General features: G+C 34.2%; 12 protein-coding genes and 1 long non-coding RNA gene across 15 annotated transcripts in view; 8 read left to right on the top strand and 5 right to left on the bottom strand.

The window, feature by feature from the left end:
• LOC146900937 (deoxyhypusine synthase-like) overlaps positions 1–1,634 on the top strand; it is a 3,784-nt gene extending 2,150 nt beyond the window's left edge. The window contains exons 4-7 of the mRNA XM_085732277.1: positions 318–404; positions 648–771; positions 859–1,094; positions 1,198–1,634. Of these exons, the coding sequence (XP_085588403.1) occupies positions 318–404; positions 648–771; positions 859–1,094; positions 1,198–1,275 (525 nt within the window). The 3' untranslated portion in view covers positions 1,276–1,634. The remainder of the gene's footprint in view (positions 1–317; positions 405–647; positions 772–858; positions 1,095–1,197) is intronic.
• Positions 1,635–3,279: 1,645 nt separating this feature from the next.
• Positions 3,280–3,585, top strand: LOC146900936 (uncharacterized). Its single transcript, XM_085736992.1, has one exon. The coding sequence runs from the start codon at positions 3,280–3,282 to the stop codon at positions 3,583–3,585; it is 306 nt and encodes a 101-aa protein (XP_085593118.1).
• An 11,772-nt stretch (positions 3,586–15,357) lies between these two features.
• On the top strand, positions 15,358–16,826 carry LOC146900935 (dof zinc finger protein DOF3.4-like). The gene has a single exon (XM_085732610.1). The coding sequence runs from the start codon at positions 15,848–15,850 to the stop codon at positions 16,574–16,576; it is 729 nt and encodes a 242-aa protein (XP_085588736.1). The 5' UTR covers positions 15,358–15,847; the 3' UTR covers positions 16,577–16,826.
• Positions 16,827–19,607: 2,781 nt separating this feature from the next.
• LOC146900934 (GDSL esterase/lipase At2g23540-like) lies at positions 19,608–21,830 on the bottom strand. The gene is made up of 5 exons (XM_085732608.1): positions 21,533–21,830; positions 20,975–21,105; positions 20,624–20,872; positions 20,250–20,505; positions 19,608–20,047 (listed from the first exon to the last, which is right to left on the bottom strand). Exons 1-5 carry the CDS (start codon positions 21,801–21,803, stop codon positions 19,824–19,826), a joined length of 1,131 nt encoding a protein of 376 aa, XP_085588734.1. The 5' UTR covers positions 21,804–21,830; the 3' UTR covers positions 19,608–19,823.
• Positions 21,831–29,312: 7,482 nt separating this feature from the next.
• LOC146900933 (uncharacterized) lies at positions 29,313–30,397 on the bottom strand. Its single transcript, XM_085736991.1, has 3 exons — positions 30,109–30,397; positions 29,891–30,012; positions 29,313–29,753 (listed from the first exon to the last, which is right to left on the bottom strand). Exons 1-3 carry the CDS (start codon positions 30,395–30,397, stop codon positions 29,313–29,315), a joined length of 852 nt encoding a protein of 283 aa, XP_085593117.1.
• A 9,774-nt stretch (positions 30,398–40,171) lies between these two features.
• LOC146900932 (Pyridoxal phosphate (PLP)-dependent transferases superfamily protein) lies at positions 40,172–43,950 on the top strand. Its single transcript, XM_085737279.1, has one exon. The coding sequence runs from the start codon at positions 40,766–40,768 to the stop codon at positions 43,571–43,573; it is 2,808 nt and encodes a 935-aa protein (XP_085593405.1). The 5' UTR covers positions 40,172–40,765; the 3' UTR covers positions 43,574–43,950.
• A 1,672-nt stretch (positions 43,951–45,622) lies between these two features.
• Positions 45,623–51,076, bottom strand: LOC146900931 (Prolyl oligopeptidase family protein). The gene is made up of 11 exons (XM_085737278.1): positions 50,525–51,076; positions 49,916–50,094; positions 49,605–49,827; positions 49,147–49,288; positions 48,868–49,068; positions 48,532–48,663; positions 48,294–48,422; positions 47,428–47,840; positions 47,028–47,244; positions 46,738–46,928; positions 45,623–46,311 (listed from the first exon to the last, which is right to left on the bottom strand). Exons 1-11 carry the CDS (start codon positions 50,878–50,880, stop codon positions 46,134–46,136), a joined length of 2,361 nt encoding a protein of 786 aa, XP_085593404.1. The 5' UTR covers positions 50,881–51,076; the 3' UTR covers positions 45,623–46,133.
• Positions 51,077–61,208: 10,132 nt separating this feature from the next.
• Positions 61,209–65,277, top strand: LOC146900930 (uncharacterized). Its single transcript, XM_085737277.1, has 2 exons — positions 61,209–61,885; positions 62,004–65,277. The coding sequence occupies exon 2, from the start codon at positions 62,094–62,096 to the stop codon at positions 64,911–64,913; it is 2,820 nt and encodes a 939-aa protein (XP_085593403.1). The 5' UTR covers positions 61,209–61,885; positions 62,004–62,093; the 3' UTR covers positions 64,914–65,277.
• Positions 65,278–66,565: 1,288 nt separating this feature from the next.
• Positions 66,566–73,033, bottom strand: LOC146900929 (extra-large guanine nucleotide-binding protein 1-like). Its single transcript, XM_085737276.1, has 8 exons — positions 71,805–73,033; positions 71,101–71,238; positions 70,879–70,983; positions 70,612–70,797; positions 70,016–70,190; positions 68,929–69,170; positions 68,551–68,714; positions 66,566–67,458 (listed from the first exon to the last, which is right to left on the bottom strand). The coding sequence occupies exons 1-8, from the start codon at positions 72,588–72,590 to the stop codon at positions 66,864–66,866; spliced, it is 2,391 nt and encodes a 796-aa protein (XP_085593402.1). The 5' UTR covers positions 72,591–73,033; the 3' UTR covers positions 66,566–66,863.
• Positions 73,034–74,857: 1,824 nt separating this feature from the next.
• LOC146900928 (uncharacterized) lies at positions 74,858–77,369 on the top strand. Its single transcript, XR_015021168.1, has 2 exons — positions 74,858–74,966; positions 77,159–77,369. It is a non-coding gene; the product is annotated as an uncharacterized LOC146900928 (long non-coding RNA).
• Positions 77,370–80,949: 3,580 nt separating this feature from the next.
• LOC146900927 (vacuolar protein sorting-associated protein, putative (DUF1162)) lies at positions 80,950–112,537 on the top strand. Of its 2 annotated transcripts, none has more exons than XM_085732088.1 (36): positions 80,950–81,586; positions 81,684–81,780; positions 82,517–84,723; positions 86,247–86,361; positions 87,476–88,351; positions 88,521–88,794; positions 88,900–89,318; positions 89,858–89,981; positions 90,062–90,186; positions 92,828–93,483; positions 93,581–93,698; positions 93,788–93,904; positions 94,132–94,223; positions 95,012–95,166; positions 95,675–95,730; positions 96,036–96,249; positions 98,607–99,026; positions 99,563–99,840; positions 99,957–100,042; positions 100,128–100,214; positions 100,347–100,608; positions 100,701–101,099; positions 101,185–101,281; positions 104,515–104,834; positions 105,293–105,406; positions 105,535–105,702; positions 105,814–105,936; positions 107,010–107,099; positions 107,201–107,307; positions 107,378–107,526; positions 108,329–108,411; positions 108,509–108,604; positions 108,733–108,855; positions 109,954–110,037; positions 111,285–111,428; positions 111,876–112,537. In XM_085732088.1, exons 1-36 carry the CDS (start codon positions 81,306–81,308, stop codon positions 112,215–112,217), a joined length of 9,498 nt encoding a protein of 3,165 aa, XP_085588214.1. In that variant the 5' UTR covers positions 80,950–81,305; the 3' UTR covers positions 112,218–112,537. The 2 variants fall into 2 exon arrangements, with proteins under 2 accessions (XP_085588214.1, XP_085588213.1); XM_085732087.1 differs by having other exon boundaries at positions 105,290–105,406.
• A 13,556-nt stretch (positions 112,538–126,093) lies between these two features.
• LOC146900926 (wall-associated receptor kinase-like 14) lies at positions 126,094–130,668 on the top strand. Of its 2 annotated transcripts, none has more exons than XM_085731499.1 (4): positions 126,094–126,218; positions 126,479–127,232; positions 128,840–128,914; positions 129,059–130,668. In XM_085731499.1, exons 1-4 carry the CDS (start codon positions 126,192–126,194, stop codon positions 130,318–130,320), a joined length of 2,118 nt encoding a protein of 705 aa, XP_085587625.1. In that variant the 5' UTR covers positions 126,094–126,191; the 3' UTR covers positions 130,321–130,668. The 2 variants fall into 2 exon arrangements, with proteins under 2 accessions (XP_085587625.1, XP_085587624.1); XM_085731498.1 differs by having other exon boundaries at positions 128,834–128,914.
• A 5,835-nt stretch (positions 130,669–136,503) lies between these two features.
• LOC146900925 (AT-hook motif nuclear-localized protein 17-like) lies at positions 136,504–137,132 on the bottom strand. The gene has a single exon (XM_085738619.1). It carries the CDS (start codon positions 137,117–137,119, stop codon positions 136,646–136,648), a length of 474 nt encoding a protein of 157 aa, XP_085594745.1. The 5' UTR covers positions 137,120–137,132; the 3' UTR covers positions 136,504–136,645.
• Positions 137,133–144,179: the final 7,047 nt, after the last annotated feature.

Raw genomic sequence — 144,179 nt, 5'->3', positions numbered from 1 at the left:
TTAGTAGATAGACGAAATGACAATAGCTATTGGAAACTCACATACACAAGTGGAGGAACTGGGGTTCGAACCCCAGCCATGGCGTCCGACGTAACAATTTTGGCATTTTTTGCCAGTTGATTTTAATTACTTTAGTTTTTGTCAATGCCTGGAGTCACATTTAGTGGTCATGCTAATTTTTTTAGAATACATCTATTCTGCTGGATAAAGAATATCTGATGAAGGAGATTATATTTTACCTCTGACGAAGGAGGTTCTTTTTTAGTTTTCACTTGAAACATTTTTATCATCACTTCTTCATCTTCCTTTTTTGACAGAAGGTGCAGTGGACACCATCCAAGTTAATAGCTCGTTTGGGAAAAGAAATTAACAATGAAAGCTCATACCTTTACTGGGCATACAAGGCAAGAATGATATCAAGTTTAGATTTTCAGCAAAATACATTATCTCTACTTCATTACTGATTCAAATCTTGAATCTAGTTTCTTTTTGCATCGTTATACTGTTAGTTTCCTTGAAGTACTGCATCGTGTTACATACAAAATGCGACATGGTTATTTGTATCTATTTTCTTATTTACTCAGTAACTTCAGTGTCAGAAAGTTGCACATAGTATAATATTATTGATATATTTTGGTGTTTTGCAGAACAATATTCCAGTTTATTGTCCAGGATTAACCGATGGCTCATTGGGTGACATGCTGTACTTTCATTCCTTCCACAACACTGGCAGTCCTGACAACACTGGTCTTAATGTGGACATAGTGCAAGGTTTTTACTCCATTCTTTTTACTCTTTACTGCATGGATGATTTTGAAACAATTGGAATCATAACTAAAATAATTGGCAATGCAACAGATATAAGGGCCATGAATGGTGAAGCTGTACATGCAGATCCTATGAAGACAGGCATGATTATTTTAGGAGGTGGCCTTCCGAAACATCACATTTGCAACGCCAACATGATGCGTAATGGTGCAGACTATGCAGTTTTTATTAATACTGCACAAGAATTTGATGGAAGTGATTCTGGAGCTCATCCAGATGAGGCTGTTTCATGGGGGAAAATACGAGGATCTGCGAAAACTGTTAAGGTACATCCTATATACTTTCGCTACTTGTTTTCTTTACAGAATACTCGAAACTTTTGCCGTACTATATCCCTTAAAACTATGTCCTTTTATTTCACTAAACCAGGTACATTGTGATGCAACGATAGCATTCCCACTGCTGGTTGCTGAAACATTTGCTTCAAGAATGAAACCTCTTCATTGATAAAGGTTCGCTGTCAAAAGTAAAAGGTGTGGCTGGGATCTTGATGGACCAGTTTGCCACTGACATTTAATTTTGACCGTCTTGTTATTCATAAGGTCCACATAAAAAGCATTTTTTTACCATTCAGAAGCAATTCATTATTCCTGAAGCCATTGAGAGTTGTGAATTGTTGATATAATTGTGGATGTAAATTATGCAATGCTAACTATATTCTTTGGAACTGTGGGTTCTCTTAGTTTTGAGGTGTTGAAAAGGTGTTGAAAATTGTAATCTCTAGAGCAAATAAAATATAAGTAGAAAAAAAAAGTAGAAAAGTTTATCAACTATTGCTGATTGGTTATATTAACTTCAATATTTTCCTACCGATGGCTGCATTTCATGCGGGTGAAAAAGAATTGATTTAAGCAGCCAATGAATGTAGAATGATGGCAATGACAGAAAAATAGGATGAGCTATCAAAAAACATGAATTGGATCTTTGTCCTGAACCTGATTCTGAAGGCTATAAACCTTTGTACCAAACAGTAGTGAACTTATTAGGAAGGAATTGTTGGACAAAAAGCTACCCACCTAAATGTGATTTTAGGGACTATTCCAACAGTGAATTTTGCCCCTCCCCACAATATTTCTTGAATTTTGAAATACATGGTCAAAGATCGAGAACATGGCAAGAGATCTTGACTCTGTAGAAAGTAAGTCCAGATTCTCTCCATCTAGAGAGAAAATGGCAATCTCAATTTCCATTCATATCTAATTGCCATGTGAAAAAAAACTTATTGCCACGTGGAAAAAAACTTATCAATGGCTCAGATTAACTTTTTAATATTATTATTAAAAAATTAAAAATTAAACAAAAAGGTTCCATTCAATTAATTGTACACGTTTACACCTGTTGCGCCGCTTTCCACCACCACCCCACCCCATTGCCGCTCTAACTCCGGCTCTTGTCGTAAAAAATACTAATGTTTTATTGTTCCTTTGTTAAAATGCTAAAATGAATTGAAGCAATTATTTTTTTTTTGACGTTGGGAAATCCATATTAGAAAAAATACAAGAAAAGGGGAAGCTATGTCATAGAGCCGTCTCTGAAAATTCACCGTGCATTTCTTTAATGGAAATGCATTGACCATTTTCACCTACAATCATCCCAGCCATCTTCATTACGGACCACATGAGGAACAATCAGAAAAAATTTAGAGAGGAAGAACACAGAGAGGAATAACAAGAAAAATATTGATATTTGAATAAAACAGAAATAAAAAGACCAAAAGATAAAAACAACTCATTTTATTGATATTTGAATAATACATTACATAAGAACCTAAAACTATTTCTAAGGGAGGGGGGGTAAGCTATACCAGTGGCTCCTGCAGATAGGACATAGCAGTAGCTTCACTGTTGGTGGGGAGACAGAGGGGGCACAGGGGCCTCTAGGGAGCAAGAGACCATGATGGTCATACTTACGCCCAGACAGACCAACCTCACACCCAGACTGACCCCTTCCCTATTGACCGATCATACGACCCTTGATGGATTTCCAAACAGGCCTCTTTCTATGAAAGGCCAACGATGGAAACACATTGTTGTAGAAATGGAGCGAGGAGAAAGAGGAGAAAGAAGAGGGTGTGAGAAATTGTGAGGAAATGACCTATTTATAGGGTAAAAACGTGTTTTTTGATTTGACCAACCTTTGAAAACGTTTTCTTTGTGGTGCACACCACCGACCAAAACTTCTGGTGCAGTCAGGAATATATAATCCGGATTACACATGGATTCCGGATTACGTATTCCGGAAAAATACGATAATGGGGTGTACCAAAGGGAAACTTGGGACTTTGTGTATGGTGAGAGTTGGTTCGGATTTTAGAATCCGGATTGCTTCAGCATTGGATTCTTCTGTGTGGCCCACATTGCACCGACAATTTTTGTGTTCCACAACGCCTAAATACCGCTATAAATAGGGGTCCCTGTTTTCATTACAAGTAAACTACACCAGAAAAAAATCATGGAATTCCCTGGCTTTGATCCGAAGTCCAAGCTAGCGGCAGTCTACTACAACGGTGGAACACCACCCCATTTGTTTAGGATTCGCAACGATGTCACCCTCTCCGGGCTGAAGGATGAGCTAGAACAAATGAATCGTCAACCCAACCGCAAAGACACGAGGAGGGTGGTCGGTGTTGAATATCGATGTCCATCGTCCGACTTAGCCAAATCTCTTTGCTTCAGCCGGATGAAACTCACAAACGACGACGACGTGAGAACCATGTTCTCTGTCTTTGGTCAGCACAGTACTAGAGGACCGATCTAGTTGGACGCTTCGTTGGTTAGATTTGCTGAACAAATTCTGAAAAGTTTGCACAGTCCCAGGAACTACGAAGAGATCAGGGCTCTGCTGGAGGGACCAGAGGAAGAAGTTAGTTTAGATGATCCGTGATAATGTGCAATGTTTTAATTAATTGCGTGTTTTATGTTGTTTTAATTCCGTGTTAGTTATGTGTTGTTGAATTAAGTTGTTGCATTATGTTTTGATTAATATATATATTATTTAAACTTTCATTATGTTTTAATTTACGTCAAAGATGTTCATTTAATCGTTAAAATAACCAAAGATATGCCTTTCGGATTATGAAATCCGGATTCACCTAGGGCGTAACTGTGTTCCGGAAAACGAAATCCGGAATACCTCAGCATAGGATTCTCTTGTGTGATCCACATTGCACCAAGAATTTATGTGGTCCACAACATCCAAGGACCTCTATAAATACACCCTCTCCGGTTTTGAGCTTTAATACCAGCAAAACACACAAACATACCAAAGAAAACCATGCAAATTTTTGTCATCAAGCTGAGGATCTTTCTCACGATGTCGCAAATTGATTGCTCTCTATTTGACGGCGTGATGAAGATCTTCAACATGCTGGCAAAAATACAAATAAACACACCAAAGAGACCATGCAAATTTTTGTCATTGTGCGAAGATCTTTCTAATGCGGTCGCAAATAAATTGCTCTCTATTTGACTGCATTATGAAGATCTTCAGCATGCTGCCAAAGAAAGAAAGAAAGAAAGAAAGATAGATAGATAGATAGATAGATAGATAGATAGATAGATAGATAGATAGATAGATAGATAGATAGATAGATAGATAGATAGAAAGTTATGAACTTGATCTATAGTTATGAACATCAAAAGGTTTTTATGAGTTAGATCTTGCTGTCTGCCAGATGAATATGTCATGTGCCAAGGCAGCAGGATCTAACTCAAAGAAATCCTCTTGAAACACCTTCCCAAAAGATTCATCATTTCTGTCATTATGGTTTTTTTTAACTGTTTATTTGTCTTATGTTGCTTCTATTTATGTTAGTACCATTGTTCTATTTTTTTTCCAAGGCATTCGCAACGAAAACGATTCAAATAAAGGGTCTGATGCAGTTCGGACTTTAAAATCCGGAACAAATTCATGCATTCCGGATTATAAAGTCCGGAAACCCACAGTAACATTTTGACCGGTGACGTTTCACCAAAGGTTAAGCCGGTTAGTGGAGTTTGAAAGCATTTTTTTACGGTTTTGAATGTGAAACACGTTTTATTTGACTGTAATTAAGACCTATGACTTATTTAAGGCTATAAAAAGGCTTGGATCTTCAACATTTTCCTTCATTCTTCTTCACCTCCTTTCTTACACGTTCTTCAATTGAATATAGTTTTTTAGGTAGCTTTTAGGAGTGTTTGTGGTGTCATGGTTGTAACACCCCGTTTTCCCAACGTAAAAAAAATTTCATAATTAAAAATCAGAGTATTTCACTTTAAACGGAAAGCTACACTTCTTAAAAATTCATAAACTGAATGAATAACAATTTATTCTTCAAAATCATTTAACATAAGTAATTCAAAACTTCGCAGCGGAAATTAGTTCAACAATAAAAATAATCTTTGGCACGCAGGCCTCAACATAAAAATCTCATAAGTCTTGTTCAACATTTATTCATAAAAATCCATAAGTAATACGTAAGGAATAGAAATAGAAGACATAATCCCATCCCGTTACGTATCAGAGCACCTAAGACACACTTGTGAGGAGTCCACTCACGACCGCAACTAATCCTGGTTACCTGCAAGTTACCCATACGAAGAGCAACATTTCCAAGCAGAGGGGTGAGATTTCTCAAACAATAATATTAAGCATATAAATCATATAAAGTACATTCAACAACTTAAACATCTTATAATTCATTAATCATATCTAACAACTTAAACTTCATTAACTAGTGTCATTATCTTCTTATATTGGTCGTAAAAATATCTTAATACTAATCATAAACACCTTCATATATTATCAATTACTAATCTTAACATCATCATATAACATCAAATAATAGTCTCCAACAATCATCACATAGCATCAATATTAATCACAAACGTCACCACATTTCATCAAACATTATTTATAAGCATCAACACCTAATATCAAATATAATCATAAGAATCATCATGTAATTTCACATAAGTATTATTATCAAAACATAGCATTACCGAAAACAACTTCATAATCAAATTCGTAATCAACTTCATATATCAACATAATTATAACTCACGTAACATCTTATCATAAATCATTCGTCTTTATTCATCATAGCACTTCATTAATAACTTATCAACTTGACATCTTAACAACTTGACAACTTGACATCTCAACATCTTAACAACTTCGACTCGACTATGCAACTTCTACTTCTCAAATCATCTTAGACATCTTCATTATGCATGTGGTACCACTTGGGCATTAAACCCTCTTCTCTAAGGTCATAAATGACCTGTCAGGCATTAAGCCCCCATCTCTAAGGTCATAAAGGACCTGTCGGGCATTGAGCCCCCATCTCTAAGGTCATAAAGGACCTGTCGGTCATTAAGCCCCATCTCTCACTATGCAACGACACAACTCTAATGCAACGACATAACTTTCGTCCAACTTAGACAATTTCATGAACATCCATGACATCTTAACATCTTGACATCTTGACAACATAACATCTTAACAACTTGATGACTTCATAACAACTCGACGACTTAACAACTCTTATCATCTTAACGTCTTAACATATTAACTTCTTAGCATCTTGACAACATATGGATCACATAAATAATTCATGTCATATCATAATATAACAATATCAAATGATAATAAACAACATCTTAAAACATCATATTCATCAATCATAAACAACTTCATATAACATCGTATTTAAACATCAACAATAATTCACTATTTATTTTTGTAAAAACATAATAAATTATCCGCAACATATTTTCATGTCAAAGCAAAGCTACTGGAAAGATATCACAAACATCAACAACTTTCATGTTTACAACAAGGATCAATTCAAAACAGAAACATATGAACAAAACGCAAAAACATGAAACAGAGAATGTTGTCACCGTACAATTTCGCTAAGACCTCCCTGTAGTATTTTCATCATAACTCAAAGACCAAACATTATTTTCACGTCAAACCAAAGCCACTAGAAAGCTAACAAAATTATCTAAAACTTCCATGTTTACTCCTAAGACCAATTCTATACCGATCAATACCAGTTTTCATTTTAAATTCAGAAAAGTTGTGCTGAAAGTCCATAAAAATTCACTGTGACCTACGTGCAGTAATTTGACCATAACTCAAGTTCTATAAATCGTTTTGACGTGAGACCAATGGCACTAGAAAGATAACATCCATACCTACAACTTTCGTGTTTACACCTAAGACCAATTCCGCACCGATCAATACCAGTTTTAATATCAAAATTCGGGCAAAATGCCGATTTTCTTCAAGTTTCACCTAATCTCATGGTGCTAACCTCAAAACTACTTCCAATAATCATCCTATGGATTATCTAAGGTCTGTACACAATTTCTACATCAATTCAACAAGTTTTCATCATCTAATCATCAAATCTCTCTCAAAACCCTAATTCTCAAATTCTCACAAACTCTCCCCAACTTGTTAGATGTAATCTAATGATTTAACAACTTAATATTAATGCAAGATAGTCTCACCCTCACCTTAGATTAATTCATGAATCAGCAGCAGTGTTCTTCTTTCCTAAGGTATTCTTCCCTTCTTTTGACTTTTCTCTTCTCTTATCTTCTTTCTTGTTATCCTCTTTTCCAAAAAGCGGTTTTTGGTAAACTCTTTTTAACCTAAGCTTCTCTATTTATAATACTAAAATATTCTTCCAAATCTATTTAGGCCCAACAACTTATTCTTCTTTCTATTCTAACCTCCAATTTTACTCATACTAATAATCCTCATATTCTAATAAATAATATTTCTCTACTAAATATATAATAATACACCAAATAACAAATATATATCTATAACAATTAACAAATATATTATGTTAGTAAATACCAAAATATAACATAACAAAATATCACTCAACAAAATATATTAACTAAATTATAAAAAGACATCTAATCTCAACAAATCATATATCCCTCATATACATCATATAAATATATAAATATATTCTAAAACTAATTAAAATAATTAAATAAAAAGGAGGGCGTTACAATGGTCATTGTTGACCGCTCATACGACCCCTGCAATTGCATTGCAGCTTATGCGGGGGTCGTATAACGGTCAACAAAGACCCTTGACATCAAAGAAAGACACAAAATATTCATATCGTATTTGTCCGGATTTGATTTTCCGAAAACGCTAACAATCTGGTTCGGAACACGAAATCCGGACCAGGGGTATTATTGGAATTTATGCAGGGCGCGCGAGAAGGCAACAGGGTGGGAAAAGTAATACTCGATATGGACCAGTAGGAAGTGTATCAAACGCCGGGCTAGCAATGAACTGTCTCAAATATAGTTCGAAACTCGATTGGACAATTAACTCGTTGAATTAGGTCCGTGAACTAAATGAGTTGAATTTGAGCTCAATTAAGTTCGTTAATTAAATGAGCTGAACTTGAACTACATATTGTTCAGCTCATTTGGTTCATGAGTTGCCTTGATTATAGGGGTTTGAAAATGATTTTTTTTTTATTTTATGATTTTCTCAATTCTAACTGAAGATATAAGATCATTCCCCATCGCTATCACTGGTCTGACTCTTCATCAACTTGCAGTAATTAAATCAAGTTATTCAACTGTTAAATCAAGTATTTTTTACAATATTTAATTAATTATGAGAATAAGTTTTTCATTTTATTACAATGATATCATGTTTATTATCATGCACGCATCAAAAATATGAAAGATTAATGCTTATCATATAGAAATGATATCATAATTTATCGAGTTTCATATCTTATAATGTTCAAAACTAATCCAACTACTAGACTCAAAGTAATTTAAGATTTTGTTACTCATCAACGACCATTTTTTAGATGTGTAAAGGCACATGAGAAGCCAGAAAAGAGAAGAGAGGTTCCAACTCTGAACCGAAACAGAACAAGCTTAACAAAGTTTTTGTTTCTAACTTCTAATGTTTGAGCTTTGAAGTTTCCAAGTAAAGGGATCGAAATTGACCAGTTATTGATTGAGTTGTGTTATTTGAACAACTATTTATATAATATTTTTTGACACAACAACCAAAGCAATAGATTAAGAAAGTAAAAATATAATGAGTATAAAGGAGAAAGTTGTTAAAAAATTGTAAAAAAAATGGTTGTACAAAAATCATTTCTCTTATTTTTTTAGGGTACATGCGTTTTCTCCACAACTTACACCCAACAACCACCTGTCTGTCTTTGACAAGTCTCTTACCCTTGATACAGTAGGATCACTATCAAACTGTGTAAGTATGAGGTTTAGTTTAGGGGTAACCTTAAAGGGACTAGGAATTTGAGGATTAAAATTGCATTTAAACCATACTCAATAAATAATTGTAATCAAGGATTGGAGAAGTAATTTTATTTTGGGAAATGCTAACTTATGCTTTTAAGGCATAAGTTAATACTCCTCCCGGTCCTATTTATAAGAAAAAGTTGACTTTTTAGATTCATTGAGTAATTGATGTATTTAGTCTATAATATAGACCAAATACATCATTTATGCAATGAATCAAAAAAGTTAAATGTTTCTTATAAATAGGACCGGAGGGAGTAAGTCAAATGTAAAAATATTTTGATAGAATTCGTACTTTAAATTTAATTTTTTAACTTTTAATTAATTAAATACACGAGTATTAAGATAATATTTCTATTTTTAGATTGCTTAATGGGTCCTTATGACACAAGTTAACTTTATTTTTTCTTTGATTACTTTGTATGACCCTTTTATTTTTTGGAAAATGCTAACAAGTGCCCTAAGGGCAATGTTTAAGCATCTAAAAGTAGCAACTTTTGCATTGAAAATTGTACGGTTATGACTTTAACATGTGTTGGACTTGTATTTTCAAGACATAGTTTCTTTTTGCGGGTTCCTTAAACAATACCCTTAGGGCACTTGTTAGCAAGACCATTATTTTTTCTATGATTCCTTTCCTCAATTTTTTTTCTTTCTAGGAATCCCTTGGGTGATATAATGTCACCGTGACATTAAGGGTTTGTTTGGAAGATGAAAGAAAGTGAAAGGAAAGATAGTATAAGGAAAGATTGTTGAAGGAATGAAAAAGAGTATAAAGTGAATGGAAAGTGAGATGATTATTTAACTGTTTGATATCAAAGAAAGTGGAAAGAAAAGCAAAGGAAAGATAGATCTATATTTATTAAAATGACATAAATACCCTTACATTAAAAATTGAATATTATATATATACTCACTCCGTCCCTTAATGTAACCACCCATTTGATTTTATTTTTGTCCCTAAATGTAACCCCCTTTTCAAATTACTAGATGCATTTATTACTTTTTTCCTAAACATACCCCTAATTAATACTACTAACTTGTTTTGAAATATAAATAGTCAAATTTAATACACATACAAACAAAGGACAATTTGGTATATTAATACACAAAACAGACACATTAATTACACTGACAACTTTTCTTAAGAAATGTGAAAAATACAAATGGGGGTTACATCAAGGGACGGAGGGAGTATAAAGTAATATATATTAATAAAAAAACAAATAATAACCCCTAAAAAAACAAATAATAAAACGGTATTATATTGCATATACAAATATAGTAGCAATAAAAGTAAAATGCCTAAAACCAAAGTCACAAGTGAGAAAACAAGCACATTGGAATTTTTTTATTCAAATATTGGCAATATTGTAATTTTCCAATTGTGCAACCCATTCCCCAAGCTTTCTTCCCGGCTTTGAGTGGAAAGTTTTAGAACGTGGACCCCCACCAAAATGATCCTTTCTATCCACAGTAACAAAGCAACCAAACTAGGGAAACACGTTTTCCGATAAACTTTCTTTCCTCTGTTATTTCTTTCCTACTTGTTTCTGCTGTTCCAAACATAGCCTAAATCTGGGCCACACAAAGGTGTTGTGTTGTGTGGCCCAGATGTGTTGTATGTATTGTGTGGCCCAGATGTTGTGTGACAATGTGTGTTGTGTGACACAGATTTAATGTCACGGTGACATTATGTCACCCAAGTGCTTCCCTTTTGTTTTGAGACTTCAACTTTGAAACTCCACAAACAAACACCTGCGGGCAGTAGTAGGAATGATTCCATTAAATTAGTAAAGGAAACTTCCTTTTCATCTTGAATGATTTTTAAAAATCCCAGCAGCACTAATAATATTCCACGCGAAGTTCCAATTCACATTGATCATGCTGAATGAATGAAGGAACATTGGAATAATGCAAACACGCAGAACAAGCCAAAAAGAGAAGATAGGTTCCAACTCTGAAACGAAACAGAGCAAGCTTAACAAGTTTTTGGTTTCAAGTAAGTGATTGAAAGTGACCCATGATTATCGGAGATCAATTTTTGAGGGCGCATGCGTCCGACAACCACCGGTCTGTCTCTGACAAGTGTCTCACAAGCTGATAGACCCTACAGTACAAGAAACAACACCGTAGGATCAGTATCAAACGGTGTAGGTGTGAGGTTTAACCTTAAGTTACGGTGTTTTGTAGTGACTACAGTGCAGCGTAAAATCCGGTGGAAGATAGAAAGAGAGAGAGAGTACGGAAGAGGAATCTGATGCGGACATGACGCGTCCTAAATCAGAGGGAGAGGGAGATGGAGGGGTTATCCAATTATTGCCCCCCACGCTGCCCGACACATACTCATTATCCTGTCCCTCCTCCCACCCACCACCTATTGCTAATGTGATGAAAAATTTAGGATTAAGAATGATGCCGTAGTCTAAGGTAAAACCAACCTTCCAACTTAAAAAAAAAAAAAAAAAAGGTGATGCTAACTTGTGCCCTAATGACACAAGTTAAGGATTTAAAAAAAGAATTAAAACATAAGTTTCGTATTGAAAAAATAAGTTTTTAAGCTTTCGAGATATTGAATGCACGATTTCCAAAATTATATTTATATACTTAGCTTTTAAACTTGTGCCAAAAAAACAAACATTAATCTTCCGTCCTTAGTCACATACTCCCTCCGTCCCTTAATGTAACCCCCCTTTGCATTTTTCACATTTCTTAAGAAAAGTTGTCAGTGTAATTAATGTGTCTGTTTTGTGTATTAATATTACCAAATTGTCCTTTGTTTGTATGTGTATTAAATTTGACTATTCATATTTCAAGACAAGTTAGTAGTATTAATTAGGGGTATCTTTAGGAAAAAAGTAATAAATGCATCTAGTAATTTGAAAAGGGGGTTACATTTAGGGACAAAAATAAAATCAAATGGGTGGTTACATTAAGGGACGGAGGGAGTATATAAATAAGTGACTATTATAGACTAGTTACATTATTTAAATTTAAAGAGTAGTTTTTTGCTTATAGTAATGACTGGAGATAGTATAAAATTATTTATATTTACCTCAATCGAATGTTATTAAGATTTTCGAAAGAGTTTTTGGAATATAAAGGTAGAAATTTAGTATTAAAAATGAAATTTTTATACTTCTAACTTGTTATTTTTAAGAGGTTTTAAAAAATTTGTGAACCTGACTTAAAAAAAAATTATGCAAGGGTGTGTTTATTCTATTAAAAAATGAAGGCCAATGCATGACAAATTGACAACTTCAGCTGAATAATATTTGATTAGTAAAACTGTTTTACGGACGGAACAAACTAGAAGTAAGTTACATGATAAAACATATCAAAATAGTCTTTTCTCCACATAAGACCAACGATCATTCAATACCATAAAAGTTCATCTTATGATCTTATATCTTGTGTGGATGTGTCAAGTATTTACTTTTAAATATATCAAACACATCTCAAAAAAAAAACATATCAAACACATATCTTTTTCTAGTTTAAATTATCATTTTTTTCTTTCGATTTAGGATCCTCTCCATTTTGGATCTTTTCTATTTTTTCAATCTAAAAAGATGATGACATAATTATACCTAAAAATAATTGATGTTGAAATTCATTGTTGTTAGATAATCTCTACTCCATTTATTTTTATGAATGGAAAGATCCTTACTCTTTTCTTTCTCAATTTTTTACTTGTCTTCTAGCTAGTGACCAATTCGAAAACCAAACCAAACTTCTCTTAGACCAAGTGCAATGGACCTATTGAAAGCAACTTTAAACATGTTGAACCATTGCAAGTGCATGTTGAAATTGAGGGGAAAGATGATGTGGATGAAAGAGGTGATGAAGCAATTAAACATGTTGAATTCTGTCCCGCCAGGCCACGTGGCACGTTTTCGTTGGGCAAAGCAGGCGCGTGATATGCACTCGTCGACAGAGAGAGTAAGACGTCAGGGAACGCGGAGAGAGAAAGATAAATGGATAAAGCTGGGACGCTTGGCAGATTACGATTGGCTGCTTGGATTTTTATCTTCTTAATAATTTGGACTCAATTATTTCATTGCAAATAATTTTTTTTTATTTTTTTTTTACCAAAATTCATAATTTTTTTTTGCTCTATAAATAAAGACTTGGATCATTTGATTTGGATACAGAAAAAAACCAAGTTTTTCACTCTCTTAATCTTATTATTAGCTTTCTCTTAGCTTTTCTTTTGAAGTTCTAGTCTTTATTTAGTGAAATGGATCCCAATAATAATCAATTCAACACCCAAAATTTTTCTGATTACCCATTTAGCTACCAAAATCCCAACAATTATCAAAACCCAAATCAATTTCCCAACCAACGTCCTCAAAACCCAAATCAATATCCCAACCAACATGATTTGTATCGTACTAAATAAATTACCTGTGTGTTGTGTGCTTGTTTGTTGTCTTGCATTTTAAGCTATTTTTGTGCCGCGTGTTTAGTTTCTTGTATTGCATTTTAAGTTAAGAAAATATAAATAAATTATTTAAATAAATTTTGTTTTTACAAAAAAAAAATTCTTAAGTGTTTTTTTAATTTTAATTTAATTATAATCGATAATTGTAATTTTATGTAATTATAAAACAAAAATATAAAATTAAATAAGAATAAGAAATAAAAGTGGCGGGGTAGAGTGTTGAATAAAAAACCATTGGAGAGGGTAAAAGTTGAATGACTGTTGAATTAAGAGAGAAAAAATGATGTGGAGTGTTGGGAATTGAAAAAGTGAGTGTTGAGTGTTGTTAAATGGTTTTAACCATTGTACATGGTCTTAGTTTGCATTGCATATGTATCCCCCACTCAATCTATCCTTATTTTATGGGAAATGTTAACTTGTTCCCTTGGGGCACAAGTTTAAAAACTAAATATAGAAAAATTTTCTTGAAAATTGTACATTCATTGTATTAAAAGTCTAAAACTTTATATTTTCAATGCAAAAGTTGTCTTTTAATTCTATTTTTAGTTTCTTAATTTGTGCCCTAAGGGCACAAGTTAACATGACCCTTATTTTATTGGTGTGTATAAATCAGATCTGGATTCGGTGTTGTTACAGTAGGACGATGTAACGGATTTTGGCCATACTATCTCTAATCGACGGCTGAGATTGTTTTACGCTGTAAAATCGATTTTTTAATCTGAACCGTTGGATCACAAATCAATGATCAGGATTCCCTATAGTGTGAAACAGCATGCTGCTTTTACAGCAGGGAATCCTGGTTCGTATAAATCCAATTCAAAGTTAGGTTTGGAATACTCTGATTTGGTACAGTGACTAATGTCTACTAACAATGACATTTCATATGATTTTCTTTTGTTTGTATTGGCAGTGTATATTCTTTTTACATGTGCATAATATGAGTTGAATTATGTTGGCCTAATTAGAGAGAAAAATAGAGTAAGGTGAAAAGACTAGAGTGTGACATTATCCATCCATAGTTGTTTAGAATAATAAAATAATGTTTAGGATAACAACAAAGATCGTAATTCGATGCATGGGAAATCCCATTACCAAACACCCTACGGTCTATAAGCTCCCTCTGTCAAAGCAGATAATTGTATGAGGAAAAGACAGGGGAATCGAATATATGCATAAAATACATTTAAAACCTGACTATGATCACTAGGAAGAAGAGCTAATTCTAATCTACTTGTCGGGTTAGTTATGCATAATTATCTCAAAGGTAAATGCATGCATCTAAGTGGCTGGAAATATCAAATGAGATTATACCTTGACAAATTTTACTTTAGAAGATAAATCCCAAAGTTTATTATTGTAGATTCAATTGAAGTTAGAGTAAAACTTTACATAGAGTGATCCGATATAAAAATTGTTGGAACTAATTCAAATTAAATACGTATAGAGGTACACAATTCTAAAAACAATCCAACATTGTGATATCAAACAAGATTATACTTTGACTAATTTATCGGAAAACTTGACTTCTAATCAAATATATCTATTAATTTAAAAGATCAGTCTCATCATCTACTAACAAAAATTTGATTGAAGTTAGAAAACAAAACTTTGTATAAATTTTTCCATCATAAATATTTACAGATGAGATATTCAAGTTGAGACTTAGAGAAGAACACACTGGTACATCGCTTCCAAACCAACTCCTTTGATTTATACTTCCGCTAATAATTAATTGTGGAATTATCAATGCTAGTACTTAAATAATGTACCCTAGTTTATTTGGAGTGTCCCAAAAGCCAATCACTTTTATCGCTTGGTAGTATGAGAAAAATATAGTAAAAACAAAAGAATGGAAACAAAATTGATTGGAAGAGGGAATTGCAGGAGGCGCAGCCCTAATAGCCGACTGAAATGTCGTGCTTAACAGAACACAGCATACTGTACAATGTACTAAAGCTGAACCCACTCTGTCTCATCTCATATAAGCCTCAGAATATGTCTCTCCTATCACCATACACAAATATTCTCTCTGCACTCTCTTTACTTTCCTTCTCTTCTCTATCTTGTTTCCCATAAAAATAAAACCCACCCTTCTCTATTACCCCACACACTCAAACCATTACCTTACCCTACAAATTACTCATTACACTCCTTCTTATTCTTCTTATTCCATACCAACTCATAAAACCTTACTTTCATTACTTACATTTTACACTTCACTTTCTATAAACTCAAAAAACAAACACTTATCTGTTTTCTCACTCTCTAAACAATGACATCTTCGGACTCCGGTGAAAGCCGCCGATCAACAAAACCTCAAATCCGCCCCGGTGCACCGGCACCGGAGCAAGAGAATCTCCCATGTCCACGTTGTGATTCAACCAACACTAAGTTTTGTTACTACAACAACTACAACTACTCTCAGCCACGTCATTTCTGCAAAGCTTGTCGCCGCTACTGGACTCACGGTGGTACCCTCCGTGACATCCCCGTCGGCGGTGGTACCAGAAAAAACGCCAAACGCTCTCGTACTCAGCATGTTGCTGTCACTTCCTCATCTTCTTCCTCTGCCGTGACTTCAGCGGCGCCGGAGCACCACCACTATCAAGCAATGACACCCATCTCCGCCGTCCAAGGAGGAGGGTCTTTTCCATTTTCCGGCGGTATTGACGGTGATGGGAAGCAGAATATGAGTGTTTGTGGAAGCTTCACTTCATTGCTGAACAACAACAACAATCAAAACTCTGGGTTTCTGGCATTAGGTGGATTTGGGCTTGGGCTTGGACATGGGCTTGAAGAAATGGGCTTTGGGATTGGGAGAACAGGTTGGGCTTTTCCAGGAATGGTGGATGGATCAAACATTGGTGTTCCTGTTGTGTCTTCTGGTGTTGTTGGAAACACGTGGCAGTTAGAAGGTGGTGAAGGTGGTTTTGTTGGTGGTGGTGATTGTTTCTCTTGGCCTGGACTTGCTATTTCAACACCAGTAAATGGTCTCAAATGAACTCATTTTTATTTTATTTTTTACTTTTTGGATCTTATGTTTTGGTTTTCATGGAAGGTAATGATCTGTTAGTTCAAGTCAAGTCTAGGTTTTGGTGTGTAATGGAATTTGGGTATAATTTATCACCATAGATAGTAGTAGTAGTAGTACACCTATGACTCTTGGTTTTGTTTTGTTTATGTTTCTCTTGAAATCCTCTTGTCATGTGTATGTTTACTGGATTAATTAATTAATGGTGTTTTATGACTAATCTCTTTGATTAATTCTATTTGGTCTTTCAATTTAACCTTAAAAAATGGATTAGGATCCCAGCAAAGATATCGAAGTTATGGCAAAACAGACCTATTAGAGGTTGTTATGCTAAGTTTATAATACTTACTACAATATATTATGATTCATAAAGAAAAGGGGGAGCAGTTTCTGACTTATGTTTGTTGGTGGCATTTAGGATGGGTAAGGGAAAGATTTTCCCACCATGGGAAAGTAAGTTTTGACCATTAGATATAAGAGGAATATTGATCTTTATCATGGTCTCTCCACACTATATTTTTTTCCACTTTCTTCTACTATACCATTATCCCCATTTATGTGTGTGCCTTTTTCCAGAAACATGATTCCAACAATCACGTCTACTTAATACCCAGATCTTTTAGTTAGGAAAATCAGGAAATTATTAATTATGGTTTTTCAATTTCATTCCCTTCCTTTGTTATCTCAATCAAATTGGATTAGAGAAATCATTAATGGATATACTTTGAGTGGAGTTGCAGTTAGACTATTGTGAAACATGAGTTTTAATTGATTTCAGTTTTGACTTTCAACCGGTGACAGAAACTATGATAAAATTAACAAATAGGACACAAAAATCCATTGTTGTTGTTGTTGTTGTTGTTGAAGGTAAAGTGGAAAACGAGATTTAAAATGAGGAAGGAGAAGGAAATGAGATTAGTATTGAGAGACTGTAATTGAGAGACTGTAAAATATGTGTTTTAAAACTTGGTTTATCCATTTGTTGTTGTTGTTCTAATTCATCCTCTTCGTGAACTCCTTTTTCTTATTTATTTATTTTTTTCAATTTAATTTTAGTTGTTTTTGCTTAGATTTAACTGCTGTGAATGATTTTGATGTGGAGCGTAATTTTGAGTTAGGAAGTTATGAAATATTTGTGTGAAGCTGTTAAAGTGTCATGAAGTATCCAAAATATTTTCTGGGTTGTTTGCATGTTGAGAGCTTGAAGACAAAGTGGTAAAAAATGTAATGTGGAAAGACTATGATAAGATCTTAAATCTAATGGTCAAAATCTATTTTCCCATAGTGGAAAAATCTTTCCCTTCCCCACCCTAAATGCCACCATGTTTGTTATCCTAGAGAACAAATTAATAATGTATGTTTAGTAATTTTATTTCAAATTAAAGGGAAAATATGTTAGTGTTGTCTCATGTGCTAAATGATTTTGATTTTTCTACCCACTTTCCTTCATTGTCAAAGAGTAATGATAATGTAACCTTGTGGGATACTTACTCATTACTGCAAGTTGTATATGTTCCAACAGTGAGTAACTAACTTTCATTTGTTAGACCAAAGTTTTCTTTTGACCGGCCTTCGCTTCTAGTAATAAGTAATCAAAGTTTGGCTGTAGGCCTTTCATAATTGTTTTTTTCCCTTTTCTGCAAAGGCCTCTTGTTTTTTGTTGAAAGGAATAGTCATAGTTCTTATTTACTCCCTCCGTTTCAAAATGAGTGTCGTTTTAGGTGTTTACACACATATTAAGAAATGCAATGATTAAAAGAAAGAGAATGGTTATTTTACCAAATTATCCTTATTAACTATTGGTTAGTTTTAAAAGTAATACTTTGGAAGTAGTGTGCAGAGTATTGATTGGAGGGTACAATTGAAAAGAAAAAGTTATTATTGCATTGGAAACTGAAAGCGACATTCATTTTGAAACAAATTTTTTTGGCTAAAGCGACACTCATTTTGAAACGGAGGGAGTAATAAAAATGTCTATAAAGTTTAGCTCAACTGGTAATGTTAAAACTGTTAGGTTGGACGCCTTCATCAGAGTTTGAACCCAAGACGTTGTAGTTTGTGAGTTTCGGCGATCTTTACCATTTAGTCTATGGACCAAAAAAAAGAAAATCTTAAATGAGAGTTTTATATTACTCCCTCCGTTTTAAAATGAGTGTCGTTTTAGATGTTTACACACATATTAAGTAATGCAATGATTAAAAGAAAGAGAATGATTATTTTACCAAATTATCCTTATTAACTATTGGTTAGTTTTAAAAGTAATACTTTGGAAGTAGTGTGCACAATATTAATTGGATGGTATAATTGAAAAGAAAAAGTTATTATTGTATTGGAAACTGAAAGCGACATTCATTTTGAAACAAATTTTTTTTGCTAAAGCGACAGTCATTTTGAAACGGAGGGAGTACTAAAGTTATGTTTTTATGCACTTGAAAAGGCAAAACTATTTCATTTTCAACAAATTTATATAGAAGATTGAATTCTAAATAATTAATTTCCTTCAACTTGATGAATATCTTTGAGTTGTATAGTACTCCAATGTGCACTTTGGATGATGGATACATTTTACATGCGTTAGAGATTGTAGTACAACGTTAGATGGATGTCACGGGACCAGCAGGCAGCGATGAATTAAATGCGACCTTAACTGGAACATTACGTGCCTGCATAACTAGGGGAAGCTCATAATCGTTAACATGATTAAACCTTATATTATGTCATTTAGGACTGAGCTGTGTATAATGGCTCAGCCTCTTATGCATTGTCCTTTGGTGTGCTGGTAATTTGGGCCATTTTGGTCCCTAATAAATTGTCTATCTGGTATGAAATAATGTCTTTGTAATTATTTTGTTGGACAACGTACATATTGATATTGTTCTTCAAAATCATTGACATTTGCACGTTTTTGAAATGATGATACGGTGGATCCACACGTTGGATAAAAAACTCAACTTTTAGTTGAATTTCTTCAAGCAACAAAAACAAACTGAGTTCAAGATTCTTTTTCTTCTCAAAAACTCAAAATACATTTCACTCTATACTTAAAAGAAAAGGGGAAAACTTACATGTATATATATGTTAATTGAAGTAAATAAAATGATGTAGCCACAACATAATTGTAGACAAATACAATTAAGTAATCATAGAATCAAAAACAAAAGGGAAAAACGTGTGTATGGAATTGTGTAAAACAAACAAGAAATTGAAAACAGATTAATTAAAGATCCCGAAGTTGCCTAAGATTGACAGGAGATATGTATCTCTTGTCTCCATCGAGTAGCTGCTTGGCGATGATTATGTTGGCAGCTTCACTTGGATGGTATGGATCCCAAAACACATGCTTGTACCTATCATTGCATATACTTGAAGTTGGTCCACATGGAATTATCCCTGCAAATTGCCCCCCATTTCCACAGCATGCTCTACTTGATGTTGTAAATCCTACACAATTTCAAATAAATTAGTATATATCACAGTAAAATAAAAGGCGATCTGCTGCATGTTAAGATTGACGATGAATTTGTCAGAATTACAGTTGAAGTTTGAACAAAATTACCATGTCACTGTAATTTTGTCGAACTCACCATAATTCTATACATATGTACTTGTGTAGAATATTCTATGTAATTTTGTTTTTATTTACCATATTTATCATAATTTTTAATGAGTTCCATCACTAAATCATAGACATTTGCAAGGACAAATGTTGCTCCAGGGAGATTGTCATTTAGCTCAGCAAGCATATCTTTCAATCGACCATTGTATTGAATTGCAAGTTTGTTAGCTAAATCCACACATTCATCTTCATTCAATTGATTGATAGTCTTTTGGTAAGGTATACATCCTATTGGCCCAACGTTACCTATAACAAATTTTCTAGCATCCATTTTGTAAAGTCTCTGTCATTAAAACACACAAATTAATGTTACCGTTTGACCGAAAGATAAATAAAGTCTAGTTCCCACCAAAACTCGAACTAGAGTTAGATTTAGATTAAGAATAAGGTTAGATGTGTACCGTTAGTTGGCCCCTGAAATGATTAATCATATCGTCTACGAAAGCATCTGGGCTTTGAGAAATTCTGGCTCCGACAGAAAGAACTGGAAGAAGATAATTGTTGAGAAAATCATTGGCCCCAACAGTGATGGAGAAAATTGATTTCTTCATTATGAAATCTCTTGCTTTTGATTGACCTAGAAGTTTGTCAATTTGTTTTCTTGTTATGGTGAAGTAATCTATTTGAATATCCATTCCTATCCTATTCACCTGAAAATGTAATAATCCATTACATGTCATGGAACAAATATAATTTTCATTATACATAATGAATGATTAAGAAATAGGAACAAGGGACTTTGAAATACTAACAAATATTCTTCCAGTTGCATTCAGAATTCCTCCTCCTCCTGAGGCATAATTAACTCCATAAAGTATTGATTTCCCAGTTGCATTTGGTGCTAGAAATGGGACAGCATAATTTGGTTGTCCCAATTCCTCTCCTAAAAAAAACATAGATAATTAGAAAAGAGAATAAAAATGTTTTTAGCATATTATTTTTACATCATTCCTTCTTTTGTCGGGAAAAAAAGACGATATACGAATGGTTTGATTGGTTGCATGACTACATAAGATTCGAGTTCACATAAAATCAACTAAAATTAACTATGGTCGGTCCAACCAAATCTCGACTGTTTTTTTTTGTCAAGTACTCTAGTGGCTAGAATTCACCTTTTTTAAAGTGAATAAGTGGGGTGTCCGGGGTTCGAACCCCGGCCCCTGCATATAACAATGCATGTCCCTGCCAACTGAGCTATGTTTATGGGGACAAAATCTCAACTGTTAGACGGTAGCTCGATTTAACTATTGAGATTTGATTGTATAACTATGGAAAATCCGAATTAGTAGAAACAAAGAAAACAAAATTACCTACTAAATCACCAATGGTTCTTCCATTGGTGTAACGGCCAGTAGGATTTCCACCAGAGGCTTTAAAATCAATTCCATTGGGAGGAATGTTTGCCTTAGAAAGAGTTGAAAGATAGTTATTGTTTCCTGCATCCACCAAAGAGTCCCCAAAGATGAAAGAAGCTCCTAAGCCATTTTTTTGAGCTAGTACAACATTTCCATAAAAGCTCACATTCAAAACCAAAAATATAAGGACCAAAATGTTATAACACTTCAATGCCATAGCTTTCATTCTCTACAAGATTTCACCTAATGAAGCACTCAAGTAACATTTGCTAGAAGTTTATAAAGAGAAAACTTGTAATAATGTTTTTATTAAGTTGGATTTGGTTTGACCATTTTTATAATAAAAAATTATAATGAAAAGAGTGCACAAGTTGAATACAAATTTTCATAAGGTAGGTCATCAATATTGTTCAGATTTCTCAGCATGCTGGTCTATAATCTATTGGAGACATTGCTTTTACAATAAGCTAGTTATGCAATTCAAAGTCACATGTGGCTTAGTTTTATTCATGGTAACCTACTCAACTATGCAAAATAAATAAAGTTTTGGAGATTTTGATGTTTTTTATGGCCGTAATTAAATGCAGCTCCTATTTCCAATTCAATCATAATGTTATGGAGCATTCATGTGTACAACTAGAACAGTTCATCTGCTTTCAACAACCTGGGAAAGCTTCTATGTTTTCGGTACCCGTTTAGTCAAATAGGCTTTAACTTATATTTTTTTTTTTCTATTTAATTCTTGAGTCAAATATACTTTTTATCCCTATAAATATTCAAACTTTTTATTTTAGTCCTTTTTAAAAAAATTCTTTGATTTTTCGTCCTTCAAAAGTTTTACATCATCACTTTTTATTCCTGCTTTTAAGATATCTCATATGTATGATCATTCAATTTTTTTTTTCCTACAATCATATTTAGTACATTATAGAATTCTTTCTTGCAATTTTTTTTTAACAAAGCGTGAATTAAATATTAAAATTTATGTTTTTTCACTTAAAAATCCATATTTAATTCATTTTTGTTAAAAATTCTAATTTGAGCGTTTCTTATAATTTCTAAACATTCCTAAAAAAATAATTCAAAATTTCAAATTATACACATGAGTTGGCTTAAAAGTATAGACCAAAAGTGGTGATGTAAAGTTTTGGGGCATCAAAAGTCGAAGAAACTTCTTAGAGTCTAAAACAATTTTTTTGAATATTTATTTGGATCAAAAACATATTTAAACTATTAAACAACTTCACAATAATCCCAAAAAATATTTTTAATATAGACTCACCGACAATTCTAAACTTGTAAACATAATTGTGATCATCTAAACATTTCAACAAATGTTATTTCTGACCTTTCAATTCTTATGAACTTCTTGTATCTTTGTCGCGCGTTGTAAACTTGCTTTTATCACCGTTACATTGTCTTTTTTTAAGTCACCCTGGTATCATGTCAACAACAAGTTCCTTCTCACTCTCATTTAACCCACCAGCATCTAACTATGTTTCTATCGATGGTTGTGCACTCTATTAAATGAGTGTTCACATTTAATCTACTCGGTGACCATTTATTTGATTTCAACAAATAAGCACACAACCTAAATGAACATTCACGTTACTTGAATTTATGTCCATTCATTTGTTTCTTTTGTACACACCACCCCGTTCACAACCGTAGACTACCTTCGGCAATCATCGTCCACCACCATGACGGGATTTGTCAATAAATTAAGGTTAATTCAGCTGTTGAAGCTTGATGATGAACCCCATTAATCAAATCATTTCTAACTTAATATTTCACATCAGTGAGAAAGCACTTCACGTAGCAACTTCATTATTAACAAGTTCATAAACATCAGGCTTAACAATGTTCCTTTTAGAATCAACATTTGATTTTAAATCAACGGAAACCTCGATATTGTTTGGTTTCATGTCAACGAAACGCAACAACAATATTTGGTTTCACATCAACGAAAACTTCAACATTTTTTAAATTTGGATTGAAAGGATGTTTCAACCATAACTATAAATATAACAATAGCACTACAATAAACTATATAGATATCAACAAAATGAAATAAAAAAAAATGCATATTGGGTGCTAAATGAATCGGGAGTTAGGACCTGATCATGGTTCGGGTCTTAACTCTTGAAGAAAAGAAGAAGAAAAAAAACAGTTCAGCAAAAAGAAAAAGAAAAACGAGAATCAACAATCTAAACAGTTCAAAAGATGTTATCCATGTTCTTTGATATCAAATGACTGTAGAAATCCTTTAGTAATCCTTTGATGACGATTCGAGACACTTGATTTTGAAAGAAAAAAATATATTGAACTTTGGTGTAGGTGATAAAATGGAAGATAGAGTGTATGAGGGGTTGTGTAGTATAACCTGTTGACTGTAATATAACAAAAAGAAGAACGGGTTGTAACTCCGGAACTTGAGTGAACGGGAGTTAGGATCCGGTATAACAAAAAATTGATCGGTTTGTAAATCTCTCTAAATATATTTTTGGCATTCCGAAGGGCATATGAGCAAATCAAGGGGGCTACTGAGCAAATCTTTAGATAATGGACTCGATTAAGATCATGGCCCATAAGAAAATAAATGTTCTGAAGGACCAAGCAAAAGAGTCAATAAAAATAGACAATTGCTTTTCTCACATCCATTGTTTCCTAGAAACAAATGGAAATGACTAAAAACACTCCAGCGGTAGTTAACTACCGTTGGCTTATAAGTAAATTTTCAACGGTAGTTCATTACCGCTGAATTTTTTGGTCATTTCCATGTATTTCTAGGAAACAATGGATGTGAAAAAAAACAAGTGTCGTAAAAATATGATTCTTATTTTTGAAAACTAACGAGTAAAAAAAAAAAATCAATATCTACTATCATTGAAGTAATTTGAAGAATATGATCATATCTCTATTTTTTTTTTTAAAAAAAAAAAGGAATAATATCTGTTATTGGAACAAGAAATTGATAAAATACCAGAGATCCAATATGAAACTATGAATGGTCCAAGAATGATGATGGTCTATAAGGACTAGTAAATAGCTTCCCAAAGTTCAAATAGAGACAAACGTGTACAACCAAAAAGAAAGTTACAAAGACCAGTTTCCTACTTTCCTGAACCCCCTCTTTGACCCGGTTCCATTCTTGTCAAACTTCAATATCCCATCAATAAATCGGTTAATGCTTAAGTATATGTTTGATTATGCAGTGATAATAATTAATTTTGAGTGAATTGTTTAAAGAATCAAAAACAAGCTTGTTTAGTGTATGTTTGGAAACATTTATGTAAAAAGCAAGTTGAACAACAAATTTAAACGTAAAAGGTAATTAAACAATAAAAAATTGTATATCTAATTTCAAGTTGAATCAATTCAAGAGACACAATCAATTTTACTTGTTAAAATCAATTCTACACTTCCTAGAATCAATTTTGATACCTCCAAAATTAACGACAATCTACTTTTTAGTAAATAACAATTTACTACTAAAAATCTTCATAATTGTAAATCAGTATTTGGCCTTAGGGTTAGGAGTATACCACACTACTTGACAGCGGCGTATAGTCTAACATATGATAGATTATGTTGGACTCTTTAATATCAACCATCAATTTAATTATTCATAATTCGTCTTAGAGATATCTTCATATTTAATGTTGGACTATACATGAATAAGATTACATCCAACAAAGAGAATATGTGAAAGCCCAAAATTATATATTTATCAATAGTATTTTTTTTAATAAATATTTATCAATAGTTATTAAAAAATGTATTATATTATTTTTTTTCTTGAGGGATTAAAAAGTGTATCATAGTAATGGTTAATATTACTCTTAGTAATCTTTATACTATAGCGTGCTATTAATCCATAAAGGAAAGACATTATGTGAGGCCACGTATCCATCAATCAAAAATAAGGTTTGTAGCTAGAATTGGAGATCATTGAATGTTGAACATAGGTCAAAAATGAAAAAGAATGTGGGGATAAGAAACACAAACATGAAAAAGAATGTGGGGATAAAGAACACCCCTCGATCATTATCTTCATTTGTCAATGAATTGAGTTCCTCTAAAAAGTCTAATCCCTCCTTTGAATAAAAATAAAGTTTGGATCCTAGTCTAAAGCACTTGATTATACCTTAGTGTACGTGGAGACCACACTAATGCAGTGTACTCCCTCCGTCTCGGTATAATTGACCTACTTTGGTTTTTCACACAGATTAAAAAAAGTGTATAAATGAAGGGAAAAGTGGAATATATTGTATTGGGAATGATAAAAGTGGTATTATTTAGTGTTATATTGTATTGAAAATGATGAAAGTTGTATTGAAAATTGAAATGAGTCGGTTATTTTAGGACACTTTTTTTTAGAAAATGGGTCAGTTATTCCGGGACGGAGGAAGTAAAACTGAGGCCCCATCACACACATTAAACCAAAGTCCTTTTTCTAGACATCTATTCATTTGAAGCCTCGAAGACATGCAAATGTTTTATATTTTCTTTTTTATTTTTCAATGGTGGGGTTGGTTGTCGGATAGAGTAGTTGTGTTGTTATACTCCAATATATACATGCTTCAAATTAAAGCTGAGGGTAATTTGAGTCTTTTGCTTTAAATTGGTTCCATCTATTCTAACCATTTCATAAAAGAAGGGCTAAAATATGGTTTTAGTCCATGTAAATATGTCTCGTTTTGGTTTTAGTCTTTGGTAAAAAAAAATTTGTTTTTGGTCCTTGCAAATTTTTTTGTTTCTTAAAATAGTCTCTGACCTCATTTTTATGATGATTTGCATACGTGACACATGATGACTGAACCCATTTTGTAGTTTTTGGTCCCTGCAAAATATTTTGTTTTTCAAAAAGGTCCCCGCAAATTTTTTTGTTTTTTAAAATAGTCCTTGGACTATTTTCAAAAACAAAAAATTTTGTAGGGACCAAAAACAATTTTTTTTACCAGGGACTAAAACCAAAACGAGACATATTTACAGGAACTAAAACCATATTTTAGCCTAAAAGAAGATATTCTTGTTTCTATATCAAAAGACTGGTGATGATCGATGCATAAGAAACTCTTTGGATTGGATGAGGATTGGGGTATGACAAGGATCTCTATATATAGTTGTTGAATTATGCTAATAACACAAATTATAACACACATTTCTCAACATATTTTCTTTAATTGATTGAAATTGATCCCACTAAATTTATAAAGGGCCTACATGATTTAGCGAAATTCAAATTCATTTAAATTTCAACTAATTACAAAGAGTTTGTTGAAAATAATGTGTTAGAATGTGTGTTCTTTTTACCTTCATGATTTTGACCAAAGGGGATTTTGTGCACCCAAATGAAAAACTTGTTGACATGTACATTTTTTTTTTTGTCTAATTATGCAAAAGGTTTATATAAATATGAGTTATTTAGATTCAATAATGCTAATGAATATCTCCGGGGTATTCTTTAAAGATCTTAGATGGTAAGTTTTCATGAAAATTTATGTATTTAATGTATTTTAAATTGAAGTATTTGACTTTTGTAGTAAATAATTTCTTAATTTAAAATAATCAAAGAGTGTCCCAAAAACACTCGTAAGTAAGACACTTAAAATTTTAATTTTTGTAAAGTTTTTTTTTTCTTTCAATATGACCATGTAATTACAGATCACTTTAAATTTGATCCGTCATTAGATTTTTTTTAATCAAAGTGACTCGACTTTGATGACGTATCACAATTAACTAGGCTTAATACATGTTGATTTATCAAAGACACTTTGTTAGTGAGATAATTAACCTTACTAGTTATATAACTCATTATTTTATTAATTTATGTAAAAAAATATATACCAATTACAATTATTAAAATGATAAAATTAGTGTTTTTTATATTGAAGAAGAGCGAGAACTTCGAGGTCGAAGATGAATTGAGAACTTGAGGTTGAAGATCAATCGTGTTGGACGTGAGGTTAAAGATGTTATCGGTTGAAATTCGAGTTCACTATCTTGCACTTCCTATTCGTAACCTTTCTTCGCATCCTTTCCTCCTTCCTCGTCTTTCATCTTCTAAACTTTTGAAAATGTCAATAAGTAGAGAAAATTCATATACTAAAATATCAATGTCAACATACATATATGCATCCCCCCTCCCAAAAAAAAAAAAAAAAAAAAAAAAAAAAGAAGAAGTGTCTTTGGATACCCACAATGGTTTTCCAAACACACTTTGACATCTTGATGAACAACATAGGATAAAGAAATCGCCCTCAACAATGATTTTTTTTTTAAGAGGCCCTCAACAATGAATTGATTTAAAACCACCTTACCACCCTAGAACATATATCCATTCCTCCAATTATATGGTACAACGTTTACATGATTTACGTGTTTCAAGGACTTGTTCCTCAAAAATTACCTCACAAACAGTATCGTTAAATGCACTTTGTGTTTTGATGGGCCAGTTCCATGAAAAAATCCTTGGCAAATAGCTCGTTAAATGCATTGTTGCAACAATCATATCTACTTACGTTTCGAGGAATCGACAGACCATTTGTTCTGCTCTTGTGAGGCAATTTTGCCAGTTTGGTATGGTATTTATAGGTGGTTGGGTTGGGAGTTAGTGCCCCACTCAAATATTCTAGGCAGTTTTCTTAGTTTTTAGGGGTTGAGATCTCGTAAGAATGTTGCTCTATGTTTACTTTTGGTTTGACTTGCTATTGTGTTTGTTGTTAAGAACTCTCATAATGATATCATTTTTGCGGGAGGGACTCAGACTGTCGAGCTTTTAGTTGATAGGGTGAAGCTTTCATCTTGGAAGTGGCTCCTGGATAAGAGTCCTGTCTACTCCTTATATGAGTGGGAGGCGCAACCTGTCATGTGTTGTGGTGTGCCAGTCGCTCATATCCGGCTTTTTGAGGAGGTGTTTTCTTTTAGTTTTGCTTGTTTCTTGCCTTAGGGTTTTGAAAATTGCTTTTCTGACATAGAATACTTCCTATTGACACAAGTAAATGACGTTAATACCCCCAGCGGCAGTTAACAACCGCTCCATGATACGCCGGCAGTTAACAACCGCTAGGACTCAGCGGTTGTTAACAACCGCTGAAGCTGAAGATAGCGGTTATTAACTGCCGCTACGTGCTTATCGTTTTTCAGAACTCATTTCCATCTTCCAGTGTCTTTCCTATCCAATTTTACCTTTCATTTTCATCAAAGATTTTTATCAAATAACCAATTGAAAATTCTTCTAAAATTTTCATCTAATAATACCTAAACATATTCATCCAATATTTAACAGGAACATGGTAAAATTAAAACGCAAGAAATAATATAAAACGAACGTACGTATATGTCATAGAAATAGGAAAATGTATGGAACATGTCATAATAATACATCATGATCATCATAGTCAAAAAATACATAAAAAAAATCCTAATACTAATCAGTCCTGCCTACCCTGCCTCTGCTGCCCCCTGCGCCGCCTGGAAATCTGATAAGTAAGTGCATGCTCAGTAGTACTAGCTATCCGCATGACCTCTTGGACAATCTCCTCTTTGGTCATATCGGCTTGCCTGGCCACAATATCTCGGGCTATGTGCGCCACATCCCGGACGATCGTCAGTGTGTCAAGCATCTCCCTGGCATGCTCCTCCTCAATGAGCTGCTCCACGTTCGCCGGCCTGGGAGGGGATCCCTCATCAGGTGGGAGAATGCGAGGTTGAGAGACTCTGGCATACCAAGTCATGTAGCCAGGAACATGCTGCCATGGTGTCTCACACCCATCTCCCAAGCAGGTACTAACCATGCCGCAGCGTCCATCAACACAGTGGTAAGCATCTGTGTAGGCACCGGAGGGACAGTTGAAGGATGTCTGGGAAAGTCCTGGACAAAGGAGAACAGCCTCTTCACCCGCTCAGGCAGATGACGGTACACCCTCTCCTTCCCGCACATGAGCCATCCCGAGTAAGTGCACAAGATATTAAATGGGTGCACGTCTCTGTGATTACCATAGGTAGAAAACCTGACGTCATCCACCTCCAAGCGATCCACGCGTGAGCGGTAATGGTGCACACTCTTATGCCCTTTGCTAGTGAGCCATCTCCCAGCACATGGTGTCCGCGGGTTCCACTCCGGGTTACGCCTCCTTGGGTAAGGACCTGGCAAATGCTCCAAAATCCATCCCTGCAACAAAATAAATAATACACACAAAAATAATTATTCGAGTTAAATATTCAATAAATCTAAAACATTATAAAATAGTCTAACATGATAATAAAATTTATAAAATAAATTCATAAAGAAATTAAGATAAATATTACCATAAAAAGAGTCGTAGAGCCAACCATCGTTCTGTTATTCAAGATAACAGAATCATCCAGATAATCGTAGAGGTAGGCTAAGGTCATCTCTCCCCATGACCACTTCCCAATCGCCCCCAAGTCTGCCATGCAATCCAGATATATCAAGTCGATGTGTCTATTCGTTTTGTTAGTGAACAGCGCACAACCGACGAGATATAGAATGAAACTCCTCACACAGCACGCCCTCCTCCTGGCTCTCTCCTGCATCTCCTCCCTCGACTGTGGATGCTCAAGTCGTCTAGCCTCAATCAGGTGCTGCTCATAATCCCGCTCCAGTGCGGGATAACTGATATGACCAGCAGATTCTTCCCTAACCTGAGCTCTGGCATCAGCATCTGACATGTCCAACAACCTGGTCATCATATCAATCGAACGGTCCCTATCCATCGCCTCGTCGTGCTCCAGCATGCGGCCGTAAATAGGAATGTGCAGAAGATTATGCACATCGTCCAGAGTGATCGTCATCTCCCCCACATGTAGATGAAAACTACTGGTCTCCGTGTGTCATCTCTCGCATAGAGCACGTATCATCGCATGGGTCACAGTCGAAATACCCAACATGTATCAAACCATAAAAGCCAAACCCCTCCACATGCTCCCAAAACCACCTCAAAGTCGGCTCCGGCTTATCATGATCTTTCAACCTTTTCCCTGCGTTTATGCTCTTATAACCCACTTCATCCTGCCACATCTGAAATTCAAATTAAATAAGACATTGTCACTATTTTAAATGATTCAAACACTTACGCTATATTATATTTAATAAGTTAAATCACTTACGCTACATTATTTTAAATAACTAAAACACTTACGCTACATTATTTTAAATAAATAAAACACTTACGCTACATTATTTTAAATAAATAAAACACTTATGCTACATTATTTTAAATAAATAAAATACTTACGCTACATAATATTTTAAATAATCTAATTAAAACATTTAAAGAATTTTAAACAATTTAAACACTTACATTATTATGGTTCACCCAAAGAGGGTTCGCCACGTGTCTCGCGTAGTCGGACAATAGTGACGTGGTCTCAGGTCCTCCATGAAAGGGAGGCTCTCCAGCAGGATACGATGGTATCAACTGACCACGACGACGTCGTGGTTGAGTCGCCGCCTCAGGCTCACCCTCAGGAACAGGATTATCTGCCTCAAGATAATCCTCCATAACATCCTCTGGCACCCCCTCATCATCTGCCTCGTCCTGCGGCGGCGGCTGAAAATACATCCTCTCCTCCTCCATCCGATCATAGCCAACAAAACCATCATCCGCATACCCCAGCATAATCATGCGTTGGTGTCGGATCAACCACCTGGGAGGAGTCATCCACATGTGTCTGTGAGCCCTCTCCATGTATCCTCGGGTCCCTGCGCCTCCGAGTCTTAGGGACATACGGGTCTTCAGCCCTCTTTTCTCTCCGAGCACTAGCGGTACTCGCCTCTTTACCTCTCTGCATCCTATCCTCTTTAATAACCCGCTGCTGCTCATCCGTATCCCTAGCCATATCTGTACAAAACAAATTTTAAAAAACATAAATAAGTTGCAAAAATGAAACTTAGCATTCATAAAATAAGTTCATCAAACTTTATATAACATACCACATTATGTCATGCTTCAAACTTGCCAAAAAATTTAAAAATCCAAGCTTATAATAATTATAACATATATACTTTATAAAATTGAACATATTTGAAAACAAATTACACAAAAAAAGCAAGATTTCCTCACTTATGCATTTTATCAAACACCTTATGTGCATTCTAAATTAGGAGCATAATTAGTGTAATTTGAACGTCTACAGGGCTACATTGTACCTACATTGTACCTACATTGTTTCTAAACAACAAATACAGCGTAAACAATACTTTAAAACATCAAAATCATGCTTAATTTTCAATTTTCTAACCTAATGTGAAACTAACATTTTGCTCCAAAATATGTAAAATAAAACCCTAAACAAACTACATTGCTTGTAAATATGAAGAATATAACTTACTTGTGAATTAATTGACGAAATTTGGTTGATTTTCGAGCAAATTAAAGTTTGGGTGATTTTTGGTTTGAATTGAGAAGTTAGCATGCAACACTGTAACCAGAAAATGGAGGTTTTTGCGTTCTTAACATGCAGAACTCAGCGGTATTTAACAACGGCTGGCACTCAGCGGTAGTTAACTACCGACGTGTTTCCCAGCGGTAGTTAACTACCGTCAGGAGCATTAACGTCATTTACTTGTGTCAATTGGAAGTATTCTTTGTCAAAAAAGCAATTTCCTAGGGTTTTTTAGGGTGGTTGTAGTTTAGTTTGGTGTTTTTGTTTTCTTTTTTTGGAGTATCTCTGGTACACCTAGTTAGGCGTCTGCTAGTCCTCTTTCTCTGTACTATTTGGGACTTGTTCCCTCCTATTTTTATATATTATTACTTTGCCTTTAAAAAAAAAAAACCTTACATTTCGAGGAAAATGTTGCTTTAAAATTCTGAATATTTTCTGAAACTCAGATAATAGAAAAAACCGGTCGGAAAATTCCATTTTTCCTGTATTGTAAACATTTTAAGAATCATATTGACTTTGAAAATATTATATTTGAGGTCAACCTGATATCCTTATTTATTAATTTTGTTACGTCTGCAGCAACTTAACCTAATTTTTTCCCGCTCATTTGCTCTATTAGGTTTGCAATTATTTAACCTAATAAATTCCATCTAAAAAAATGTATTGCACACCAATTTCATTCCTATCCGCTTGCCTTTTTTTTTGAAGAAAATATTTTCTACCATATCAATGATCTTATGGGTTAAAGATTATTTATTGGTCTCTATTATAGTCGAGAAAACCCGTGCGACGCACGAGTCAAAAGTCTAGTTGTTTTATTATTTCAAAAAGAAAACACATTTACTCAAGTTATTACTCCCTCCGTCCCTATATGTAAGCACCATTTGTCTCTAATAAAAGGGTGCTTATATACAGAGACGAATGGAATATAATTTTATAAGCTTGTTATGGGGATTAGGTGCGAATTTGCCAACTTAAATCCAAATGGGACTATTGTAGAAGGCTCACTCAAAAGGCATGCAATCAAACAACAAAGGGGAAATTATGGGAAAAAGTCGCATCCTCACCCATACATAATTCTGAATAGTAAGTACCCTTCTTAGGATTCCAAATTCTTTCTATTAAAATTTTTGTCAATCATAACAAACTATATCAAGTAACAGGGCCGTCCCTGAGAATTCGGAGGCTCGGCTCAGGGAATGAAAAAAGGCCAATGATAAAATCAAAGAGTATTTTTTTTAAAAGAGCAATAGATAATATAAAACGAGTTTAGGCGAATACCTTCAAAACGAGTCTTCATTCGCACCAAAACGAGACTTCCTACGCATTTACTGAAGCAAATTCATCAATCAACTCTTCGTATTGTATATTTCGCAACATAGGACTTGTGCGATTTAATAGATACTGACTTGTACTCTAGTGAACAAAGAAAGCACAGCTAACATGTTTTTCCCTCATAAGATGAGCACGTTTATCAGCAGGGATTTGTTCCCATCTCAAAACCTACAAGGATATATTTCAATAGGATGTGACAAAAGTTCCAATTTCCCCTATCCTCTTATCTAAAAATTGAAACCATGTTTGACCTTAGCTACAAGTAAAGGCACTTACATATTGAGCATACTGCATTGCTTCATCACAGCTTAAGCAGAACTTTAGAGAATTCAACAAATCTTGAAATTGCAATTACAAATAAGGTATTTGAAATGATTAATGATCAATTACCATACAGGCATACTGCATTGCTCTATCAATGACAATAAGGTATTCAAATCCTGAAATTGCAAATACAAATAAGGTATTCAACAAATCCTGCATTGCTCTATCAATGACAATACTGTTTTTTTTTTTTTGCAATATCAACTCTATTTTAGCAATTAGGAATACCGATTGAAATTAGGAAAACCCAAAACTAGTATTGTGAATAAATTAGGAAAACAGATTGAAATTAGGAAAACACAAAACTCCCAAAACAGTATTGTGAATAAATTAGGAAAACCGATTGAAATTTAAAACAGTTTTGTTTTCAACATTCAACAAATCTCTATCAATCTCTATTTTAGAGATTTCAACATTCAAATTAATGAAAGAGAGTTTATTTACTTACCAAATTGTGTTGTTTTGGAAAGGGGATGATTTGGTGAAAAAAGAAGAAGAAGGAAAGCCTGATGATGTGAATCAGTTGATGATTGATCAGTGATGATGGTTGTGAATCAGTGATGGAATGGAAGAAAATCGGTGATGACTGTTGACTGATTGTGACTTGTGATGAGCGGTCGACGAAGGAGAAAGGAGAAGCGTGAAACAGAGAACAGAAGCGTGAAAGAAAGAATGTATGAAATATTTTTTTTTATTGGAGGAATGGATACTACTGGGTATAATTTTTTTTTGAGGCCCATCCTTGGGGGAGGCCCAGCTCGTTTGAGCTGTTTGCACCCCCTCAGGGACGCCCCTGTCAAGTAATATCACATGGTAAATAACACACATGTGACACAATATAAATGCCTACATATCACACTCACTCAAGTAGTACATCTGATCATTGTTGAAAATTTTGTTACCATGCTAAAATAACTTTTAACTTGAGCTAAACATAAGAAATTACTGTCAGACAGAGAAACATACACCCTGTCAACCATTGTACTAAATGCTTAAAACTCGAACATGCATTAATAAGGTTTTTTTTTTTTGAATCAGCATAATATATAGAAAAGCCTAGCACAAGATATGCAAATAGGCAAGCTGTTACACAAAAAAGACCCCTGCTACCAGAAAACCAACGCAGCAAAAAGGGCCAGGCAGAAATTGAAAGTTTCAGAGTTGGAAAGAGCCAAAAATACAAACAGAACAGAAGCTATATACATACTCTCCCAACACCGAACAGCACCAACACGCAACTGCCACAAAACAGCAAGTTGAGACCGCAAAAACCAGTCCCAATAGCAGATCCAAAAAAAGCCCCATTCATCTTCTACTTAGGCACTCTCTAGGATTCCAAGTCCACTCGTAAAAGAGGAAAGAAGCTATCCTCAATCTACTCAGCGCCCAAAACCAAGAAACCGCCTTGATTTCATCAACAATCTCCTCAACCTCCCTCCTTTGATTTTTAAATATCCTAGCATTTCTTTCCTTCCAAATCGACCAAATAGTCGCATGCCAAATTAACCAAGCTCCCTTTTTAATTCTATACCGGGAGGCCTCGCTACTCCAACAATCAAAATGCACAAAGATATTTGGAGGGGTAATAACATTGAACTCAAGCCAATTCAAAACTCCACGCCAAATCCTAGAAGCCATGTCACAATGTAGGAAAAGATGCGTAGACATCTCCTCCATTCGGTCACACAACACACACAAAAGAGAGGCATCCGGTTCAAGAATGTGACGAAGAGCTAGATTAGCTCGCGTAGGGATACGATCAAGAAATAAAGTCCACGAAAACGCCACCACCTTAGAAGGAGCCGGACTCTTCCATATCACCCCGAATACCTCTTCCTCTAATGTACAAAGATCCTCATCAAATAGCAAAATCCTTTCCAAAACGGTATAGGCGGATTTTACCGAGAAACCCCCTACCTCCTCCGTAAGCCACACCCACCTATCTTCTTCACGCCTCACATTGACACCCTCTAGAGAAGCCATCAAGTTATCTATTAGATTGATTAATAAGGTTTGATTATAATTTTAATCTCTTCACCATTTTTACAGAATTTTAGTCTCTTAATTTAGTTCCTTAGTATCTAGACACGTAGTTGATGACTTGCACCCAACGCAAGTGAACACTTTTTTATTTTGAAAAACATGAACAACTAATTCTAATTTTTAGATTTTTTTTTATAAATAAATTAAACCAACCCATCATCAAAATTGCTAGTGAGGAGAATCGAACCATGATCCTTAAAAAGAGCACATTGTAAGGTTTCAAGTTAACACTATTAGACCAACCCAAGTAGCTTCAGTTGAAACCAAAGACTCAACTGTGGTTAGAATAAAAGGGAAATGTTAACTTGTGTCCTTAAGACAAAAGTTAAAAAGTTAAAGATAGAAACATTTTCTTGGAACTTGTGCATTCATTGTTGTAAAAGTTAAACAATTTATATTTCCAATACAAAATTGATTTATCATTTCCTTTTTTAGTTCCTTAACTTGTGCCCTTAGGGCACAAGTTAACATGACCCTAAAATAAATCAAAGAGAGATGTTAACGTGTGTTTCTAGGACATTCTTTAGACCTTTAAATGGTACTCCCTCCGTCCCTATATCTAACCATCCATTTGACTTTATTTTTGTCCCTAAATCTAAAGCCCTTTTCAAATTACTAGATGCATTTATTATTATTTTTTCCAAAACATATCCCTAATTAATACTACCAACTTGTTTTGAAATTTTAAAAGTCAAATTTAATACATATACAAACAAAGGACAATATGGTAATATTAACACACAAAACAGACATAATAATTACACTGTCAGCTTTTCTTAAGAAATGTGAAAAAAGCAAAGGGAGGTTACATTAAGGGACGGAGGGAGTAATTTTTTAAAAAAATTGGGTAATCAATACATTGAAAATTGTAATAAAACCCTTAATCAAAATATGCAAAAGCTTATCATTCTCATATGTTTGTGGAAAGAGAAATGATATCTTGACAACCACTTTTTGACAACTTTTGGACAACTTTATCTCTCATACTCACATGATGTTGTTATCATCTCTCTTCCTTTTTCTCTCTCCATTGTTTTTGACCAATAAGAAGTGAGAAAAACAAAGTTGTCAACAAAGTTGTCATTAAATGGATGTCAAAATATCATTACTCTTTTAATGTTAGAGAAAACAGAACAACATTTAATAAGCATTCCTTACGCTATTTAGATTAGTTTGGTAAACAATTTAATTGTTTAATTATTTAAGTACATGTCCGATATTACTGATTTATTCTTAAAATGGAAAGATGTCTCACCTCACTCTTAACTCTCGATGGAGAAACATAATCATCATTAATTAAATAAATCCATACACACGACATTAAGGTGCGTTTGTCTTTTACCTTGCTTATGAAATCATTAGATTGCATATCACCATTAAGTCATGGATTATTTTTTATTTTTTTGAAGAATCAAAAGTCATGGCTTCAATTGCCTAGTCACAGCGGTACTAATAGTAATAATTTACATATCATAATGTAAAACGAACTTCAATCGCCATAATATAGACTATAAAAATTGATCAGACTTTTTTCCATATAATTTTAAAAATAAACAGTCAATTTTTTCCGTAAACTATCACTTTCTTATATCAATTTAGTCTCTAAACTATTAAAATCAACTAAAAGGTTCTTAAATTATACTCTCATCCAATTTGGTCCTTACTATGAAGTATATAGTAGGGGCATTGTAGTTGATTTTATTAGTTTAGAGATTAAATTGGTGAGAGAGTGATAGTTTAAGGAGAAAAATGAATGTTTATTCTCATTTTAATGATAACAAGGCCAATTTTTAAAATTTACTGTTTTAGAACAAAAAATATGAACATTATTAAAATTCCTATTTTTGTGAACTAAATTAAAACAAATGTTATATAATGACACAATAATTAAATTTTTTTTTTTTTTTTTTTTTGGTGAACAAAGAGGGCCAAAGCCCAATTAAAATTTACTATGCAATAAAATAAATAACTACACGACCACGTTTGTGTCCAGCAATTTGCTATAAATAATTAAAACAATAATAATAGGTGGTTAACTTCACATAAATTAACGTCATAAACAAGACACCACTTATATTGATTATAAACTAAGCACATGCATCATGCATGCAGGCATTTTTTTGCACTTCGTTTTGATCGATCCTCTGCTTGCAAGGGTTGACCAAACTGTCAGTTAATTAATCCATAGTTTATAAAGAAAATTATAATAGAGCAAGATTACAATCCACTTGATAATTCTTTTTTAGTTTTTATGGTTACATTTCGTTTGTCACATCCAAAACATGAATAAAAAACTAAAATAATTGATATGGCTCAATAAACAAGTTCCTCAAGCACAAGATGCTGTCATGCTGACACAGTGAGGTTTGCTAATTTCATATTATAAATTTGATCAATGGTGTTCCATTAAAATACATGATAATTTGAGGAATTCGGTAGTTGATCATTGTTTATTTAGACTTGTTGAATTTACTTGGTACTTTATTTTTTTTCCTATGGAAATGAACTCGTTCCTCTATTAAATTAAATTAAATGCCCTATACAAGTATCATTTTGCATTGAGAGGTGAAATGGAAATATTGAGTCTAGCAATAAATAACTCAGCTTCAAACCTCTGGATCAAATATTCGTTTTTTAATTTCTCTCAGCTTTAGGGGCTGCGGAAATATATTCTTATAATTGGTAATTTTTTTATATTATCTAGTTTTTTTTTTATCAAAAGGAAAAAAGATAAAAAAAACAAAAGACTAAGCAATTCGATGTTTAAAAATTCTACCGAATCGACAAACAAGATAGAATCTAGTTGAAAAAAGAGGTGAGGTCCATATCTTCAAAATGTCAATGTTATCAACCTTATATTTAGTCTGTCAATTAGTATATTCATTGTCTTTTCTCAATGCGTAAGAAAGAGAAACCAACCAAAGAAATTAATAAATGTATAACATAGTTTGAATAATTAAAAAATATTCAGTATGTCGTAAAATAGTTGAAATTGCTCATCATACTTTTGAAATGACTCAAAAATATACCTTAGCGGCAATTAGATGTGGTTGGACACTTTTTAGGACATGTCAATCGTTTTTTAAGTCGACTTAACCGATCTTAAATGTGCACAACGACAGTTAATTGTTTTTAGAAAGTCAAACAACGATTAACATCGTTGGGTCAATTACAATTTGATAAGTGAGATGAACAATTTCATTACAATTTTCCCAAAATAACAGTGGAACTCGAACCTAAAACCTTCAAATCTCAATATATATATATATATATATATATATATATATATATATATATATATTTAGGGAAAGATATATCTTATAGTGTATTTTTTATTATTTGGCTAAATTTTTTAAATTCATACGTTTCAACCTTTAGTTAACACAAAAGATAACCAACTTAAATATCCACAAAACACGTTATTTGATACTTTAACTAAGTATGACTAAAACTGAGTTAAGGATTTATCTAAGATAAAACAAAAGGTCAAGGAAGTGATGATATCCACAATCATGAGTCAAAGACTCTAAGTTTAATATAGTTTAAAACAAAAGTTTAACTGGTGTACGCATTTTCAATTTAATTTTTGTAAACACATCAAATTATATATTATGATGTACATCATCCGATCATTATTATAAGCAAAAATTACCTTTTTAGATTCATTCAATTAATAATGTACATGATCTTTATTATAGACCACATACACCGTTTAATGAATGAATCTAAAATGTTGATTTTTGTTTATAATAGTGACCGGAAGGTGTAAATATTTCTACAAATATTTTAAGAATATATTAAATGATGTTGTTTTGATACAATAAAATCATGTACATTTTTGCCCAAAAAATTGTAAACAATTTTTGTAAATTGAGACTAATGATAGTTTTTAAACATACTCGTTCTTTTTAACTCAACGTGAGGCAATATAGAAAGGACAAAATCATAAATTTTTAAACAACTACTTAAATGACATCTTAAATTAAGATATTAAAAGAGTAAGATGTTAAATTAACAACTTAAATGACATGTTTAAAACTTAAATTTTTTTTTAAACAACTACGTACTTGATATTTTTGTGAAAGTTAAATGATATTTGACCGTAATAATAATATTGCAAACATTGTTAGAGTATGATTCCGATTCCCTTTGAGATTTCACAAGTACTAAAGTGGATTTGGACTTTGGAAGTTAGACTTTGTGGTTGGCCAAGTTGGGCATCAATAACAATAACAACAGCTTTTACAATCCATCTCATTATTTGACTTTTACTAATATGACTTTACCTTATGGGTCCCACTCTAAAACATGAACTCTTAAATAGTAATAAATACACAAATTAAAATTTAATTTAATTTTTTTAATAACACAAAAAAACAAATTTGATTTTTGTGTATGAGTCAATGCCCCAAAAATATTTTATTGAATTTATTTTTTTCTACTTTTTCATTTTTCTCCTTTATTTTGAAATTTAAGATGAAAATATGAAAATAGTACAGTAGCAGTGTGTTGGTTTGACACTTTAATATTTTTCTGATAGTAAACGAGAATTTGATGTTGTGGGACGCGTTGCTTTAATTATGTTTCAACCAAACTAGAGAGAGAGAGAAACATTTTTAGAGAGAGAAACAAAAAATTGAAATATTTCTATTAGGGTTCTTTGATTCTTCTTCAAATTCAATTCCTCTATTTTTCTTTTTCTTCTTCAAGGTTTTGGAAGTTGAAAATTTTGGGATCTGGCTTCTTGCGTTTGAAGGGTTTCATCTTTTGACTTTTTCAATTTCTCAATTTCTAAGGAATTGAATATTGAAAACACATGCTTTTTGTTATTTTTCTCTCAAAATTCTCATTTTTATGAACTGGGTTGTTGAGAAAATCAAGAAATTTTCGGTTTTTAGTTTTAAGAGTTGTTAAATTTGTGCTTTTTTGGCTTTTGGTGGTGAAGAAATTGAAGCTCAATTTGTTGGAGATTGATGGGTCAAAGTCTATTAATGTTGGTGTATGAAGTGTTACCATAAAGCTTCATTCTTGGTTAAAACTATTCAAGATTTTTAAGTATTGAAGGAAGCTACAATGCATCTTTCACTATGGAAGCCCATTTCTCACTGTGCTTCTTTGATCATGGATAAGAAGGGTAGGAGGAAAGGCGAATCCGCTGCCGATATAAAAAGAAACCCTTCTATGCTCCGGAAGCTGCAAGAAAACAAGCTGAGGGAAGCTCTTGAAGAAGCTTCAGAAGATGGATCACTCTCCAAGTCGCGGGATATGGAACCGGATACTGCTGGGAATCAGGATGAGGGTCTTGGAAGATCTAGGTCGCTGGCGAGGTTGCACGCGCAGAGAGATTTTCTTCGCGCCACAGCACTTGCAGCCGAGAGGATATTTGAGTCTGAGGATGAAATTCTCAGTCTCGAAGAAGCATTTTCGAAGTTTCTCACTATGTATCCGAAGTATGTGTCATCGGAGAAAGTTGATCAGTTGAGGTCTGATGAATATTCTCATTTGCCACCTAAGGTATGCCTTGATTATTGTGGATTTGGACTGTTCTCTTTTGTTCAGACTCTTCATTATTGGGAGTCATGTACATTTAGCTTGTCTGAGATAACTGCGAATTTGAGTAATCATGCGCTTTATGGTGGTGCCGAGAAAGGAACTGTTGAGCACGATATAAAGAGTAGAATTATGGACTATTTGAATATTCCTGAGAATGAATATGGTCTTGTTTTTACTGTTAGTAGAGGATCTGCTTTTAAATTGCTGGCTGAATCGTACCCTTTCCAAACGAACAAAAAACTGTTGACCATGTTCGATCATGACAGCCAGTCTGTTAATTGGATGGCTCAGTGTGCTAGGAACAAAGGTGCCAAAGTTCACAGTGCATGGTTTAAATGGCCAACTCTCAAACTTTGCTCCACTGATTTGAGAAAACAGATTTCAAATAAGAAGAAGAGGAAGAAGGATTCAGCTACTGGTCTTTTTGTGTTCCCGGTTCAGTCTAGAGTAACTGGGGCTAAGTATTCATACCAGTGGATGGCGTTGGCACAGCAGAACAACTGGCATGTCTTGCTTGATGCTGGGTCTTTGGGCCCCAAGGACATGGATTCCCTTGGCTTATCACTTTTCAGGCCAGATTTCATAATTACATCGTTTTACAGAGTATTTGGGTATGATCCCACAGGCTTTGGTTGTCTGCTGATCAAGAAATCGGTGATGGCAAGCCTTCAAAATCAGTCTGGGAGTACCGGGTCAGGAATGGTGAAGATTACCCCCGAGTTTCCGGTGTATTTGAGTGACTCTGTAGATGGTTTGGACAGATTAGCTGGGACTGAAGACGATGAATTTGATGGGGTTGGTGACAAGACTTTTGAACCTCGCCATCAGGGATCACAGTTGCCTGCCTTCTCGGGTGCATACACGTCTGCACAAGTCAGAGATGTATTTGAGACTGAAATGGATCATGACAGCTCTGAAAGAGATGGAACTAGCACTATATTTGAAGAGACTGAGAGTATATCTGTTGGAGAAGTGATAAAGAGCCCAGTCTTCAGTGAGGATGAGTCGTCTGACAACTCATTTTGGATTGATTTGGGTCAGAGTCCAATGGGGTCAGACTATGCAGGTCAATCTAATAAACAGAAGATAGCTTCTCCCCTGCCACCATTTTGGTTCAGTGGGAAGAAGAACCAGAAGCAACATTCTCCAAAACCATCTTCCAAAATGTATGGCAGTCCTATGTACGATGACAGAGAGGTAAACCTAGGTTCTCATGATGAACGGCATGTGCTGTCATTTGATGCTGCTGTCCTAATGTCACAAGAACTAGATCGTGTCAAAGAGGTCCCTGAAGAAGAGCAAGTCGAGGAAGTTAATCATTATCCAATAAATGGAAATGGGCAAGATCGTCCGCATGTCAGTGAGATAATGGAAGAACCTGGAACCAGTGAAGCTGTTCAGAATGGATCTGTTGCTCTGAGAGAATCTTGGCTCAATAATTCAACTTCTCTTTCTAGGCATCAAAGCTTGGAAAATGGTTCTACCTCTGAAATTAAAGAGAGTGCCATAAGAAGGGAAACTGAAGGTGAGTTTAGGTTGTTGGGTCGGAGAGAAGGGAATCGATATGGTGGTGGTAGGTTGTTTGGCTTGGAAGATGATGAACACACTAGCAGAGGAAGAAGAGTGTCGTTTAGCATGGAAGACAATCGTAAAGAGCACCTCAGAGAGACCTTGGAGACAGGCGACATATCTGCAACTAGCTTAGATGATGAAGAGGTCAGTAGTGACGGAGAATATGGTGATGGACAGGATTGGGGCAGGAGGGAACCTGAGATAGTATGTCGAAATATTGATCATGTTGATATGCTTGGTCTCAATAAAACTACGCTTAGACTTCGGTTTTTGATAAACTGGCTTGTTACTTCACTACTGCAACTGAAGTTATCTGTTTCTGATGGGGATGAAAAAGTAAACCTTGTTCACATCTATGGCCCAAAAATAAAATATGAAAGAGGTGCAGCTGTGGCTTTCAACCTCAGGGACAGAAGTAGGGGGCTAATCAATCCTGAGATTGTTCAAAAGCTTGCTGAAAAAGAAGGAATCTCTCTTGGCATTGGTATTCTTAGTCATATACAGATTTATGATAGCTCAAGACAGCATCGTGGAGCTTTGAATCTTCAAGACACAACTCTTTGCAAGCCAATGGAGAATGGCCGGCGTGATGGAAAAGGTAGCTTTGTAAGGCTTGAAGTTGTCACTGCTTCACTTGGATTTCTGACTAATTTTGAGGATGTATATAAATTGTGGGCATTTGTGGCAAAATTTCTTAACCCGGCATTTATCGGAGAAGACAGTCTTCCTACTGTTCAAGAAGGCTCTGAGACATGAGATGGTAAAGTCGGCGGAGACTTGATTCAATTTTTGGGAGTTGTTACTGAAAAGGGCCAAAAGCTGCCGGACCAATGGAATTGGTGATCATTTGAACAATGCTGTTAGATAAAAGATATACTTATCTCTGCATCAAAGCCAGACAAACAAGATCAACGGGTGGATTTGTTAATTAATTTATGTTTCTTGTTGCTTACAATGATTATTTTCTTTTTTATCTATATTTTTTTTGAGCTGCCTGTAATGTTGGCTTTAGAGAGTTGTTCATATTGGGATGCCATGATGTATTTTGAAGCAAAAGTTGAATCAGGTAGATTTTCTACTGATAAATATTTTGGCTCTGTTACATACTAAAGGATTACCAACTTTTGTAAAAAGGTCGTGTTCATTTTCATGCTATAGTTTATGATACTATTCAGTGGGTGCTTTCTCTGTTGACTTAGTTTGTATTCATAAATATTAGTGAAACTTAGAATTTGAGAACTTGACCTGTTTTGTCTCTCTTGTTACCCAATTAGATTAGATTCTAGTCAATGACACCATTTTAATTAACTGAATCAGTTAAATAAAGAGTAAATTATCATCAATAATATTATAATATAGAAATAAATAATTTTTTTTTACTAAAACATTAAAATAAATGTTTAACCCTGCTACTTCAGACTAAAGAAGTGCTTGAAAGGGCAGGGTAGAGTAGTGTGATCCCAAATTGGCACCTTAACCAATGCTGAGCATTTTATTGAAATGAATGATTATATTTTTCTTATAAAGGGTAACAATCATTGTTTGGCATCAAGCCACTAAGTTGTGTTCCATAAAGGAACTGTTGGGTGGGATTTTTTAATGGTGCTTTTCCATCCACAGCAGTTGACAAATCACTAAGCTCTGCTTTGTTATTGGAAAAAAACAAAATGTTGGATTGGTGTGAATTGGACATGTACTTAAACGCCAACTTGTGGGACGTGATGAAAAGGAAGGCAACAAGAATGTATCTTATGATTTGTGTGGCAAGAAATGGATGAAAGAGAAATAGTTTCTTTAATGATAAAGGGAAAGTAGATGGAGAGAAATACACCCTTCGGTCACTAATATAAGCAAAAATTCACTTTCTAGGTTCATTCAATAAATGATGTATGTAGCCTATAATAAAGACTACATACATCATTAATTGAATGAACCTAGAAATTGGATTTTTGTTTATATTAGTGACCGGAGGATATACATGCATACTAGTACTACAGACTGTTGTTGTTTTGTTTGTTGGGGTTTTGTTGCTACCAGAGTCATGAGGGGCCACTACCTATTTTTGGTTTTGTTATCTAAGTTTCTGGCTTTTGTCGTTATAATCAAGAGTTATAATAAATAAAAATGATTTTTGTGCAACCAAATTTGGATAATTTTTGCAACAACTTTTAAGTGGTTAATGCGATTTATTAAATCCCTAAAAAAAGTGATTTATTAAATAGATGATTGATTAAGTTCAATAGATAAATTAAGAGCTGAAAAACTCAACTGATATGAACTAAGGTTAAAAGAGTTGAAGCTCTTGAGTTCTAATTCGAACAAAGGAGTAAATACTAATTTAACGATTAATTACTAACATCTATCATAAATCAAAATCAGTTAAAAGTGTTCATTAACAACCAATAATAAGTTCAAATTTAAAGTTATACTTGGTTAACCATTATTTTCAATTGTTAAACTAAAAAAAATATGGTCAATCACATTTAAATTCATAATTAATTAAGTTAAATTAATTATTAATAGATTTCGACACTTGAAATATTTATTAACCATCTATTGATTGTAACTAACCACAATTTGAAATACGATTAGATTGTTATCACAAAAGTTATTATTATTATTATTATTTTTTGAAAAAATCACAAAAGTTATCTAACTTTTGTTGTTCAAATAACGCAATTGTATACTAAATGGTACTTGAAATGTATAGAAAGTCGTTTCTTGATGATTTACTTATGAGATAATTCGAGGGCATTTGTTAAGTCACTTGAAAAGTGGTATATATTTTGAAAATAATAAGAGATATGCAATTACAATTTGGTATTTTATTATGAAACAAATACATGATTTGGAGATCATGTTGTGGGGGGAAAACAACCATCGTGCTAAACGACTCATAATCAACAAAAACCATCATAAGCTACACATGTACATCATTAAGACTAAAATTACATTGTGTCCTTTATTAACCCACAAGACAGTGACATTTACATATTATGAACCTCAAATTCTTATAGAAGAAATCGACCAAGGTCCGGTCCGTGCATGATAAACCAGCAAGGGCAATTCGAACCAATTCTGTTGGTTGTTTTAGCACGGTGCCCAATGGCCGTTTAGGGAGATCATCCATGACCTGAGTAGGCTTGAGTGCGACAAGGGTACAGCCAATTGGAAAAGAATATCGGATAGCGAGCATTTCCCATGCGGAGCACTCAAATGGATCTTGTTTCATCCAGAAGTCGAATCTAAATTTTTACATCAAATTGCCATAGGGAGACATCTCACAAGTCACAAATGCCAGCTAAATTTCACATACCTAGGATTCCACCGTCTTAATGAGAAATGCAGCCTCTAATGCTGATTCCTTGGACTGCAAATAACGGTTTTCCTCTACTATATCTGTGGTCAAATTCAGCAATATTGGCCGTTTGGGGTCATAAATTGAAAGATCACGAACTCGTGCCACCCATTTTGCTGCTTCCCACACCCCAAATCTGAGTCACGAAAAGCAAAAAGTCAAAAACAGAGGTCCATCCGTAAAGTATGACCTGTTAATCTAATTTTTGCCTAATCTCTTAAAGACAACAAATGTACAGATAACAATCTTTGAAAGGAAATAGGCAGCTTAGAATATACTTGGATGGCGGATATGATAACAGAAGGGAGCAGAGGGAAATGTGATTTTCACTTAATCCACACATATTCAGCCTCTACTCTTTCTTTAACGACTGCCAAAAAATATCTTAATTTTTCTTTATGGTGCATGTATTTGTTAGCATGTCAAGAGGCTTAAGAGTATACATTCTATGAAATCAAAGGCTTATAGAGGGAATCAAATCTTAGGAAATGCCTAAATTCAGTCTCAAGATATTGTTTTTCGAATAATCTAAAACTTAAAATGGCAAAACATCAAAACTTACCGTGTAGTGAAAGATGAGGATACTAATACAGCAGGATAAAGAACATCCTTTTGAACGTTGTCATATGGAGAATACTCTCGAATTGCGAGAAAATCATTGATGTCTCCAGGGTAGCCAAACTCTTCATAATCATCTGCTACAAGTGGTAAGATGGGATGCAAAAGAGTGTTGGTTGCATCTAAAAAAGGAACCTGCAGCAAAAACCATACAGAAGGAGGAGATCTGAGTAAACACATTCAAACAGAGCCTGAGAAATGAAATCTCAAAAGCAGGCACGAGGTCTGGGAAACCTTTAAAACTGCAGCACGAAATAAGTCTGGAGAACGATTAATAGCTGCAGCAACCAAAAGCCCTCCAGCACTATATCCCCAAGCGGCCAATTTGTTTTCATTTACAATATCTTTTTCTTTGAGGAACTTGGCACAGGAGATATAGTCATTGATTGAATTATTTTTCTTTGTTCGTCTCCCATCATGATGCCATTTCTTGCCATAACCACCACCACCCCTGAATCAGGACACCCAAAAATATTGTAGATAAGAGATCAAACTTTAGAAAGTTACAAATTTATTTGGAAAGTGTGTTGCAACTTAGAAACAAATAAGAAATTATATACATAAATACAACAAAGAAAAAATATCCATAGGAATGTGCATCGTGTACATGGACACCAAATACTGTGAAGCCTACCTAACATCTGCATAAGCTATGACCCAACCACGGTCCAGAAGGCTTTTAAATTCACTGCGCCACCGTTTGTCCAGTAGCTCACCATAAGCTCCATGCCCATGCAATATTCCAGGTTTTTCATCCTTTTGCTTATTGTCACGTGCAAAAACAACAGTCAATGGAATGAGAACCCCATCAAATGAAGGTACGGCATATTGTTCACAGGCATAAAACTCAGACAGATCATTCCATAAGTGGTCATCTTCCAAATCGGCATTCACAGGATTGGAATATTTTGCATCTGAAGATTCAAAGCTTACGCTTGAAGAATTTGTACCATATAATATGCGTGTTCGGTCATGAAGCATATTCTGCTGTTGAATGATGTTCCACTTACAGGTTGCTAGGTCATAATCAACCACAGCATCAGGCATCTGCAATAAAGTTATGGTGAACTTACTGGGCGTCACATTGAGACTGAATAGAAAATTAACTGCCAAGACCAAATGTTTGAAAGGAAGCATCATATACACATGTCTATGCATATACATACGTAACAATTAACACACTGCAGATTGTTATAAAGCAAGAACCACTTAAAAAGGAGGAAAGTAGTCAGGAAGAGGAAGCTTGGAAAACCCAAAAAAGTATGTCAGGAATGGGCAAAACTCATAATTTAGTATTTTTTGGAGACTCGACTAATATGGAGCTAATGATAAAGAAAATTGCCTCTATATCTAAATGTTCACCAAAGTTCTATTTTGAAATTCATCTTGCAACATCATTCTTGAGCTAAAATCAAACAAATACTCAACCAAATTTATCTTCAAAACATTCTTTCATTTTCATATTCTCAAGAGAAAAAGAAGCAGCAACCATTCACATACCACAGGAGATGATATTATAAAGCGCATGACTGATGAGAAAAAGTCATAATTTGGCCCAGGGGAAATTTGGCAAACATGTTTTGGAAGAGACAAGTACTGCAGGTCAAGCTTCCTCAATTTAACTGCCCCCTGTCACAAGAATAAGGTGGACTTAGCAATATTTCAATTAGATGATAAATCACAATTACATCATGAACTTGGCTGTAAGAGCATGTTATAGCAAATTCTCTTTGATTACCTTCTCGAAAGGCAATGGCAGTCCAACTGAACAAAGTTGAAAATTTCGATTTTCCCTCACAATTAGTGCTAAGTATTTATCACTAAAATCAACATCTTCAATAACTAAATCTGGGTCATCAACGATTACCTCCTGCAGTTTATGAGGCATAATATAACATGTAAGGTCAAGTTGACTGTCCCAGGCAAGTGAACAAAAAAAATACGAAAACAAGTAATTGTAACATCAACATATTTCTCACTTTCTCAAGTAAATGCATGCTTTGCATTTCATGCAAAAGAGTAATAATAAAAATGAAACAAGACAACAGTAGAAAAACATGATATTCCAAACTACCTCCCATTTTCTTGGATTTGAATGAGTGTTCTCTGGACTATAAAGAAGATAATGATGATCAACTGATTGTCCACCTTTGGGAGCATCTGTAAATAAATAAAGATAACCTCGGTGATGTTCAATTACGCAGTGAGCTATAGCATCACACTCCCAAACAAGTTTCAAGCCAGACAATGGATCAGCTGCATTAATTAGAAAGACCTAAAATATGGTTAAAATTATTGTACAATATATGAAGGATCTTAACTTGATGAAGTTTGCACAATATACATCTTTTACCTTTGATGACGTGGGGGATAGTGTATTCACAGTCAAAAATTTAAAGTCTTTTGTGTGCCTTAAACTAATGTAAACATTTTCATCTGATTCTTCCAAGAGCAAAACATCTTCATCAGTTGAGCCAATAAGACTGTAATAGATCCTGCAAAACATGTGGTAGGATGAGATAAAGAAAAATTACCTGGATTTAAAAGCTAATAATCATTAATAACAACAACAACAACTAAGGGAAACTTTGAGTAAAATGAAATGGAATGGAGTAATATTAAATTCCACTGTTTGAATTATTCAAAATAGAATGAAGCTTTACGGAATGCATTCCATTTGAATCCATTTCATTCAATACACCACTTTATTCCCCTTTCAATTATGAAGTATTGGACGGAGCGAGTCTTTTTACCATTTCATCGTAAAAATATCTAAACAACAGAATAGTAACTCTATTTCCTTCCACTCACCGGTATGGCCTCATTTTCTCATCTGTTACAACATAAAGCAATGCCTGGCCATCTTTAGCCCATGCTAAATTTGAAACTCGACTTGCCTGAGGCTTACTGCACAAGGAACCCGAATTCAAATTTCTCACAGATAACTTGAAGTAGCCATTGTCTTTATCATACATAGTATATGCAAGAAACTGATGATTTGGCGAAATCTCAGAGAGTTCCTCATAAGAATAACCTACAAAATGTTCAGATAAAACAACTTTCAGTTTTCCCCTAACAACTCCATCTAATCAAGTAAGAATTGCATTCTATAAATGCAGTACCTCCAAATCTCTCTGCCTCTTGATTATAATCAACCAGCTTCTGCTCAATCGTCTGCCCTGTTCTAAAATCAAATCCCGCAGGAGGATACTTATGCGATATGAAATCATCATTCAAGCTAGCTAATCTTCTGCAAAGCACAGGGTAAGGTTTTCCTTCCTCTGCACGACGATAATACAACCTAAACAAACACAAAAAACCACAATCACAAAGCGAACAAAAACCTAACAGGTTCTACAAAACACAACGGCCATATTGGATAACAGTAATGTTATTGAAAATCAAGGTTAATCACATTAAAATTCAGTAGATGGTCAATAAGTTGTGACACCTAATATAACCATGTTTGGATAAACAACTTATTTTGCAGCTTGCACAAAAAGCACTTATCATATAAGCGCCTACGAATAAAGTATTTTCTATAACACAAGATAAAATAAAGTCAAACTGTTTTGTACAATCTATAAGCTATTTTCATAAGCTATCTTGGAGAGCTTATAAAAATAAGCTAAAAACTTATTAGTTATTACTGCATTACCCGCTTAAAAAGTTATCAAATTTTGTTATCAATATTGAAATAACATTTTTAAACAACAAGAAGAAGAACAAACCAAGGTCCCCAACGAAGAGGAAAAGTAGAAAGTTCATTCGGAATTCGCGACGCCATTTCAAAATGAAGCTTATTAACAACGCGTTCTGAATCAGACATTACAGCTTCAGTGTACTTCTCCTCTTGCTCCATGTAAACGTCCATATGCCGCATGGCTACTTTATCGTTGAGGCTTGACATCCAGCTGTAAGGATCCTCCCATGTTACTCCATGGAAGGAGAAGTTTTGAGGCTTCTTTGGTGCTTTTGGAGGGGTTGGTGTTGGTGACGGTGGTGGCTTCTTTGCCGCCTTGTAGTGGCGGAGGAGAAGGTGGTTGCTGCGGCGGGTGACGGCGGGGAAACGGAATAGAAGGTGCATGACGGAGTGGTTTTTGGGGTTTAGTGGTTGTGTTTAGAGAAGGGTTTTAGATTCTCAAGGGAAAAACATCATTTCTCTTTTTTTTTAATTCATTGAATTAAGCAACCGATGTAATCAAATTCATTTTTAAAATATCTTTGTGCCAACCAAGAGATAAGACATTATGATTAATTATCTCCTTATTTATGTTCTATATAATAATAAACTTTACATGGGTTGTGACACATATAAAGATAAAGATAAGACGTTGTGATTGATTGGATTCGAACTCGAACACAATTTATTATTTCTCCTTATTTATGTAAATTATCTCAAGTCCCTACCAAGAGAATAAGACGTTGTTTAATGTGTTGTGAAAGTCATTGTTAAGTGAATATGGTCCGTAGTTTACATATGATGTGTTCTCAACTAGTGTGTTGCCCGTACGATGCACGGGTAGAATTAACATTGGTTACAGACAGTGGGTGGGATTACAATCAGTCACAGATTACACGATGACGAACAGGTAGAATTACAGTCGGCCACGAACGGATGAGTGGAATTACAATCGGTTATTGACTACACGACGACGCACAAGTGAAATTACAGACGACACAACACCACCACAACACAGGAACAAAAACCAAAGCTATAAAAGTTATAATTTTCTTCAATAAATTTCTGGAGTAATTCTTTTGGAATAACAATTACATTCTCTTAAATATATGAAAATTATAAATTTCTCGAATAATTTCTATTCCTGATTCTTATGGAAATAAATAACAATCGGTGGGGTGTAAATATCATCTCTTTGATTAGTTTATTGTGGAAAATTATTTAATTATATTTTTAGAAAAATTATTTGGCGCTCTAATTTTGTTGAAAATAAATTATACTATTCTTATTTAAAAATATTTTTTTTGAAGAAGTTAAATTAACTCATCTAAATCCTTAAAAATATAATATTATTTTGATTTTTGTCAAGTAGCTTAGGGCTAGAATTTCACTTATTAAATGAATAAGTAAGGTGTCAGAAGTTCGAATTTCAATTAATATAGATAGATGAAAAGAAAAATAATCTTAGAAACTCACACACACAAATGGAGCGATTGGAGTTCTAACCTCAATAACAACGTCTAACCTTTACAATTTTGGACACGTGGACAACTCACCGGGACATTTAAAAATAAATTATATATATTACTCCCTCCGTCCCATATTAAGTGACACAATTGACCCTATCACACATGCCAATGTGCAATGTATATTAAAGCATTGGGCAGTCAGATAGTATTTATAAACAAATTTAAGCAAATAAATTTTTTTAATAAGAAGATTGTGTGAAGGAGATATGTAGCTGTGTTGTAGATTGTAGATTTGATTTGAAGCTTGCATAATCTCATAGGCATTTATAGGTTTTATATGGTGGGACATCCCCTATAAAAATTATTTAAGAGAATATTATACTACTTGACTTTAATTGTGGAAGGGATAGGTTTTAGACTTTATTTCAGCTTAACGATTGTGATAAAAAGTTTGTAGACCTGCAAAGCATGGGAAGTGACAGATAATTAACCGAGAATGGAGAAAGCCTAGGCAAACATACTTCTAATTGAATCATTTCTCTAATATTAAAATATTGAATGTCCACCAAAATTTACAAAAACGATTAAACAAAATAAAATAAACAATGAACAGTAGCTGCGGACATAAACAGTCTCTTCAGCATTAAATGCAAGCAATTGAAACTCCTTCTAGCAATTGTGGACAGTGCTTGAAAGTTTTACTTTACTCTATATTAAAGATATTGATTATACTTGTACCTCTCTCAAAAAGAGAGGTACAAATATGTGTTTATGATGACTTTGTGCTTCTGAATTGTTTGTTTGTGAATTGTGTTAACATGTGTATGTTATAAACTGTGTTGTGTCCATGTAAAGATCTGGTTACTAAGTCCTTAATTCTCTATTGACAAGAGACTTTCAACTAAGCATTGAAGAGTAACGTGAGTTTATCAGAAATGAGAGCTCCATGTGAGTTATTACTGAACTCGTTGCAATGTGAATGTGCCTCTAACTATCATCGTGTCTTTTTGCGTATTTGTCAATATGTTTTCCATGTCTTAATATGATAACATGCTTTTTATGTCTTACAGCTCAGTTGTTGTTACATGCTTAAATGTCTATATGCTTTCATATGTTAATATGTTCCTAAATGTTTTCACATGCTTTCTAGTTTCTACTTGTCTTTGTATTCTAATTATCCAAGTGTCAACAGGAATCAATATGTTCCTAACATTCCATCTTAGGAGTAGATGAAACACGTCACAATGCAGCAACATGCCTCTAACGATCTCATGTCATAAACCTCTCACATGTTCATGCAAGATAACATGCCTCTAACGTCCTTCTTACCTATGTTTTGTCCCTCATAATTTTAGACTACTCACCTTTTGATGTTTTTGTGTCTGCGTTCGCAAAAAAGCAGTTTACAACATGTTCTTTTAGTTGTTTATTCAAAATTTTCGTGTCCGCTTGAAGTTTAAGAGACCAATACCGTTCAATTCGATGGTGACGTTGATCAAACATCATTTCGGAGACACATGCTCTCCTAGGTTATACTTAATGTGTAGGAAAATATTTTGTAATATTTGGTCTTTTTTATTAAATTAGCTATTCAAGTTTCCATGTCAATGTGAAAGTATAAAATGTGGCATGACCAAACCTCACCTTTAAAATAAAGTTAATCCAAATTTTATTTGTTTGAATTTCGCTGTGTATTTATACTCAAAACTACCGTGTTTTAAATTGTATTTCGAATTGGAGTTTGGAGTGTCCTACCCGCTAAACTAAAGGGATGAGTGATGATCATTTGATATGAGGATTTAGATACTTCCAAAATCCCTTTTACCAACCAAGGTTTGAAACTCCTATTTCAAAACTTATCTCATTGTCATGTGCTCATTTAGGTTTTGATCGGTTGATTTTTGCAAAATCGGATAATTTTAACTCTCTTTATATGCTTGCACCAAATCTCATAGAGGTACAAAGTGTATTTTTAATTATATTTCTATTGCTTTCTATAAAAGATCAACTTCAATAAAAAGTGTTGTAAGGATAAGCTCTAGAAAGAAGACGATGAAGAAAGTAAGGAAGAAAATCGTTAGAAATCATTGTCAAATCTACAATTCTAACAAAAAGATAGTTATTATTAAATAAAATCATCAATTTTTTCATTCCAAAAACTTAAAGTATATGAAATACGTCAACACACACGTCAAAATTCATCAATTCAGTTCAATACATCTTAATATAACAAGATAGAATTGACGGTTTTATTGTAACAAAAAAAAAATTGACGGCTTTAAGACTGCAACATAAGCATAACTATCTCTCAAAAAAAAACATAAGCATAACTAGGAGTTTAAATTAAGGGTGGCCAAAATTAAAAATATCATAGAATGAATAATCCTAATCCCATCACTCTTAATAGTAGAATAGAAAAACATGTAACAAATAAGATTGCCTAAAGCTTGAAGAATAGTACTACAACGAAAAACTACAAAAGATAAGCACATGGAGAAACAGGGGTACTGACCTTCCCAATTAAACAGTTTTTTCTCTCCATGTGCTTTTAATCGTACATTTTTAAAATTAATAGATAGTATTGGTTGTAAAATCTATGTTGAGGAAGAACAATCCAAAAGCCAAAATAATAATGCATAAAAAGAAGGGTCGCTACTTGAACTTTGGTTGATTGGTAGTAGTGTTCTGAGTTTGTTGGATGGAATGAGGCTATACATATACTAAATAAAATTCAGATTGTGAAGGTGACTATGACCACATTGGGCGACCCCCTCTCAGATTAAATTGAACATAGTTGTTATTAAGTCATCTAAGAAAAATCAACAATTAATTATTCGAAAAAACTTAAGTCCCCTTTAGAGAAATATAACCCTTGATAAAAGTTTATAAAGAGATGGTTTTATAAGGATAAATGACACCAACATCAAAATCTAATATGATATCAGAGTTTATCGATCAGATTAGCCAACCAAGCTCTAATACGACACTCTTCATCTCACAAACAAGAAATCTAAATATATTATATAAAAGTTTGTTGTGAGTTTTATCAAAAAATTTAATATGGAATCCGACCTTCTTTATTCCGCCATTTTCTTTCTCAAAATTTATCGAGAAAATTTTCAGTAAATTTGATTTATTTGATCTTTTTCTGATTCTTGATGATGATTGAAATTTTAATCAAGAATCTAATTCAATCCCCAACAAGAAAATCACACAATCTTGTGAGGCAACAATTTATCGGTTCTCAATGCAAGGTACTAGTAGAGGTTTGAGAGATTTGTCACAAACCAAGGAATTTCCATCCAAGAAGTCTTGCAACATGCAAAGGCTTTAGACTTAAAATGTTTCACATAGTTTGATAATTAGGTTTGAGTTTAAAAAATATAATTTTTCAGTTGAATTGGATTTTCGGTTGGTGCAAGTTAAAAGAAAAAGGAAAAAAAAGAAGGGGGTTAGTGAATGGTAATGAACAGATGGCAACAATTTCTCCATCTTTGGATATGTTGTAAATGGCATTTGTGAGGAATATGTGTATAACGTTCTACATTTTAGCTATTGTTTGTAGTTCACTTTTTTTTGTCAAATTGTTTAGTAACTAGAATTTCATTGTCTTAAATGTTGTGAATTCCGGACTCAAATTTCACACCAATACTATGATGTGTGGAGCAAGTATCAATGGCAACCAACAACCAAAAATTAACCACAAGCAACAACAACAATATAAACCTAGTCTATAAACCAAGTGCATAGCAAAACCACAATCCAACCAAGGAATAAACAAGATAAAGAGAGTAAAGAAAAATAACAACACCAAGAAATGTTCACCCAGTTCGGTCCAACTTGACCTACTCTGGGGGAGAGATTGATCTCTCCAATCCACTATCAATGAGTTCTTACAAAGAGATACAAATGGGTTACAAGAAATTAGCTTCAACAAGCTCACAAAGAACAACCCTAATTTCTACCCATTTTCCCAATCTCACCAATGAACAAGACACTCATGAATTTTCACTCTCCCAAGGTGTTTACAATTGTTTCCCAACACTAGAATCTAACCCCCAAAAGAGAACCAACCCTTAGCCTTTGATTTCACTAAGGATCTTCTCTTTTGGTTTCACAAGACTCACCCATGTTGCTTACAAAAGACTCTTCACTCATGTGTTTCCCAACCCCATGAATCTTCCCCAAAAGGCACCAACCCTTTTCCCAAGAGCCCCCTCTTTTGGTTCTCCAAGATTCACATCTTGAAGCTTTGAACCTCACCCAAAGACCCTCAACCTTTAGTATCTAAAACCCTAAAAGTTCCCTCCTTTTGGTTTCCATGAGATTCACCAAGCTTACCCAACAAAATGGGTCAAAGAATGCTTATAACGTGTTTCAGATCTGTCAAAATCGTGTCACGTTTGTCCAAATCGTGCCACGATTGATACGTACGACCCAAGGTACGACCAACCTTATCCTGAAAACGTGCCCAGCAAGCCGAAAATCGTGTCACGTTTTCCCAAAATCGTGTCACGTTTTCCCTCCAAGACAAACATGCATTCGGCCCTCAGAAATCGTGACACGGTTGCCAAATCGTGTCACGTTTCTTCACTTTTCCAAATCTTCAATTTTGGAGTCATAACACAACATTCTCCACCTTGACTCTAAAATGATGATGATGCCACTTTAACCATCGACCACCATTCTCCTTAACCATGCCTTGATCTATTCCTCAAGACACAACACCAATCAAGTCCAAATCCCCGCTTGAACCTTGATCCACACACCGACCTCCACTTGCATCCAACCATCCTTGATAGTTCCACAAGCTTCCAAGTCTGATTCTTCACCTTGCATCCAACTACACTTTGTAGTTCCACAAGATTTCACCTTTACCTCTTCAAACCTCGGAATGCCTTCCGCCCTCTTGAAGTTCCTTGCATCCAACTACACTAGGATTTTTAGGTAGTTCCACAAGCCTACACCATAACCTCTTCGGCCCCCGGAGTGATCAAATCTGTCCTCCCGAAGATTCACTTGCCTCCAATTACCATTGGCCTTTTCCGGTAATTCCACAAGCCATGCCAAACATTCTTCAAACCCCGGAATGCCTTCCGTCCTCTTGAAGAATTCACATGCTCACAACTAGAGCATAACACCCAAGGTGTCCATAGTCGTACCATTCCCGGTGTCATCAACTCCACCTCAAGTTGAGCTTTCTCTACCTCAACTTCCAAATGCGTACTCACACTATGCTTCCACCTTGCCACTCCACCTCAAAGGTTGATCGCGAGTATTCTTCACACCGCCTCTCCAGGCTAAACTTACCCATTGAGAACACACACATCACCGCCACGACATCACCATCATGACCTCCTCTCTTCATACTTTTCCTTCTTCGATTGTGCTAGGATGACCGGCTTCGAAACCTCAACCTTCAATGCTTCCATACACTTCCATTGAACCATGCTTGCTTCCATCTCCAAGATGTAACCTTTGGTACCCATGGTGCACACTTGACAAACTTCTCCCCTTGCCCCACGGTGGGCGCCAATTGTTGTGAATTCCGGACTCAAATTTCACACCAATACTATGATGTGTGGAGCAAGTATCAATGGCAACCAACAACCAAAAATTAACCACAAGCAACAACAACAATATAAACCTAGTCTATAAACCAAGTGCATAGCAAAACCACAATCCAACCAAGGAATAAACAAGATAAAGAGAGTAAAGAAAAATAACAACACCAAGAAATGTTCACCCAGTTCGGTCCAACTTGACCTACTCTGGGGGAGAGATTGATCTCTCCAATCCACTATCAATGAGTTCTTACAAAGAGATACAAATGGGTTACAAGAAATTAGCTTCAACAAGCTCACAAAGAACAACCCTAATTTCTACCCATTTTCCCAATCTCACCAATGAACAAGACACTCATGAATTTTCACTCTCCCAAGGTGTTTACAATTGTTTCCCAACACTAGAATCTAACCCCCAAAAGAGAACCAACCCTTAGCCTTTGATTTCACTAAGGATCTTCTCTTTTGGTTTCACAAGACTCACCCATGTTGCTTACAAAAGACTCTTCACTCATGTGTTTCCCAACCCCATGAATCTTCCCCAAAAGGCACCAACCCTTTTCCCAAGAGCCCCCTCTTTTGGTTCTCCAAGATTCACATCTTGAAGCTTTGAACCTCACCCAAAGACCCTCAACCTTTAGTATCTAAAACCCTAAAAGTTCCCTCCTTTTGGTTTCCATGAGATTCACCAAGCTTACCCAACAAAATGGGTCAAAGAATGCTTATAACGTGTTTCAGATCTGTCAAAATCGTGTCACGTTTGTCCAAATCGTGCCACGATTGATACGTACGACCCAAGGTACGACCAACCTTATCCTGAAAACGTGCCCAGCAAGCCGAAAATCGTGTCACGTTTTCCCAAAATCGTGTCACGTTTTCCCTCCAAGACAAACATGCATTCGGCCCTCAGAAATCGTGACACGGTTGCCAAATCGTGTCACGTTTCTTCACTTTTCCAAATCTTCAATTTTGGAGTCATAACACAACATTAAAGTAAATAAATGACTTGTCCGTTGTATATAAAATACAATATCCATATAAACCAACTTAAGCTTGAACCAAAAAAAAATAAAAATAAACCAACTTAAGCTCACGGGACAATTGGTGGTTCACTTTTATTCAAGAGTCTATTTATTTAAGTTCTTCTGATTTACCTCACAAGCTAGCAAATGGTGAAGCCATGGAAAATTTATCTGAAACTTTTTGCTGTACTCTTCAGTTCACATGGCCTAACACCAAATATTGGTGATTCCGGGAACACAAGATGCTGACATTATGAAGTTTGCAAATTTTATATAAAAAACCGATCAGTTGTTTTCACACAAACAAAAATACATGGTAGATTGAAGATTACGGTAGTTGATTATTGTTGATCTGTTTGAATGTACTTGTTCCTCTATTTAAAAGCCATTTTCAAAATTGGTGTATCATTTTAGATTGGGTGAAATATAAATAAATGTAGAAGTAACTTTCAAACTGTCTTGATCAAAGATTCGTTTTTTAATTTTCTAATCTTTTAGCTTTAGGGCTGCGGGGTATATATTCTTTCTAATATAATAGTACTAATATCTACAATAACTTAGATTGAAGTATTTGATTGAATTTGAAACTTAAAGCAATACCTTTGGCTTGGAGCCAAAAACAAAAGCAAAATCCACGAGAAAATGGGCATTTTCATTTGCAAGAAAAAATAATTAGAATATTATAAAACAGTGATGAAACAAATGATATATCAAATAATACATTGCCTAAAAAACAACCTTCACAAAAAGGCTAGAAGTAAGATTATTAATTAGTTCCAATTCCAATATGGTGCTAGCAGGTTGTGTGACTTTGTTTTATAATCTGATTGCATTTTGGATTTCAAAGATAGAGATATTGGGGGTTTGGTAACTTGGTAGTAGCATTGCTCACATTTTTAAATACATTTTTTAACATATTTTCTTCTGTTAATTAAAAATTCAAATAAATTACATTAAATTATATTATGAGATTAACTTTTATACACTAACAATTGTTACGTAAAACTTTTTATGCATGTAATGAAATAACATCATAGTTTTGACTTTCTTAGATTAATCATAAAACTATCTTCACAAAAATCTTAATGATGTGTCAATAAGGTTTAATTCAATTAACAATATCATATACTATTGTTTAAACTTTAGACTGATGAATATATTCTTCGGGTTCAAACCTAAAATTTACAACTATGCATGAGTTTTAGATGATACTGTCATTTTATCTATGAATTAAAAAAGACAACATGATGTGATTTAATTAGATACATGATTTTTTTTTCTTCAAATAGTCTGGTGGTTGAAACTCATATATTTTAAATATGGAGAAGTGAAGTGTTTGGGATTTAGACTCTATTCCTTGCATATATTATACAATGTCGTTACCGATCAAGGTAAGCTCACAAACATTATATGCATGATTTAAATATAAAACATGTGTTAAAAAAAGTGTACTAGTAGTATTTTTCATATGAAAAATGCTAACGAATGCTCTTATGATATTGATTAAAGTACTAAAAGTAATAAATTATATTAAAAAATTATGTAATCATTGCATTGATTAAATAAACAATTTATATTTTCAAGACAAAATTTCTTTGAATAAAATCCTTAAACAATCCCCTAAGAGCATCCACAATGGAGACACCCATTTTTAGGTTCTTAAATGGGTCTCACGTGACACATTACTTATTTATAATTTTTTAATAGTAGTACCTACTAAACACTCAATCACTTCAACCCAGATCTCACACAAAGTTCTTAAATGGGACTCACTAATCAACTATTAATAACTTTATATCATTATATTTCAATTTTTTAATATTAAAAAAGTGCGGGTTCCGCTTAAAAGTGATGGTCTTAGGTAAGACCCCGGGTCTTATAAGACCCTGAAAAAGATTCTCCCCATTGGGGTACCTAATAGGTATCGGGTCTTAAATAGTTAAGACCCTCCCAATGGAGATGGTCTAAGACACTCAATATTATACTCCTTCGGATCCAAAATAATCGAGTCATTTGCAATAAAATATTGTCCAAATATAACTGATCAATTTTACTTTTCAATGCAATATTAATTACTTTTTTTTTTTCAATTATACATTATAATTAATAATACTTTTATCATTCTCAATTCAACATCCTCCACTTTGCATTTATGATTATGGTGAATACACCAATACTCCAGTACTTAACAATGACACTTAAAATGTATTTTTCTTTCTCTTTCACGTATACATTTGACTTAATACGTGTGAAATGAACAAAATACTCATTGCATGGAGGGAGAGTATCTTGTAGGGAGTACTTGTTTGCATTTGGGTGTTTAGACTTTGGAAGTTGGACTTTGTGGTTTGCCAAGTTGTGCAGCAATATAATCAGCTTTTTACAAGTAGCAATGATATTCTAACAACCAAAAATCAACAACTTTTGTGACAACCACCAATTTTCAAAGGAAAAGTAGATAGTGACACGGAAACCAAAACAATAGAGAGAAAGTAAAAAGATAATGTGAATATGAAAGATAAAGTTGTCACATAGGTTGTCACAAAATGGTTGTTAGAATATCATTTCTCTTTTACAAGCCAGCTTATTATTTGACTTTAACTTATGACCTCATCTTGTGGGTCCCACCACAAACTTGGACAAACAAACACAAATTCTTAAAAAATGTTACCAAAATCAGAAAATTGATTTTAATAACACCAACAAATTTGGTTTTTGTGAGAGTCAATGTCTCTGTCTCTTCTTCCTAGTTGCTGTTAATCTGAAGGTTCGTTTTTCCAAAAATGAGAGATTTTGGTTGAACAAAGAGAGAGAAAGTGTAGAATTGAAATTGAAATTTTTCTCCTTTTTCTTTTCTCTGCTTTTATTTCTTCTTTTTCCTTTGGATTTTAAATATGTAAGAAAGAAGAAATTCGTACAGTGAAGATATCATTCATACCGGTGTGTCTTTCTTGTGGGGCTCGTTGCTTTTATTAGAGAGAGAGAGAGAGAGAGAGACAGAGAGAGAGAGAGTGAAGATGGTCTTTCTTCTTCTTCTTCTTTGATGTTTTTTTTTTGGAGTTGTATTTGGCCACTGATTTTGAGGTTTAAGGTTTCTGTTACTGTTGTTTGATTCATCTGCTTCATACCCATTTCTCAAAATTCAATCTTGTTCTTGTTTTTGGTTGAGTTTCATGAACCTGTGAGTTGTTTTGCAAATTTTGGGATCTGGGTTCTCTAGGGTTTGAAGAGTTTGACTTTCTCTCTCCTTGAAATTAGAAGTTGAAAAACCTGTTATGGGTGCTGAAGAAAACAAAACAAATTTAACCTTTTTGTTTGTCTCTGTTGGTTATTGACATGGAAAAATGGTGTTGAGGTGAGTCACTTGTTTTTTATCTTGTTTTTTGTTGTCATAAGATTCTAGATTCGTTATATTCTAGTATGTTTCATTTGCTTTTGGGTGAACCTTAATGTTTGATTCTTATTTGTTGCAGATTGATGGGGTAAACTCTTTTGTTTGTATGTTGTTTGAAGTGTCACAATAAGGCTCAGATTGATTTGTGTGAGTATAAGAGGAAGTTATAATGCATCTTTCACTGTGGAAGCCTATTTCTCACTGTGCTTCTATGTTCTTGGACAAGAAGGGTAGGAGGAAAGGTGAATCGACGGCTGACCTAAAAAGAAACCCGTCAATGCTCCGGAAGCTGCAAGAGAACAAGCTGAGGGAAGCTCTTGAAGAAGCTTCAGAAGATGGAGTACTCTCTAAATCGCAGGATATGGAACCTGACAATGTTGGGAACCAGGATGCCAGCATTGGGAGATCCAGATCGCTGGCCAGGCTGAATGCGCAGCGTGAGTTTCTTCGCGCCACTGCCCTTGCAGCTGAACGGACGTTTGAGTCCGAGGAAGACATCCTCAGCCTCGAAGAAGCATTTTCCATGTTCCTCACTATGTATCCCAAGTATCTGTCCTCAGAGAAAGTTGATCAGTTGAGGTCGGATGAATATTCTCATTTGCCACCCAAGGTATGCCTTGATTATTGTGGATTCGGTCTCTTCTCTTTTATTCAGACCCTTCACTATTGGGAGTCATGTACATTTAGCTTGTCTGAGATAACTGCAAATTTGAGTAACCATGCACTTTATGGTGGTGCTGAAAAAGGAACTGTTGAACATGATATAAAGGCCAAAATTATGGACTATCTGAATATTCCTGAGAATGAATATGGCCTTGTTTTTACTGTTAGCAGAGGGTCAGCTTTTAAATTGCTGGCTGAATCATATCCCTTCCAAACGAACAAAAAACTGTTGACCATGTTCGACCATGACAGCCAATCTGTTAATTGGATGGCTCAATGTGCTAGGAATAAAGGTGCCAAAGTGCACAGTGCATGGTTTAAATGGCCAACTCTCAAACTTTGCTCGACTGATTTGAGAAAACAAATTTCCAATAAGAAGAAGAGGAAGAAGGATTCAGCTACTGGTCTTTTTGTATTCCCAGTTCAGTCTAGAGTAACTGGGGCTAAGTATTCATACCAGTGGATGGCGTTGGCACAGCAGAACAACTGGCATGTCTTGCTTGATGCTGGGTCATTGGGCCCCAAGGACATGGATTCGCTTGGCTTGTCCCTTTTCAGGCCAGATTTCATAATTACATCATTTTACAGGGTATTTGGGTATGATCCCACAGGCTTTGGATGTCTACTTATCAAGAAATCGGTGATGGCAAGCCTTCAAAATCAGTCCGGGAGTACCGGGTCAGGAATGGTGAAGATTACCCCCGAGTTTCCAGTGTATTTGAGTGACTCTGTGGATGGTTTGGACAGACTGGCTGGGACTGAAGACGATGAATTTGATGGGGTTGGTGATAAGACTTTTGAACCTCGCCACCAGGGATCACAGTTGCCTGCCTTCTCGGGTGCATACACGTCTGCACAAGTCAGAGATGTATTTGAAACTGAAATGGATCATGACAGCTCTGAAAGAGATGGAACTAGCACTATATTTGAAGAAACTGGAAGTATATCTGTTGGAGAAGTGATAAAGAGCCCTGTCTTCAGTGAAGACGAGTCATCTGACAACTCATTTTGGATAGATCTGGGTCAGAGTCCAATGGGGTCAGACTATGCAGGTCAATCAAATAAACAAAAGATAGCTTCTCCCCTGCCATCATTCTGGTTCAATGGGAGGAAGAACCAGAAGCAACAGTCTCCAAAACCTTCTTCCAAAATGTATGGCAGTCCTATGCATGATGATAGAGAGGTTAACCTAGGTTCTCATGATGATCACCGTGTTCTATCATTTGATGCTGCTGTCCTAATGTCACAAGAACTAGATCGTGTCAAAGAGGTCCCTGAAGAAGAGTCTGTTGAAGAAGTTCATCATTATTCGTTTAATGGAAATGGGTCTGATCGTACGCATGTCAATGAGATAATGGAAGAACCTGGAACCAGTGAAGCAGGTCAGAATGGATCTGTTGCCGCGAGAGGGTCTTGGCTCAATGATTCAGCTTCTCTTGCTCGACATCAAAGCTTGGAAAATGGCTCTACCTCTGGAATATGTTCTGATATAAAAGAGAGTGCTATAAGGAGGGAAACTGAAGGTGAGTTTAGGCTGTTGGGTCGGAGAGAAGGGAATCGATTTGGTGGTAGTAGGTTAATTGGTTTGGATGATGACGAGCACAATGGTCGAGGAAGAAGAGTGTCGTTTAGCATGGAGGACAATCATAAAGAGCACCTAAGAGAAACCTTGGAGACGGGGGACATATCTGCAACTAGCTTAGATGATGAAGAAGCCAGCAGTGACGGAGAATATGACGATGCACAGGAATGGGGCAGGAGGGAACCGGAGATAGTATGTCGAAATATCGATCATGTTGATATGCTTGGTCTCAATAAAACTACGCTTAGACTTCGGTTTTTGATAAACTGGCTTGTTACTTCTCTACTGCAACTGAAGTTATCTGCTTCTGATGGGGATGTAAAAGGAAACCTTGTTCATATCTATGGCCCAAAAATAAAATATGAAAGAGGTGCAGCTGTGGCTTTCAACCTCAGGGACAGAAGAAGGGGGCTAATCAATCCTGAGATTGTTCAAAAGCTTGCTGAAAAAGAAGGAATCTCTCTTGGCATTGGTATTCTGAGTCATATAAAGATTCTTGATAGCTCAAGACAGCGGCGTGTATCTCTGAATCTTGAAGATACAACGCTTTGCAGGCCCATGGAGGGCGGTCGGCGTGATGGAAAAGGCAGCTATGTAAGGCTTGAAGTCGTCACAGCTTCATTGGGATTTCTGACTAATTTTGAGGATGTATATAAACTGTGGGCTTTTGTGGCAAAGTTTCTTAACCCAACATTTATCATAGAAGGTGGTCTTCCTACTGTTCAAGAAGGCTCTGAGACATGAGATGGCAAAGTGGCTTTTGCTTTTATTCAATTTTGGAAACTGAACATGAAAGATTATTTGTGTTATGTTTCTGAATGACGCAGCAGCAAAAAGCTACAGGAAGATTGGATTGGTGGTAATCTTGTATTCCGATGGATATACAGATTTATATATCTGCATGAAGGCCAGGGGTTGGTTTGTTAGTTTTTGTTTCCTGCTGCTTACATTTTTTCATTTTCCTCTTGTTTATTTTTTTTGAGCTGCTTGTAGAGTTGGCATTAGAGATTTGTTACAATATTGGAAAGTCATAGTGTACTTTGAAGCAAAACTGTATGGGTAGAAGTTCTACTTATGAATAGAAAAGTATTTCCAACTTTTGTAAAAAGGTAGTACTATTCATTTTCATGCTATAGTTTATAGTTTATGATACATTCAATGGGGGATACTGCTTTCTTTGTTGACTTGAATTTTGTTCCTAAATAAATGATTGGTAACTAAAACTTAAATATGAGAAATTTGACTGAATTGAGACCATAATCTGATTTAAGAGCAGAATGTGCAATGTGCCTCAGTCTGAAATATTAGATTTATCTTTTATGTTTCCTTGTTCCTGCTAGTTAAACTTGTACGGTATAATTGTGAAACTATTACTAATAATACAGTAATATAGAAGTAAATGATTAATTCAGTTTAATAATTGATTAATCAATAATATATGCTACCCTACAACAGTACTGTCTGGTCTGAAGGACAGTTTAGGCTAGTGCCTAGTGCTATCCCCACGTTAAGCATTTTACTTTAAACGAATTGTACTATTGTTTATGAAGGGTTAGCAATCATTGTTGGACCACCCCCACTACGTTTTGCTTCACAAAGGAACTATTATTGTAGGGGATTTTATTATGTTTTGTCCATCCAATCCAGCTGTTGACTAATGACTTGAGCTATGCTTTGCCAATGTAAAGAAACAAAAATGTCAGCTTTTGCATGAAGTGGGCGTGCACTGAGATATGCAAATTAGTAGATAATTATGCATATGATATGAGGATATGATATTGCAATTTGGGATGTAAGATTTTGTGAAATCTGTTGAGAACTTACTTTGGCCACATGCCCACATCCATGATTTGGAGATCATGAATGTGGCCACACTTTTTAGGAACCATCGTGCATTTAAGAAAAAAATTGCCAACCCAAACAATATATAGACATAAAAAAACACAAATTTTGTTATGTTTGAAAGTATATTTCTAAACAACTTATCCCTTCTATAAGTACACTTTCGAAAACATGTGATGATGTTTTAAGAAAAAATGGGTGAAAAATAGTGTCATGCATTTATTAGAAGGATAATTTTGGTGATATTTAACTAACTATGCCCAAACAAGTTTCAAACACAATGCATCAGCTGCATTTATTAGAAAGACCTAAAAAAATGGTTACACTTATTATGCAGTATGAAGGATCATAAGATGATTGGTGTTTTTACGGTATAAATGTTTTACCTTCAATGATTTGGTGAAAAATGTATCAAGTGTTCAAAATTTGAAATTGAAACTCGATATGCCAAAGGCTTACTGCACAAGGAACTCGAATTCAAGATTATCACATTTTAAATGGATTATAGTTACTTCATAAAATTAATTTCTACAATCGCGCACAGAAATAGTGTGATTTAAAGAAAATTCTATTTGCAACATAATACAGGCTGGAGGCCTAGCTGACACAGCAAAATATAAGCATGGATATATTACATTACAGTGGGAAAAAAAAATGAATTTGAACGCTACACTTCGATCTCTGTGGCACAAGGTGTGCCACTAAACCGTGTCAAGGGCATATTACAACTCGATAGCCGGTGGGAAGAATGTGCTTCCGTGTCACTACTCCTAGTTGACATATATGTACAAGAACAGAATCCAAGTCACACACATGACTTCGATGTTTATAACACTAGCAGACTAGCTTGAACTAGCAATCAATAGAGAAAGAACTCTCTTCAATGCTATGCGAGTCATCACTTAGGCTAAAGTTTGGTTTCTCCTCGTTCCACTTCAAAATCTCCTTTCCATATTTAAGTGATGCATCAACACTATCAGGTTCCAGTCCCTTCACCAAGGACACATACAAGTTTTGCCCTGTAAGAGATGAATAAAGCCTCTTAAACTTAACTGCTATGTAATGGGAAGCAAGCTGACTTATGGAGGGGTTATTGTTAATGCAGTTATTGTTGCTTCCGGGGCGATTATGGCTAATTACTGGATGAAAATCAGAGAACCATTCACACTGAGTCAGTGGAACATTTTCTATTTTCTGCTCAAACTCGTCTAATTTGTTTAAAATCAACAGGAAGTCCATTTTCTCAAAAGTTGGATGAGTAACAATGGTTTCAAAAAGTTTCCTGCTCAATATCATCTTGTTTGTGACACAACCATTTCCGTCGGTAGAAAACTGATTATAGTCACTCAAGGAAACACAGAAGATGACCAATCCGACATCCTCAAACATTTCTAGCCACTTGCAATTATCTCCTAGCCCTCTTGCATGTATTGTAATTAGCTCATACCTGTGAACCAAGCAAAGAGATCAAAGCTACAGATCAGAAACAGTTTAAAGCAGCTCTTCTAAGGGTCCCCCCCTCCCAAAAAATATGTATTTACACAGCCATAGGTTTGTTTCTTAGCACATAATTTTCTCATTTGACTGAAATTCATGAAAATCAGCAACATTGCCATATTTTTATGACATAATTGTGATATACATTTGGAAATAAGTACTCCAATCATTTGAAAATAAATGACTTTGATTGTTTCTATGAAACACAGGAAAACTTTTATATGGTTAATTTGACTCAAAGTTGCACTTTAATAACACCTGGTGACTACAAAAATGATTCTAAAGCATTAACTGATGCAAAAGCCAAAACTAGTTAAGGACACAGACTAATAGGACATGAGTTCCATCTCTATACTCACTCTGCTGTGCCTAATATTACGCCATCTATCTCCAATACAAAAGATCATATTAGGTAAAACGAATTATCTGTATAGATCACATGAAGCTATGTATTATGCATGCATGTGATTCAATGGAATGAACCTCCCTCCACTATGTCTGCTAAACACAAGAACAGAGAAAACCTGAGCTACAAAATATTTTTTTATGAGAAGTTGATCATCTCTAAGGACTTCAAACGATTTCTCTGTGTTAAATTTATAAGTTTAGGCTTTCATATAAAAAGCTTAAAACTCTGTAGGAGTACTATCTTTGATGTTCTCGTATGGCTTTGGTTTGAAAAGAATGCTAGATTTTTCAAGGGCGTGCGGTTTGAAGACAAAATTTGGGATATGGTCACTTTCTTGTCTTGTCTGTAGAGTTCTTTTTCATGAAATGTTTAGAGGAGTTTATCTGTTAGACACGCAAAGACATTGGAATGCTATGCTACTTGATTCCATGTCTTAGTTTCTAGACTTTTCATCATCTTCTGACGGTATTTAGTTCGTACCATTCTTGCCTTAAACTTGCCTTACAAGTGACAACCTTTGACATAAACCTAAGGGGTGCTGTTTCTCAAGAGCAAATATAATTATACAGCAATTGGGTCAATCAGGGGTAGATCTATGCAGAATATTGCCAACATATAACAATTTTTTCTTACCTAGCTAAAGAATCATGTAGATATTCAGTGTCGCCGGTTTCCTCAGGAGCTGATTGAGGAAATGAAAACTCTACACTAGCCAGTCCATTGGAGGAAGTAACTCCCTCAGCATAAAGGATATCTAAATCCGAGGGTTCATAGTCAGTCGTCAGTATCTGAACAGCCTGAACAAATAATTATCATGTTAGATTCTCAAAGCCAATGACCTAGTAATCTTTTTCAAGAGAAACCAAATAGAAAGGAAACATGTAAGAAAATAAGGGCACACCCCTCTCCTGACATTTCTGTCAATATGCAAAGGAATGTCAAATAAACAAGTAAATATACAGATTAAACCATTGACAAAAATAAGTTCAAGATAAAACAATAATCCTATACCCGCTCTAAGAAATAACTGGCAACACTGGGTAGCATTTCAATTTCATTTCTTCTTTCATAGGTGGCCTTAATGGCTGAATCATTCCATAACTCCTCAATCAATGGAGTATATTCACGAGTAGCAGCTGGAAAGATATCATCAAGCTTGCCCGAAACCATTGTTTTCAGCAGCCAATCCGAGAATGCTTTCAGTCTTGTGCCAATAGAATAAATTGTCTTGTCGCCATGTTTTCGACTGGTTCCTGGTACCCAAATAATACTAGCCAATTAACATTTTATTTTTTCTTTAAGTAGAGTGCATATCAATATTTAAAGTCTATGTAAAACAACACTTTCTGCTATGTGAACAAAATTGACAAGTCCTTGTAACAAATAAATATATATAATTTCAGTACAATCTAAAACATTCACAATTAAATAAGTAAAGCTAAATAATGATGACAAAACCAAAATGTACAAAATGTGCAATCAAGTTGATGTAAAGCACAAACTAATTGAAATAGCATGTGGGTAAAAAGTACAAAAATGTGCAATCATTCATGACAAAAATCAAAGCACTTTCCTACTGGGTTGGTTGTCCCAAAATTGAGAGGAAAAAACATGTGTTCCATATCGTATTTACAAATCAGTAACTTTCCGCTGGATAAAATATTCGTGTGAATAAACTCTAAAATTGCATAACAAGTGTTATACATGAGCATATATGACCATTTTTTGAATGTTTGCTCAGTATGTTTGCTCAGTAGTGTCAGTTGGAAGAAACAAGGTAAGATACAGTTATTTTACATTCAAAGAAATAAAATATAAAACATTAGTTGAGTTTACCATGTTTCTTCATTTTGAGTGAAAAGCGGTAAAAAATAAAACATCAAAGCTTACAAAACGTTATAACACCTTAAACATATGTATAAATTTAACATAAACCATCAGGACAACAAATAGATGGTATAGTCGACGAAGCATACTAAGCCACATAACACATATATAATGTTTTAAAACGGAAAGAAAGTTTGGATAATGAGTTAAAACTCAATAAAAATTAGCATATTATAGTTGGGGTGGAAGGGAGGGAAAACATTATTCAAACCTGTAGTATGAAGTAAAGATTGACTCTTCTTTAAATTTCCCAGACTTTCTTCTTCAAAACGCTCACGACCCTCTAGGAGTATGCCAAGATAGGCATAGACATTGGTCTGAATGGTCAACTTTATATTTCCACGTTCATCTTCTGAGAAAGGGGTGCTTTTGTAAAGAATCTTGGCCTGAAAAAAGTACTTACAATTTGATAAATATGTTGATTTATTTATCCTTTCATAACAACCGGCACGTTGACATAGAAGAGCACAACATAGCTGGTTATTGAGTGCGATACTCAATTTTTTTTTCCCAGGGGAGAGGGATGGGAGGTTAAAAGTTTATTTGACAAGTTTCAGATTTCAGAAGCCAGTTCAGGCATCATATGTAGCAGCACATTGATAAGTCAAAAAGCTCAAAAACACCTTAATAGTTTGAAATCAACAATGCTTCTTCAAGTGCTTGCGGATAATCATGTAATATGACCAACTATGAAGTCAATTAAAGAAGGCTAACATGATTGTATTTGTGCATGCAATCCAAGACTGATAATGCACATGATTGTGTGTGTATCCACATAAAATTATGAACCAGTGCTTAAAAGATTACCTGCTTAAAAATAGTGCTTGTCCCAGAACCACTGTAACCAACTAAGAGGAGCTTGTGAACTATTCCATGCTCAACATAATCAGGAAACGTTCTGGCAACCACATTGGAGGATAGAAAACCACATGAAGTTGAATATCTAGAAGGAACTGGCAGGGAAAGGAAGGCGCATACAAGCTTCGTTCCAGCCTAACAAGGAAAACAAGTGTTTAAGATTGCAAAATTGGAAATAGTAAAACAAGAGACAAACTTCCAAAACATGTATGTTACCTTTCCCCATATATATCCTCTGGTATTTTTCTGTCCCTCTTCTTGGTATGAACCATCTTCATTGACCCAAAAATGCGGGTTACCAGCACATTGAACTCCCGCCAACTATTCAACCAAAACAAGATCCTTTCAACATTTTTTGTTTAAATAACAAAAGAACTTTAATGATCAAGACAGAGCCTATAATTTTCTATTAGTATTTGCATATATCGAGTTCTCAACCTGCAACATCCGAAGCTCTACTTTGGTTATTTCTCGACCATTGATGAAAACCTGAGTGTCTCCATTGCTAGCATCCTGTTTGATGGGTCCACCAACATTCAGATGAGGAGTAATAATGCTACAAGGCTTCTGTCCTTCCTAAAAAAACACAGCACCCCAAGTAAAACTCAACTTCAAGCATCAGACAAAAAAGTTTGGATTGAAAGCTTAATTAAGCGCTTATAGCATAATCACTCAACATATAAGCTATGAAGTATGAAGCACCAACACAGACACACGCACTAGACACAACACTGACACTAACACATCGACATCGACACTAATAATACTTTGAAAAATAGAATATAACCAGATGTGTCAATGTCAAACTATGACATGTGTCGGACATCGGACACACCTTCAATCTCAAGTGTCAATCTTTCTGTGAATATTTATAGAGGTGTTTATATATAATCTATTTCTATAGCAAAAAATAAAATAAAATTGTTTTGATTTAAGCTATAAGCTGTATTTATAAGTTATCCTATAAACATAAGTTGGAAACAACTTATGAAAATGTCATAAGCTGTTTTCATAAACTCTCCAAACAACCTCAAAGTGCTTACACTAGTAGATAAACTAAAATAAGTCAATCCATATGACGCTAAATACTGACGCATTGAGAAGATATTATCAAAAAACTTAAAACAAAGAAAGAAAGCTACCTTCCCCCAAAAACCAGATACTTTATCATACCAATAATTCCCAGGCTTCAACTTCTTAGGAGGATTAGCACAATTTTGCAATGTAACCAATTCCTCAAAAGAAAGACTCTTTCCGTTAACACAAACATAATTAGGAGGAAGCTGATTCACTTCACAAAACCTCTCAGCCTTCATCACCTGTCTAACTTCCAATCTATTAAGCAATCTTCTAAGCATCCTAGAACACTTTCCCAAACTACCCCTTTTCGACTCATCAATCGAATATCCAATACAACCAACACATTTTCTTCCTTCCGGCATTGATCCCATTGCTCTCAACACACAATTCGCGCAATACTTTGCATCGCAAACTAGACACATTTCTTTCTCCGTTAACCTGTTACCTTTCAAACAACGGTAACACTTTCCCTTCCTAATGGATTCTCTGCGAACCGGTGGAGACTCCAACGGTTCGCAGTCATTGTCTTTGGAATCAAAACTTTCTTTCTTAACAATGAAATTTTTGAACATTGTAGATTCGTGTGAATGTCTGCTACTTAATTCACTTGATGACTCTGAAACACCGTTGCTTTCATCAGCTCCTTCTTCAAATGCGATCACTGACGTCGGAGAAACTGTTATTCTACTGGAACAGTTACTCCGGTCAAATGTGATCGCTGGAGACGGTAATGCCGGAGTGTCCGAGGAAGGAAGCTCTGAAACCGCCGTGGAAACTGAAGTTCCGGCGACGGTTTCCAGTGCTGCATGGGGAGGTCCGGTGTACTCCGCTGCAATCGAGTACTTCATTTCTCCGGCGGCGTTGTGAGAATTTGAAAAGTAAAGAATGAAAAAGTGAAAGTTTAGTTCAAGTTTCGGTGGCAAAATGTAGATATTGAATTTTGAAAATAAAGTGAAGAGTTATGTCAATTATCTATCTTTCTAATTTTGTTGTCTTAAAGAATAAAGAGAGTTTGATTTTTTGACTAAATAAGAAAGGTGGTGGAGTGTGATATTCTTTTATGTTCAAATTTTAAACTAAGGAAGGAGAATCTATAATTTGGAAAATAGAGTGAATGTAATTTGAAATGAGGTTATAAAAAACGAAAAAGTGGGTGTGTACTAGCAAAGAGAATCTTTTCTTTATTGTTTTTGTGTTGTGTGTAGGGTAGGAGGTTGGAGACAAGTTTGTGATTGTACTTTAGGGCAGTGTAATTGGTATTGAACATTCCAACTTCCAAGTTTTGGGTTCTGGTTGCAATGGATCAATGTGTAATGTATAAGACGAGGAGCTGAGGAAGGACCACTACACCTGACACCAGCGTTTGAGGGAGAAGGAAGGAAGGAAAGATGTGACGCATGAAGGATAGTAATGGCAGAATCCCATCTCCACGGGCTTTGCATGAAGTTTATCAATGGTGTGTCTGCCAACCTGCTGGTACACTTCACTTTAGCCCCACTAGTCAGACAAAACTTCACCAACAATAAGACCTAACAAAAAAAAAGTTTTAAAATTATAGTCAAATGATCTATTTGACAATGTACATTTTGACCTGACATATTTTAACCGTATTTTTATACTAATATACAAAGATAAATAATATCATATAAGATGTTGTTGGATCCGTCTCGATGATTATTTTCAAAATATTAAATTTTCATAATTTTTTTTAAATAGATAGTTAAAGATAAAAAATATGCATTGATATGTGTGTTAGAGTCAACCAGGTCATCTAATAATGGACGGAGGGAGTAAGTTTTTAAGTTTAATCCATACAAAAGTTTTATCCATTTTTAGTCTTTGTTTGTATTTTACATGACTATTTTGTAGGACTAAAAATATCTATTTTCTGTAAAATGTTTTTAAAATAGAGACTATTTTTACAAACTAAATGTTATTGAGGATTAAAATTATCATTAAAATTTTGTAGGGACTAAAAACATATTTAACCCAAAAAATAATAAAACCTTAAATGAATTTTTTATCCTCTATTTAAAAAAAAATTGATCTCCTAATTTAAAAAATGGTTTTTTATCCTCTTATTTGATTTTTTTTTCCTTCTTAATTTTGATCTCTCATATTATTTTTGAGTTATTTTTATGATGTGGCCTATTCGTTTATAACCTTACAACACTTACTAAATCACATTGAATAATATTCATGTCACCAAAAAGATGTTCAATAACCGTTATCATGTCATAAATGATGAGATCACATTATAAAAAAATAGATACGAGACAAAAGTCTAAAAAAAAACAGTTAAATCGCGGGACCAAAAATGGTTTTTAAAATAGTGGAAGCAAAATTTCATTTTTCAAAAAAAAAAAATAAAGGGACTAAAATGTGTTTAAGCCAAAAATAATTAAATTCACTCCAGCCTCTAATGCCACCACTACTAATTCCTTATGTAATTCAAAAGATACTCTCCAACAATAACATTTTCTTGTTATTTTCGCTTATATTTAGTTTTTCTTTTTATGATTTTTCCATCTTAGTGTGATGTTTGATTTGTTCACCTTCTTGATACCGTGTTGTTTTATTTCCAGTCTTATTATGATGTCCGTTCGTTTCAGATCGACATACTAGCATTTAGCTCCGATTTAGTACAAATTCAATCAATGACTTTAACGTCTTCAACGTTACAGATCTAGATGTTTGGGTATTTCAGACACTTAAATTTGGTCATATTCATAGGGCTTGTCATAAATGTACAGACATTTTTTTGTTGTGTAACGCCCCATTTTAATTCTATTATTTTTAGTAGATGTGTGAATATTTTTATATGACTTTATTTGTTATATATATGATTTTATGTGAAATATATATTTTATATGATTTTTATGTGATATATGTTGTGATGCTATTTTATTATATGATTTATGGAGTTGTGTTTTATTTGAATGAATATTGTTTTATTATTTGATAAGATAGTAAGAGAAATAGAAATAATATAGAAATAGTGTTTATTTTGGATTAAGGGGAATAATGAGGAATTAATAGAAATTAAGGGAGTTAAGAGAAAAGAGAGGTTTTAGTTTACAGTAAAAACAGAAAGTCAGAAACAAAAATATTTTCACGTGAAAACTCTAGAAAAACTGGTTTTGGAGAGAAGGAAGAGAAAGCTAGGAGAAGAGCTAGGAAGAGAGGATCCAACCAATTTTTGCTGTAGAATTTGCTGAGATAAGGTAAGGGTGGGATTCCTTTCACTAATAATATGTATAATTCTGAAAATTTGCTGAATTGTTGTGTTCTTGGTTTAGGTTTAGAAGTTTTAGGTTAATTGAGGAAAATATGATGGACTGTGTTGTTTGATGCATGTTTCTATGTGGTTTGGTTGTTATGTTGTATATAGAACCTGTAAACATTGTTCTAATTCATTTTGGGTGATTGGGGGATCAAAAATTGGGTTTTTGGAGTGAAAACTGGTCTTTCCCGTAAGCTGTGAATGTCCAAAATCGGGCCCCGAACTGCCGAAATCGGGCCCCGAATTCTGAGCTGATTTTTCAGTTCTGGTTCAACAAAAATCGGGCCCCGATTTCCTGTCAGCCAAAACTGGAAAACACTCACTTTTTCGCCCGTTTCTGTTTTGAACTAGCCTTCGGTGTAAACATGAAAGTTGTAGATAATTGAGTTAGCTTTCTAATGGATTCGGAGTGACTAGAAAATTATTTGTAGATTTTAAGTTATGATAAAAATAGTCCAGGTGGGTCTTCAGAAAAATTTAAGAAAACTTAGCATAACTATTCCCAAGTTAGTTCAAAACTTATGGTTGGTTTCCCAACTTCAAAGTTAAGTGTTAGGGATTTAGTTGAGATGTTTTATGGGTATTTGGCTTATGTTCTATTGATCCAAACTTAATTGCTTTTGAAGGATGTGTTGAACCTTGAGATGAATGTAATTGATTTTATATATATGCTATGTTGTTGTTTTCCGTTGTTGACGTTGTTGTATCATCTAATGTTGAAGTTGGGGAGTGTGTCATAATTGTTGTAGGCACATATGTTGTTGTTGTAGTCGTTGTTGGAGTTGTATGTTGATGTACACAAGTCGAGTCCATATGCATACTCATGTTTCGTTGGGGGCTTATGCCCTGGAATGTTCATCATTCAAACCGTTGGGGGCTTATGCCCTGGAATGTTTATCATTCAAACCGTTGGGGGCTTATGTCCTGGGATGCTTTAACCATCCAAATTGTTGGGGGCTTATGCCCTGGAATGCTTAGCATTCAACGCGCGTAGATTGGTACCACCTGCATGATGCATAGTTGTTGTTGTCGTAGCATTGTTGAGTCGTTGTTGTCGTTGTAGCATTGTCGAGTTGTTGTCGTTGTCGAATTGTCGAGTTGTCGGTGTCGTTGTGGATAATGTTGTTGTTGTTGTTGTTGTTGTTGTTGTTGTACCTTGTTGCTGAAAATAATTATGTTATTGCTTATGTATTTATTTATATACTTTATTAATGATGCATGTTGTGATATGTTGTTGTTTTCATTAATTCGATGAATTATATATTATTATTATTATTGGATAATGTAACACCCCGTTTTTCCAACGTGAAAATTTCGTAAATAAATCAGAGTGTTCATCGTAAACGGAATGTCACATTTCATAAAAATCATAAATTGAATAAATAAATATTTATCCTTCAAAATTATTCAGCTTAATCTTTAAAACTTCGCAGCGTAATTAGTTCAACAACATAAAAGTCTTTGGCACGCAGGCCTCATCATAAAAGTCTCATAAATCTTAGTTCAAAAATAATTCTTAAACTTCAAAAGCAATACGTAAAGGAACAGAAAATAGTATTAAAATCCCCAATTCCACTCACACTAATAATCCTCATAATCTTATTTATTTCTAAATTAAATATATCTCTCACAAATAACAAATATATTTCTACACCAAATAACAAATATATCTCTAACAAATAACACATATATTTCTACACCATATAACAAATATATCTCTAACAAATAACAAATATATTTCTACACCAAATAACAATTATATATCTAACAAATAACAAATATATTTCTACACCAAATAACAAATATATATCTAACAAATAACAAATATATATTATTCTAGTAAATACGAACATATAACATAACAAAATATCACTCATCAAAATAAATCGGCTAAATCATAAAAAGACATATAATCTCAAAACTACCTCCAAATCTACTTACTCTAATAATTCTCATATTCTAATAAATAATAGAATAATGCCACATAATAAAATACTAACACCTCATATAAATAAATAAATCACATAAATAGACTCTAACTTAATAAAAATAATTAAATAAAAAGGAGGGCGTTACAGATAAGTTTCTCACCCCTTCTGCGTATATGTTGCCTCGACCGTGGGTAATGTGCAGGTAATGATGGCTTGTAGGTTGATTGGCTTAAGTGTCTAGGGCTCTGATACATATTAGGATGGGGATCGTCGCGAATGTCTTCTTCATTTCTTTTATGTATCACATATTTTGGAAAAGACTTGTTATTGGAGCTTACTGTTGTTGAAAATAAAGTTGAATTATGTTGAGGCCTTTGTGCCAAGATTTTCATTGAGGTTGAATTTGGTTGAAACTATATTTTTAAAGAATTATTCCGCTGCAGTTTATTAAGATATTCTAAACGTTGATTTTGAATAAATAGATATTTTCTATTTATGAATTTTTGATTAGTAGTGTGACACTCCGTTGTGTGGTTACTCTGATTAAGTTAACTAATATTACGTTGTTGGGAGAACAGGGTGTTACATGTTGTATGATATTGAATTTGATGTTGTGAGTTTGTTCGCAAATTCATCCTATTTAGTTTTAGCAATTTAAAATTGGGTTAATTATGTTTTTAGTCCCTACAAAATTGCGACATTGAAAGTTTAGTCCTTACTTAATTTTAATAGCATTTTTAGTCCCTACAAAAAATTTCTGCACTCAATATTAGTCCTTACTCAATCCAAATTTGTTTAATTTATGCTTAAACTCTTATGTTTTTCAACAATTTTTTACAGACGTGTTAAGAACGTTATTAAAAGGTCCTCCGAAAAAAATATCGCAAAAATTTGATTTCTACGTCCATATTTTTGTTACTTATATCTTAAACTTTTGTCATTTTAAAAAATTCATATTTAATTTAATTCATGTTAAAAAATTATAGATTTTAGTAAATGAACCTTTCATAGTGTTCTAAACTTGTATAAAAAGAATCGTTAAAAAGTTTAAGAGTTTAAGGATAATTAAACAAAATTTATTTTAGCAGGGACTAAAATTATAAGTAAAGTTTTTTTGTAGGGATTAAAAAAGCTATTAAAATTAAGTAAGGACTAAACTTAGAAGGTTGCAATTTTATAGGGACCAAAAACATATTTAACCCTTTAAAATTTGTGTTGTTCTATGTATTTCTATCAATATGAATGAATGCTTTTTTTAGTTAAAAAAGTAGTTTATGTCCCTAATTTTTTGTTTTTCCTTTTTGTAATAAACTTTTAGCTTATATAAAAAATATATTTGAATATATATAAATAAATAACATAAGTTCAAACCAAATCAAAATGAGATAAAACCAAATAAAAAATAATAATTTTTTTATAAAAAATATAACATGATTTTCAACGGTGAAATTTATTGTAATTATTTTGTTAAAAATCTTTATTATTATTATTATTATTATTATTATTATTATTATTATTATTATTATTATTATTATTATTATTATTATTATTATTATTATTATTATTATTATGAAGATGTAATGTGGAAGCCACACACATAGTATTAAGTGTTCTATAAGTGTGTTCCTCTGAGCTTAACTCAGTTGGTAAGGACAATGCATAATATATGCAAGGTCTGGGGTTCGAACCCCGAACACCACAAAAAAAAATGTCCTATAAGTGTCTCCGTTTTAACGGTGTAGATGGAGAAACATATATGATCAACAATTGATAATTTATGAATTGATTTGAAATTTTGATGATGTGGAGGCTTATGTTGGTACAACTTTACAATTTGAAAGACCGTATTGAAGTTTTCATGATTAAAGATTTCAGTGATAAGCATTTTACATTTAAGATTATAATTTTTAGGAATAATTTAGTAAAATTGGACCATGAATAAACCCCAAATCTGTTACTAGATCCTAATAATTATGATGCGTTGTATTGTAGGTCAAATTATGAACTCATTTTAAATATTTGTTTGTAAATGACAAATTACATAACTAAACTAATTAACGGTAAGAGATTTTAATTCACTTGGTTTGGTTTGGTGGCATTGACTTGGGACCTAGAAGTGTGTAGTGTGTTTCTCCATAAGGTTATAGGTTCGATTCCTCTGGTACCAATTTGGGTGGACTAGTTTAGTTTCTTTTAAAAAAACAATAAGAGATTGTGATGATATGAGAAAAATTATACTAGTCCTAACCGTTTTCCCTTGATTCCCTCGGTACCAATTTGTGTGGACTAATTTAGCTTACTAAAAAAACCGTTTTCCCAAGTTTTGATTGAACTAGTTTTAAAAACTCCTTTTTATTGAAGAGGCATATAAATAATGCATTAGGCGAACAAATGGAAGATCAATACAGTCATTCTTTAGAAAAATGTCAAATAAAGGACAAACAAAATTAAAAGAAACTATGAAAAAAAGATCCATATGATGCCGACAAGTTAAGGAATCAACACGCCAATTTTTTTTTTTGACCGACAATCAACACGCCAATTAATTTCGCATAAGCAATGAAAAACTCAAGCGTTCCAATCTAAGAGTCGGAGGAGGTTGGGAGTCTTTTTCAAGGAGAGGTTTAAGATAGGAGATAACGGTCGACCTTCTAGTGACAACGGTTGCCACTAACAAATAATTTACTGCAAAAATGACTTGAGATAAATCCATATTTCGAGCCAACCTGAAACTGTGAAGGAGCACAAATATTTCAGCAAAAATAACATTAGCTTTTATGAGGTTGTAGAAGCCTTTGATGAATTTTCCTTAATAGTCACAAATAATTCCTCTACAAAGCCGAACTTACATAGACCCAAATTAAGTGATCTATCAACATTAACTATATACACACCTTTCAAGAGGGGGTTCCTACTGCATATGGCTTCTACTAGTTACTCGATTTATAGACTCAAAGCATGGGTAGTATATAACTCAATTGGTTAGATATGTGATGCTGCTAATCAAGCCTAGAGATTCGAATGTTGCGAGAAGAATAATAAGTTTTTATCCTTCTATATTGCATGAACAACAACTCCGAAAAAGATAGAACATTTTCAAGGGATATTACCAATATTGTCATTGGTGAGATTCCTATCTAACCAAGAATGGAGGCCAAGACTAAGGAATTTAGTCCAATGACCAGGTCTTATTACGCTCGTCCAGAACTCAATCGCTTCTTCAAAATCTTGCAAGTTATACATGATCAACTAAATAACACTACCCCAACGAGGACAAAAATCACATGTAGTCATACTTCTTCTACACCTTTCTTCATTAGTTAATAATTTGCCATGTATAAGTTTTCAAAGAAAGTTGTAGATTCGAATCAAACCTGTCCCCTTCCAAGCCAACATATAATTATGATCAAAATCATTAATTGAGGTACACCATCCGGTCACTATTATAAGCAAAAATCAACATTTTAGATTCATTCATTAAATGATGTATGTAGTCTATAATAAAGACTACATACATCATTTAATGAATGAATCTAGAATGTTGATTTTTGCTTATAACAGTGACCGGAGGGTGTAACTTGTATGACGATATATAATTAAATTGATTATCCGTAGAAAGAGAATAGTTAACAAAATCGTCATCCTCTTGCTCCTCATGCCGTTTGATATTGAGAATCTTATCAATACATTATATGATAGCATTTGATGAAGTAAGTCTCATTTTCAAGTTTGATCGATAGAATAGAAGGAAATAAATTGCTATGACCTCAAAGAACAAAACGTGGAAAAAGAGATTTCAAACTACTTAGATTCAAGATTCAAAACCTCACATCATTACCATTTCCAATCACTCGACAAACATTACCTTAGACATGGTGGCAAGCACGAGAAATTTCGCGCCAAATATTATAACAATCGATTTTCAATAGAACCCGAAGTAACAAACACACCACAAAGATATTTAGCTTTCATCACTCTAACCCAAAGCTTCTCAATGTTAAGGTTAGGGTTAGAGACAAGTTGCCAAGCCAATTTAAACCAATTCAAACATTTATCTACAAGTCAAATAATTGAGATTCAAAATATCTAAATTGATGTTGATATTGTACAGATGAGACAAATATGTCATTCGAATTGGGTGGATAGTTTGATCCTACTAAACCCAAACTAGGGCCTAGCACTACCACGCGTTCGGCTCAATTCAGTTGGATAGAAACACCTAGCCACGTGGACCACCTTACCCTTTCCCGCCGATACACACCCAGCGCCAAACTATAAAGTCAGTTTACTCCATTTTTTTAAACCAACCTTTACCTTCTCCGTCGCAAACCCTAACCCATGATACTACAATGCTCTTCAATAGCATTTTCCGACGGAAGCTACTCTCTCTACTTCAACCATGGCTATTCGAAGAACCTCAACTCAATCTCGAATTAGGGTTCTTCCACTCTCTCGCCGTAGTCACCAATCTCCGCTTCGATGTCGCTGTTCTCAACAAACTATTCCACTCTCCTCCGCTATTGTTCGTCAAGGATTTCACCGTTGAACGTCTTGTTGTTCGATTCTCATCCTGGTCTTCGCCGGCTTTTGAAATCAAATTTCACGGTGTTCGTGCTGTGCTATCGTTAGAGTAAAACTTCTATTTCCATTTCTTCGATTTTTGTTGTGATTTGAATCGGTTTAGTGTTTTGTTAACCGATAACTGAGACAATCGCTTGGTTTTGAAGGAAGTCGGAAGAGGATGAATGTGTGACGCGGTTGCGGATGCCAAAGGATGATTATTTGGATGATCTTAAAAAGAAACTATCGGAGTTTGATCCTGAGGTAATTATTAGTAGACTATAAATTTACTGATTTGTAGTAGTTTTCTTATTTAGTAGGCTGTTACTAATTTTTATACTTGTATGTGGATTATGAAGCTTGACATGGGATACAGCACTGACACTGGTAATAGTTTGAGAAAATGACTAACTTAAATGCAATCATATGTGTCGGTGTCGTGTCAAACACTCCTTCAATCAAAACTCAAAAGTGTCTATAGCAAAATGACAAAATTGAATGTAATCACATGTGTCAGTGTAGTGTCAGTGACACATGTGAGACCCCAGACTCACATTCGATTAGAAGTGTTGGTGCTACAGAGTATGTGAGTCATATGCTCCAAGTCGAATGAATTTGACATGTGTCAGTGTCACGTCAATGACGCGTGTGAGACACCAGACACACATTCGATCAAAAGTGTCTGTGCTATAGAGTATGTGTATCATATGCTCTAAGTCAAATGAATTTGACAACAAAGTGAGGTATATTTGAAATGGGGTTTGTTTTCATTTGTTTTTGTTTTTAGCTTTACCATAACACTATTTCGTATTTGGTCCATGTCATAGAGATTCGACAAAGTTTTACGTTGGCTGTCGAGGCCTAACACAACCCTCTCCTTTTACCCGGGCTTGGGACCGGCCTTGGCAGGATTTTTTAGCTTTACCATGCAGAATCAATTTATTAAATATCATATCATTATGGTCATGGTGATTAATATTAAATTTTGTGTCTATTTTAGGGTTGTTCTTTGCATCAAATCTTGGAAGCGATCTTATATACTGTGCATGAGAAGAATAGTTTTTCATCATCTTTTCTGAATTTGATTCTGAAAAACTGTCATCTTGAGGCACATGACATTCGTGTAGATGTTCAATTCCCAATCTTAAATGACGAGTTTGTGTGTTTTGCGGAAATGAAAGAGATCAGTGCAAGGTCCAAGCATCTGGATAAAAAATGTCTTCTAAGAGGTTTTGTTGGTACAGTTTTTGTTCCAATTAAAGAGAGCGATTTCATGTTAGATGGCACTGGGTTCAAGGTTGGATTAAATAGAAAAAACTGTGCAGATCGAATTATGCTTTCATCTGATATGAAGATTTTCATTACATTCAGAGATCTTAAGCTGGTAGATTGCACACTATGTTTTCCACTACTCGCCTGTGCATTCTATCCAGATGATATTTCTTTTTGTCTACTTTTCGAAAAACTGCTATCTGATAAGTTCAATCAACCTAGAAGTGCTAGAGAGTTATGGAAAATAGCTTCCAGGAGAATTGACCATGCGACTGTAACTCCTAGATTTTCATTGCAAAGATTGGTTGGTATTGTAGGTCAATGGACACACTATGTCAAAACTTATGAGGAAATCTTACTGCTAACTGGATATTCTACTGGCAATATATGGAAAAAGTCCATTTCTAAGATGTCTCGTAACAAACTGAGTTCTGCTAAACACCGTTGGGAGTTGATATCTGACATTGAGAAAAAGTTACCTGTTGAAGGCATATCACTTGCGAGGCGAATAGCTCGTCATAGAGCAGCATCGAAAGTTCCATTTGGTTCTCATGAGGAATGTGCAGCCAGAAGTAATTTCTTCCGTCCTCTTCTTTTTATAGTGGCATCTATATGGGGAATGATCTTAAAGGCGATCCAGTGTCTACGGGGCATATTTTTTGGTGAAAAAACAGTGCAAGATCCTGCAATAGATGGGTGCTGTTTGGGAAGTCTTATCAAAGACCCTTGTCAAAGGTGTTGTTTTGTGTTGAACTTTGGGAAAATCACAATCACAGTTTCTCAAATCGATGAAATTCACCCATCAGTGTGTGAAACATTACAATCGCATACTGGGATAGCATACTCAGATTTTCTTTCAATATGTTTTTGCATAGATTCTTTGTTATTAGTATCTGTAAAAGATATTCTCGAGCAGAGAGTCTTCCTATCATGCGGGCAAATGAAGGTTGAACTCACACCTTCAACAATGTCAGCAGAAGAAAGTATATTGAGTATGCATAGTTATACCACTGAAGGAAAGGGAAAAGAAGGTAGTCGTGATAGGAAACCACTTATATGGGTTGAACCTGCAAAAGGGTTTCTCCTTTCAGAAACTAACGCCATGCAAGCTGAAGATTCTTTTGATTCTCATATTGAATGTTTTATGGGAAAATTGTTAGTGAGTTGGAAAGAAATTTGCAGTAATTTTAATGAAAGTGAGTTTCAATATTCTCAAAATCCATGCCTGCTCTGTAAGATTGAGATATCTTCCTCATATTCAGACCATGAGAATCCAGACTATGGGTTTTGTGAATGTTGTTTATTGGTAGGAAAACTAAATTTGATTTTTAGTCATTCTTCAGTATCATCAGTGTCTCTAATTCTTAGTCAAATACAACGCGCTATTTACTGGGAGGACAAGAAGGAAGTTTGTGTTGTTTCAAATTTGTTGGATAAAGTAGAAAATGGTTGGGTTAAAAAATATGAATATTTTTCCAAAAAAATGATTTTGGCTATGCTTCAAAAGCTTCCAGAGAGAGACATTCATCTTGGAGTGTATGTTGACGGTCCTTCAATGAGATTTTCACACAGATTGGAGGCCAATATCAGTAGTCAAGACACTACTGACACTAGCAGTCAGGATGATTTTGACCTCATTTTTGATTTCCATGAGATTGAGGTGGTTGTTGGATCACCACCATCTTTAGTTGGTATGAGCTTATTGACAGCTCAACCAGGGCTCGGTGATGCCAAAACAGAGTGTATTACATTGGAACCTCGGGTGATAGAAATTCCAAAACCCAACAATGATAAGTATGCATCCACAGGAAAGGTTGCAATTGGTTCTTACCTTCACCTGAATGGCCTAAATGCTTGTTTGGAGAAGTCAACAGGTGATCATCAGATTCAAATTTTAATATTGAAGCCAATCACACTCCAGATGTTATGCATTAGGTAGGATGCTGACTAAACGCTGAATATTAGTTTTCATTATCTGCCAATTTATGTTCTTACGGGTTGCAGAAAATATTTTATTTGCCTTGATTTTAGTGATGACAAAATGGTTCTATAAATATGCAATTAGGGTAACAACTGTTAACCATTCCAGGCCTAGAAAATAGAGGAGACAGCCTCTTCTTAGTGATAACGGAGAGATCATAGTATTTCCCCAAAAATTTGGAACTAATATCTACTTGCTAGACATTGCTTGAAGTTCGTATGGTGAGAGAATCATAGAAAAGGAAAGACAGATTAGAGAGAATTATGATAGCCTGAAATTCTGTATTTCTACTAAATGATTGTTATCATAGTAATACAATTGAGAGTACATAGAACAGTTAACAGAGGGGTCTAATTGCCTTCTTAAACTAATTTGCAATATATACTATTTTATGAGCTACATGGATTACAAGAGCAAAAATGTTGAAACTGCACTACAACAAAAACTGCGCTATTACGGTATTACCCTCATATTTCTGATAGAGTCATCAACTTGAAGGAGTAGAGTCCAATACATTTCTTAGCATTGTCAATCCTCTTCCCAAGTCTATACCTTGAGATATATGGTAGACATTGAGTAACACAATTGATGTCCTTTTGTCAGTTTGCTGATGGACAACAGGTTACTGTTGAGTTTGGGAGCATTTTTAAGACCAGGACAATTAAATGTTCTGTTTAGACCAGGACAATTAATAAGATTAATTCCAATTGGTATGATGAAGATTCATAGACTTGACACAGCTATTTCTACAACGCATGTAATAGAACTAGACCAGAACTGAAGTAAAAGGATGAAATCTTTATTGATTGAACTCCCGATGAATCAGTATTAAGGTGATATTGAACGGGTTACACTTGGGTGACATTGGTGACTTTGTCTCTATCTCTCCTAACCAATCATGCTCTCTCATAAAAAATAATTTATTTTAATCATTCATCTATCATTGTCTCACATCAAAATACACTAAAGTCACCAATGTCACCAGAACTAAATGTCACCCAAGTACTTTCCGATACTGAACAGAGATAGAAACAACTTAGAACACAAAATAAAAACTCTCTTACACTAGGTAGTTGAGAGACCTACTCCTAAACAATCAGGACTTCCCAATCTCCCTCTAAAGTGCACTATAACCACTCCTAGCTCTACAGTAATTAACTGATCATTTGCTGATGGTATGTATTGTTTCTGTTAGTAACATACTACGGCTCAACTTCTCTAAACTAATTTTTGATCTATCTAACTTAGGCTCTTCTTATTGGAGGTATGCCAGCAATACCTCTCCCTCGCCCCGTACTAAAGTTTCACCTTGATGAAATTTAGGAAAAAGTGTATAAGAGTGTCATAGAATAATCCGGGCAAGAAATTTTGGGGCACTCCTTTGTTCTTTCTACCCATTATTGAAAATGTGTTGTTTCATAAGCTTCAGATTTCTTTGATTGATATTGTGATTTTTTATGGTCATTTAAAATTGCAGGGATTATATTTATTCCTTGAGCACAAAAACGTCTTCCTTTTCAGCTGCTTTGGATATAACAGCTGGAGGATTCACTGTTTTGTCGTTTTTGGATGAGGTGTATATGATCTATAAGGTGATATTTTTTTTTTCCCTTGATAAGTCAAATGGTTTTATTTTTTGTAGCCCCCTTGTTATGTCAAGTTATATTTATTGTTTTATCTAGCAATGTTACGTAACATTCAGTTTTTTCTTAGTAGCCACTCAAACGGACTTGGCTGGTAGGTAGTTTTTAAGACCACCTTAGGAATCTGCCTTGGGCTTCTAGTATGTGCACTGAAGTTCAGTTTTACAAAGATACAGTTTCTCAATTTTTTTTATCATACTCTCTCTGTCTCCCATTCCTGTCTGCCTCCATTTTCTGCTGGTTTCTGTAGAAAGGTTTTTTTTTTTTAAACCCCACACCTGATGAAACAAGAAGACCAATTGTTTTTCTCATGGTTGCAATTGGCACTCTCCTCGACCGTGCTTACAAGAGTGATTGGATCCACATTTATTGGGGATCTACGGGCAAAGATTCGGAATTACTTCATTTTCAGGCAAAAGCTAAGGCTCAGGCACTCCGCAGCTTCACTTGTAACTTTGCAGCACGATTATAGGAACCTGGTCTGTTACCGTGTATCTTTTATACATGAAATCCCCGATTGACTCACTTTTCAGTATAGGAGATCCCATTGTGTCTCACAAACACCATGATGTTGTTTTAGCTGGTCTAGCTCATTAGTTTCAATTTTATTACTACTTTAGTCAGTAATAATGGCCACCCTTTACAAATCGAAGAAAGTTGAAACACAACTTGAGAGGTATAAGGACGATTTATTGCAACAATATGCTGCAGAAAACTTGGGCCTTCATTCTTTTGCAAGTAACTTTGCACAATCTGCACCACATCCACAGTTTCATCAGAATCGGTTTCAGAAAAATAGTGGCGTGTATTTTAATGGTAATCTTTCTAGTTGATTTTGCGTAAGTGGTGGCAGAAAAGGAGGCAGAGATAGTGTCCAATGCCAAGTTTGTTGCAGGATTTTTTTTAACAAAGTTTGTTACAAGCTTGACATGATTTTTCTACATGTTAATTTTATTTTCAGTGTGTGCAAGTGTTTGTTTCATAAATTTCATAAATGCAGTTCTGCTCTAGTTTATGTGCGTTTGTTACCAGGTCATGACTAAAACTTTTTCCTTGATTACAGGCAATTGCAAATTTTTCTTCTGTGGTTTCTTATCTGTTTAGCAGCTTTGAAGATGTTGATTGCACACATCCTGAAGTTATGAAATGGGAGGCATTTTTCGCAGTACCTGACAGCAATTTAGCAATTATACCGGGGAGTTCACAGACAAATGACATATTCCCGTTTTTTATTGATGGGACCTGCAGAATCAATTCAGTGGATGTCATTCTTCATAATTCTAGGACAAGTGGTAATCCGGAGTGTAATACCAGAAAGTTTGACATTTTAACTGGTAACAGCAAAGCTATGAAAACATTACCTGACAATGGAATTTGGATTTCTATTCAGCAGGCAATTACGGTAATATCTTGTGAAGAAGTGAAAATGGATCTCTCCACCGATTTATCTGGAATCATGTCTTCTGTTTTTGAATACCAAAACTCAATTGGAAACAACCATGAAAATATTGTACTTCAAAATTTGTTATTGCGATCTGTTCATTGTTTACATGAAATATCTCTTTCTGGCTGCACATTTAGTTTATGCTTGGGCCTTGTTCAAAATGCCTCATCTTCAGGGAATGGGATCAAAACATTTGGTAGTTCCACTTCTAGTTCTGAAGGTAGTACATCTCACTTGGCACAGGAAACCAATTTGTCTGTCTTTGAAAGGTCTAATAACCAATCTTCCCTCATTGTTAAAAAAATGGTGCCTCCTACAAATATCAGCATGCAAGTTTCAGAAAGTCACTGGTTAGTAATGAATGTTGCAGTATATAATATTTTCATCGGAAGTTGTTCAATGAAAAGCGACCTACTTCGAGCACATAAAGTGAATAAGCTTCTGTTTTCGGTTTCTGTTGGTGGAGAGTTTAATCTGATATTCTGGGAGATCCAGGTAATAAGTTGAGAAGCTAGCGAGGGCATAATAATCTCTGACATATTCCTGCATCTTTGTTTTGAGCCTTTCGTCAATAATTGAATCTCAAGGGTTTTATCTGTTAATGATAGCATCTGAAGTTTTAAAAAATTTCTTATTCTAATGAATTATTAATTTTGCTGGGCAGGGTGGACTCATTGTTCTTGAAACATCATCTTTGCCAATGGCCATTGATAACTATTCTTTATATCTTCATTATATTAGCAATCTCACTTCTGTTGCACAGCAACATAATAAAAGCATCAATTTGGCAGAAGATGGCAGGGAGAGTGATAATCTTGATATTGAGATTGATCAAGGGACTGTTGGCACATCTCGACAAGCTGAAAGTGGATTGCCAGATGCATTTGACTTATCTTTGTCTCACCTTGCTCTCGTTTTAGCACTTGAAAATGAATCTGGTGATTAACTTTTTTTTTTTTGAAGGATCTGGTGATTAACTTATTTGCTAGTTTTGAAGTATTACTTGGAATATTTTTTGTTAAACATGTAATTCACTACTGTAGGTGGTATCCAAGAAATTGTATTGGAGGTTGACATCCGTCTGAAATTTGAATCTGGAACTCCTGGGATGAAATTGACAGCTGAGCTTTCTCGTTTATTAATCTTCTCACAAGTTATTCATGAGAGAGTGGAAGAAGAAAAGATAATTCCTCATTTTTCTTCTGTGACATCAAAAGTTTTGTCACCTCACCTTGCATCAGCAGATCCTTTTTCAGGATTTCAGAAATTCAGTGAATTGAACTCAGATAATGATGCAAGTTGTTCAAAAGAACCCATTCCTGTTCAATTAAGTCGTCAGAACCAAATTTTAAAAAATTTAAGAGCTTCCATATCAATAGAGAGGCCGGATAATGGCGGGTATTGGTTTGGTATTGGTTCTCTTTCAGGTTTCAATATGACACTTTCTGTATATGAAATCCAGGTGAACTTTCTTACTATATTTAATTTCTTGCAATGCTTGGTTATTAGCTGTCCCTGCTGCTGCTGCTGCTCTCTCTCTCTCTCTCTCTCTCTCTCTCTCTCTCTCTCTCTCTCTCTCTAATAATTTTGAATCAAATTTGGTAGTGTTATTAATTTTTCTTTTGTTGCTATTACTGCTACTAAAACCGTTACATTTTGTTGAAGTTATAGATTTTAGATAAATTAAGAAGAAATAAGATTATGGTGTAATATGGTATAATAAACTTGATAGTAACTTGAAACAGAAGACTAAATAAACAGAGAATTTAGGAAACAAAACATAATAATAACCAAGTAATATGTAAACTTATACTAGGAGATAATCTAAGATACTCAAACATTAGAAACTGATCCTAGGAGATATAAACTAAGATAATCTAATGTAATATCAAAATATTTTTAAAAACATTCTTATATTTTAACACATTTGTTCCGACTTTTTATTTCATTTTGTTGATATGCTTTGTTCCGACTTTTTATTTCATTTTGTTGATATGCTAGATGATTTTGTTAATGGCCTCCTCATTTTCTGGGGTATCCAGCCACAATACAACAGAGGTATCGGAGAGAAATCATCGGTCTAGTAGCCAAGTTGACAATAGTTTGGAAGCAATCGTTCCTGACGGTACTCGGACTCAATCTCAATTACATTTGTTTATAATCTTTTGGGAAATTACTGTTGTACTTAGCAATGATCTTGTGTAGGGGCAATTGTTGCTATTCAGGATGCAAACCAACATATGTATTTTACAGTTGACGGTGAAGAGAATTCCTTCAGTATAGGTGGTGCCATTCATTACTCTCTTGCAGGAGAAAGGGCTCTTTTCAGGGTAAGAAAGTCGTGTAGCATATCCTGCATTATATTGTTATTATTTTTTATCTTAATCTGTGTCCAATAATTGGCTCTTCCTGTTAATTGCTGCAAATTATGCAGATCTCTCTCCTTTTAGTAATCAATACTTGATGTTCTCATCAAACTCTTGATTATCTGTTTTTATAAATACAATGTAGTAATTATCTGAGGGACCTGGGAGTGTGCTCCTCCTCAAGGTCTCATGTTCGATTCTCTCCGGTGCCAATTTAGGTGGGCTAATTTAGCTTATTCAAAAAAAATTATTTGAGGGTCTTAGCAGTGTACTGGGGTTTATTGTAACACCCCGTTTTCCCAACTTTAAAATTTCATTTAAAATCATAGTATTTTGATCACAAACGGAATGTCACATACTTCATTTAAATCATAAAATGGATAATAATAATTATCCTTCAAATTCAACATCATGAAAATCTTAAAACTGTTGCAGCGGAAAATAGTTCAACATTTAAAAGTCTTGGCACGCAGGCCTTATTGGAAAATCTCATAAATTAGTTCATAAAAGAGACACGTAAGGAATAGAAGTAAAAGCAAGCCCCCATCCCGTTACGTATCAGAGCACCTAGACACCAAGTGAGGAGTCCACTCACGAACGCCTCTAATCTTTATTACCTGCACATTACCCACGGTCGAGGCAACATATACGCAGAAGGGGTGAGATTTCATAATCAATACATTAAGCATATAATCCAATAAAATGCATTTAACAAGTTAAACATTAATAACATCACAACAATTAACACTTAGCATATTTTTCATTTCATAACAAATACAATCATCAAATACTGTTACTAATTTTCATCTCAAATCATAATCAACGTAACACTCAACTTGACGACACAACTCATCTTTGACCATGCAACTCTATCAACTCAACAACAGCTTAACAACTTAGACCATCATGAAACTTCTTGATATGCAAATGCATGTGGTACCAATCAACTACAAAAATGAGCATAATAGGCTCTTCAACGTGTGAGCACAAAGGCTGCCGGGCCTAAAGCCCCCAACTTTAATGAGCACAAAGGCTGCCGGGCCTAAAGCCCCCAACTTTAATGAGCACAAAGGCTGCCGGGCCTAAAACCCCCAACTTTAATGAGTATGCAATGAACTCAAACTTCCAACAACTTAGACAACAACATGAACAACTCATACGACTCATAATCATGGACAACTCCTTAGATCTTTACAACTTAGACCGACTCTTGCAACTTTTATGACATTCAGGTCAGTCAACAGGAAATTGCAACGTAGGCAGCACATAAACAGTTCTAAAATATCACATCAACATTAAAGAGTGGATCGCATCAATATAAACATCATAAATAATCCAAATAGTACATATATAACAATGTCACATTAATATTAATCTCAGTCATCTTAATTAAGCTTCTTGAACAGTTTACAACTTCTTAACAACTTACATTTCCAACTCAAGGGTCATCTCAAGACTTTACGTGCGAAAAATCGCAAGAAACAATTTTGGGCAGAATGGGGTAACTGCTCGCCGTGGCGAGTAGGCTTGCTTGCAGTGGCGAGTTGCCTTGCTCGCGAGGCGAGCTCACTTGCTCGCAACGGCGAGCAAAACATAGCTCCTGGACCTCCTTTTCTCTCTCTGCTCGCGGTGGCGAGTGATTCAGCTCGTGAGGCGAGCGACGGTTCTACAGTAATCGGGCAGATTTTAGAAATTCTCAATTTTTCATCTAATCTCTTGATTCTAACCACTAAACAGCCTCTAATAACCATCTTATGAATCATCTAAGGTCTATACATCATTTCTACATCAATCTAACATCTGTTCATGATTCAATCATCAAAATTAATCTTAAACCTAATTCCCAATTCTCACCAAAACTTAACCTAATCATGCTAAATTCATTCTAAAGAATTATACCCTTAATAATATTGAAAATTAGTCTCACCCTTACCTGGTAATAGCAGAATCGCAGCCCTCCCTTGGTTCTTCTCTCTTTCTGACTTTTCTCCCTTTTTTCTCCAAAAACGTTTCACGCACGTTGTAAACTAATTCTCACAACCTAAACCTTCTATTTATATTACTTGTATTACTCTTCTCACCACTTAACTTACTCACCTCACAACACAACCCCACTTTTAATATTTTTATTTTATTTCTCATATCTTATTTTATTTAATAATAAAATAAGTCACACCAACATAACAACTTCACAACATCATATAATTCACACATCTCAATCACTTAAATCATAAATCATATAAGCATATATTTATAAATATACTCTAAACTTCATCGAATTAATTAAATAATTAAGACGGGCGTTACATTTATAACTCTACATCACTGTTATATTTCATTTGTCAAATATCAAATCTATAGTGCTGCTTGTGTATTCGGCATGACTTAATGTGCAAGATGTGGATATGGTGTGAAACTTGTGTTCTAAAAATTCATCTAGTTTGATTAAGTAGATGCTGTGCCAAAACTTCAGTGGTTGATTCTTTCCCTGCTTTGTTCTTGAGATAAGATTTCCATCATCTTAATTCTATCTGATGGAAATACTGGACTTTTTTTAGTTTTTATGATGTGTAGTAGCAATTTATGAACAAAGGCATTTCTTCAGGTCAAACACTGCCCCCAAAAAGGATGGAAGTCTACAGTTTTATGGTTTTCCTTGATATCATTGTTTGCTAAGAATGATATGGGTGTACCATTGAGATTGAATTATCGACCAGGATCATGTTTTGTTGACATCTCATGTACTAATGATGGAGGATGCGCACTTTGGAGAGTTTGTCCATCTGAGGCTGAAAGTTATGAAGGAGTATCTGACTCGGAGGCTTTCAATCTAACGAGGAAGAGAACTTTCTACCTTGAGAACAAAATGAATAACTCTGCTATTGCTTTCGTTGATGGTGCTCTAGAGTTTGTCAAGAAGTCTGGGAGTCCAATCAAGTTCAAAGTTTTCAATGATCTTTCTGTTACTTCTGATGTTTCCGAGACTGCTAGCTACCCTAGAATGGCTCTGCAAACACCTTTGCCCACTGATGCAGAAAATACATCTTCGCTTGGTGGAAAACTTCCTTGTATTGATATTAAAATTGAGAAAATTTCCTTGAATATTGTTCACGAGCTTTCTGATACCGAAGATCTCTTCCCTCTCATTAGCTTATTCCTCAACGATACACAACTTACTGTACAGAGATTGGCAACAAAATCTAGGGTCATAAGCACTTCAAGTGCATCAATAAATTATTTTGATGCTCAAAGAAACTTATGGTTATTCTACATTCCCATTTAAATTTTACACTTCCTTTTTACCATCCACATTTTCATTTGAACTACATTCATAATATTTAATTTTTTTGAATTTCAGGGAAGAACTTCTCCATCCTGTTGAAATTAGCATTTTTTACCGATCTAATGTTCAGGCCCAGATTTCAGAATATGCATCTCATGCAGTGCCTGTTAATTTCTTCTGCAGAATAACAGAGGTTTTTAGAGTTACATCTGATTTTGTGCTTCTTTTCTTTATTTAAACATAATATTGCTATTTTCTGAAATTTCTGGATCATCTGGGCAGTTGGACATATCACTAAATGAAAATTCATTGGATGTGCTTCTCTTCATGATTGGGGAATTGAAATTATCCGGTCCTTATTCAATACAAAGCTCTGTGATTCTGGCTAATTTCTGCAAGGTTGTTGATCTAGTGCATCTATATTATTCTTACCATTAGAAAAAGACAGGAAGACTTAACTGATGTTCCTTAATTTCCATTTTTGTTAAACCACATTTTTTGTTTGAGCTTCTCTTTGGTCTATAGTTTCTCTGCTTTATGCCTCGAATGCTATATGTTTAAAGACCACTGAATTAATGGTATATTGATGTCAATTGGATCAATTAATTATAATTGCTAGCTGGCAGGTGGAGAATCAGTCAGGGTTGAATCTTCTTTTTCACTTTGATCAGCAACGAGTAACAATTCCCCGGAAACAGTCTGCCTCCATTTTATTAAGGTTCGCAGTTGTTATTCATGCCCATGTATATGATACATAATTCAAACAAATTTATTTTTGGTCCTTATTTGTTAGAATTCAGCCATTGTTAATCAATGGAGAAAGCTTGAAAATGGAGAGAGAATAGAAAGAGAGAAAACTGTAACAGAATTTGTATTTCAGATTATGATTCAATACAATGGGATACAAGTATTTATAGTCTTTAGACTTAGAGGGACAGCTGGCACAGTTAAACTGTCAGCTGTACTTAGCTAGAAATAACTTGCTAAGCAAGTTTAGAATACACTCTTTTAATCAGCTTCGACTACATTCTCTATTATTATTATTATACCAGAGAGTGGAATTTCATGCAAAGAAAAGAACGATTATTCCCACGGTAGTTTAATGTCCATTTTCATGCATCTTGCACGCTCGTTCTGGAATCCTGTTTAATTTTTTTTTTTTTTTAAATAGTGAGTAATATTTCACAATCATTTGGTTCTAAACTTGAGTGTTTGATCCAAGATCTTGATTTTTGCTTCATCTAGGTTGATATTTTATTTTGTAGTAGGTCTTGATAAACTTGTCATATTTGTGTTTGACGATGTTATGAGAACTGAGGTGGTTTTTGAAGGATCTCAAATTCCCTTTATCTTTTGTGCCCTCTCTTCTATTTTGAGCATACAACTCCAGCCCTCTTATTGAGTTATTGCTCATTCATGTTGTTATCAGAGATCAAAATTTTAATGGCTAATGTTGAGTACCTTTTATTTCCTTCTGACTTTTTATTTGTGACTGTTATGTGACAGGAGGCTCTGTGATTTCAAAATTCAAGATTCAGATGCTGCAATATCTGTTTCTATCCAACTTGCTGATGGCGGTTCCTTTGCAACTTCTCCTATCCGTCTCTTACTTCCACGAACCCAGACTCTTGCTTGGAGAACCCAAATTATGCCAAGAGAAGGTCTTAACTATCTCTCCATGTGTTAATGTTTTTTTTTTTTTTTTTTTTTTTTTTTTTCCGTTGGTCTGTGCAACCTGAAATTCCATAAATGCTCTACATTTTATTTTTATGTATTTAAAGATAGTTTTCTTAATATGGCTCCTTGTCAAAGTTAATATTTTTGTTTTCTTTTCCTCCGCCCTAATGTTGTTTCTAGCCTCTAAGGTATATGAATGAATTGCATTTCTCATGTAGTAAAATACCCTGAATGAAATCTTAGTATTGATACTGTATCTTCTTGAACCATGTATGTGACATTCAATAGAAGTATGATTATTTGATCTTGAAGAAGAATGATTGTTAAAAAAGATATTTCATATTCATATATTACTGTGCAGTTTCTTAACCATGGCATGAGAAACTGAGTGGTTAAAGATGTTGGGTGCTCTTTATATTTGTGGTTTATTTTTGGTCTGCATCTTGAGATTATGCAATTGTGAAGGCCGTTCTTATCATATTCATTTAACAGGTTCAAGAACTTTCCCTGGGCCGATACTCGTGGTTAACATTTCTAGGAATTCAGAGGTATCTGCAAATGTCATTGTTCTGCACAAATAATTCCTTTCCGTTTATAGCATATATTTTTGTAAAGCTTTTTGATTATATATTTTGCGAATTTGAAATTGGGTTAATAAAGGATCATACACAATTAAAGAGTTAAATACCGTAAGAAATAAATTATTATGGTAAGCAATTATATATAATGTTATAAATCAAAGTAAAAATAATCATACATGCCTCTGTGTGAGTGTTAATACAATTTAAGTCAGATAGATTGATTGCCTCATCTCCATGTATAAGCCATGTTTTTATCTTTTTGTTTAAATCAGGTTGGTTTGTCATTTGTGGTTTCTCCGTTGATTAGAATACACAATGAAACTGGATTTTCAATGGAACTTCAATTCCAGCGACCTGTTCCATTGGAAGATGAGTTTGCATCTGTCTTGTTAAAACCAGGAGATTCTATAGATGATTCCATGGCTACATTTGATGCAATAAACTTCTCTGGGGGCGTAAAGAGGGCTTTAATGTCTTTAAGTGTTGGTAAACATTTTCATCTGGTTGTCCTTTTATTGATTGCTATTCCTTTTTATTTCACACTGATTTTCTTTATTCTCTACTATTCATGTGCACCCTTGTCACATTTAGAAGTTATACTGTTTCATATCATTGTCGTTTACTTCGTGACAGATGAATGATTTTTGGCCTTATTAATAAAGCTGCAGATTTTCATTTTTGACATTCAAATGACCTTTATACTCTTTTAATGTTATTCCTGGTTTCTATACATGTAGTTTTACTATAATTCATGATTATGTCTAAGATTAAGTTCCATCTAATTATCCAGATATTACAGAAATGATGCAAGGGACATTGTTAGGAACCAGAGAATTGAAATGGAAGAAAGAGAAAAAGAATCAAAAGATTAGGAAGTCTAATTGAAAGCTGAAATGAAAGTGGGGTTTAGAATTCTCCCCAGGGGTTCCTCCTGCATAGGATTTATCCTTTCACAACACTATGTCAATGTACAGAATGACCTTCTACATCCTTCTGTCCCCTATTTTAGGGATGACAATGGGTAGACTCTGGGTAGGATAGTATCTGTCTCCATACCCGTAGTTGAGAAATATATCCGTACTCAGATTTGTATCCGCGTCGGTAACAACTTCAATACCCGTACCAACTTAGGTACCCATTCCCGTACATCTTACCGCACTTTTTGTATAATAAATCAATAATTAACAAAATATTGATAATTGATACTGAATTAGAAAATCTTTAAATCGAACTAAAAAATATGAAAAACTAAATTATTTTACCAACTCAGTATTCAAAACAGCAAACATACATTTATCTTAATATCCCAGACATGCAAGTTCAGATTAGGAAGTATATAAACATGATCAATATATTAAGCAACAAATATGATCAGTATGTTTCTTTTATGATTTTTTTAATGATCAATATAAAGTTATATGTGGAAAATATTTCTTAATGTTATTTCAATTATATTAAATGTACAAGCGCTATTCTCTATTAATAAGATAAATACTAATTGCATGGGCAAGTGACAACTAATACAATCTAGTCCTTACGAATCACAATAATTATTTACAACACTCCCCTTCATGATGGTGAATAAATATCTATCATTCCTAACTTGCAAGTAAGTTGATTAAATCCTTCTATTGCAAGCCTTTTGTAAACACATCAACCAGTTGATGCCTAGAAGAAACGTAAGCTGTTGCTACCAATCCACTATCTAACTTCTCCTTGATGAAATGGTGGTCTATCTCAATGTGTTTTGTCCCGACATGTCGAACCGAATCATGAGCAATACTGGTAGCCGGTTTGTTGTCACACAACAATTAAAGAACTTCATAGGTCCTTCATACTTTATCTTAAAGTCATTTAGCACAATATCCACAATAACTCATATTTGATCAAGCTACCACACTTTGCTTCTTACATCTCCAAACAACAATTTTTTGACACAAGAATGCGCAATAGCCTGAGGTGGATCTTTTACCACTCGCTGAACCTGGATATTTTGCATCAGTATAAGCCTCCATACTCAGACTTCCACTTCTCTTGAACAAGAGCCCTCTCTCCGGAGTGATTTTGAGATATTCCAGCACAGGATCTACAACCCACAAGTGTCTGGCTTTTGGGTCATGTATGGACTGACTGACACTCTAACAACATATGCCAAGTCCGGTCTTGTTTGGGCTATGTAGATCAACTTACCCACTAGTCTCTGATATTGAACTGCGTCAACCTTCACACTTTTGTCTTCTGTGCTCGTTATGATTTTGTTCAATAGGGACACTTGGAGGTTTGCATCCAAGTTCGTCTGTTCCTTGCAAATGATCAAGCAGATATTTCCTCCGAGAGATAAACATGTCTTGTTTTGAGTATCTTCTTTGGTACACCAATGTTGGCTCACTAGCATTTGTCCTCGCTACTTCTGATACATGTGCTGAAAATACTGAATTCTGCAAAATAGAGGCCAATGGAGGAACATGAACAGTCATAGGAGACTTAGAGGGTAAAGGGGGAACATGAGCAGGAACAAGTGACTCAGATCTGGAAACAACAGGTAACTCTGGAGTCTGGAACAGGAGGAACGAGAGCAACAGCAAATGACTCTGGAAGACAAGGACCAAGCTGGAGAAACCCACCTCAATCTTCAAACAAAAATCCATCTGAACCCCACAAACCAAAACTCAATTAATCTCAATTTTAAACAATAAAAACCAAACCACAACCCTAATTTTAAACAAATACGCCGCCTATTTTTTTTCTGCATCAATATATTTCATTCTGTTTTGTTTTTCAAAGACTTTGTTGAAACAATTGACCTTTATCCCGAGTTGATTTGTTTAATGGTTAATTTTCAGGTAACTTCTTATTTGCACTTAGACCTAAAATGACCGAGGAATTTAGTAACTCTGAAACTTCTCTTTCACTGGAATGGTCGGATTATATCAAAGGCGGGAAAGCTGTCCGCCTGTCTGGAATATTTGACAAATTGAACTACAGAGTTCGCAAGGCATTATTTGTAAAATCAGTTAAATGTTCCTTTAGCACAGTACATTGCAAACTCATGTCTGAGGGTTTATGTGTTGCCGATATGCATTTTCTCATTCAGACAATTGCTAAAGATGTCCCTGTTGCACAACCCGAAAAGTCTGCTGCTGTGTTAAAAAATGAGAGTTCAAAAGTTTCATTGATAGAGCAGAAAGAAATATATCTTCTTCCTACCGTACGGATGACAAACTTATTACATTCTGAGATAGACGTCCTTTTAAGTGAAACAGGTAAAGAAATGCATGTTTTTGGCAAACATATTTATTCTTTGATAGCGCACAGACTAAAGAGAAGGGCAAACCCGTCATTTGGAGGGTTTATCAAAGGAGAAACAAAAATTAAATAAATAAGTAAAATATAATATTAGTGTGTTAGTTTGAATTTCAAATAGTTAGTTATTGGCTGTGGTTGTGGATTGTATTTAAGTTTGCTGTTTGTTGTTTTATTTTTTATGTTGGAAGTTATTAGGAAGTTACTTGGCCAGAAGAAGTTATCTTCTGAGAGAGCAAACTGCTCTAATACATTTGCAGACTGTATTTCCTTTTGTAAATCAATGAAAATCTGCAAACTTAAATACAATCCACAACCACAGCCAATAACTAACTATTTGACATTCAAACTAACACACTAATATTATATTTTACTCATTTATTTAATTTTTGTTTCTCCTTTGATAAACCCTCCAAATGACGGGTTTACCCTTCTCTTTAGTCTGTGCGCTATCATTCTTACACTACATTAACTTTTAATTTTGATTTCGGTTAAGATCAGCTGAATCTGGTTGGACATGAGAAAATTGGGAAGCAGGCAACAATATCATGTGGTTCGACAGCTGATTTTTATGCCAATCCAGCGGTTATATACTTCACTGTTACTTTAACTTCTTCTAATTCAAGTTCCAAGCCAGTAAATAGTAGGGATTGCGTGAAAAAGTTACTGAAGCAGAACACTGAAGTCCAACATCTTGATATAAATTTGGACTTTGATGGAGGAAAATTTTCTGCAACCTTGAGATTGTACCGGGGAAACAGGGGCATGCTGGAGGTTATTATTTCCGCCTTTGTTTTGATTGAGTAGAGCTGAGATATAGTTGTGAAGTTCTATATCATGCTTTTGTTTAGTTACTCTAATATCATATGAATCTGTGGAACTGCTTGCAGGTTGTTGTTTTTACATCCTATTCCGTGAAGAATGAGACAGACCTTCCAGTTTACGTTCTTGCAACTAAAAGATGGCCTCTATCCAGGTGATTCCTACATTTCTAGTCATTTAGTGGGCACATTAATGTTGCTTTTGCCCATTTTTGACATTGGTTGGCTCTCCATATGCAGGATTGAATTAGAAAATTTAAAGTCGAACATTCCTTCAGAGCTAGGATTATGTTTGCTTCCAAAGTCAACCAGATCATGGTTCTTGAAGTAAGATTAGTTATTGTCCATAACTTATTTGTTTAATGTGTCAAATTTGTGGTTTCTTGTAATGCTACCTAAATTTACTTTAGTCATCATGTTATGCATTATTCTACAGTTTCTTATCTTCCATGTTTCCAGATCTGAAAGAGTGCAACTGAGATTACTGGAGGACCATACATCTGAGGCACCGCTAGACTTGGGTTCGTTATCAGGCCTTATAGAAATAAGCTTTAAAAAAGAAGAAGGATCTGGGATTAAATCTGTAACGAAGCTTGGAGTGTCTATTGGTCCTTCTTTAGGAGAGATTGTTGTGCCATCACAGATGGTGACTTTGGTTCCACGATATGTTATTTGTAATAAATCAGAACAAAGTATTACTGTTCGCCAATACTATTTTCAGGTATGCATTAAGTACATAATAGTTTAAGAGAGCGTGTGTGTATTTATTTTTATTTTTTTTGTATCATGTACTTAATTTAGCTGTCTGTGAAGGATGAGGTGGAAGGTGTTATCTCCATTAACAGCAAACAGAGAATGTCACTGCCGCTGAAGGAAGGACTTACCAAGAAAAGAGAGTTCAGTGTATTTGAGCGGTTAATCAGAAAACACAGAATTGACAGTGACAATTCATTGTTATATGTTCAGATTCAAACAAATGAGCCTGGATTGGGATGGTCTGGGCCAGTGTGTCTAGCTTCACTAGGACATTTTTTCCTGAAATTCAGAAAAGAAGGTACAACGTCAGGCAACAAAATGACACAATTTGCAGCTGTTCATGTTGCAGAAGAAGGTTCTACTCTTGTTTTGAGTTTCTACAAGCCACCAAATTCAAGTCTGCCTTATCGAATTCAAAATTGTTTGCACAGCTTATCAATAACTTACTATCAAAAGGTATACAGCAATTCTTTGTTTTGGATTTTTATTCAGTCGTTTTATTTTTCTTCCCTGCCCCTCACATCATTTGTGAAATTTCCAGGGTTCATTAGAGCCAGAGGTTCTTGGACCTGCAGGAAGCGCTGATTATGTCTGGGATGATTTAACTCTTCCTCATAGACTGGTTGTCCGCATCAATGGTGCGCATTTGAATCTTGTCGTAGATTTATTTATTCTGTTTGAAAAAGTTGATTTATGAAATCTTGGTAATTTATTTATATATATTGACCACTTAATTGGTTAAGTCTGCATGAGGTTAAGACATTAATGTTTGAAAATTTGCCTTAATTGAGGCCCACCCTATGGTCTGTTATTGGGCCACTTTGTCTGCCTTCACTGCAATGATCTAACATATTTAGCATGCTGGATTGAGGGTGTGGGTTTAGGGAGAGAAGGTTTATGTAGTGCTTATATGGCTTGGGCCATCCTAACGAGTTAGGTCCTAAGCCCAAATTTTAAGAATTGAGCACTGTACAAACATTATTAACCACTTTAGAATGTGTAGTTGCCAGGGATAGGAGTGGCGTAGACTTCGAATCCGCCATTTCAGCCCTCTGGAGTAAGTCTTTTACGTATCGTGAAAACAACAATGATCCTCTAGATAGGTGTTTAATCTGGATGCCCAAGAAGTAATCCAGAGCCTGATAATGATATCAGTAACATAAATTAACAAAGAGAACTCAGAGCCCGGAGGCTGAGTCATAGCCACCATTGCTTGATAATCATTTAGAAAGGCATTGTTTTCATCAATTTGATGGAAAGCCTCTCCTCGCCCTGAATTTGTATAGGATTAGCCTTGACAAATATTCAAAAATCACGTTCTTCTCAACAAACATAGCTAGGGTGGAAGTGTGCTTGTTGCATTCCACCCTGAAGTTAAGGTATGGGTCCAACTTAGTCCAAAGGTTGTTATTTATCCCATAATACTCTTGACACATACCAGTTGCCTTGTTTCGAGCTGAAGATTTTTATTTTCAACTCATAGGTAGTCTTAAATTTGAGTTGGACCTAACTCAACCTTACAAAACCAGCTTGAATGGTGAGGGCTGCCCAAGCTTTATAAACACTACGCATGCCATATCTCTAGGCAATGTGGGACTAAACCTACCCCTTCACAGCCAACAGACTGAACGTGTTGGAGGCTGCAATGAAGGCAACCCAGATACTGCAGTTAGGCGGCCAGGGGCGCAATGAAGGTGGAATTTCCAACAGATAGCATCATCCTATTTGATAGATGAAATCTGCCAAAGGTTATCTCAAATTTCTCAAAGAAGGAACATACAGTTTTTTTTTTTTCTCACTTCACAAGTCAGTGAGTTCCGAAGCTAGGTCATAAAAAGTGAGTCTTGGTCATCCTAACTTACAAATTTGTCGGTTGGTCTTCTCCAGAGCATTTCCTTTCAATATGATCAAATTTTATACTCCCCTTGAGAGTTTTACAAATATACCAAGCCCACCACAATTAATTTTTTACATTATGGTGAGAAAAATCTATATATAGGCTTACTAAGGGACATGAAAGAAAAACAAGAGATTGGGACCAAGCGTATCAAGGATGAGGAAGGTGAAGTTTCGTTTAGAAAAAAGATATTAAAGATAGATGGAAGAATTATCTCCACAAATATTAAATGAAGGATATGAGATCCTACCGCATTCTAATAGGCTAGACACTAGAGAGAAAGACCAAAATTATACCTTCTCTCGTAGGATTCAAGAACGTGAGGTAAAAGAAACGCAAAAAAAAGATGGATAACGTTAAGGCAGTTGAGTCAGACAACATACCTATTGAGGTATGGAGAAGTTTTGGAGATAGAGGCATTGGTTGGCTCACATCTTTTTAACAAGATTATGAGGTCAAAGAAAATGTTGAGTGAGAGGAGAAGAATCACTTTAATTATGATTTATAAGAATAAGGGAGATATACAAGATTTCGCAAATTATAGGGGATTAAACTTGTAAGTCATACCCTGAAGTTGTGAAAAAGAGTGATTGAGCGGAGATTAAGAAAAGAAATGAGTTTCACGTTGTTTAAATATCTCGGGTCCATAGTATAAAACGACGGAGAAATAGAAGGAGATGTAAATCATTGAATTCATGGTGGGTGGTTGAAGAGAAAAATTTATCTTACAAACTGTAAGACCGTTGATGTTGTATGTCAGTGTTGCGGGGTAAAAAACCAACATGAGAGTAAAATAAGTGCAGCAGAGATGAGAATGTTGTATTGGATGTGTGGGTATGGCTAGATGAGATAGGATTAAGAATGACATAAGAGAGAGAGAGTTGGGGTAGCACCTATCGTAGAAAAGATGGTAGAAACTCTACTTAAATGGTTTGGGCAGAGATATGAGTTGGATAGAGATATGATATATGACAAACTATTAAGAAAGACCTAGAGATTAATGAGTTTGATAGAGATATTACAAAATATTATGGCTTCGTTTCATTCATGTAGTCGACCCTACTTAGTGGGATAAGACTTGGTTGTTGTTGGTGAGAAATAGAAAGGTCGTATAGGAAGATGAAAATAGAGGCAGGGAAGGTTGGTGGGCACAACAGTGCAAGTGGTGGAGTGTCTAACTCTGGGATGCCAACGCGTGAACATGAACTGAACATGCAGGAAAAGGGTAAAATACGATGGGTGCTTGCAGGTGTTTGAGAAGGCTGATGGCCATGAAACTTCGGTGGTTGGCTGATCTTTAGGTGGCATCTAGGTATGGTTAGCTGTCAATAATAAGGCAAAAAAAAAATGTCTGTTGGAGGCGTTGAGCTACAACACAGCAGTGAGATAGAGGCACCAAGAAGGTGCTTGAGGCTATAATTAAAGCAGTCGAAGGTGACGTCAATGAGGCTTGATAGGGTTTTGATGCAAACGCATAGCCTCTCAGATTGGGAGATCTGATACCAAGTTGTAAGAGAATAATATTAAAAAAAAAAATTGAATATTTTTTGATAATATGAATGTACGAACCCCAAAAATTATTATTAAGCAATCGTCATAAGTGATGATAATCAAGAAAAATGGAAATAAAATATTGGGCTGTTAATTACATGCTATCATGGTTGTATGTACAGAAGAAAAAAAAAAGGAAAGAAATGAAAGAATAAATTGTTCTATTGTAGCTATAAATTTGGGTTGGGCCTCACTCAACCCTAATAAATGTAGTTATGTTGGTTATGATTCAGTTATCTTGAGCTTCTTAAGGCAATCTATATATAAAAACAAAGACTCTTTTAAGTTATATTTCTCTCTCTGGTTTGTCATTTTCTTACGCTATCAATCTAGTAGAGTTTTATTATTTGGAAAAATAATAATCTCATCATATCAGAAGAAAGTTAAGAATAAAACTAATAGCGCTGTTGATTTCTGTTGTAGATAGTCTTCAATTACGAGAGATTAAGTTGGATAAGGTGAGAGCATGGACACCTTTTTATAAACTTGGGCAACAACGAGTTTTGGCCACGCGTTTGCTTTCAGACAAAAGAACAAGAGATCAGAATGCGAGTTTCAGTGAGCGTGATGGCCTTGAGATGACAAAAGTGGGATATGAAATATATGCAGAGGGACCAACCCGAGTTTTGCGAATTTGTGAGATCTCTGATAGTTTCAAGAGAGATACAGTTATTGATTTGTGTGCAAAATTTCAACTGAGAGTTTCTCAGCTTGCAGTTCACATACTTGAACATGTAACACAGGTATTCTAGCTTTTGTTAAGTGCTTGATCACCAAAGTCTAGTATCTGTTTATTTTTCTTGAAGTTGGACTTTCCATGTTTATAATTTACGCTGGCTAATGTGTGTACTGTGTACATAAATAAAACTAATTTTGGAACAAAAGACGTTCCCTGCTTCATCAGATCTTATCGGGCATTTCTCAGTTTTCAGTAATAAAAACTAATTGGTGAATTTCACATATATCTGTAATCAAATATGATATTGTACCAGTGGCTCAATTTCAAACACTTTCAGAAGTGGATAGATTTTCAACTTTGAAGTTATAGGGTCATAAAATGTGTTGCTCTGGGAAAATGGGAATGACTTTTCCTGGTCTACATGATATTTTACCGTGTTCATTTCTTAATGAAGCATTGAAGGTATGATAAATTATGTTCTCCAATTTTTAAGCTCCAGTTTTTGTGTTCTATTTGAAGCAGGAAGATGAAAATGAGCGCAAAGATTTTACACCAATCGTAGCCGTGAAGTTGGGGAATCTTCACATGATTACTGTTTCTAATAATCATCAGAAATATAACCAGTTCATTATACAGGTAACATGTTTAATTTAACTGCATGACTGGCTAATACTATTTATTTCACCTTTTTTTTTATACCAAGTCTGAGGGAAATAATCCATTTAAGGACTTTATTGATCATATCCTATTTGTTATTGATCTAGCACATGAACTTGGAGCTTAAGTGGAATGGAGCTCCTTTTGCATCAATGCTTCGCAGACATCAATTGGATTTCAGTGACCCAAATGATTGTGTACTGAAGGTTGTTTTTGTTATACTCACGTCCAGTTCAAATGTGAAGCAATTTAGACACTCATCAATTTTTCTTCAGGTAAAGTTGGACATTGGCTTTTTCTAAAATTATTATTTTAAGGAATGGATTTAACAGCTCCTATATGAATTGGTTGTACTTTTATATGATCTGACATTTTGTTTTGTGTAGCCAATTGATTTGAACCTTGATGAGGAAACATTGATGAAACTTGCTTCATTTTGGAGAACATCTCTAAGTGACGCAGAGAGTCAGCGGATTTACTTTGATCATTTTGAAATCTATCCAATAAAGGTTTCCTTCATTATTTTTTTTTCCCTCTATTTTGAGTACTTCCTATTAGTTACTAATACTATACTTGAAAATTATAGAGAAATTGTTTGTAGTTTAATTTCTTGAGAGACGACTCTAACCATATGTATATTTATGTACACGAACAAGTACAGTCTTATAGCATAGTACTCTGGTTGTGGAGATTAATATACTAAATTGAATAAAAAGCCAGTCATCTAAATACTGTAGTGTCTAACTTTAAATAAGATAATGATATCTCTTACGATTTGGGTTGGGTTTAACTTATCCCTTAAGACTAGCTTGTAAAGTCAGGGATGTCTCCCATTATAAGCACTTCTTTACATATCACATGCAATGCGGGTATCTCAAAACACCCCTCTTCACACCCAAGACCGGACATCTAGAGTGTGACCAGGGTGGTTTGATAACGGGTGACACATTTTCAAGCCATACCTCATCAAATGTGGGGCTCTCAACAAGTAACATTTGGAAGCTAATGATATTTGTTGGAAAGTCTGCCTTAATTGAATCCACTCTGCAGTCTGTTATTAGGCCACTTTGGCTGCCTTCATTATAGTGGTACAGCAACTTTGTAGTATCAATAATGTTTGTACAGTTCTCACCTTACAAAGTCGGTTTTGTGGAGTTAAGTGAGAATCTGCGTTCAAATTCTAAAATGGTATTAAAGCTCTGCGTTCAAATTCTGAAATGGTATTGGAGCTTATCCTAAATCTGTTGTTAGACAATTTGTATTGTCCACACTCTAGGCACATCAGGCTTGTGTATGAGAGGATTGTAAAATCTGCCTTAATTGAGGCCACACCCACGGTCTGTTATTGGACCATTTTATCTTCCTTCGTTGCAGTGGCACTACACTTTTATGGTGCTGGGTTGAGTGGGTGGGTTTAGTTCAACATCACCTAGAGAGATATGACCTTTGTTATGCTTATAAGGCTTGGACAGTTCTCACCTTACAGGCTGGTATTGTGGAGTGGAGTTAGATCCTAAGTCTAAATTCTAAGAAATTCAATAATATCCGATAACTAATTCATAATTTATCCTGAATTTTGTAGATCATTGCTAATTTTATTCCTGGGGAATCACAATCAACTTATAGCTCAACGCAGGAGGCTCTAAGATCCTTAATTCATAGTGTGGTTAAGGTTTGTTTTGCGTACCGCATTGACTCTTTTCCTCATAACCATGCGTGTACATGTGTACTTATTTATTTCTTCATGTTAAATTCCCATCTTTCTCTTTGCAGGTGCCTTCCATAAAAAATATGGTTGTAGAACTGAATGGGGTTCTGATAACCCATGCTCTGATTACAATGCGTGAATTATTTATTAAATGTGCACAGCACTATTCATGGTAAGCCTACAATATATTTTCTTTTGAATTTTGTATCAGAGTTATGGCTGAATTTGAAGTGCTTGTCCAGGTATGCTATGAGAGCCATATATATTGCTAAAGGAAGTCCCTTACTTCCGCCGGATTTTGTTTCTATTTTTGATGACCTGGCTTCATCATCTCTTGATGTCTTCTTTGATCCGTCACATGGGTTGGCAAATCTTCCAGGATTAACTTTAGGTATATGATGTGCTTTGTTAGTTTCCTGTTTGCGTCCACTTTTATTTTCTAATACACCTTGGGTTGGGAACCCAGAAATGGATTCATAATTTTGGGGAGAGATAACTAAAACAGAGAAGGAAATAAAAAAAAAAACTTTGTAATGTTTTTGTTGAATGAGTAAAATTTTAGGCTAAAATTGTGAAACCTTGTCAACTATGATGCAAGGAATTTGGAGCTATGACGCAAGGAATTTGTGAGCTACCTTTGTAATGTTTTTGTTGAATGAGTAAAAATTTAGGCTAAAATTGTGAAACCTTGTCAACTATGACGCAAGGAATTTGTGAGCTACTGTAGATGAAGATTGTACTGAATACTCTGACTGAGCATCAACTAACTGATGTTTAACAAAGGGGTTTCTAACAGAACGATTCAGTTGACATACTTGCAAGCTTGGAATGATATATATTCATTCACCAGTTTGCGAAGGAATGTTGTAAATAGCGTATATTCTGTAATTATGTCTATTTAAGCATATAAGTATCTGTACTCTATTCACTTTTGAAACAAAATTCTATTTTTTTCTCTCAATTCTTCATTTTCTTTGTAATGATATTTCCTTGAACAGGGTGTCTGTAGACTGGACTGAATAGATAGATGACTAGGATGGATATTCACTTATTTCTCGATTAATTTCTGTCTATTATATGCAGCAGACAGATAGTTACTACTTTGACTGTTTAGGATACAATGTTAGGAAATAATTCATAATTTTTTTGTTCTAATTTTATGCATTATTTTTGTCTATTTTGTTGTTGGTTAGGTACTTTCAAATTGATAAGTAAATGTATCAAAGGGGAAGGTTTCTCAGGGACAAAACGCTACTTTGGTGATTTAGGGAAAACTGTAGGTTCTTCGTTCTTTGTTGTCTATAACTTTCCTTTGAATTAAATATTTCATTATGGAGCATCAGGATATTAATCAATTTGTGATGGCTTCCCAGTTGAAATCAGCAGGTTCCAATATAGCTTTTGCAGCTGTAGCAGAGATATCAGACTCTATTCTGAGAGGGGCAGAAGCAAATGGTTTTGACGGATTGGTACAGAATCAGCACTTTTTGTTTTGATTTTATAAATTTGGTTACGTTCACTTAAGCCGGGACTTATTCTCTGTTGCATTGGTTGTTATGTGTCTGATGTTTGCATTTTGACAAATTTGACTTTCAAGATGAGTGGATTTCACCAAGGCATTCTAAAATTGGCTATGGAGCCATCAGTTCTGGGAACTGCTTTGATGGAAGGTGGTCCTGATAGAAAGATATTGCTTGATCGAAGTCCAGGGGTTGATGAGGTATTGAATAGTATTGTTGCATCTACTGTATTTAAGATTGAAATAAATTATGTTGAAAATCTCTAATTTTCCATTGGTGTTTTTACTGAAGAGTATCTCTTGATCGTTTTTTTTTTTTTCAAAAAAAATATTCCAGACTTGTTTTCAGGATGTAAGGAGTGTATGCTTGTATTAGACAATACAAATAGAGCAAAAGATGAGGAAATTAGAAAGTTTTGTTCACTTGCAACATATAATTAACCTTTATAAAATTTGGATATTAATTAAAAATCTATTTGAAGAAGGGGTGTAGTTAGAAGTCACACTGCGGTTCCAGAGGGGTCAGCACTAGAGCTGGCAGAAGCAGCGACAGAGCTTGGGTATGTCATGTTTACTGCACAGATAGATCTACATAGAATAAAATGAGGCAGAGAGATTGAGATTCGAGAGTAAGGAGGAAGAGTACTCTCGGAGGAGCGCAATGGCCGTAGACCTCTGCTGATGGCGGAGCATGGCTGTGGGACTTTCGGTCTCTTTGCGGAGGAGAACTGCAGTGGATGGCAGCAGAGTGTAGGTCGCTGCTGTTGCTGTTTTGTGGTTGCAAGACGGAAAGAGGCAAAGTGGTTTGGTTGCAGGCGGGAAAGGCTCAAAGTCAAAGGAAATGGAATTAGAAAATAGATTAGAGACAAGGGCTCTCGATTTCAACTCAAAATAGGGCCCTCTGATATAAATACAATACCACATGCGTATGCAATAAATGCAAATATCCTAATATATTTTTCAACAAACTTTTGTAATTAGCTTCTGTTAATCAGTGTAATCAGTCTACTCTGGTGGTTTCTGTTGTAATTTTGTTGATGATTTACTCGTATCCTAGAATATTCAACTATTAGCAACTGCTAATAAGTATTTTTTTTTTTAACAACTGCTAGTAAGTTGTAAGGCACATTCTAGAATATCCTTTCAATGTTAACTAAGTTAATGACTTCAGTAGCAGCACACATTTGTATTTTATACATATATATGTATAACAAAAGAAATCTGTTAAGTTTTTTCGTATGATTTTTTAAATTCTTGATGAGGACCACAATAACTAATTAGATGTTTGGCCTGCTGCAGCTATACATTGAAGGATATATCCAAGCCATGCTGGATACAGTTTATAGACAAGAATATCTTAGAGTCAGAGTTATTGACAATCAGGTAAGAGCTGAGCTATGGGTACACATAGATGGTGAAGTATGCATAGGAGATTTTTTAAGCTTGACATTTATGTGGAAAAATTGCGTTTTCATGCCTTGGGAGAACACTAGCACATTATTTGGAATGAAAGTTGAAGCACAAAACTTTGTTTTGAGAATGATGTTCGTATACATGTGCATGATATAATTATTTGATTTTAACATGGGAAAGCATAGAAATTGGAAAATCATTGAACAATATATATTAAATTATGGATGAAGGATGCTAGGCACTAGTCTGTTGGGGGGAAGGGAAAAGGCTAACGATCTGTCTGATTTGTTTTTATTACTATTATTATTATTATTATTATTATTTTCAATTTTAATTACAAAAATATATTGTTTCCACTTTATTATCTGCTTTCAATATTTTGAACAGAAAATAGTTTGATATATTTTGGACACAAGTGAAAACAGTGGTATTTTTGTAATTAAAAAAGTGAAAACAGTAAAAAAGGGCAACCCGGTGCACTTAAAGCTCCCGCATACGCAGGGTCCGGGAAGGGGTCCCACCATTTGGTGTATTGTACGCAGCCTTACCCTGTTTTTACACAGGAGACTGTTTCCAGGACTTGAACCTGTGACCTTTCAGTCACATGACAACAACTTTACCAGTTGCGCCAAGGTTACCCCTCTAAAAGTGAAAACAGTAAATGAAAATAAATGTTTTTTGAAACCAAATAGACTCTCAACGGTTGGCTCATGGGCCTTTGGTTTGAAAGAGGTACCCCACAAAATCTAAAAAGCTAGGTTAGCAAGAGCGAGATACTGAGGTAGGGAATGTGGGGAGGTGAGACCATGTAACTGGAGGAATTTTGTACGGGGTAGTGAGGATAGAGAAGGTAGTTTTGATTACTTTTTTCTGTGTTTTGGGGCTTATAAGCAGCGCAAGAATTTTGCCTAAGGGGAGCATCACTCTCATTATATGTTTCTTCTACTCTGAATCTTTAACGAAGAACATATTATTAAGGGGGGGTGCTGTTTCTGATCTGCATTGAGACTGGGATGCCTGTTTTGCATTGTTATTCTTGAGTTTTGGTGCAGATTCTTTGTAGTTTTTTCTTTTATTTGTTTCTCGTAGAGGACACATCCTTTTTCTTTGGTAATTTTCTGCGTTCTTAATGGATTTCTTTTCCTATTTAAGAAAGAAAAAAAAAAAAAAAGTAATCCAAATACTGTATGGTTGTGATGGAGTTTTGCGATGTTTAGGTTATCCTGAAGAACCTACCACCAAATCATTCTCTTATCAATGACATCATGGATCGTGTTAAGGAGTTCCTTGTCAGTAAGGCATTACTAAAAGGAGATCCCTCAACTATTTCGAACCCTTTACGCCGTCTTCGTGGAGAAACTGTAAGTTCTGTTCTGTTGAGCATGGTTCTGTTATAACTCTATTCTATATTTTTCTTCTCTTTTTAGTATCTATGTTTTCCTACTTATCATCTTTAATCACTTTTCTGACATTTCATGATTATGGATGATGATGGGTGACCTGTGTTCTCTATTTCCAATTTAAAGCATCGAGTTCTCATTTTACTTTTTTATATATTTAAGATATCATGCTAGAACTTCCCAAACTAATACTTTGCATTCTTGGAATGCATTAATCTAGTTTAGAGATGCTTCAAAATGTTACACGTGATTTTACGGTTAATGTTGTTTAATCCAAATTGTATTTGATTTGTTTCTGAAAAGGGTAATTTGTATGCTTCTTGCTGTATGCAATCAGCAATGGCATTATCCTTAAGTAATCTTCCCAGTCATGTACGAAGACATTGATTCAGGAACTCTTTGTTGCAGGAATGGAGAATAGGACCAACTTTATTGACATTGTGCGAGCATCTTTTTGTTAGCTTTGCAATACGCATACTGCGAAGGCAGGCTAACAAGTTTGTTTCGAGCATTAAACTGGAAAAGAAGTCATCAGAGGGTGGTGATCATGCAGATGAGCCTGCAAACTCTATTATTCAAAAAGTGCAGAAAGTGAACATCATTCAGAAATGGGGCATCGCCAGATTTGTCATGTCTGGTTTGTTGGCATATATTGATGGCCGTTTATGCCGTAGTATTCCCAATCCTGTAGTGCGGAGAGTGGTTAGTGGTTTTATGTTAAGTTATATTGACCAACATGATGGAAAATAAATCCTACAGTTGTAGCTGTTCAAGCTATGTTTGCAAAAAGCAGTAAAATATGATGGATGGAGTCCCCGTTTGTGCTTTGACATGCTGAAACAAGCTGAGAATATCAATGATTTACTTGCAGTGTTACGCTCAATTTTTATTTTATTTTTTGCTAACATTTTGTAAAGTTCAAATGAAGTAGCCTATTTGTCTGTTGTATATATCAGTGAGATCTTGCTAGTTGCTGGTAGGGTAATACATTTTAACCCTTCCCTTATTTTGGATTATCTTGTACTTGTGTTCAAGCTGTTGCATTGGTAAATATATCACTTGATCTTAAACTGTAGGCCATCGACACTGTTCCCAAATTTGCGGTTCCTATTTGTAGTAATTTATTCAGTACACCTCTGAGTAAATTCTTCTCGTTTTCTTCTTTAAATACCTCTATTTGAAATTTAACTTTTGGAAGATGCAATTTCTGATGTCATGTTATCTTACGAAATTTAACTTTGTATTGTTTATATCTACGTAAATTTGTCTTCTAGGTTATTTATGCCTTTCGAGATGTGAATGTGTTCTGAATGTTTGCTTTCGAAGGTAATATGACGATGTTTAATGTAATTTAGAAGTTAATAAACTTAAATGGAGGTAAGCTGGACTCGATGTATAAATGGTCTAAATGTTAACTTTTGAAGTGCAAAACTGAGAGTTTTGGAATCTGGAAGTTAATGTCACTTATGAAACGTAAAGTAAATCTCAGTTCCTGCTAATTATAACGACAAAACTTTATGAGATTGGTTAATATGCATGATAATGAAAAAAGTTTGACATGTCGATAAATTATACTTTATCAGTTTACTTCATTGTTTCAAAAAAATGTTACCAAAAGATATAATTTAAAGACACATCTGCAAACAAAAAACTTCCGTGGGAAACTCTAATCAAAACTCAAAAGCATGGGTGCATAGCAAATGAAATAAGATTCTGCATTGTTAACATGCCACGTAGAAAAAAGTGAAATGTGGCTTCGTGCAAGTTTGACACCACACATCTTAGCAGATCCCATAGAATCCATTTCTGTTGGCTTCATGGTCTCATCATTTGCCACGTGTGTTTTTTTCCCTTCCCATATATGTGTTTGTCTTAGCAGTACACATACAATAAAAAATGTTTATTCATGCATGGCACCGTCTCTGTGTCACCATATAACATGATGAGTGATCCTCCTTTTCATGTTTGTCCTAGCTCTAGCACCTATAATATACGCTACTATAGTCTATAACAATAACAACAAATTCTTAGTATCAACAAGTGAAATGGCTTTTACAATTTCTAGATCTGAATCATCTTTGACTTCAGAGAGGGATCAGAAGGAGAGTATTGATCAACAACACATAGATATAAAGGACAACATTAAGGACTCTACAACAGTTGGTGGTGGCATCTCAAGCGAGCTCCACTTGAAATCCCCTTCTCAAACATTGGATAAACATGTTGTTCTTCGACGTATCAAGCAACGCAAGTCCTATAACAAAGCCAAAAACGCTTTTGAAGCTCTTCTAGGAGCATTGAAAAACAACCCAAACACTGCACAAGAACAGAAGTGGCTCCAACATGATGACACTTTCTCTTCTCCTTAATTCGATATCATGCTCATGCACGCATAATGCATTATGATATGAGTATGACCTACCATGATTTGATGTATGGCTCCTTAAATACTTGTTTTTGTTATGAGTAATGATATTTGTACGATCATTTTATGACATCTTTTGAGACAATCTTCTTTTTCTATTTTCTTATTGGTCAAAAACATTAAAGAGAAAAAGTAAGTGAGAGAATAAAAACACAATGTAAATATGAGAAAGAAGATTGTTCAAAAGTTGTCATAAAATGAATGTACAAATATCATTTCTCTTTTGTTTTTATGCAAACTGTGAATAGTGTTTAATTATGTATGGTCCTTGACTTGAATACAACGTGCTTCAATTTGATCAAGTTTTTAATTTGTTCTCTCCCACGAAAAATTTATACTCAAACTAGAGTTAAATCTTAAAAAAATGATAATATGGAAATATTTATATTAAGAAATCAAATATAGTAAAATTATCTTAATTTTTTAAAAGAAAAATTATCTTAAATTTTGCGTAGTCAATCTTTTTTTGATCTGAATCTAAAAAATATAATTTATATTAGAATAAAAATCAAGAAAAAAGTCCATTATTTGAGTTTTTTTGAAGGAAAAAAAAAACTCAAATAATGGGCTTTTTAAATAGGCTTTGAGGCCTTATAGTGAAATAGGCTTTTAAAGCCTTATAGCAATAGATAGGTCTTACGGTGAAATAGGCTTTAAGGCCAGTTTGACCTATTTAGAAGTAGACAAAATTGAATATGTAATGACTTTAATATGAAGTATGCCTGTAAATAGGCTTCCAGGCCAAACCAGACTTTTAAATAGGTCAGACCAGATCTAAAAAATAGGCCTATGAAAGGTCATAGGTCAAGCTTGCAAAAAAAATCGTAGGCCAGACTCAGGCCTATCAAAGCCTGGCTTGGTCTGGCCTATTTCCATCCCTAGATGCAACAGCTTCAACGTATGCAACATCTGTATGCATCACATCGCAACTTATTTTTCTATCTTTTTTGTCTTTTTATTATATATTTTATGACTATTTTAAAGAATAAAGATATTTCAAAGTAAGGTTAATAATGAGATATATATATATATATAGAAGATTTTAGAGAGAAAAAAAGAGATATACGTGACTAATAAAATAAGTAATACAAGTATTTGTTTTCTCTATAAGGAAGAATAAGACAAGTGATAAGTTGTAATATGTAATCCTAATAAAAAATAAATGTATGCATAGCAAGGTTGCAACAACTATGATTGCATATGTGACAGCAACCGCCGTTAAATATCATGGTTTTGATTTCTTTTTGCGAAGAAAACTACAAATAAACATTTTTGTCCGTCATACTTTAGGTTGGGTTGGATTGGACTGTATAATTACCGAACTAAAGGAGGGAACTTAAAGGATAAGAGTTTAGGGTTTTTGGGTGAGATTTTAAGTATCCAAATGTAAATTTTGGAGAACAAAAAGAAGGGATTCTTGAGAAAGGGTTTGTGTCTTTTGAGGAAAGGTTCATGGGGTTGGGAAACACATCAAATGAGGGTCTTTGTGAGCAACGTATGTGAGTCTTTGAAGACCAAAAGAGAAGATCCTTGAAAAATCAAAGGTTAAGAGTTGGTTCTCAGGGGTTGAGTTGGGAAGCAATTTGGAAACATCTTGGATGAGTTCTCAGGGGTTGAGTTGGGAAGCAATTTGGAAACGTCTTGGATGAATGAAATCATTGAGTGTAATTTTGTTTATGGGAAGAAATTGAGAAATATGTAGAAATCAGGTTTGTTCTTTAAGAGTTTGTTGAAAGCTAATTTATTGCAACTCTTTTGAATCTCTCTGTAAAAAACTCATTGATAGTGAAGCGGAGAAATCTCTCTCCCGTAAAGTCAGTCATTGTTGGACAGAAATGGATAAACAACTATTTGGTGTTTTCTTTTTCCTCAACTCTCTTTATCATGTTTATTTTTTGGTTCGATTGTGGTTTTATTTTACACTTGGTTGCAATCATATCTAAATTTGTTGTTGTTACTTGTGGTTATTTTGGTTATTGATTGTCGTTGATATTTGTCCCATGCATCTAAATTTTATTGATGTGAGATTTGAAGTTACCGAATTTACATCAGTCACAGTCCTAAATAAAAATTATTTGGACATTTATGCACAAAAAATATACATCATTTAATTATTTTAAAAATCCACATCATTTATTCTTTTTTATTTTACCTTTTTTCTTTTTGTGTGTATATAGTATGTCTAAATTTTGTGACCACATAAGACTTTCTCCGTTCTTGTACTTATTCGACCTGCCCTCTTCGTAATCGGCTCACTTACTTACTTGGTACTTCATAAGTTCATAGGGAACAACCTTACATAAACTCATGATCTTAAATTTTTACTTCTCCACACTCGAACTTAATCACAACACACTGTTGACGAGGTCTCTGATGTTTGAACAGTATATATAGAAACTATGTCAATGCAATGATAATATAGAGATTAAGTGGATAAGATAGATACTACAATTCCACGTAAACATTATTTGTGTGGATGTTTGGATGTATGGCAGAAGACTGAGTAAACGATTTAATGTGTGGACAAATAAAACAAGAAAATGACATGAAAATTGGGGTGGCATTTAGCATGTGCCTATGAATAAACTGCTCCACCATAGGTGACATGAAAATTGGGGTGGCATTTAATTTCAAAATATATAACTTCATGTTTTGGAAATCAAATTGTAAAGACTTTAATTTCTCATCTATGTTTTGATGGACACAAGTCGAAAGCTGCCAAAACAAGGAAAGAAAAGGTAAAACAAAAACGTATCAAACCCAACATGTAGTGAATTCATGAGGAGCAATCATCCATTGCATGAGAATCCTCCTTAACTAAAAAGTTAACACATCTATTAGGTTCACAAAGGACATGAGATAGTGAGATTGGCCAAGATCGACTAACAAATCCACAATAGGCATAGGAGTGAAACATGTTATTAACACGATTTAGGATAGTGTTGACGCCATCTCTGGAATCAATCTCACAAAGCACGTTTCAGAAATTTAATAGAAATTTTACAAATTTATATGTTAAAACTATTTGATACTTCACTAAATAACTTTAGTTTAATATTTAATATATTTTTTTAGTATACATGATCATTGAAATGATATTACAAGATTCAATTGTTGGAGATGTAGGGGTGAGTTTTATATGTAATAAAAATGTTATTAAATTAAGTATGACATTAGGTACTTCTTATTTTTTTATTTATGGATGAGATGAGGTACTTCTCTTAAACGTACACACAATATTTATGTTAATTCGGTTAACCAAACATAAACTGTTTTGTGCTCTTATCCAAACCAAATTAAATCAGTATATCTACATCAAATTGAATTTGGCTTAGAGATATTGGATTGGTTAGGGATTTTTGTTGTTGTTCTCTCCAAGTTGCATCCCACAACACTATGGCAATGAAGATGATGGATGCCCTACATTAATTCTACACCAACCTATCTCAAATTAGAGTATTGTTTTTCTTCGGTAACAAATGTCCTAAAAATATTTCCTTAAAAAAAAAGTCCTAAAAATATTGTTTAAGAAATTAATAAAAAATAATTATTTAAAAAAAAGGTTAAATTTATTTAATTTATAATCACGCAACTTTTTATGTAAAAATTATTACTTTTAATTGTTTAAAAATGTTTTAAAAACATTTGTCAGCGTCTTCTTTATTTTATATGTAGTTTGTGACCTAATGGGGAGGCAACAAAATGGTGGTTAGTTCTTCAAAAAAAAAAAAAAAACAAAATGGTGGTTAGTTGCTGTCCACGCACACCACATATCCAACTCCATTCATCATCTTGTGTTTTTGTCATACATTTTTTATTATTTACTCATACTAGTTCGTTTTTATAAACATTCATCGTATATTTTAAATATATATTAAAAAAATTATAGTATAACTATGAGTCTATTTTTTTAATAAAAAAATGTGTATATTTGGTAATATATTTTAATAAAAAAATGTGTATATTTGGTAATATATGCTACTGTTAAATTACTTTTTGTAGAAATCTACCTCTTCTGTTGTACTAAGAAAAAAAAAATTTCCCCGTGAACTCAGCTCAGTTGGTAAGGACAATGCATAATATGCAAGAACTCCGGTTCAAACCCCGGACACCACCAAAAAAAAAAGAAAAAATATTATTTACCTTTTCCTCCTTCTTAAAACCTTTTCCTTCTTAAAATAAGCGTCGCATTTTTTTTGGTAGCGTCACAATTTGATTACATTATTCACATACCCAATTTTGACCATATTTATTTTCTAATATATATTAAAACAAATATTATTATTATATATAAGACGTTCAATTTATCTCAACAAATATTTTTGAAATATCAAATTTTTATAATTTTTTCTATAAATTTTTTATAATAGTATTAAAATATACAAATGATCAAAATCACATATTGACATGTGTGAAAGTCAAATTGTAGCACACTTAATTTACGACATAAAATATGCAATATTGACTTTTCGTATTTGAAGACAAATAAATAGTATTAGTTAGATTTTTCTTTAAACAAATAATATGTATTTGGTAATTTAAAAGATAGCTTTTTGTTTTTTGAATAAATTTAAAAGATAGCTTATATTAGGTGTTTATAGTTAACAGACGGACTGATGTTATTGGCTTAGTAACATCACCATCGCCATCAAAAGGTTAACAAAAAACACATCACCATCATGTTCCCACAATATTTTTAGTTGAAATAATTTGGCCTTGGCTTGGATTTCTTCGCTGTACAGTTCCTTTTCGTGATAATTCCTATTTGACTTTTATCGACTATTGTCCATAAATTATGTGCTTGGATATATGTATATTATCAAAAAATAAAATAGAAAACTTAAAAGAGTTGTGTAAATGATCTCACCATTAAAATGAATTATGCTCTATAACTTATAAAATTATATAAATGAAATTCAATGCAATTTAATGGTCCACATAATCTTCTCAACTTTTATTTTTATTTTACAACTGAAGTATCCTGATCCGTATATGAATCGAAGTTTAGAGCTGCATGGATTTAATTTTAATTTCATCAAGGCAAAGGCAAATTGAGATTAGTTGGTAAGTGATATTGTGAGGTATGTTAACGAATTCTATGCTACTGCGAAATTACCAAAGGCACCGACTTCTTCTTTTTTGGGCCTTGATTTCCAAGAGAGGTAATCTGCATGGAATTCTGCTCACAGTTTTGCTCACTCCCAAAGTAAAATACATATATATCCTTACGCAACTTAACTTGCATAGCGTGAGTTAACTCACGCCAGTTATAATTTGAACGTGAGTTAACTCACGCTTATTTTCAAATTTCACAAGCTGAGCTTCTTTGCATGATAGCACACAAGTTGTGACTCAGGAATTTACTTTCTTTGCATGGCAGACACGTGGACATTTTTGCACCCATTTTTAGATATTTAGCATTGATATTTAGATAAAGAAAACCATATATTTTGAGGGTAAAATGTGTACAACAAGCTTTCTCCAGTTCAAGTGGATTCTTCTTTTGTAATTCAATATGTTAGTACGTAGTAAAGTTTTAAGGAAACTTTGGAATTTGGTTCGGTCAAGTAAAGTGAAAGCTTCAGTTGTCCGGGATTTCTTATCTAAATTTGGCTTCATGATTTACCAAAAAAAAAAAAGATAAAAAATGGCTCCATGATCATCTGAGAAGACTTGCTCTTGTTTCTTATCTAAAGAATTGCAATTGAAAAGTCGTGTCACACAAAACTAATTTGTTATTTAAGTGTCGGTCCTAGGAACTGCTCCTGTTTCATTTGGGTTGATTGTTATTGTTTCTCCATACTCATTGCTTATGAATTGTAGGGCTTTAGTGGGATAAGTATGGTGACTCTGCTCTCGGGTTGCAACGTGTTGCCATTAGAATACTAAGTCAAGTTTGTAACACTTTCTCATTTCAGAGGCAGTGGAGTACCCATTTTAGTCCACGTGCCTGCATGCAAAGAAGCTAAATTCTTGTGTCAGGCCCTGTGTTACTAGAGTGTGGGAAAGAATACATTGAATGATGTATCATGTATGGTTATATTGAAGCAATAATGGCACTTTGACAATGACGGCAACTTTTGTCTAATATTGAAGTAAAACATGACAGAGGCCACCACATGATATTGAAGTTTTGCATGAAAGAAAACCAGCGTGAGTTAACTCACGCTGGGATTCAAAGTGATTTTTCAGCTACGTGACTTAAGTCACGCAGCGTGAGTTAACTCACGCAAATTTAACACTAACGTAAGTTAACTCACACTGCGTGACTTAAGTCACGCAAATTTAACACTAGCGCAACTTAACTTACGTAGGGGTATTTTGGACATTTACTTTGGGAATGAGCAAAACCATTTGGGTAAAGAGAAGAATTCATCTGCATGCGTTTGATGGAGTATCGTGGCGATATGTAGCATTTGTCCTCGTTGATTCACACTATTTCAGTCTCGAATATAGCTAAAATTGGTCAAACAAAAAAGATGCATGTGATTCAATTTTTTAAACTAAATACATTAATTTTGTTTGACATTTTTTTTATATTAGAGATCAGAGCGAGTAGTTTGTATAAAATCATTTTTAAGTTTTTAGTTGACAGGTTGAAGAAAGTACAAATGAAGGTCATTTCATCATGTTAGATCGTTTTTCTTCCTAAAAGGAAAACATTTGATGGTGATCGTGATTAATAAAGTGTTGGATCTGACAAAAAGGAGTAAAAATGTGTTTCATAGTGCATGTTGATTTTGTAAGTGCTTGTGATACCGTGAGTTGAAAAGTTCGTGATTGAGAAAAGGATCAAACAGGGTGACCCTTTGGCGTAATTTTTATTCTTAATTGTGTCTTAGGGTTTGCGGCATTTATATTATTTTGTTATCAATTTTGCAATTTGCAGACGACACGGTATTGTTATGCGAGCAGTCGAATGAAAATTTATGTGACTCTTTCTTAAGAGGCTTTGAACAAGTGTCTGGATTGAAGGTCTATTTCAGGAAGAGTGGTATTTATATGGCGGATGTTGGGGAGGAATATATGGATAATGCTCCAGCTTTTTTCTTTCTATGTATCCCGATTATATTTCTTTTAAAAGTTAGAGTGTTATGGTTGGTTCAACCCCAACGAGATGTGTGACTTTGACATGGGTGGTGGAATTTATAAAACATATGTTTATCTAGTTGGAAGGGGCATCATATATCGTGATGTGATTGTGTTGTGAGATAACCAAGAAAATGTTTGTTATTATTTTGTATGCATCCTCCTAATTTTATGATGTCTTGAATGAATGTATGTCCTAAATCATATAATATGTATCTATTTATGATTTTAGGTATTTATTTAGTCTTAATTGTTAGAGTAGTGATATTTTAACAACTATTTTGGTACAACCTTTGAGACAACTTTGTTGTTCTCTCTTCTCATTGGTCAAAAACAATAGAGAGAGAGAAAAAGAAAGAGAGAGAATGAAAACATAATGTGAGTATGAGAGAGAAAGTTGTATCAAAATGGTTGTACAAATATCATTTCTCTAATTGTTATTTAGTCTTTTTGAACTAATCATGTTTGTTATGACTGGTTTTGTAAACCACGTTGAGTATCTGTTGTGAAGTTGTGAGAAGACGCAACACTAGAAAGGAGTCTGGAACTACAATACAGGAAAAGCTTGAAAATAAAGTTTGATGAGTTGTCACCCATGATTGCAAGTATGAGAAAGATAAGGAATGATTTGACTCTTAAGTGATAAGGCAAGGACAACTCACATGATAAATTACCAGAGGGCACAACTTACAATGGTTGGACTTGTACTATAAAAGGACAACCACATTGTTGTGCTGAGGGTTCGAAAATTGTTGTTTGGTTTGAGCGACCATGTTTCCGCTAGGGTTAGCAACCACATAGTTCTCTTACCATCTCATCCCTTCCATTGATGAGCATGAGTGCTAGTTCGTAGAGGGTTAGAGTTTAGGATTATGTGAGTAATGCAAAGAGCTCACTTCTCTCCTTGAAGAATTGTAATACTTTTTAACTCCAAACTCTTCTATCAATATAACTATTTTGTTTTCATTCATCTCTTTTCTATTTTCTATTTTTGTGGTTAAGTTCGTCATGAGCTAAACCCCTTTAGTGCTTGAGACATGATTGTGTTATGATTATGTTTGCATAAGTTTTGAATGTTCAAGGTTCGAGTTTCTTTTTAACAAACTATTTTCATGCTAATCTTTAAAAGTAAAACTTGATCACTTTTACATTTATTGCCAAATTCTCTAAGACTGGAAGCAAATGAGAATGTAACTATTTTTTTAATATGAGTTACAGCTTTAGTTTTGAAAAATATAAAGATCTTGAAAGAGTGTTTGATTTGACTATAGATTTAGAGCGTAGAGTTTGGAGGTCTATTTAGATTTCTTGTCATAGAAAAAAGGTCCAACCTCTCCACGAGAAAGCTATTGAGACCTGAACTAAATATGTGCATGGTAAGCGTTGTGCAAATAGTGTACCCCAGAATGGGCAGTCACCCCACATTTACAATGATGGGTGAGTTTGAAAACTGCTAAGGTCACTTGGTCTCCAAGAAGTTGTATAAAGTTGAATCTCTCTATATCTTTGCAAACCCATGTCATAATTGATTGATTGTTTTTAACCACACTTTTTAATTTGAGATCTTCTAAGTGAATTTGTTGTTTTTCCAACTTTTATTGTTTTTAGCTTTATCTTTCTTGTTGTGACATTGAATGATTTATTTTATTCTTACACAAACAAGTTTACAAATTGAAAAGCTGCAGAAAGCTACATCGCCTCAGTCCACGTGGGTTCGATATTTTTATACTATTACTTGAGACAATGTATACTTGAACTAGTAAGACTCTTAAAAATACATAGTGTTTACAGAGCTACCATTCTAATTACAATTTTGGCATGGAGGAATAAACTATGAAAATATTTCTTGGGTAACTTAGGATAAAGTGGTTTTTCCCAAAAGGGGGTTAAGAGTTAAGGATATGGAATGGTTTAATATATTTTTTTTTTATAAATGGAAGTGGATATGTAAGGGGAATAAAGATGTTATGGTATGACTTCCTATCTTTTTTTATGATGATTTAGTTTGAAGCAATTTTAGTATTGGTGAAAGGGTTTGTTTGTAAAAAGCGTCGATTTAGTGGCAAGATTTGATTGTCACAAGGGTGGTGGGTAGTGATAGAGTAGAGGGGTAAATTGATTGGATTTTTTATAAGGATGTTGTGGTCTTAAAAATCAGCCATTTGTTACACACAATGCTCTTCGGGACTCCCTGTCGAGTAGTATCAAAGCTTTGGTTGGTGGGGTAGCGAGAGTAGATCAAGTATATAATGTGAGAGATTTACACTTGAGGGAGATATTGTGGGTTCAAGTGTAAGTGGTTAATTCTCGCATCAAATATGAATCGAAAAAATATTGGATATATAAGAGAGTAACCCGTGACTAATGCCTTAAGATTTTGGATGAAGATTTGACATCTCTCTCTTGTGATCTTGGAGCAATGGTTTCTTGTTACTCTTGACACTTCACCGGACTGCCCAACAAAATCGATATAGTATGTTCAAAATATTTAGGTTACAAGTCTAACATGTTACATATATAGGATAACTTTTAGTTTGAGCTAACTTTTTTGAAAGGTTTGGTCTCACACGGTATTCTATTTAAAGATCTATTTTTTATGTTTTCAAACAAATAATCTAACATATCTTTAAATAGACTAACGAGTAATAGACCAAAGAAATTAAGTTATATTTTGAGTCTAAAAGTGAGATTTTTGAGAGTACGACCTTTATGATAGCATATTTAAATTCTACTATACAATAATAAATTTGATTATGCCAAAAATGTATGTCTGTAAGTATACTTAAATTATTAGTCCATCCGTCTCTAAATTATAGTCGTTTAAGGTTTGTGCACGGTTATTAAGGAAATGATTAATTGAGTTGATTTTTATGGTAAAATTAGTATCATTTACTAAAACACTCTTATTAATTGTAGTTAATGGAGTAGTTAAGTTGGATGAAATTCAATAAATAAGGGTATATTAATGGAAAAAATAATAAATGATGCATTGATATTCTAAAGTGACAATTATTTTGAGAAAAAGAAAAAACTGTAAAGACAATTATTGTGAGACGGATTGAGTAAATAGGTAAGGTTTAATACAAATTACATAGATAATATTTTTTAGGGAAAAATACACTCACCTCCCCTCAAGTTTGCTTAAACAACACAAACACCCCTTTAGTTTTCAAAATACAAAAACCTCCCTCCTATGTTAGACGGCGTTAACACTTAACATTTCCTCTGACCTAAAACTTTGTTTTTCATCTCCTTCTCAGGTGCATTGCTCCACTTCCATAATATACACCAATAATAATTCTTTCACAAAAAGGTTCAGGGTTAGGCATGGCAACAAAATCCATACCCGTGGTTACCTACCCGAACCAAACCTAATTTGACGGGTTTTCTTCGCTTTGACTGGGTTTGGGTATGGGTTTGGGTTTTCCCCGATTTCAAAACACGGGTATGAGACGGGTATATAGGTACCCACCCCAAACCCATACCCAAAACCCGTCCCGAATGCAAAAAACTACTTTATGTTGATTTGCCATGTTATTTTGTTTGATAATTGTCGTGTTATAAAAACTATCATTGGTATTTAAAGGAGCAACTAAATCAATCGGTCTAACAAATGTTAAAGTGAACATATTGTTGGATAATGCATTACAATATTTCTCTCGGGGTTGCAAAAAAACTACTATTTTTTATTAAAAAAAAAATTTCAATGCGGGGACATGGATAAGGAGGGGGTACCGAACCCGTCGGAGACCGGAATGGGGTTCAATTTCTCATCCCCGTTGGGTATGAGTAGGGTAACGGGTAAGTATATGAGAATCGGGTATGGGGACGGGGAATGTAAAACCCGTCCCCACCCCGCCCCATTGCCATGCCTATTCAGGGTCACTACCAATTTCTTATTACTACTATTTGTTAAATTCATTCACAACCCTCTTCTGATTATGATTTCACCTTCCAATCTAATATTCATATATCCATAAAAAGCTACAAATCAACGCCGCAAAACTCAAATTAGGGGACTCTTTCGAAGTCCTAACCCAGGCAGCCAAAGGTCCAAGTTTCACATCATTTCAGCATCTAATCCCAACACCACAAATGTATAATCTGGCTGATGAAGAAAATTAAGCAATGACGTGGGAAATGAATCTTAATGACATAACTGAATAATAAGACACGAATAACCAATACATAGATGCAGAGTTGCATATTCGGTCTCGAAATTACAGTGCACCACTTTTTCTAACAACATATGGAATTTTCAAATGTGGAACGAAATTATTAGCTTCATAGCATATTATTTCTAACGGAGAGACTTTTTCAACAATGGAAATATTTACTAAAATGTTTGAAGATAGAGTGGACTTCAACCTTTGTGTGTTTTCTATTTTAACGGAGAAATAAACACTGTTAAGAGTGAAGGGAAGTTTCCATTTATTTGATGAGAACTTAAGGGAGGTTAGAATCTATTTTAAAACTAGAGGGAATGTTTGTATCATTTAAAGTGACTTTAGGGGAGGTCAATGCAATTTCCCCTATTTTTTAAAATAATGATCTTTGACCATAAATCTAATATAATGATAAAGGAATAAAAAAATCAATCATTTATAGACGAGTCTAGCGGAGGAGGCTGGTCTCCTATAACATAAGTATTAAGTTGCATATTTAGTTTCAGACATCAAAGATTGCTTCCTTTAGAGGGCACTATGGGAAACTGAACAAAATATCTTTTTTAACAATATGATTCTTATGAAAAATGAGTCCTAGTAATTCAAATTTTGATCGGAAAATAAGTAAATTTCTGATCAAGAATTATTTCATCCAAAAATCAAATTCAGTTTCTCTCGAATGATTTGAGGAACTCATTCATCAATATTGGTCCAATCACTTAGACTAAAGTTGTGAACGGACACAAGATGTAAAAGAAGAACGCGTACTTTATGTTTCCATTTGCAAGACAACTAGTCCCAACAACAACATAAGTAACTTCTCAGAAAAATCCCTCAAATCCTCACTATACTCTTACTATTTACTATTTTGTTTTCAAGTAAACAAACAAAAAACGTTTTCACTTTTCTTTCTTACTACTAATAGTCCATGATACTAATAATTAGTACTTCTATTTACCTTACTCAATTTCATCCATCTTCTTGTTGTCTTGCTATTTACTCCTTCCACTGTCACACACCATTAATTTTCAACCTTGTTGTTGCATGCAGAGCCTGGAACTTGAATTAAAGGTAGTATGCAACATATTTTACATAACCGTGCCATGAAATTTTATCATAATAACATATTGACTCTGTTGAGCATTTATTGAAAGATTTAATACTCATAGCTCCCCAACTGCATCAATCACAGCCTTAATTTCTCACTAACTCTAACAACTCTTCATAGTCAACAATTTACATTTAATTTCTTTTTCCTGTTCCTCAATAACAAAACTCTCTTATTCTTTTTTAGTATTAACCTATAGTTTCAATATTTTTTTTTGTACCAGGAAATGTTCCACCATCTTCAGAAGTCAAAGCTTCTTTCTATTGTCATCATCTTCATCACAATCTTCATAACAGTATCAACTGCTAATCAAACCAAACCTAACTGTATTCGAAGATGCGGAAAACAATCTGTTAAGTATCCATTCGGATTCTCCGATGGTTGCGAAATCAAACTCAACTGCAGCATCAACAAAGAACTCAAGATTGGTGAACTAAAAGTTCAAGAAGTGAATTCTGATAGTATATTCATATCTTTACCAGCAAAATGTAACCGTAGCATGAGTTTCATACACCCGCTTTTCGACAAAAACTATGCTCCAACATGGAACAACACGTTCCTTGTACAAAATTGTAGTGTTTCCAACCTTAGTGGTTGTGTTATTCCAACTTCGAGTTTTATTGGAAAACAGATAGAAGGTTGTGATGGTTCAAGAAAAAGTGATAACATCACTTGCTTCACGCAGTTGCAGCGTCAAAGAACGCGTGAAGATGTTCTTGCGCTTGAAGATTGGATTGGAATTAGATGCAAGTTTTTGTTTTCTGCTATTGCTTTTGATAAGAGTAAAGTCAATGAGGCTCCACTTCAGTTTCAGGTTGTTGAGTTAGGATGGTGGCTTGAAGGTTCTTGTCGACGATGTTCTCAAGATGCTAACTGTACAGAGATTCATCTTGCCAGAGGAAAACAAGGTTTCCGGTGTCGTTGCCGTGAAGGTTTCGTTGGAGATGGATTTGTCAACGGTTCTGGTTGCCGGAGAGGTTAGTCCACTCCTTTATTTTAAGATACGTATATTATTTTTGCTTTTTTTTTTGTGAATATATTATTTTTGCTTAATTACACTTTCATCCTCGTTTATTTATGGAATAATAATACCCTCTCTTTTTCATATAAAGAAAAATGTATAAACGAAAGAGAGAAAAAAATAGTTTTTATGTCACAACATAAGGGTTAAATTATTGTCTCTTAAAAATATTAGAGGCTAGAAAATAAATCATAATGTTTCCATCCTTCAAAAAAATTATATTTTGTTTTTGGTCTCGAGTGATCATTTGATGTTCGTATTAGTGTAAGGTTGTGACATTTATGTTTAAGATGTGTCTAAGTTAAGTCCATCTATTGTGTCTAACCCATGGATGTCCATGTTCTATTCAAAAAGATATGTCAAATTATGTCTTTAGAGACAAAAAAATGAAAATGAAATTTTTTTGAGGACAAATCTGTTTTACTTTTTCGAAACTAAAATAAAAATTAGCTATATTCCAATTAAACTATTTAGTTTCAACTTTGTGTCCCTTTTTTTTTTTTTTGGTACAATACTTTGTGTCTCTTTACTCAAGTAAATAATCACTTAAAATTTTATAACTTTCATTATTTTTATGTGTAGAAAAAAATTCACACAATCACGTTAGTGCCTCCAAACTAGACCACAAGTAAAGATAATGATAATGATAATGACAATGATGGCGGCTATGATGGATGGTACTAATGAGTAATAGTAGAACAATGACCAATTGATGTTTGACTTGTGGCTTGTTGCTTTATTCTCTGGCCAACCAGGTTGATTAGAATAATGATAATATTACTATAGTAGTGTGCGTATCAGGATTTAAGGATTAGAGAATTTTAAGTGGGAGAATCTTTTATATATCAGTGTTTGCTTTACCATAATAATGATATTTGAGTTGTTAGGGGCATATGGTAGTATATTGATTATTTCAACATAACTTTCTCTATTTTGATGTAGTATTTGGTTACTGAGGATTTTTTATAGTTAATGGGAGATTAGATTAGTCATCCTTAATTTTGCAGAGAATATAGAAACATAGTCAATGTTCATTTCTTGGTTGTAATATTGTTTGGTATAATCTTGTTTTAAAATTTGAATGGTAACTTGTTGAAGAAAGAATCCTTCAAAAGTCAACATGTTTTGGTGCATATTTGGATTATTTATAGATCAATATTAGGTAAAGCACATGGCTGGTCTAATGGATTTTTTTATTATAAGTGGTCATAGGAGAGAGAGATTGGTGATAGATATATTGCCATGTGAGGGATTATGAAATGAACCTGAATCCCTTGTATTGACATGTAACATTGAATTGTAAAACTTTTGTGGATCTCGGTCATTGATTTGAGATCAGTAAACTTATACGTTGATCTTTATCAAACCATCTTTAAATAATATTTACCGTTTATTTGAGATTGGACAACCAAATCAAATAAATGTGTCGTAAGTTTACTACGTGGAATCCAAATCCGATAATTAGCGACTGCAGTACTACTAACTATTTGATTTTCCTTAAGTATAGTGCTAAATATTTGAAACTTTTCTAATCCATTTTTTATGTGTTTGCCTTAGCATCAGTTTCACGTTGCAGTCCTTCAACACTTGGGTCTAGCAAATGTGGAAAAGCACTCAGAATTGGTGTACTTCTTGGAGGTACAACTCAATATTTTCAAACCCTAGGACTCATTTGTTTTTATGATTTTCTTTGTTCATGTCTTTTTCTACCATTCTCTCTATTGCACTCTTTATCTCTTTGTTCATGTAGAATTTTGATCAATGCTACATGATTGTTTGCAGTGATCACAGTTGGAGCCTCCATAACAGCTGTACTGTCTCTACTATGCTACTTCGCCAAACGTCGTTCATCATGGCTGACAAAACAATTGACGGTAAAGCGTCTACTAAGAGAAGCTGCAGGCAACTACATTGTTCCACTCTATCCCTACAAAGAAATAGAGAAAGCCACAAATTTTTTCTCAGAAAAACACAGGTTAGGAACCGGTGCTTATGGCACGGTTTATGCCGGAAACCTTCACAATGATGAATTGGTTGCTATAAAAAAGATCAGGTATAGAGACACCAACAGTGTCGACCAAGTCATGAATGAAATCAAGCTCCTTTCTTCGGTTAGTCACCCGAATTTAGTACGCCTTTTAGGTTGTTGCATAGAAAAAGGAGAGCATATACTTGTTTATGAGTATATGCCAAATGGAACACTATCTCAACATTTACAAAGAGAAAGAGGTGGAGTACTTCCTTGGACAATAAGACTCACCATTGCCTCTGAAACTGCTAATGCTATAGCATTTCTCCACTCTTCAAATCCTCCAATTTATCATAGAGACATAAAATCTAGTAACATACTTTTGGACTTTAGCTTTCATTCGAAAGTAGCAGATTTCGGACTTTCCAGACTTGGCATGACAGAAACATCACATATCTCAACCGCGCCTCAAGGGACTCCAGGTTATGTTGATCCACAATACCACCAAAACTTTCATCTTTCTGATAAAAGTGATGTCTATAGTTTCGGAGTTGTTTTGGTAGAGATAATAACAGCAATGAAAGTGGTTGATTTTGGTAGACCTCAGAGTGAGATTAATTTGGCAGCACTTGCTGTCGAAAAGATTAGAAAAGGTCGTATCGACGACATCATAGATCCTTTCCTTGATCTAAATAGGGATGCTTGGACACTCTATTCTGTTCAAAAGGTAGCTGAGCTTGCATTTAGATGCCTCGCTTTTCATAGCGACGTGAGGCCTAGTATGATTGAGGTGGCTGAGGAGCTAGATCATATCAGACGTAGCGGATGGGCGACGATGGAGGAAACTATATGCATGGGCTCATCGGTTGGATCCGCATGCTCATCCCCTCGTAGTAATAGAAATGAGAATTTAGTCACACAAAATGAGATATTGGTTGTTCCACAAAAGACTAATAGTTTTTTGCAATCAATAGAGGAGGTGAAGGATAGTTCCCCAGTATCTGTTCATGGTACTTGGTCAAGTAGACCTAGCTCACCTTCAACAAACAGCTTGTTGGGAAACGTTGTTCAGTGACATGTACTTAGTGTATGTTTGGTATGACAATGAGTATGTCAGAATTAGAATCATTGTGATTCTGACATATTCACGTGATACCAAACATATGCTTATTATTTTGGGCGGATAAACATGATGTACATGTAAATCACAAAGGCCTTTAATAGTTTTATCTTCTCTTGTGCAGTTATAAGCTATAGCTATTTTAGTATACACTTGAGTAGTTACTGTTTCAAAAATAAGCTGGAAAGTAATAACTAACATTTGAGCCTATAATTATCTTGTTTGTAATTTGGTTAGTGAAGGAAGGTTTCTTGTATACTAAGTTCAATTAATCTTCTAAAAATATATGTGCATTTGTCAAAACTCAAAAATGTCCTCTTTAAGCTATCAAACATACAACATTGAATGTATCTTGGAAGTATCCTGCAATTTAAGCTTGTTACGAAATTTTTACATATCGTTTCAATAATTGAAAAAGGACAAAAAACCATTGTGCTAAATTTTGGGTGATTGACCTTAAGTCCATACCACTAAAAGTTGGCCTAGTATTTTCCATAGTCCTTATCATTGTGCCAACTAAAAAGGCAAACCTACAAAACATCTTTGTCTACTTGGGATGGAAGGCATGCATGTTGTTTTTGGATTTCAAACTCACTCTTCAACTCTATTTTAGATTCTAAAATGTATTCTTCATTCTAGAGATATGAAGATTTTAATTATTCTGTTTGTTGAAAAAAATTGAATGGACTTTATTGTCCTTTATTATTATTTTTCAAGTATATATCTCCTTTAAAGAGTAGCCAATTTTTTCATCGTGAACATGATTTAGTTGATAGGAACAATACATTATAATTGGAGTTCGAACACTGAATTTCCCGCTTATTTGCCTTAAATGTCAATTCTAGCCATTATGTTACTTAAAAAAAAACAAGTAACCAATTTTTTTTAAGAGAATCTGATTGAGAATGATAGCGGAGCTAATAAGTATCCATTTTATTTTCATCTAAAAAAAAGTATTCCATAGGAACTTGGAAGAACAATAACAATACTCCTAAAAAAATATTTCATTTGATCTTGTTTTAGTTTTTTTTAACAAAATTTTATTTCTTAGTTTTATTTTTTTTTGGTGAATTTATTTTGTTATAGCTAATTAAAAAATGGAGGATAAAATCAATATGTATCGCTTTCTCGAGATACATCCTTAAAAGGCGAATAAGTAGGGTGTCCGGAGTTCGAACCTCAACCCCTACATATATTATGCAATGTCTTTACCAACTAAACTAAGCTTACGGGGATACTATTTTTTTTTACTTTTAAAACTTTTTTTTAAGAAGTTAAAATGAAATATATAATTGAACCTTTTAGTCTTTCCGCACTAGAAGTGTAAGAAGAGAGCTAAGAGAAAAAAATATGTTACATCAACAATTTAAAAATTAGACAAAAAGGAACCACAAAGCATGCTCGCTGAAACGAGAAAAGGAACTAAATAATAACTCCCTAACACAAAATAGGGTTAAGCCACCACATGTGATAGTTAAAGGTAATACTAAAATTAATTGCCTTCAGCCACAAGAAGGATTGTAGTTTAATCTTCTCATGGATATGTTGGAGAGAATGCCCCTTCTATGGAAAAACTCTAGCATTCATTTCGCGTCAAATGGTCCAAACACAAGACAACCAAATCAATTTAAGTACAGAACATATATTTATTGAGAAGCGGCCCAAGGTACCAAATTGTAGTAAATGGTCATTGGCATTAGCCAACTAAACCGAAATCAAATCTAGCCAATTGTAATTATCAAACCAGATTTTATCGTAGGCCGCAACCAATTGGCATTAGCAAAAAAAAATAATGGTGGTCTATATCCTCCTGTAGGCCGCAACCACCTGAACAAAGTTGAGTATTTGGCTGAAGTGCCCTTCTCTTTATTAAGTTGTCTATTGTTGGGATGCGGTTTTGTAACATACGTTAGGCGAAAAGATTGACTTTAAAAGGAACCTCCTTGTGCCAATAAATAGTGGTGTGTTCATTGTTAGTAATTTCATCCAATGAGGTCAGATAGTTGTAAAAACTAGTAACATTATATTTAGAAGAAACATGAAGTTGCCAAATCTATCTGTCTGCAAAACAATAGGATGTAAAGAAGCACACCACTCACAATAAATGCACGACTTTTAAGATAGTCTACTATATTAAGTTCCTTAACATGTGTCATTAGGTAGGGTGTTCATGGTGCCGATTAGTTCAATTTTGAAGTTAAAAGTCATATGAACCGCAAGATAAAAAAAAACATGCATTAAAAAAACTGGACCAAACCAATGTGGTTTTGGTTGGTTTGGTTTTTGCAAGACAACACATCATTAAAAAAATATGCCAACAATTTTGATTATATTAGCCGCAACAATTAACTAGTTTGCAAAGATTACCAATTATTATTATTCAAAAAAAATGATTAGCAATTATTTACTTTATTTATACATATTTGAAATTAATTCATACTTATTTACTTAAATTAATTGGTTAATAAAAATGCTCAATAAATTGAGGTGGATGATTATTCATGAGTTAATTGTTCAAATTGACCCTACAATATAAGAGAAGTCTGAAAAATGATTTTGGAATAAAAAAAAAAACACAAATTCTCCACTGTAATTTGAGATTCTTTCTAATTTTTATCTCATATTTTTTCTTTATAAGCATTAAGTCCAGAATAGTGATCTAGAGGTTGAATTTTTTATAATTTTTTGCAGACATGTTTAGGACGTTAAAATATGACTTTCTGCATAAAGTTAGAATTTTCCGATAAAAGACGAATCAATTATGAATTGTTAAAGCGCCAAAAAATTCAAAAAACAAAACAACGTAAGTCTCGGTCTAGAAATCAAAATTTGAGTTGTTTTTCTGCATATACCTTTATAAAAAATACATTGATAGGATCTACAAAAGTTTGTTGCTTTCTGACTATGCTTCAAATTATTTTGATTTTTCAACCAAAACGTTCAAAATTGCAGTTTTGCTCCAAGTAAGCATATACCCACGCATCAAATTTTGTTCCCTAATTTTGTAGGCATGGTTACAACATCATAAGAATATTCACCTTGAAATTTTGGAATTTTTAAACGATAGACGGTGAATTATGAATTGTTTAAGAAATTTGTAATTATGGGAAATAAAAATTCATAATTAATTCTTCCATCGTTTAAAAACTCCAAAACTTAGTGGCGGATATTCTTATGATTTTATAAACATGCTAGCAAAATTAGGAAACGACCCATGAGTATATGCTTATTTGGAGCAAAATTGTAATTTTGCATGTTTTGGTTGAAAAATTGAAATAAATCGAGACATGGTCGGAATACTACAAAACTTTTCATATCTTCTTGTGTATTTTATAGAGGTTTATGCAAAACACAAACTCAATATTTGATTTCTAGATCAAGATTTCCATTATTTTATTTTTTTTTTAGTTTTTGACGCTTTAAAAATTCATAACTAATTTGCCCATTGTCGGTAAATTATAATTTTATGTGAAAAATCATGTTTTAACGTCCTAAAATACTTGCCAAAAAATAAACCTCTAGATCACTTTTATCGACTTTATGTCTATGTGGAAAAATAGAATGTAAAAAATAAGAAGAATATCAAATTACAAAAGGTAGAATTTGTGGTTTTTGTATTACATAGTCGTTTTTCAGACTTCGTGTATATTACAGATCATTTTTAACGATTTACTTTTATTTCATTCATTAACGAAAACGCGCAATTGGGATAGAGGATTAACTACTATTCACTTATTTATTTATTTTAACTTTAATGGGGTAGAGGATTTGCTGGAAAAAATGAATAAATTTGGGGTACAAGTAAAAACACTAATTAACAAACAATAGAAAAAATTAGAAAGAAAATGATAAAAGAAATAGACTCAATTAACTTATATGTTGACTTGGTCATTGGACCTAGCTTTTATACCCTAAGTGAGTATTATTGGGTGATTTTGAGACGAGTGATATGAATTCAGTTAAGTTGGTGTTTTTCAGAGTATGCAGTTTTAATTGATAATAAAAACAAAAATCACAAATTGAACTATACCGTACATTTGAATGGAAAATTGACGCGAATACATCTAAATTAAATGTGATTTTTTATAATTTTTGGTTTGGGTTTATTCAATTTGCATTTTTTACTGGGTTGGTTTGGTTTTGAACACCCCAACTTAGGGAATCTGTTAGCATTCTTCTAAAAAATTAAAACACACAATTAAAAATAAATAATTATGTTTGACTTTGTCAAAAAAAATTATGTTTGGCTTTTAAATATGCGCAAAGAAAACGGATGATTCTCGGTTATTATATATTTTATAAAAAAAATACAAAATTCAATTTCATTTCTTTCTCTCTTTTCTATCATTCCCTTTTCTTTTTTTTTTTGTAGGTAGGCGAAATAATAAAATCATTATAAACCCACACACATAAGTAGAGCTGCCGGGGTTCAAACACTGGTCATGACGTCCGACCTAACAATTTCAATATTTTACCAGTTGAGCTAGGACTTGTGGACATCATTCTATACTTATTCCCTTCATTCAACTAATACAATTTACATTTGAACAAATAATAATAATATGAATAATTATTTCAAAAAAATAAATATAATATGAATAATCAATTGTGTTAAATTAAAATTATTTTATTTTTCATAAAAATCATAACAACAAGATATTCACGATGGTCCGGTCAAAATAAAATAAAATAATCAAGTTGGTCAACGAAAGATTGAGAAACAATGATATTATTATTATTATTATTATTATTATTATTATTATTATTATTATTATTATTATTATTATTATTATTATTATTATTATTATTATTATTATTATTATTATTATTATTATTTAAATGCATGCACCACCCCACGATCTGGATTTAAGATCTAGGTTCTTTGGTCTTGTTCATTCGTGTGTTGGTTTGTTGGATGCATCTCACGATTTGGAACAAGACTTGATTCTCCTGATGTTGCTCAAAAGGGCTAGATGCATAAATGTTCCATGTTGACGGTAATTATCAGTTGCCATACCGTAAGGATTGTATCTATCGTGGTTGCCTTACGCATTATTGGTGGACTACGTTGTAGCTCTTTCGTCTGTTATCCCTCGATTAGGACTACGAGTAGATGTTGGTTTAGTCTAAAAGGGTGTTTATTGATTGATGATGTTTTGAAGGGAATAACGGAAACTTGGATCGTTTCTATGATGGCAGACAATGCCTATTTAGATGCCCTGAACAATCACTCCGTTTTTTTTTCTTTCAATTTAGTTTCGCTTCCATCCATGGGTTTGGCGGATTGACCGTGGTAGTTATTGTGTAGGGTTGTTTCTCTTTGATTTGTTTTTGTACCACTTTTGTGTCGGGTACTTTGCCCCCAATCTTGTACTTTTTTTTCATTTCTATTTGACCTAAAAAAAACATGCATCATCCATAATCACACCACTTTGGAAGTTGAATGGCCAAACAATTGTCTAATTACAAAATTGGGATATGAATTCTCCCTTTAGAAGAATCGGATTGATGTAGCCAAAAATAGTCAGATTGATACTTCAAAATAATTAATTGTTTTAAATAGAATCTATATTTAAGTGAGTCGATCTAGTGTGGATATTTAAAACATAATTCAAAGGTAGACTCTTATATTTTATATCTATATAAAGGGAGTATGAGATTTTTGGTTGGATTTTTCATCATTTCAAATATAATCTTAAACAAATTTGCCTACAATAATGGTATTTTTTTAAAGGATAATGTTATAGAGGAGTGATATTTTGACAACCAAAATCAAACAACTTTAATGACAACCTTTTTTTCTCTCTTCTTATTGGACAATAACAATAGAGAGAGAAAAAGGAAGAGAGAGAATAAAAGTATAATGTGAGTATGAGAGAGAAAGTTGTCACAAAAGTTGTTTAAAAGTGGTTGTCAAAATATCATTTCTCAATGTTATATTATTGATGTTATTGAAAAGTATAAAAATTTATCTTATATTTGTTATATTGTTGTCATCGAAATATTATGAGAACAACAAACAATATTTTGAAATATTATATCTTTAAAAAAAATTGGAAATATTGTAGGGACGAAAAATATATTAACCGAAAAACAAACTACTTTGTATGTCAATAGCATGATGAAAGCTTCTTTGATTGAAAATACATCAATTCTTTTGCTACTCAATACATCAAATCTTAAATATTAAAGCGTAAAATTTTATTCAAATGTTGAAAAGACTTTGAAAAACAACAAAGAGAACACATTGGACTCATTTTATTCAATGCAAGCACACTGGTTATGGTGCATGACCATCATCATTGATGACAACACCACCAACATCTTCTGGGTCATCCATTTCTTGTACCCTTCCATTGACGACACCAAACCTATGAAACGTTGGATTCAGAATAAAAGCGGTTGTAACCAAAACAGCACCAGCAGCCTTAACCTTTCCCCCAATTTTTCCTCCAAACACCTGTCCACGACTGTCGGAGAGGCAAATGGAGAAAGAGGAAAATGGCGAGACAATGTTCATGGTCGGGGGAGGTAAGAAACCACCATCGACAATGAAGTATCCAGAGAGCGATGTCATATTGGACAACCCTTCGATGACATCAAGGGAATCAGATTCGAGTTTGTGAATGGTAACGTCAGTGACAAGACCGGAACCACTCAAAATAACGATTCCAGCTTCACGACGTTGAGCCAAGTTGATGAGTGTTTCCACAACATCATTCCCAGCAGCGATCTTAATGAGAATTGGTTCCATGTGGGGGGTTGATATTTTCTCTCTTGTTTCTTGAGAATATGTTTTTTGTGAGAGATACCAACAATGTGTCTAGTATTTATAATGGTGGTCTCAAATGTGAAAACACAATTTAAAATCAAATTTAATTTCTTATCTATGATTTTTATTTGTAATTAATTTTTTTAGTACTATAAATATATTTATAATTTAGTAGTATAAATATACTAATAGATTGTATTAAAATCAAGTTATAAATCTAGGTTGGATGCTAATATTATTTTTAAATTCAACTAATCTACTATAAAATTCTTATTATTCATTGAAAATCAACGGTCAATATCATAATTAAAAACATGTGGATATATCATATTTTATGAATGTGTTTAAATTTCACTATTTATTTTCAAAGGTCCTTCCTATCGTGTATTGTAGCACCACTCTCAAAACCAAAAGTTTTAAAAAATAATGATTAGTGTAGATTGAAAGGTCATTTCTATGCAAAATGCATCATGTATGGAGGTTTTTTTTACAAGTACAGTACTATATTTTTAGTTTAAAAAATTAACGAGCTTCCATAAGATGATTTCTTTTTGATAGAATCAATTAATAATAAAATAAATATTAAAGTCTAGTTTCTTTTTCGTTTTCTTTTTCTTTTTTTTTTCCTCTATGTACCAAAAAAAAAACTCCAAACTTAGGGGGAAAGTCAATGTATTTCGTTTATTTATGATATATTATTCCAAACAAGTCAACACAAATAAAATAACTAAACATATAAATTAAAATAAATAATTATGTTTGACCATCTAACTTCAATACATGGGCAAAGAAAATGCATGGTTATCTCTTCTGTAATTTTCAAATAATACAAAATTCAAATTCATTCCATTATTAATTTCATTCTCTTGACCATTCAATTAATAAAATGCATTTGAACAAATGATAATCAACTACATCAAATAATTTTTTTGTTTTTCAAAAAATTATAACCAAAATATATTCAAGATGATTAATAGCAGGCCGGAAAACAATGAAATATTATAAAGGCGGTAACCCTAGGCTCCATCGTGGGTCATCGCGCCGGTGCTCTTCATCGTCGAATGCAAGGAACTTTGGGGGGGGGGGGGGGGGGGGGGGGGGGGGGGGTCCAACCAAGGTGCCAAATATCGGGGGGGCACATACAGTAGGGTTCAGGACGGCAAGGAGGTTCAAGAGTGCAACGGCACAGACATTTTATAGGGTTAGGGAAGCTTCGTCTCCAGCAAGGCATAGGTCAATGGTCGCGGTTTCATTCAAGGAGGTTCTCGAGTGAGTATTATGGAAGATCAGGTTCACCGTTTGCTCACTATAAAGGGCACTCACGTGTTGTGCTGGATCGGTCTGTGGAACGGGATATTAATATTAAGTCAGACGCAATAGTTGTTATGCGTGACTATTCTCCAAGAAGGTTGGAACGATCACAGGTTTTGTCCGATCGAGAATTTCCGCGATTGCACCACAAGCAAATTTCGAACAGCGATCATAATGATATACACGTCACTACAGGGACTGATTTGAAGTGGTTTGTATCTTTTTACGTCACTAATGTACCTGAACTTATTCCCTATTTCTATTTATGTCAAGGTTTCGAAGCATGTGGATGTTAGAAGACTTGTATTTGACTAAGAATTATAATGCACAGGGGAAAGTTTATGGCTTTGTATGTTATAGTAATGTTAAAAATGTTGAAAAATTAACAAAGGCATTGAATGATGTTAGTTTGGTACTTATCGGGTCTTTGCAAAGGTTGCTCGGTTTGTGAATTCTTCAGAGGTGAGGAGGAAAGGTGAGTATATGCAGGTTCTTGAGGGAGAAAACAGTGTGAGAGATGGGATTATAATGGATGGTGGGGAAGTAAGTATTGTGGGGATGGCGAATGTGGATGGGAAGAATGGTACTAATGGCGTTAAGACTCGGAATAGAGATGATAGGGGAGTGAAAATTTTGGTGGGGGGAGGTGTGGAGAAGAAGGGGGTGACCACGAATGTGGGGAAGGGAGGGGGAGGTGTGCCGTTGCAAAGACCCGATAAGCAAGAAAAATCATGATTTAGGAAGGTTACTAATGACCAAAACCATCATGTAGGTGAGGAATCATTACACGGTGATCGAAATTCATATTTTTTTATTTTACATATTTAGTTGTTTATGATTAGATAGCATGGGCAGCTAATTTCCTAGGTTAGACCATGTAGATGACATTCTCTATAACTTCTTGAACCATGTAACCTATTAAGCTCCCTTTGAATACAATTTCAATGCTTAATTTATTCGATTGTTATTTATGCTTAATTTCAATGTTGATAATACTCTAGAGAACAACATAATACTCTAGAGAGTTCCACTAACTCTTAAGTGATCTCTATAACTCAAAGTCACCACCAAAACTATTCTGGATCAGTATTACAAAAAATAGTTCTAGATGATATAGATAAAATACATAACGCAAGTGTCGTTAGGGATGACTCAACGTCTGCAGATATAGAGGGGAAGGTATCTTTTGCCCTGTATGTAACAAAGAAGACGTAGTTAAAATTAGCTATAGCAGTTGGGACACGCAGTACCCGTTCTATGGGTCCTCTTCCAACAAGTTCTCAATGAAATACCTTTCTTGGAACATTCGGGGGTTAGGTTCTTCTTGGTGGAATTCTTTACCACCTTGCCTCTCGGATGATGTTTTAGGTATACCGTAGTAATCCCTCAAGGGTTTTTTATGTTTTTATTTTCCTTTAACGATAAGTGTGTAGCACCACTAACTCTTAAGCGATCTCTATAACTCAAAGTCACCACCAAAACTATTCTGGATCAGTATTACAAAAAATAGTTATGGATGATATAGATAAAATACATAACGCAAGTGTCGTTAGGGATGGCTCAACGTCTGCAGATATAGAGGGTTAGGTATCTTTTGCCCTGTATGTAACAAAGAAGACGTATGTAATATTAGCTATAGCTGTTGGGACACGCAGTACCCGTTCTATGGTCCTCTTCCAACAAGTTCTCAATGAAATGCCTTTCTTGGAACATTCGGGGGTTAGGTTCTTCTTGGTGGAATTCTTTACCACCTTGCCTCTCATATGGTGTTTTAGGTACCGTAGTAATCCCTCAAGGGGTTTTTATTTTCCTTTAATCACACCCCCCCCCCCCCCCCTCTCTTTTGTATATGTTTTCACACGTTTTTCAATAATATTGTGAGCACCATGTCGTTGGATAAGAGGTTATAAAGGGTGTCAACATAGTTGGGATATCGTTTATCCTCGATGTCATTATGCTCTTGGTTTAGCAAAAAGAAACAAATTGATCGCTAATCGATTAAGACTCTCAAATGATAAATGACAAATATAAATATTATAAAGCTATGTGCCCGCAATAACATTGAAATATAATTAAACTATAAACATTCCAACATTGTCATGTGTAACTACAAACATGGGTACATTATATTTGTATTGAGATACATGTCACTGACAGTATGAGAGTGCATATAGTAATTGAACTAAGGGTATGAAGTTGGTTTTCTATTGGGGTTTTTGATCCATTGAGATTGAGTATAATTTAAAGGTGACTATGAGCTTTACTTTAGATGCTTGTAGTGCAAGACATCAGCTGATTAATGAGATCATTGATATCTTGGGTCAATTGGAGCCATATTCCTTAACTCATGTCTTATATAAAGTAAATCAAGTGACCGATATTTTCTCTAGTATGAGTTACATATGACTAGAATTTAGATAGAAGTTTTGAGTTTATTCTGATTTTACGTATTTTGCCTTGTTGGCTGATATGAGCTATAGCTTACACATAAGTCTTTCCTAAAGGCTTTTAGTCTTTTATCTTTTCAGTCTAAGTCTTAAATTTTATAAAAAATTATTTATAACTTACACACGTTAACGCAATAAAAAAAACATATAAACGTGTACGGAGTGTACGTCAACCGCTAGTATATATAATGTATTAGCTATAGCAAAGAGAGCCTCGACCAACAAATGCTAAATTGTTGCTGCTTATAAAGATGAAACTTACTTTTTCTAAATGTTGTTTTATGCAGACAGTGAAACATTGAAATGCTCAAGTTCTTGAAGCAGACGAAGATGTGGTATGTGATAAATAATTAATTTTGATGGGGTTGTAAGATATAGAGACAGAGAGAGAGAGATTTGGATTCCGTCGTACTGTAATGTTTTTTTATGGTTCAATAATAAAGAATAAAGAACAAACTCCACTATTCTTGTGTTGAGTGTTACTATTATGCTTCAACTTGAAGCCTTAATTTTTTTTTTTTAAACAATGCTAAAGAGAAAACCGGAAAAACAAAAAGCAAAGAGATTTTTTTTTTTATAATTTAAATGTGTTGTTACTATTTTATTTTTATTATGGTTTTGTGCGATAGCTTTTTTAATCCATGCTCGGTAAAATATATTATAACAAAAGGGATAACTCAATTTAGACTGACTTTTTTCTTTGGTAAAAAATATCCTTGAAAAAACATGCACTTATTTTTGAGAAATTTAAATTTCATAAAAACTATTGTTGTATAGTAGAGAAAAGATGGACACTGACGTTCCATCTATTCGCATTTTCTATTTGTATGATAGAAGTTTTAATTTACTCTCTCTCTCTATATATGTGTGTGTGTGTGCGCGCGCACGCGCGCGCACCTTTTTGTTTAGACATAAATACCCATGTATTTGCTTGTGGAGAAAGAGAAAATGAAGGGGCAAAGGTGTAATTCAGTTTTTAATCACTAATGTTTATATTTTTTTGACTAAAATCATTAATGTTTTTTATTTCCTTTTTTTTTCTTCTTCTCTCTCTTTCTATATGCAAGAATCAGAGATACCACTTGAATCAATCCTGCATTGTTGAAAATTTTATTTATATTTTGTTATTTAGTGATTATGATTTTAAATTTTGAATCTTTGTAATTATTCAAATGAAGAGTGAAGAAACATTGTGATCATTCACAATTTTGGTGTGGGCATATTTAGTTCCTAACAAAAATAAAATCATGTTGGGGAATCCGGGGGCGTGGGAGAAACGACAGTCACAGATGCTCCAAGACAACAAGAGAGGTAGACGCTACATCTCTACCCAAACTGTAAGACATTAGGTTAATATAATGGATCATTTTTCTTATATATCTAATACTTTCTTTATTCATAGGCAATGTGGGACTCAGTCAGCCACACTTGAAACTCAACAACCTCATCCCCAAATATGAGTCTCCACCTTCTATAATAGGATCTGATGCAAGATCTAGATCTCGTTCCCTAACCAAGCCAAACAAGGGCTCTGATACCACTTGTTGGGGAGTTCGGTGGCACAGGAACAATTACGGGTCTAATGCTCCAAGACCACAAGAGAGGGAGATGCTAGATCACCCAAAACCTTAAGGCTATTGTTGTTGTGGTCTTGAAGCATTATACCTGTTGTTGCTCCCATGCCCTCAGACTCCCCAAACGTGGTATCAAAGCTCAAATTCGGCTTGGTGGGAAAGTGAGAGTTTGATCATGTGTTGGATCCTGTTATATGAGGTGGGAACTCACACTTGTGGAAGAGATTATTGAGTTTCAAGTGTGAGTGTTTAAGTCCCACATCACCTATGAATGGATAAAATATTGGATATGTAAGAAAGGTGACACATTTACCTAATGTTTTATGGTTTTGGGTGAAGGTGTAGTGTCTCTCTCTTGTGGTCCTGGAGCATTAGACCCTTTGTTGCCTCCGAGCTCTCAAACAAGTGGTATCAAAGCCTTTATCCACGTTGGTAAGGGAGCGAGAACGGATCCTATGTTGGATCCTGTATTAAAGGTGGGAACTCACACTTGTATGGAGATTGTCTGTTTGAAGTGTGAGTAGTTAATTAAGTCTCAAATCGCCCGCCTATGAATAAGTAAAATATTGGATTTATATGAGGTGTCCCATAACCCATGCCTTAAGGTTTTGGATGTAAATGTTGTGTCTCCCTCTCTTATAATCTTGCATTTGACCCGTTGTTTCACTCACGTCCTCAATGTTCCTCAACAAGTCTAAAGTAGTATTTGACATTCTTATACGAGAGACAAATTAATTTCTATTTAATTTTTTTTATAAGAGACTAAATTGATCCTCACCAAAATTATGATAGACCAAAATTAGAGTTCACCCTCGAATGATCGGAGGAGTTTAGTTTAGTTATAACTTTTGAGTAGTTTTGCTTCTTCAAAACTTTTGAGTAGTTTTAGTCTTGGTGATTTGTCTTTAATTTGTCCTTTTCATTTTCATTTAAGAAACAAGAATGCGCAATAGCGAGGCTAACAAGCTACTACTAGTACTCCTATATTATTGAAAGTATGAAAATTATCGTTTAAATGGAATGATAGTGAGCCACCAAACACGTGATTAGCAACAACAAAAACATACCTATTGCCTATTAATCTACATTCTCAAATAATTGGTCTATCTTCCAGCTATTGTAGTACTCCATTCGAAGGAATCTAAAACCATACTATAGCCTATATGGAGTAAGTGGGGTCTATTTTTGACCTTTTCTTTCAAGTTTTCTCTCCACGCTTGAGTCCTTCTTCTTGGACTTTCTTCCCCAAACGGTTTGATTTTTTTGTACATATTATTTTCAAGGGTTAATTATGTTTCTAGTCCCTATAAAATAGCGACCTTGTAAGTTTAGTCTCTACTTAATTTTAATAGCATTTTTAGTCCCTAATTTTGTTTTTCTGCACTGAGTATTAGTCCCTACTCAATTCAAATTTGTTTAATTTATGCTTAAACTCTTAAATTTTTGAACAATTTTTTGCAGACATGTTTAGAACATTACTAAAAGTTCGTCCGCAAAAAATTATTGCAAAATTTGATTTCTACATCCAGATTTTATTACTTTTTATCTTTAACTTTTGTCGTTTTAAAAAATTCATATTTAATTCATTTCATGTCAGAAAATTCTAAATTTTAGTAAACGAACCTTTGATAGTGTTCTAATCTTGTCTCAAAAAAATTGTTCAAAAATTTAAGAGTTTAAGGATAATTAATCAAACTTTGTTTTAGCAGG

The sequence above is a fragment of the Medicago sativa genome, chromosome 8, assembly GCF_051527215.1.
Source record: "Medicago sativa cultivar Bolivia chromosome 8, Bolivia_mono, whole genome shotgun sequence".
NCBI lineage: Eukaryota > Viridiplantae > Streptophyta > Magnoliopsida > Fabales > Fabaceae > Medicago > Medicago sativa.
Note: the sequence above shows the minus strand (reverse complement) of the source record. Positions and strands in the feature narration are given on the sequence as shown.

Coding starts and splice junctions, on each gene's coding strand:
- LOC146900932 (XM_085737279.1), top strand. CDS start 40,766: ATGCATCTTTCACTATGGAAGCCCATTTCTCACTGTGCTTCTTTGATC.
- LOC146900934 (XM_085732608.1), bottom strand. CDS start 21,803: ATGAAAGCTATGGCATTGAAGTGTTATAACATTTTGGTCCTTATATTT. Junction 20,873..20,974: donor ATGCAACTGGAAGAATATTT/GTTAGTATTTCA, acceptor TTACATTTTCAG/GTGAATAGGATAGGAATGGA. Junction 20,506..20,623: donor ATTTCAGGGGCCAACTAACG/GTACACATCTAA, acceptor TTTTAATGACAG/AGACTTTACAAAATGGATGC.
- LOC146900929 (XM_085737276.1), bottom strand. CDS start 72,590: ATGAAGTACTCGATTGCAGCGGAGTACACCGGACCTCCCCATGCAGCA. Junction 69,171..70,015: donor ATCTTTACTTCATACTACAG/GTTTGAATAATG, acceptor TTTGGGTACCAG/GAACCAGTCGAAAACATGGC. Junction 68,715..68,928: donor CCAGTTATTTCTTAGAGCGG/GTATAGGATTAT, acceptor TTATTTGTTCAG/GCTGTTCAGATACTGACGAC.
- LOC146900925 (XM_085738619.1), bottom strand. CDS start 137,119: ATGGAACCAATTCTCATTAAGATCGCTGCTGGGAATGATGTTGTGGAA.
- LOC146900936 (XM_085736992.1), top strand. CDS start 3,280: ATGGAATTCCCTGGCTTTGATCCGAAGTCCAAGCTAGCGGCAGTCTAC.
- LOC146900935 (XM_085732610.1), top strand. CDS start 15,848: ATGACATCTTCGGACTCCGGTGAAAGCCGCCGATCAACAAAACCTCAA.
- LOC146900927 (XM_085732087.1), top strand. CDS start 81,306: ATGCTCTTCAATAGCATTTTCCGACGGAAGCTACTCTCTCTACTTCAA. Junction 93,484..93,580: donor GATGCTCAAAGAAACTTATG/GTTATTCTACAT, acceptor TTTGAATTTCAG/GGAAGAACTTCTCCATCCTG. Junction 108,605..108,732: donor CAAATGGTTTTGACGGATTG/GTACAGAATCAG, acceptor TTGACTTTCAAG/ATGAGTGGATTTCACCAAGG.
- LOC146900933 (XM_085736991.1), bottom strand. CDS start 30,397: ATGACGATCACTCTGGACGATGTGCATAATCTTCTGCACATTCCTATT. Junction 30,013..30,108: donor AGCCAGGAGGAGGGCGTGCT/GTGTGAGGAGTT, acceptor ATTGCATGGCAG/ACTTGGGGGCGATTGGGAAG. Junction 29,754..29,890: donor GCTCTACGACTCTTTTTATG/GTAATATTTATC, acceptor ATTTTGTTGCAG/GGATGGATTTTGGAGCATTT.
- LOC146900930 (XM_085737277.1), top strand. CDS start 62,094: ATGCATCTTTCACTGTGGAAGCCTATTTCTCACTGTGCTTCTATGTTC.
- LOC146900926 (XM_085731498.1), top strand. CDS start 126,192: ATGCAGAGCCTGGAACTTGAATTAAAG. Junction 126,219..126,478: donor GCCTGGAACTTGAATTAAAG/GTAGTATGCAAC, acceptor TTTTTGTACCAG/GAAATGTTCCACCATCTTCA. Junction 128,915..129,058: donor AATTGGTGTACTTCTTGGAG/GTACAACTCAAT, acceptor GATTGTTTGCAG/TGATCACAGTTGGAGCCTCC.
- LOC146900931 (XM_085737278.1), bottom strand. CDS start 50,880: ATGCACCTTCTATTCCGTTTCCCCGCCGTCACCCGCCGCAGCAACCAC. Junction 49,828..49,915: donor AGAGGCAGAGAGATTTGGAG/GTACTGCATTTA, acceptor AACATTTTGTAG/GTTATTCTTATGAGGAACTC. Junction 49,289..49,604: donor GAGAAAATGAGGCCATACCG/GTGAGTGGAAGG, acceptor CATGTTTTGCAG/GATCTATTACAGTCTTATTG.